The 144,179-nt window shown below is 37.5% G+C and overlaps 3 protein-coding genes across 11 annotated transcripts; 1 reads left to right on the forward strand and 2 right to left on the reverse strand.

The window, feature by feature from the left end:
* The first annotated feature begins 24,887 nt into the window (after window positions 1-24,887).
* On the forward strand, window positions 24,888-76,594 carry DDX60 (DExD/H-box helicase 60). 9 transcript variants are annotated; one of them, XM_054824605.1, is made up of 42 exons: window positions 24,888-25,169; window positions 25,370-25,456; window positions 26,813-26,965; window positions 28,501-31,279; window positions 31,741-31,797; window positions 32,713-33,114; window positions 33,250-33,319; window positions 33,755-33,932; window positions 34,075-34,416; window positions 34,906-35,013; window positions 36,518-36,679; window positions 37,527-37,685; window positions 38,188-38,329; window positions 39,411-39,572; window positions 40,965-41,067; window positions 41,784-41,899; window positions 42,972-43,135; window positions 44,172-44,424; window positions 45,118-45,281; window positions 47,353-47,505; window positions 48,565-48,714; window positions 49,060-49,179; window positions 51,902-51,997; window positions 52,703-52,818; window positions 53,681-53,826; window positions 54,015-54,124; window positions 54,232-54,336; window positions 54,420-54,548; window positions 55,356-55,483; window positions 57,089-57,247; window positions 58,472-58,616; window positions 60,623-60,775; window positions 63,138-63,242; window positions 64,498-64,698; window positions 65,761-65,865; window positions 67,200-67,338; window positions 67,981-68,102; window positions 70,125-70,272; window positions 72,649-72,791; window positions 73,758-73,909; window positions 75,786-75,848; window positions 75,943-76,594. In XM_054824605.1, the coding sequence occupies exons 6-42, from the start codon at window positions 32,730-32,732 to the stop codon at window positions 76,043-76,045; spliced, it is 5,499 nt and encodes a 1,832-aa protein (XP_054680580.1). In that variant the 5' UTR covers window positions 24,888-25,169; window positions 25,370-25,456; window positions 26,813-26,965; window positions 28,501-31,279; window positions 31,741-31,797; window positions 32,713-32,729; the 3' UTR covers window positions 76,046-76,594. The 9 variants fall into 9 exon arrangements, 6 of the variants coding, with proteins under 6 accessions (XP_054680580.1, XP_054680583.1, XP_054680582.1 ...); XM_054824607.1 differs by having other exon boundaries at window positions 24,889-25,169; window positions 32,737-33,114; XM_054824608.1 differs by lacking the exon at window positions 31,741-31,797 and having other exon boundaries at window positions 32,737-33,114.
* Window positions 76,595-76,762: 168 nt separating this feature from the next.
* LOC129206027 (uncharacterized) lies at window positions 76,763-89,248 on the reverse strand. Its single transcript, XM_054824620.1, has 8 exons — window positions 88,497-89,248; window positions 86,981-87,067; window positions 86,550-86,783; window positions 84,764-84,786; window positions 83,758-83,903; window positions 83,057-83,157; window positions 82,860-82,961; window positions 76,763-81,779 (listed from the first exon to the last, which is right to left on the reverse strand). The coding sequence occupies exons 1-8, from the start codon at window positions 89,031-89,033 to the stop codon at window positions 80,046-80,048; spliced, it is 2,964 nt and encodes a 987-aa protein (XP_054680595.1). The 5' UTR covers window positions 89,034-89,248; the 3' UTR covers window positions 76,763-80,045.
* Window positions 89,249-90,460: 1,212 nt separating this feature from the next.
* ANXA10 (annexin A10) lies at window positions 90,461-109,327 on the reverse strand. Its single transcript, XM_054824625.1, has 11 exons — window positions 109,249-109,327; window positions 106,730-106,824; window positions 102,299-102,412; window positions 100,398-100,488; window positions 99,662-99,741; window positions 96,805-96,858; window positions 96,592-96,685; window positions 95,047-95,142; window positions 94,333-94,391; window positions 92,122-92,244; window positions 90,461-91,302 (listed from the first exon to the last, which is right to left on the reverse strand). The coding sequence occupies exons 1-11, from the start codon at window positions 109,286-109,288 to the stop codon at window positions 91,234-91,236; spliced, it is 915 nt and encodes a 304-aa protein (XP_054680600.1). The 5' UTR covers window positions 109,289-109,327; the 3' UTR covers window positions 90,461-91,233.
* Window positions 109,328-144,179: the final 34,852 nt, after the last annotated feature.

The following is a 144,179-nucleotide window of genomic DNA, read 5'->3' on the forward strand; positions in this document are numbered from 1 at the left end:
AAATAAATTTGTTACATAGCTAGAGCTAATCTGTGTTTTTTATAGAGTGTATTGGAAGTACCTACCTGATGTATATATATGAAAGTGAAATAGTCAAGCATTGTCAATGGCACTCAAAAAACATTTTTCCAAGTTTTTGAAAGAGTTTCTCTGAGGAGTTTCCTAGGAAGAAACTGTAGAAGTGCAACGGAAAATCTCATACATCTTGTTTTGCTAGCAGTGGTACCGGTTCTTGGTCAGGAAGAAATACAACAGTTATTAAAATTAAATTGTTAAAAGAACAGTAATAATAACTCACACCCTTCTTTTACAGAATACTTCATGAACAAAACGAGGGCCTGCAAGTAACAACAGTTCAATAAATTAAAAAATATCACAACTTTCCAGAATTATCACAGCTGTGATTAAGAACAGAAAGCATAAAATTGGAAAGGCAGGCTAATAAGCAACTCACGAAGAACTAATACTGTTTCTTAAACTGGGGAAGAGATGAAGGCTTCTCAGTCCAAGATCTATGGTATCTAAGTTCTTCCTGAGGCAACCTACCTCAGACTGAAAAACCTGTTATTCAGCTTCCCTTATCTCAAGAACGCTTGCAATACTATTCTCTCTCAAGATGCCGTATTTTTTAATCTGTCACTAGCCAGACAGGTAAACACTGAACTCACGGAAAAATTGCCACAGTGAGCGTCTTCAACGTCCCTTAAAATCTCAGAGGAATTTTGTTAGGAATTTGAGCCACTGTGTGTAGTGATTAATACACTTTTGCATCTGGGGCTGTGAAGCACTGTTAATGCCCTCACAGGATTTAGCACGAAGGTGAAGAAATGTAGAGCAATGCTATTCCATCCTTGCCAATAAACACTGTGCCTGGAGTAAAGATGTCCATGCCTAAGTTACCTGAGAGGGTGCAGTGGCCTGGGCTGGGCTGGGCGGTGCTGTCAGTCAGCTACCTGAGCCTGTGAGACTGGCAGCCCCTTTGCTTTTTGCCAGGCCCCGGCGTTCATCAAACTCCCTCGAGGTTCACGACGCTGGCTTCTGAGCCTGCCTTTCACCTTTTTAAAGTCTTTCCACTCACAGACCCACGTACGCGCTCAGCTCAGTGGCCGAACTCGAGTCGCTGAGGGAACAGGTCGGGAAGCGGGTCGGCCCTGAGGAAGAAAGACGGCAGGGGGGTCGGCGCTGAGGGAAAAAGGCGGGAAACCGGTTAGCCCTGAGGGAGAAAGGCGGGAAGGGGCAAGAAGCGAGGCGGGCTATTGCCGCCGACTGAGAGACAGCGCAGCCGCAGGTCAAGGGGTCCCGAGCAGGCGCGGCAAGAACGGCTGCCTCAGGCAGGGGAGCCCGGAAACTCCTCCAGGTGAGGGGGAAGGTGCCGCGGGGGAGAGGGTGCGCAGCGATCGCTGGAGCCCGCCGCCCCGTCTGGTTGCGGCGACTGGGAGGGTGTCATGGCGCGGCGGAGGCCCACAGGACAACCTTGGCTGTCAGGACGTGTTGCTGTGGAGTGTGCCATCAAACTTCTTGGCCAGAGGCCAGCATGTACGTTAGGCCCTGCACTGTTGACACATTTCTCATTGAAATCCCGCCTCAGAAAAGAGAACATGCATAGACAATCTGATTTACAGGTACTGGTATTTTTGTAATAAAAAAATCTTAAAAATCCATATAGGCTAGGCTCACATCTGTGCAGAAGGCCTAGAGAAGGCCTTTTCACTGCCTGATTCCATTAAAATCTTTAAGGTATATAATAGTATTAAAGGACAAAAAATGAGGTGTCAACAAACTGGATTTGACAGTCTTCTATGGTTTAAGTAGAAAGGCTGTTAGACCTTTTATCATTTGGGAATGTATGCAAATAAGAATTTAAGGAAGCCTATAATACAGCAGATGTTGTTAAAGCATAAAAACCCAAGAAGTCCATTTCATGTTGAATTAAGAAACATGGGAAAGGAGTGAAAGTTAGAGAAGACAGGACTAATGCAATCTCACAAGGGTAGAGAAAGCAAAGATAAAATTTGGCAGTGTAGGACATGGCAATATAATTGAGATTGAGATTGGATAGTCTAGCATGTGAAGATTCCAGATTGTTTGATAAATTTAAGAAATATAAGCACCCTTTTTAATCTATCAGCTCAGTGTAGTCCTACATAATTATCTAAGGAAAGAAGTGAAATAAATTATAACTAAAACACTCTAGTGGAAAATCTGTGTCACAGAAGTAACATTCTAACTTAAACAGACTGATACCTCATATACTATTCGAAAGACAAAAAGCAAACCGTAAGTGTTAGGTTGTTAATTTAAGGGTCCCAACTGTGCAAAGCAGAATTAACACTAGTATGGTTCTTAAGATTTTTCTTTTAGGTAGTCCACATTCGAGACCTGAGCTGTAATTTTGTCTAGTTTCATTTAATTTAACTGTTTCAACTGTAACTCCTCTAAGTTGATTTTGCCCTGTATTCTGTAAATGTTAGTCATATTCATGTGGCTTTGCCATTTCTTTTATTTTGTAAATTAATTACACTTGTTATAACTCCCTGTACCATATCTGAAAAGTTCCGTCTGTCTACGCCCTGTGTAGTATGGAACTCCGCTTAACTTTACGTATGTGCTTGAGTTCCGTTCACATTAGCCATTACTTGTATACCTCTGTGAAAAATGTATTTCAAACAAATCTGATTTTTTTTTTTTTAAATGAAAACTGTTTGCACTTATGCATAGCACAAAACTTATAGCTGGGCAGTGAGAAAAATGCCTTCTAGCATCACATGGCATCTTTTTATGTTGTATGTACTAAGCCTTTGTCAATGCAGCTCAGTTAGACTTTCCTCTTCATAAAGAAAATGATCTCCATTAGATTAATTTTAGCTGCAAGCCTATAGTGCATATTTTACATGTTTATATTCACAGCCAGTCATGTACTCAGATTCCTTCTTGGCATGTGAAATGTGTTTGATCTGAGAGGCACAGACAGCGCTGAAGTTCAATACCAGATTAAAGCCTCTTTCTTTACAAGGGGATTAACTTTGAAAAAGGAATGTGCCTCTTTCAACAAACTGTGAAATGCTGATCTCTAGGAAAATAAATATTTACTTCTCTTTTTCCTTTTATCATAATACAGCTTTACCTTTTTAATAGCTATTGCCAAATGTATTCCTGCAGTCTGTAGGAAGGCTCAGCCTGCCATCTAAAAACATGTCTGGTGCAAGATAAGGGTAGACAGCTGTGTATTGCTGCCAGAAGTCATAGTGCTAAACAAAGACAAATGTGCAAGAATGTGACATCCATACTTCTGGAAAGAGGAATGAATGCTGAAGGAGGAACACTGAACAGCTGATTACTTCCGCTATTAACCTCAGTAGGACTAAATAAAAAAAAAAGTTAAAACACAGCTGGCTATTTAGAATGAACTGCTGAGAGATTTGTCAGTCACTAGCTTCTATTAGGAAGACACTTAGCTTGGGAGTATTTTTAGAAAGAGTTTCCATGGAGTTGGAGAGACTTCAGGCCTTTTGCTTTTTTCTGATTGGCCAACAGACAGGTGCTGAAAAAGGTGGTGGCAGAAATATTCCAGACATGGTGAATATCATATGGACAAGTAACGGAAACTTACTTTTTGTTTTATGATAGGCTGTATCATGTAAAAATATAAGAATTTTTCCTTTCTCTCTTTCTGATGTGGAATGAAAAGAGGTCAGAGAAAGCACTGAATAATGTCAGTTTAAAATACAACCACCTGTGTTTACAATTTGGGAGTGGTATATTCTACCATAGCACGTGTTTAATGGCTTAAAACTAAACCCATGTATTTTTTTCTTCCAGGGTGAAGTGTTCTACGTACTTCTGATTTAAAAATACATGTTTCATGTTTAAAGAATCTGTGTCCTTCAAACAGAAACTTATTATTCCATTTTAAATTAATCATTTACTTTTAGAGATAAATCATGTAGCAAGCAAATTATTTTTAAAAATAGGTGCTTTTAGAAATAACATAAAGTAAGCCTCATAACTTGGGAGAAAGCCAGACCCTTTCAGTGGCAGTGAAAACTTGTGTTGCGGCACTGAGAATCCTTGTATTTCTTCATTGTGGAGTCACTTTGTAGAGGTTGTACTCCCAAATTGAATCCACTGGTTCTGTCAAAAGCAAGAGTTAGAATTTTGACAGAGTATTGATTTTGTACTTATGAGTACATCTCTCTCTAGGCATTACAGCTTCAGAGCCAATGACTAAACATTGTGGGGGTACAGTCCTGATACTTTGGCATGGATGGACTGGAAAAATGGACATCCAAGATTTTTAAGTAAAACAAGCTGTTAAACATGTTCTCCATTTAAACAGGATCAAGCTTTTTCCTTTTCCTAAACAGTGATCATTTCTGGGGGAAAAAAAAATAAAATTCCAGAGACAAATTGAGTGCATTTAGAAGGCAGTGATGAAGAGCTATGTAAGTATATTCCAGACATAACATGATAGGTTCTACTCACTGTCAAACATGAAAAATGTGTGATAAGATATGCACATCTCCCTTCCAGTCCTGTTTGATACCTTGGTTAAAGTCAAGATAAAGAGACAAAGTATGCAGTTACCTGCAGGTATGTTTTTATATGCTTTAAATTCTACAGCATCAGATGTGCACTTTGTATTGGGTAGTCCCTATCAAAGAAGGAACAGTTAATTCTAACTTCATGTATTTCATAGTTGTTGAGTGAGATATCATTTGAGTTTCAGTGATACTTCATACAGCGATTTTCTGGTTCTTATATGAAGCTGGTGGTATTAGTCTAGAAAAGGGAATCAGACTGATCAGTGCACTAATGAGCTCTCTTTAAAAGGTGAAATGTTACAGATTATCATGCAAAATATTCAACCAGTCAGAGGAAGAATGTGGACCTGGGAGAAAGCAGGCCTGAAGAGCAAAGGCAACCACCCTTTAATGATGATGCAAGTATGTATATGAGAGTTAAAAGCTGCCGGTGAGACAGCTGAGGGAGCCACCAAAACAATGATTCACCCAAGTGGATTACTAGAAACAACACCTTCAGACTTTGGAATATGATTTCTGGCTTTGCCATCAAAACTTGACTGGATCCAGAGAACCTGCAGATGAAAGACGGGAGGTTTTTGTTATGCTTTCACAAAAGGCTCTGAAATTCTAAGATGCCACATAAGCAATTTAATGCATGTATTATTTGCTTTGAAATTTGGGCAAGGGTAAAGCTGGGCTATAACCCACAGAACTTAGGTAATAAATCTTACTGAAAAACTTATTGCAATACCATTAACTGTATTGTTGCATAGTTAGACAGAAGTAGAGGCAGGTCTGGTGTGCAAAATTAGGATCCAACAGACCCAATCACTCTAGATTTTACTTTGTGTAACAAGAGGGAGGGAGGATGGTGCCCTAAACAAAACAAACCAAACAAGAAGCTGTTTAATTCACTTTGTTGGCACACTCAAATCCTAAAATAATTGAAACAGGCTGGAGAGTTAGATATGTTGATACAAACAGTTTTAGAGGAGGAATTAGATATCTTTTATATGGAGTTGGGGTAATAATTATGTGTAATATATTTTTGAAAATATACCTACTCATGTACAACTACAATATGTAAATACACAATGTTGAGGAATTAGTTAACACAAAACTTTTATTATTTGGAGGTAATTGTACTTACTGTATGAGAATATATTGCATCAGTGATCAATGGATATATAATTTCTATGTAAACAAGCCATTACAGCATTCTTCTCTCTATTTTTAATAGGATTATTCCGGAGTATGTGTTTTAAGTCCTAAATTGAAAGCAATCTTATGAGTGAGCCTCAGGAATCAAAATTTAAAGTTTCCTCTTGGGACATGCTGTCCCTGAGTATTTAGTCACAGAGTCAACTACCTCAAAAGCCCATAAAAGTTACCACCTCTCCTTTGCAGACATCCAGGTATGTTTGACCAAGAACTCTCATGTTGCACAGAAGGGATGGTGGAGACTATGCTTAGGGTTGTTGGTGTCCATTGACTTTGAACTCTGATGAAGTAAATTAGTAAATATGATTCACTAAAACTTATAACAATAGTTAGCTTTTATTTTTCAAAGTTCCATTGACTTAATTTATACAGTTATTTAACTAACAAAGCTTATAAGAACATTTTTTTTTTCTTAGAGATGTCCAGAACATGTAATATGTGGACATGGAACACCTCTGTCTACTAAGCATATATAAAGTGAAAGGTGACAGTCATGACATCTGCAGTTTGCTTTGAAAATGGAAATTATGATAACAATCTCACAGCTAAAAGCTGTGAAGAAAAATTACTATCTTTTGAGGATCAAGGCGAAAATAAAAGTGACTGCAGAGAATTTTCAAATACATTTTCTTGGAGAGAGGAAATAGAGCAGATATTGACAGTCAATGAGTTTAACAAAAAAGATTTCAGAAATCCATGTAAGAAGTTAATTCTCTTTTGTCTTTATCAAACTTTCTTATGGTTTGAGGAAGGTACTTTAATCAAAACTCTTTCTTTTTTAAGTTTATTACAGAGCTTTTTTTCTAAGTATGTCCCTATTATTAGAGCAGACATAATTGTACTTCACCAACTTTCTATATGGATAGATAACAGTTTATGACTTGGGAAATATTGTTTTTAACCAAATACCTTAATTTGTGGTCAGTTGTAAGTCAAGTAGGAACCGACACCTTTCATGTACAGACTTTGGTCCTTGCACAATGCTTTCAAGTTGCTAAATGTAACAGCTTTGAAAGCAGACTGCACATTTGTACAGGCTCTTGCCTCACTACCAAGGTCTCATAGAGGCTGCATATGATTTGCATGACATAGTACTTGCAAAAGAACAAGACAGAAGTTTATCCATCCCTTTCCTAAGTTCCTATGTGATTACGTTTTCTTTCTGCAGCCAGACTTCATTTTGTCATTATCTGATTTCTGAATGTTTATCTTTGCAGCCTTAATACTATTCTTTTATGTTGAAATAAAAGGATACTCGAATATGATTGCATAATCCTTGTGATGGTTTGCTAAGACTTTCTAAAATGTCACTTTTAGAATTGCACAGATGTATGTTGAATGGACTAGTGTTTCATCAGATGATGTACGTGTATAAGTTTACTTTGATTGTTAGGTTGTACCTAGTACACTGGCATCTGAGTGATTGTTATTTAATACATTCAGACACACATTCCCTCAAAAATACAGTTCAAAATGTTGGCAAGGCTTCATGATAAATCTCTTCAATCTGCTGTTCGTTTAGTGATGCATAGTTGATAATAATGGATCAGTACTGATCCTTTATTAAGCTTGCAGCCTTCACATTTCTGAGCATTTCTTATGGGGAACAGAGGCCTAAAAGCAGGGTCATTCACACTACTTATGTGTGTACAACAATTATTTTGTTTCTTGGCTAATACACAGAAAATGGGACAGGACAGAGGAATGGCAAAGGCATATGAGAGAATTAATGTTGTTATTATTATTCTTACTCAGTTTAATTAGCAAATGAGTGGTGAATATTCTTTTACAGAGATTGCGTATTCTAAATATCATTATAATTTTGGATAGTAGCTGATACAGAGTGAAAATAAATAAATTTGTTTCAAAAAGATTGAATAATACAATAGAAAAAAGGTTTCATTTAGTCTGAACATGTGAGGTAGTCAGTTGAATATCACTGCTGTTTTGTGTGTTTGTTTATTAACCAACTCATATGTATGATAAAGTACATATGCGTCCTTTACTGAGAACAAAGATTAAAGAGTTCTCAAAGCCTTAATGTCACTTTGTCCTTGGACATATTTTCTTCACTGTATGTGGGTATGTGTCATTACCACTGGGTTACTACTGGTGGTATATGCCCTGACTATGATTTTGTTTTGAAAATATTTTATGTGAGAGAAAATGCAAAATGTAAATCAAATTCATAAAACAATGAACATGGAATTTATGGAAGACATTTAGCATTTGTGAACTAAAATTTCACAAATACTTTATATGTAATTTGATTTATCAGTAGAATTCAAAAGCAGAAAAACTCACTGAAGAAAACCAGAAAAGGATGAAAGAGGAAGAGGAAACAAAAAAGCAGAAACAATGGAAAAGCCTTTGCATTGACAACCAAATTAAACAGAATTTTAGGTCCAGGAAAAAGATTTCCTGGAAACATGTCAAAGTAATTCTGTGAAATTTACTGCAGAAATGTCTGGTTTGAATGTCTGTTTTCAACTATGGAAAGAACAATCCCTAGATAAAGGTAAGTGTACATATTTTTGTGGTTTCTTTGGAGGGGATGGCAGGAATTAACTGTATGAAGACTGCAGAACATCCTGATAAACTTTTGTAATGGCATAGTGTTTTCATACTAACAGCAAAGTTTTGTGTGCACCTTAGATCACGTCAAGGTAATTTGTGGGAGAGGCATATTCTCTACCTGAGGAGTTTTCTAGGCATTACAGTAATTCATTGGTTTGGCATCATCTGAGTTTTGTAAGAAGTAGTTTTTCATAATAGGTATATTGCAGATTGGGCCAGCTGAGTAACAGAAGAGGAAAGAATGCTTTAAACATGCTAAGGCACACAATAGACCCATATTGTGCTTTTTGAGGGTGTTTTTTATTATGTCAAGCTTGCATATCTTAGTTCATTTCTGTTTCCACTAAATTCATAGCAGTGATGATGAACATATGTTCTTCATATGATGAACAATAAAGTGTAAAAAAAGGTCCATGAGTGAAGTATGCACCCACTGGGTGTAACAGTCTCTCTTTTGCCTAATACTCTACCTCCACAGTGTCAACTAGGGGTTCTGGTACTGCATCAGGTGATGCATTGCTATTTTGTGGTTGCCTAGACCCATAATCCAGTCAGTTTGGGACTGTTGATGCCACTCAATTTGAGCTATTTTGATGAGCCCATTGATACATTCTCCAGGAATGAAAGGAAATTATAAACAGCTTGCAGTAGCCTTCAGTTTGACCCTTTTCAGGCTAATCATTTCCATTCTTGCACATACCAGCTTCTTATTGCAGATTTTTGTTTTGTTTTCAAGCCGGATCACCTAACAGATAGAGGTTAGCATATCACCAGTTAATGTAGAATAACGGGGAGAGTAACACCTAGCAATGAAGTGGTGACAAGAATTAGGGGTGGGCTGACATCAATAACTATTTAACCCAGATCAGCAGGTGCCTCTAAGGTTTATAGGACTGGAGGTCTGGAATGATATGGGAGACCAGGGGAAAATGCATGCTGCACATTTGCAGGCAGAATATGCATGCGTTTTCATTTCCAAGTACATCTATCGCATATGCTGATTTCTGTACGCATTGGGACATCTGTGAGAATCACTGGCTTCTGATTTTTGAAAGTTTCTTCCATTAGGGGAAGGATTCTTAAAAGCAGAAGTATTGCATATGACAATCATTATGGCTGGGTGTTTTTTGTTGTTTTTTTTTTCCCCAAGGCAGAAGTGTGAAAGATCTAAGAATAGCTGTTGAAGCAACGAGAAGAATCTATTCTCTACTGGATAAATAGCATGATTTACTGGAGACAACAGGTTATTAGAGGATTGCCAAATGCGTTAGATATTTTGGTTTTGGGAATTTGGCAAACAGTCTGGATTTTCCAAAGGTTATGTCTATAAAACAATTAACATTTTCTAATTTTTCTTTTTTTCCTATATATATTTGCTTCTGCATACTTAGTACTGTTTTTCTCAAAATATTAAGTTAAAGCAACAACAATATTAGCAGTGAAACCCCCCATAAAGACTTACATTGCAAAATCAAGAACTGTGAAGTTCAGAGATGTACTATTTATAATTGCCTGTATTACCTGTTGTAAGCAAATAATGGAGTGAAAGTTAAGATTGTCTCTCCTGAATTTGAAAAGTGCAAAACCTCCCTAGAAGGCCTCTGTAATAATATTTTAAACGTAATTCTACATTCTTTACATGGAAAAAGGCAAGAACAAATTTTATTACAGGGGACTGACTCTATAACATGTTACCACCACGGCTTTAACCCCTAGACCTATGACATCGCTGCCATTTACAGCTGTTCTTAGCACAGCATTGACTGCTTATCGGATAGTGGTGCTTGATACCTTAAGAAGCACTTTCTCTGTGAAGTGTGTAAGCTTTTATAATCAATTTCTTTCTCAGTGTCCTCCAGCAGTTTGTTCAGATTTAAATGACTCTTCAGCAATCCCATTCACTTCCAACTTATGAGGTCAATAATACTCTCTAAATTATGCTTTTTCTTTTCTGAAGAGCACATACCACCTTATCAGACCAACTGTGATTTTCTTTACTCTTTTGCCTGATTAAAACTGCCCCAATGAATGAGGGGTAAAATTCTTATTCTGCTAGTTGAAGTGATAAGCAGGTACGATTTAAGGCAACCTCATCCACTGTGCCTTTGTAACTTTTAAAACTTGTAATTGACAAACATTGTTAATAAAGATACGTACATGGGATTATTATATGCCACCCAGAACTGCATCTTAATTGAGATTTGATACCATGGTAATCAGCCATTTGGGGTCATAATAGGTTTGAGATGATTAATTATCTAATCATTAGGGGTTCCCATTCAGGATGGAAGTTTGTCTTGTCTCTTTTGCCCTGTAGGATGCAAATTTGAATGTAAATATCTTTCAGATGTCCTAATGGCTTTTTGAGTTGCTTTGAAGGCCAGACTGAAGTTCCAAAAATTGCACTCTTTTTTAACTCATTTGCATTTTGTAAGTCTACCTCCCTACAGAGTACAGGCCACTTTATCCATATTTGGGAAAAGTATGATGCTTGTGAACTGAAGTCCTTAACAGAATGCCAGATAATTTCTGATATATTAGTATGTGCTTTATGTTGCTGCCACATCTTGTTCTTTTATCCACTCAGTCTGCGCAGTTGTTTTTTTAAACTTTGCTTAACTCTTCCTGTGCTGATGTCTGCATCATTTGTATGGCATTTCTCCAAATAAGTTGTTAGTTTTGTCAAGCTGGGATGTATTTTGCATTTGGCACTTGTTTTTACCCACTTCATCAAGATTTCATTTCTTTTAAGAATTAAAGTCTGCCCAGAATATTTTTTGGGTCCTTTGAAGCAACTGAAAAATACACTAAATGTCTACAGAATACAGAGCACAGTCAAACAGAGGTCTCCATGTTTTCTGTTGATATGGGAGTAAATTATTTCAACTACAGCACTTGGGCCATTACCTGTTATGAGAAGAGAGGAAGATAGAGATCGCAGGGTCCAAAATTTGTATCCAGATACATGGCGGGTAGTACCATACACTCTGAATTTTACTTAATATGCTTATGTTTATGAGTGTGCACAGGAAGACACTGGTATTATAAGAAATAAATGAAATTCAAAGATAATCTTGAGACACTGATACAAAATTACTCTGACATATATCTTTGAGCCAGTAGTTTGAACCAGCTCACCAAAGAAAAGGGTAAAGGTGACATCTACTTTCTCATTTCAGTATTGCTCACTTCAAACAATATGAGTGAAGTCTCAAGTATCATGGGATTGGATTAAAAATAATCAGATGAAACCTTTTTTTTAATGAATTTTTTAATTTTCTACTATTCAGAACTTTGGGGTATATCTAGATTGTGTTTTCAAGCATTTTCCACCTAAAGTGACAACGTAAAAAAAAAAAAAAAGGATTTCCAATCTCCAAAAAACCTTCATGTTTTCTGGAACAAGAAAGCAAAACTATTCTAAAGCTTAGATATTGTGAGACATGATAAACTGTTGAGGATTGATAGAAGGAACTAGGAGCTTTATTCACAGTATCATGCTTTAGTAATACTAAATAGCAGGATGACATCAATTAAGGAAAGATGAATTTCCTTTAACAAGGAAATTCTTTCCTTAAAGAAAAGATTGAAGAAAAGAAGAAAAAAACAGAAGAAAATACTGACCCTATATCAGTGAAATGTTCTAATTGTGTTTGTGCAATTCTGGATTTATCACAAAAAGTTTTCTCAACTCGCCATCCATTTGTTCCCTTTTCAGAGAGAGATTCTTGATATTGTAGATAACAATAAGTCTGCAGGGATTGTTGCCTTTACTTCATCAGGGAAAACCTATGCATCATGGTACTGCATGGAAAAAGTCCTGGGGGAAAGTAATGAAGGGGTAGTTGTATACGTTGCTCCCACAAAGGTATGACTTTACTACATTGTGTAGCTTAATACAAAATAATAATTTACTGCAGTGTTATAGTATCATCAACATGTGTGAAGTAGTGCAGTTACGTCAGACTTTTTGAAGCTAACCAGACATGCAGGGTGATGATCTAGCTAGCTAGAGTTAAATCCTTAGTTTTCAGTATATAATAAATAAAGACAAGACCAAACTCACATGGAAATGAGCAAAAAAGTTGCCAGGTGTTTAATACAGTCTCTGTAATGTGGCTAATCTGATCTTGTGCAATCTTTCTAGCATTCAGTATAGTCTTTCCATTTTTCTGATATACTTAGCATGCTGAGTTGCTTTCTATTATACCACATCCTTAATCTCTATAAATTGTATTTTCAATTGACTTTAGTATACACTAGTATACTGCTGTAGTTACTGTAGTATAACAGGGGTAGTTCAGTGATCACAGAATCACAGAATGGTTGAGATTGGAAGGGACCTCTCGAGGTCATGTCCTGCTCAAGCAGGGCCAGCTAGAGTATCTCCAAGGATGGAGACTTCACAGCCTCCCTGGGCAACCTCTGCCAGTGCTCAGCCACCCTCACAGCACAATCCTCTGACACTATCAGCCACTCCTAGTTGTCTGGAAGATGATGAACCAAGATCTTTGTTTACTCTTTTTAATCTCTTACATTTGTTTACTTATTACTGAAGGGCAGCATTTTCTCAAAAATCACTCTTGTTAACCAAGAATGGGCAACTATTTGTAACGGATTTAATAAAACACTGCCAGATGGTTTAGCAATGACTCGCGTTTTCAGATGAGATTTTTACCGTGATGGTCTCAACTGCAGGTATGCTATGTTATTTCAGTTATTTTTAAAAATGACTTTTCAAACTTGTGGCTATATCAGTATTAAAAAGTTCTACTTCTAAATTGTGAACTTCCAAAGAAATAAGAACATACGAAAGCTAACACTGTTGCACAGGGGCTGACATTGTAGAACAAATACGCTCTTATTAGCATCACAGTTGTCTCACCAAGGAATGCATATGTACACTGATTTAGCACTTAGTGTAACTATTTTATTGAAGTGCCAGCTGGAAGATGTAGAATTCCAGTCCAGAAATTAGAGATACAAGTTACTGTCTGATAGGGAGTTCAGGATCTGGAGCTTTTCTTCAAGCAATTTCCTTCCTCTTGCACTAACATCCATGCACTTAGGAACCCAAACATGCACGTGGACAAATAACTACATGTACATGCATATACATGCAGGCGCACAGAAAAACACAAAGTAAAATCATTCTGTGTATTGCAAAAACGAATAAACACATATAATTGGCTACAATATCATGATAGGTTTGCTTACTTTCTAATTGTCTTATTTGTAGTTTCCACTTACTTTTTCCATAAGGAACTTTCTTTCAGAATTTGCCTATCATGACAAATCCTGGGGGGGGAAATGTATAAAGTGATACAAATCTGTATTGGGATTGTATTCAAAAAGATGAGGGATTGAATCTGCAGGCTCTATCTAAAATGCAGTTCAGCAACTTCTTGGACACTGCTGTGCTGCTAACTATGCATCTTACAAGAAGCCAGTGGATCTACCTAATCTCTGGCTGGTCAGGCACAAACTGCATAAATGAGGAAACCTCTTAGGCCCACAACAGACGATTTACATGCTGTTCATCATCTGCCACCCAATGGCTGTTAGACAAATTGAAATAAAAAATGTGCGCCTAGTGACATAAAATCATAACCTTTTACCAATGCAATCCGCACTAGTTGTTGTTGCTGTTTTGAAGAGTTTGCCAAGTTTGTATAGCTGTATTACATCTGCTAGAAAAGTAATACAATGCATTGCAATTTTTTTTTTAGGTGGTTACAGAAAGCAAGGAGATTCTGACAATATGCTGAGAGGAAAGAAGACAAAATCTACAGTTTGATGACAGATTCCAAAAAATAGAAGGAGGAAACGGAAAACTACCAAGACAGTAAATAGCACATACAGTGTTAGGCTGCATAAGTAGGGGAAACTAAAATACCTTTAATTCAAATATGAGTCTCTTCCAAAATACAGTTACATTTTTTAAACATGGGCATCTAAGTTTAGGCACTTAATTCTGTATTTAGAATTGAATGGCATGTTTGTCTGCATTCTTAGTACCTCCCGTTACCATTGATATAAATGGGAAAGTAAGCATCTTTGCAAATATGGAGATTTCTGAAGAGTACCATCAGAGGTCCTGAGACAAGCCAATCTAATGGTTTCCTGGGGCAAAAAAAACCACCCTAGTTTTGCTTCTCCCCTTCTCCACTCTTGTCTCTCTTCTGTGCCAGCTGTGTGAGCTACCCCATCTCACACTGCCTGTGGTATTTTTCTGCCTCCACAGCAAGTGAATTTATGAAGACAATGCAGGAGAGAACTAACCCAAGAAAGAAGTGAATAGGCTGTATAGTTAAGAGTGAGCAATAGGTGGAAAAGGAGTGAAAAGGAGTGAAAGAGAAGAGCTGAATGAGAGGTATTACGAAAACGAAATATTCCCAGCAGTTGCAATGAGCTGTCATCAGCTGACGTCACACTAACTTGCATTTTACTACAAAATACATTCTGTATGATGGGGAAGATAGATTGAGGCTTTTCCTCCCTCTGCTGCTCAATTTGGCCTCAGCAGCTGCAAGTGTGCTATACTGTGGGGGTGGATCACTGACACGATCCAGGCTGAAAATAATCCTATTCTTCTGGTTGCTTATATTTAACTTTGTATTGCTCAGTGATCCAGGTCAGAGCAAAGCCCAAGAAGTGCATTCTAGGCATCACCGAGAAGGTGATAATCTATAGCTTTCAGCATGCCTATATTCATATACTGGCTTTTAATATTCAGATTTAAAACCCTAAATGTGTTTACACTGCAGTATGAAGAGATATACAATGATTTAGTAAAGTATGTATATCACTTTGAGAATGGTGATTTTGTCATCCATCACTGCCATTCATGTGCTGCCTTTAACTGTGAAGCCTGTAAGTTAAATGGCAAAAGTAAATGGAATTAAAATGTAAAAAGATTAGAAAATGTGTTTTTAAGCTATTTCATGACCAAAACAGGTTCCCTGTTTAGGTTGTCAGATGCAGGACTGTTATATAAACAAATAATTAAGATTCTCAATGATGAACATTCCCATATCATTTGAAACAGAGTTCAAAATCACAGTATTTTGATGGACACAAGTATTAAATAGAAATTTTCTCTCTTTCCTCTTTTAAAATGCATGCTGAATTGCAGGCATGAAATGCAAAGGTATAAATATCAGAGTGCAAAACATTTCTTAAGGCATAAGAGTGAAAAAAATTGCAGAAGTAAAAATTATATTCCTTTTTTTTTGTTGCTTTTCTTTGGAATAGTAGATTGAAAATATGGCTTACCTTCAGACCTTGCTTTATCACCACAAGAAAGTCTTTTATTATATGACACAATGGTAAAAGTCAGGAAAAATTGGTCATGGGCCCATGTAAGTACACATTGCTATTATTTCTATGGTTAGCTGGAACAGATGTTTTGTAAGTGGACTTTAATGTTCACATTTTCCACATATTTGCAAAGAACTGAATCCTGAGGAATTTACCTGCTTTAAAAATAATCCAGTAATCAAAAAGATAGATGCAAGGAAATATGAAAATTAATTGAAAGAGGAACTGAAAAATTGGATTTCACATAATAACAAAGAAGAGGTAATTGCAGTTGTTAATTCCTGTGAGAGTCTTCGGGTAAAACTAGAAAATCAGTTTTAATACAGAATTATTAAGTCTAAGTATCTAGCTTTTAGAATATAGGGATATTGCATATAATCAAAGAAAAGGTCTTGGAATCTAAGAAATGTTATGGTAAACACAATTCTTAGGGTAGGTCTCGAATCTAAAATCTCTGAAATTAAAAGGAAAACTTCCATTTCCTCACAATTGCAGAACATTTGTGAGTGGCAAGACACTGAATATAACATATAAGTAGTAGTTGCTATGGTTACATAAACTTGCAGGTGGTACTGGAATGTATGATGCATCTCATTTAACTTATCAGGTAAAGCTCTGAATTGTAAACTAATGGGAAAGTTTATACTGCAGCTAGGAATAAATGCAGGGCTACCGAAATATATATATATTTCCACTGAATCAGTCTCATTTTAAGAATGCTTCCTCATCTTTTTGTGCAGTACTGGAGCTACAGTTAATATCTGTGGTCATCACTCCTTGGCAGCCTCCTGTTTCAGTACATCCCTCACAAAGTTCCTCACTTGCCGACTACTATTATGCATGTGAGGTCCCACGATGATCCCACAGGATTCAGTGGAAGATTCTACTTTCAGCTCTTCCACTAACACCCTCTAAATACGTTGCAGCTGTGACACATTTGCCACAAACCTTGGAACTGGAAATCGCACAGAGATACTTAGGTATCCAGAGACTTGCTCTTCCGATTGCATAGATGACTGTGCAGACAATACATCTGAAGAATCTGGCTTTGGCTTATTCTCCAAAACCTGATTTTACATTCAGAAGGTGGAACAAGGGGCTGAAGATGTAAACAGCTACCTGGAGGAAAAGCAGAAGAGTAAACAAATGCCAAAACCTGAAAAGCACATAAAAGCATTAACAAACAAAATGGGAAAAAATAGGAATGACATTACAGAAACAGGAGACCATGTAAGTATTATTTGCACTTGACTCTTCTGAAACATATCAATATTCCCAAGTCCAGGTCTTAGGTGATGAAAGATACGAATAACTTTTCTAAAATATAAATAATCCATGGTTCCCCCTCCATTCTCCAGGAGCACAAAGTGATAGTTTGAATGATACGGAGATTCCTACAGATATCTTCCTCCTTACTCTTCTCTTTTCCAAGCTGACTTTTCTCTGCCAAGCATTATAATATGGCTACTTGAGTGGGGCTAAATATCTAGATCTGCTCATGCATCCAGGATCAGTCTGAGATTTTTGATCTGTGATTAGAACCACCAAGAATAAATTTTATCACTTTACATGGAAAACTTCTTTGTCCTAACCAAGAATTAATCTCATTTTCCCCAAGTCCCTGACTGCTTCTCTAAAGCCAAAGACTCCTATTTTGCCATTATTTATTTTCCCCCTATTCACACGCAGGACAACATTGCCACAAATACATTATAATTTGCATACATATTACACCTAAAGATGAGCCAATCACAAGAGAATGCAATGTTTTCACCTGTCTGCAGTACTCAGCAGGTTTTGACTTCACGGTCTAACTTAAGTAAAAAGTAGAAGGTGGAAAAGCCATACTAGATGGGATTTATTTTCATTGATCTGCTCCTAACATCAGTAGGACTTCTGCCATGAGCTTTGGTGAGAATCAGTTCTGAACAACAGAAACAATATTGTCTGTAGTTTGCCCTATTACATAGAGTGAGTCAGGAGAATTGTCTGGGTAGAAGTATATTAAATAAAAAAGAAATTACATAATTATATAAATTCTAATTAAATTTTCAGTCTGTAGCTTTCTTAGTTAAAGGATTAAGCTAATAACCATATTGATTTTGCACAGTGTCATGAAAAGGACACTCAGCAAAGCTGAAAAAAACATAATATTTTTTTCAGTCAACTAACCTGCTCTTTCTCCTGTTATCTCATCCTGAACACCGCAACGCATGCAGCAAACACTTGAGAATTACAAGAATTCTTCCTGACTGCACATATGGAAACTGCCAAGTTGCCAATACAGAGGTGAGAAAAAAAAAATTGCTGATACTTTCTTTTTGTATTACATGAAGACTTTGCAAAAATTATTATTTTACATGTGTTTTCTGTTGTTCTTACTCCCACGATATGTTGGCAGGTTCTGGTACTGCTATTAGGTACAAACTAATGTCCATCACATGCAGTTACAATTTTTCTCTCATCTTTACAAGAAAAAAAAAAAGTGTCCATAATAGTAATCCAGTTCTGTAGTTTTTTCTTTTTTTCGGACAATGCCTGTCCTTTGCTATATGCTTCTCCTCTCTACAGTAAGACAGAAGAAAAATTAATTAATTTCAAGTAAAAGTGAGGAGTTTATGACATTCCTTAGCTCTATTTGTACTTTCTTTGTCTCCCTGGGAAACTTGTCTGTTCTCCATCCTTACTGATACATTGTGAAGTACCACTGTATCTTATCAGTAAGGTTGTCAGCCATGGTCCTTAAGGCTATTAAAAAATAATGTTGATATTTTGGCACTGATCATGCAAATGTCATATGGAAGAAGAGCATTTATTTTAATTATTATTTATTTTAGACTCTGCAGAAATTGATTTATTGAACATAGTCAGTAAAACAAATCACTTAAGATGCATGCGTGGAGGGAAATTGGATATCATCACACTGCTGTAGACCACAAAGGAGGACAGTTGGTAGAGATTGTGTTCAGAAAAAGGTTTATACAGGTCTTTTCTTTTCAAGGATTTTATGCGTATGAATACATCTGTGATAAGCTATCTTGCATCCCCTTTTTCCTGGCTGCTAATTGGAAAGGGTTTATTGGGTGCAATAAAGAGGTTATTATTGATGGGGGAGATATTCCAGTAGCCTTTACTAACATGGAACAAACACACCCCAGTTTTAAAAAAAATCTTTAACTAATGCTAGAAAAGGGACACTGCCAACTCTCTCACTCGAAGCTAGAAACTGATTGCTCTGTTGCCCTCAAACCAAGTATGTACAAATGTTTATTCTGCCAAGGCACCTGATAAAGCTGATTGTGCTATTAGAAAGGGCAGTACAAAGAACAGATGAATATTAGAATATGTTGCTTAATGGTCTTTTTTTCTCTCTCCAGTGTTACACTAGTATTTCAGTCAACGAACCTGCTCTTTCTCCTGTTATCTCAAAACCAGCTCACCCCTGAATACCCTTTGACCTTACAGCTCACCTGACTATGCTGTAAAATGCCTATTCCCCTTAGATAAACTTAGGGATGTGCACAGACCCATACAAAAATAACTTTAAATACATTAAATGTGTAAATGAAAAAGACAGAACTATGCCAATATAAATCCTTACTGACATGTATGCATATGTATGCATAATTTGACAAATTGACATAATTTCAGAATGCTAAATATTTTTACATATTTTCATCCCCGCTCCATTTCATAATCCTTTTTCCATCTGACAGGGATTTGCATGTAAAATTAATTTTCATGCTCAATTATCCTGTGACTTCTTTGCTGAATTACTATTCTGAAACTGTTATTTGAGGAAGAGTAGAAAAACCTTTTTGCTACTATTCTCGATATATTTGTAGTACTGACTGTTAGGTTGTTTAGGTTTTGACTTTTCACTGATTGCATTTTCAGCTTTACTTTTCTCATGCAACAAGGAAGACCATGCACTGAACAGGCTAAATCTCAAAAAGTACCTGAAGAATCCTTTGCGCAAATGCTCCATATCTGAAACACAAAACCTACAACATAAAAGTCACACCAGGCTGTAATTAAGAGACATGTAGATTTTTAATGATCACTCTAAGAAGTTCATAATTTAAAAGAACCACCACCTTGATTGTGGAAGATCTGACTCTACAAGTCCCTTGTTTTAGGGACGAAGCACTTGTGGGTCTTACCTGTGCCTGGAGGAATTAAGGAAAAGAGGTACCTGATTTTGAAAATTTTGTACTTCAAAAATTTTGGTTTTCAAAATAAACTTATGATTAAAAACATAATTTTGCACCATTTTGGGGCAGAGGTTCTTTTACATTGTTACAGCTACTAGGACATTGGCTTTAGGAATCAATGCGCATGTAAATGTGTTGTCTTTTTACAGAACTCTGTTACTTGGATACTCTTGAACTATAGACAGATATGGAAATAAATAAGCAGCATGACACTCATACTAAATATGAAGTTCATATGTATGTATATGTACATACTAGACAAAATTAGAAATCAACATATTTTCTTATGTATAATCGCCTGGTTACCTGCAAGAAATCCCAGTCCAGCATGTACACATGTTCAGAAGATATAAAGGGAGGCTTGTGGTGGTTCCCTGGCTACCTTGGGTAAAAGCACTCATGTCTGCGGCCTGTGTTGTAAATAAAGCTCAGACTGCAATTCTTCATTCTCATCCGCTCAGACGGTAGGAGCGAGTTTTATGGTGTTAACTGTCTAGGACTACTTCTTCCCACCACTACAGCATAAATAGGTATTTCAATAGCCAAATGAGAGCTGTCTGGACACAAGGCATGCTTCAGGTCTGTGTTTAAGGCAAGGCTAGGTAAAACATCTCATAGAGGACTGTGCTGCTTAAACCTCAGGAGGTCTAATCCACTGCCTATGCTCTCTGTCTCCTTTCTCCCCCTACATGTCCTTCAGCTTGCTCTGACCTCTTCCAGCTACTGCTGCCTAAGTAGTCTTTCAGTGGTGGTTCAGTTGGCATTAAGTATAAGAAGCAGGGAAGCATCCCGGTGGAGACAGGTGAGTGGGGAAAAGTATTTTTCTGTTTCATAATTGATGGAGGATTTTTTTTTCCCCATTCTTAAGGGAATTTCCCACATTCTTAAGGGGAAGTTGAATGAAGATAGTTACCAAAGCTCATAAATAGGAAGGAAAAAAAAAAAAAAAGAATACTTACAATGCAATGTTAAAACTTGCTGAAAAATCTCATCTTTTTGGTAACAGTATGCAGTGGATGTAGAATGCTTGAGTGTGTTCATTGTCATTTGTAGCAGTTTGTGAAATTATTTACCTATCGTTTCATCACTAATGGATCATAATGCAGCATAATTTAGACTTGACTTAAATATGTAGGATGAACAGAATCAGGGATAATTGCAGACTACAGTGATTTGGAGAGGGATGGTGGCTTTAATTGTGCCACAAATTGGGAAGGAAATGGGTTGGCAGTTGGCTTCATTAGTTTTGCCATATAGCACTTTTTTCCTGTATGTCACAGAGGCAGAGTGAAATGTAAAATTGCATGGAGAGAAAAAAATCAGGTGTGGATAAATGGATCTGTAAATCATAAAACCCAAGATCATTTTAAGCCTTTACAGTGGGTGTGATCACCTGATAAAAAGTGCATCAACAGACAGGAGGAGGAACAAAGAGCTGTGTCCTGCCTTGAACACTGGAAGAGTAAGTGTCCCTTTAGAAAACCATTTATACTTTACAATAACAACATGTAAACTCCTGTTACTTCAGCAACAGCATGTAAACTCCATTTACACTTCATAACTCCAATCCTCGTTCTTTACAAATTTTTAGCTAGTGAAAGTGCCAAAACTTCAGTATTTGAAACACTTCAAAATGAAAAAACTCAGCATACTTTTTTTATGCTTCCTTCCTTTAACAGCTGAGTATATTCCTGATGCCTACTCTGTATAGCATAAAATACAGTCTGAATATGGGCACTGACTGCTTTGCCTCTGCTTTTCTCTTGACTGACTGTTTTAAAAGGTTTAATTTAATTATAGTACAAGACATCTCACACTAAAATAATCACATGTAGGAAAGTTGCATAATACAAGGTTCTCGCATCTCTGTCATCTTTTCTTTTTACCGACTCGCATCCCAAATGACCAGAGCTGAGGTAGCTGAGAGTCAGAAAAGATGTGGAATGCACCAATGTAAAAATGTCTTCATGCAAGATAGCTCAATATCAATACATCTAATACAGCAAGTTTGATGAAGGAATAGTTTGATTCACTTAAACACTTTATTTTCTTCTTCCACCTCAGTCTCTTTTCTCTTTTTCTCTAGACTATAATTGTGGGGTGCTGTCAAACAGTGCCAAAATTTTCTCCACTTCATTGATCTTTCAGATCCAATCTACTCACGTGGAAGTACTAACATCCACAAGTTACACTATGGTATCATTGATTCAGTGTACCGTTATGTACCCAAGTCCCTTCTGACAACACACTTCACTTTAAGGCATAGTCCTGAATATTACTGAAATGACATTTTGCTAGGATAGAAAATGAAATATAATTATATTCTTGAACCCTTCTTTTGAGAAGTCTGGATGGGCTGAACAACATGGACTAGATATGCTGGAAAACATGATTTTCTGTAATATTCCACTGCCCAAAATAAGAAAACTTGTAAAATCCAGTGTACTTCAGCTGAAAGGCCAGTTTCTGCTGAGTATCACATTGGTATTGAGGCTCACCCTGGTTTTTGCCAAAGCTGATGACTAGGCAGACACAAAAGCAAAGGTATATGATATAGTTTTATTCCTTATTTTGAGAATGGATTCTGTATCTTTTAACTAAACATATTATAAATAAATGTGTTAAATCTATATATTATTTTTGGCAAGCTGAAAAATACACATTCGGTTTTTAGTAAACAGATAAAAGATAGCATTCCTGATACATTAAATGATAAAAAAATGGTTATAGTTTTCTTTCTGTATTCTGTGTAATATGCCTGTTTGCTTTCTATTAGTTACTTAAAGTGCTCACAGAGAGCTCTACTCAAGAGAAATATCTTCTGTTAGTTGTTCAGAAGGATGGTGGGGAGAAGGCTGTAATGCTAAGAAAGAAAATAGGGTAGTCTCTACTGTATAAGAAAAAAGTATATAACTGTCTTTATAGCTTACACCTTCATCCATGGTTCACATCTCACTTATGTTTGCAGAATAATGTTCCCCGCTCCAAATAGAGGGGAAAAAGTCACTCCTTCCCAGTCTTTCACTTTATTTTTCTTTTCCCCAGACACCTCAATGTCATCACTGTACAACTAAAAGCTAATTACTAGGAGATGATCTGTTTAGACATTTTAGAGAGAGGTTATTGAAGGTATTTTTCTCTCCAAGGTTTTGTCACTGCTGAAGCATTCATATGTGTCCTTCAAACAACCAAAAGCCTTAGAGATATTAAAACTCTACCTTTTGTTTTCTGTGTATTTTTTTATGAAAGAGGTAAATCTTCATCATATTTCTTTTTTTATAACCAAATCGATTATTTCTATATTCATCCTTTTGTGGCCTCAACATACTATCTGGGCACAAATATCTATCCATGCAGAGTTCTTTGCAGGGTCAGTTCCTTTTCCAATTTGTTATGCCATTTAGCTCTTAACACTGTGTATGTAGCTATACTGGTTACCGCTTTTACTGTCCAAAAACTTTCCAAGTGTGCTGTTCAAGCCCAAAATTTTCCATGTACTTCACTTGCATCAGAAATGCTGAACGGTGAAGAGAGATTAAATATTTACAAATTAGCACTTTCTTTCCCTCCCCTGCTCCCCCCCACCCATGACATCTTTATCAAATAAGCTTAAGGTTAATGCTGTATTTCCTTTGCAGGTCAGGAATTCCACATGATCAGCTAGACAGTAGGTTCTAATACCATCATCCTAACACCACCGTTGGGTTTTAACAGTGCATTAAAGAGGATGATAAAGGAAAGCAAACAGAGGTGGACTACATGAGAGTTGGAAATCTGACAAGAAATATCCAACTTTATTTTATCACTGACAGTGTGTCCTGGTTTTGGCTAGGACAGAGTTAATTTTCCCAAGGAGCCAGGACAGGTGAGCCAAGCTGGCCGGGGGCTATTGCATACCATGTGACATCATGCTCCGCATAAAAGGGGGCTAGTCGGGGAGGGGTGGGTCTGTGTGGCTGTTGGATGGGCTGGTAAGTTGTCTTGTGTTATCACTCATTGTGTATATTCTGTTATCAGTATTGTTGTTGTTTCCCTGTCCCTTGCTGTCCCAGTGAACTGTCCTTATCCCAGCCCACGGGGTTTTGCTTTTGTCTTTTCTGTTCTTCTCCCCATCCCACCGGGGGAGGGAGAAGTGAGTGAGCGGCTGCCTGGTGCTCAGCTGCCGGCTGGGGCTAAACCATGACAGAGTGCTGGTATGTCAGCAACTGTGTTCACAACTGTTGATTCAGAATGTATTCTCAGATGTAAACCATATAAGTTCATGATCCCTTGAAGGTATTTGTGTCCTTTGCATATCACATCTCTGAAAGAGTAAGTATTTCTACAACAGCTGGAAGCCCTTGCCAAACTTTCACAAAATATGAACCACAACCTAAGAATTTTTCTCATGTACTAAAAGATTTTTCCTTTAAAAAAAACCTGTAAAGACAACAGTTATTTACACAGGAAAGTAGTATTAGGAACATATTCATTGTGTTGTATTTCTGCTTTCTTGAACACAATGTCTGAAAAAAGGCAGCTCCCAGCACTTGATCACCAGTGACAGAGGGACCATATTGAGGATACGGTAAGTTTCTGAAATGAGGAGTAATCTTGTGTAATCAATAAGAAACATGCAGCACAGAGGACATATTCACATTTTCTAAAATACTCTTTTACTGTATTTGCAAGCTCAGGAAGGTACCAAATCACATCTTCAAGTGTAAGCTCCAGAAACACTGCAAAACAAGAAATAAATTGTCTGGAAAATCCTGAAGCTAGTGAGTGGATTTGCTTTGAAATTCTGTGCTTCAAAACTGCAAAATACATGGGTCTTAGCTTTATGTCAGCTTCGATTCGTGGAAGTTAATATAAAGATACTGAAACTTGCTTGAAAAGTGATTCAGCCTAAGCTCAGGTATTGTTGGGCACCTGAGTGTACTAACTTGTGTTAATTGCCCTGACCAGCCTCACCTGGAGCCTTCCCCATGCTCCTGGGTTGACCTTGGCTTATCTCTTTGCCTGATGATGACGAGGCTGTTGGTGGGACCCTTTGCTGTTACTGCACTGGTTGATTGTTGTGGCTGTATCATAATGAACTTCAATTATAGTATTTGATTTGATTATAGCTTTTCATGTTTTCTTCTAGCTGCTCAGAAACATGAATGTAAATGTTTTTTTCTTTAGGAAATTCATAATGATCTCACCAAAGATTTGGCTGCTGCATTAAATGAGTACAATAGCAAAACAGAGGAGAACTTTGGCCAGTTCCTATTGATTGCTTCTAGAGTGGCTGATATGAAACAAGAATACTGACTTCCCCTTTCAGAAACTGGTAGGTAAATATTCTATTTTTATAAGTAGACATACAGTGTAACTGTAACAAACTGCAGCATGAATTGCAGGAAGATTTGGAGGACCAAATGTATGAAAACATAACCTCATGTAATATCAGGCTTGCAGTGTCCCTGTTCTCTTACCATGCTTGTTCATTCTCTAATCAAAACTTGTTTGTTTATTATGTCCCCCACCCAGTGCACCAGTAAGAGTTTTGCTGCTGTTCCTGTGTTTGCTTCCCTTTGACAGTTTTCTGCTGTGATAATCATGAGATTGACAGAAAAAGTAAGGCATGTTCATTGTGGTTAGTCTGTGCACTTGATGCATATGTAGTGTAGGAATAATCAGAGATTTCAGTAGGCAGTTACAAATAATCTGTACTGAATTGGTACAATTATGTTTTACCTATGGATAGAATTTAGCCCAACTCCTGGTGAAATTTCATTAGGGCTTAAAATAAAATGCACATATCTAACACTAAAACTAATTTAATTTTTTCTGCCTTGTATATTGTTTCATAAATTCTGCAGCTGGCCCATGCTGGCTGAGGAAGGAGGTTGGGAAGCAAAGTATAGAATTACAAGGGTAAATATTTATCCATGCACATGAGGTGTCCCAGACAAACTGGGGCACACTGAATGTGGTTTTACACAGCGTTTTTATACCCTTCAAGTGTTGGAGTACAACACAATTTGATTAATCACTAATTAACACGTACACTACCTACTACTAATCATAGTAAAACTTTGCAAAGTGACTATATTTCTGCAGTGTCATCTTCCATCAGCGTTCTTGCTGCTTGTCCATTGATCCAGATGTCTCTGGAGTCAGTCTTGCTGTAGGACTTATCTGTGACACCAGATGCTGGGAGCGTTTCAGAGCTGTGTTGGAGGGGCTAGGATGCTAGCATTACCTTGGTTGTCCAGGGGAATCTTTTATCCTTCACAAACAGCTCTAAAATTCAAAGTCCATATTTCCAGGGCTGGGCTGTCCTTCTGGTGCTTGCAATGAGGTGGAGTCCTTTAGTTTGCTTTACTTAAAACATGAGTAATACCAAAGCCTCCAGTAAAATTCCACTACCTCATTACATTGCAGTGTATAATGTAAACTAGTATATGTTAACAAAACTAATATGCTTTCATACTGTAAAGGCTGATTGATATAATAGGGAAGGAAATTTTCAGAACAGCCTTTTAAAATAGAGGTTTCTAAAGAAACAGAAAAATAGCTAAAAAATAGTGCTGTTTTCCCCTAAAATTATTCTTACTAATTGCTAAAAGATTTGAATCTTTAAGAAACACCTATTCATCCTGAGGCAAACAGCATGCTTGTGAAATCTCAGATCAGATTAATTTTAGGCCAAAATTCCAAGTGGGTGAGAACAGAGACCCTGTATATACAAAGTGAAGAAAGATTTACCAGGGTGTAAAAGGATCTCAATCATGAAAAAATTAGATGAAGAACATGGCTGAATTTTTCTTTAATAAAAAGTTGTCAAGCTTTTACATGTTTTTTTCTGTAACTTCAAATTTATAGAGGTAGTGCTTAAATACCATTAATATGAAGAAGCTTTTTGTATGGGTTGGAGAAGTTGTGTGTGTAAATACGGTTACACTTACATTTTACGTCATTTCTGTTTAGACTTCTCAAGTAATGAATGCACTGACTCAGAACTGGCATCTTAATGGGTTGTAATAATGGAAGAACAGCTATTTCACCTTTTGCATGCTTGTATGGAAAAGATGATAATTGCTTATGCAGCAATTATAAGCTTATGCAGAAAGTGTCAATGCTGTAAGTATGTAATTTAAAGGCTTATAAGGACACATTTCATCTCCTGAATGGATATATTTTAGAAAATGCACATCAAATTCTATAGTGTTTTATTATTGATTTTGAGGATATTAATGTGCTTGACAAACACGTAGGGCATCTAATTTCAAAACAGCCACATGAGAAAGGCATTCTTATTTTACAAAGAAGACTTTTCTATTTAATGTAAATTTTTTTTCTCTCCCCTTTTACAGGCATATGCGATTTAGTGATGATCAACAGATTTTATACCTGGAAAAGTTTGTTTCATGCCCTTAAATTTGATAGTATATATGAGATTTACTTTTTTAGGAAAATATATGGTCTAACCAGTAGCAGGGCTGAACATGTGTCCCCATCAGGTACACAAACACACACATGTATACAACACATACATATAAACACAGCTGGCCACAGAGATCAACAGAGTTGGAGAAACACTCAACATTCACTGTCTGATCAGGAAGAAGGACCTTTAGTGGGAAATACATACAGTGAAGATCCTACAAGTAGCTAGGACTGTGGACTTGGGCTATCCAGTGGCTTGCTGTGGATCATGGCTCTCCCCAGTTGCCTCCTGCACAGGCACTCACATGCACAAGGAAACAGGTCTCAGCTGAGCCCAAGACGTAATGGTCTTGCCAGTGTTTGGCCTGGACCCCTGGTAGCCAGCTCGCCGGCAGGTCTGGCTTGATAATCAGCAGGGATTGCACACTGACTTACATACCCTCACTCACTCCTGCTTCGGGTTCCACAGACGCATGGACCTCTGTGGCCCATGGTCTGATGCCAGTTGCTGGCACTTACACCTCTATGCACACGTGTGCACACAGAACAGGTAGTCCCTCACCCAGGAAGGTGGTTAGAAATGGAGTTTAATGAGCAAACAGGACAGCCTGTGCTGATTAGGTGCAGGTGCATGACTGGACAAGCATTCTGCCCAGCAACCTGTTTACATGCAATCAGCCCCTTGTCTCCTTATCCCTCTGTTTTATCCCACCTTGATATCTCCCTCCTCCAGAGCAAACCCACTGTTGGGATTCTATTCTAGTACCTTGCTTACCATTGTGCTAGAAAGCAGAGTAATTTGTCCATGCAGAACAGGCTGCAAACCCACTTCAGAAATCTCACGTGAATGGGTAAACCATTACAAGCAGATGCAGATCCCTAGAGTCTGGGAGAGACTTGTTCCTTATTCCTATAAACTGAATAGAAATGTATCAAAATCTAACTGATCTTAAGAAATGGAGCTGAAATGTTTGGATATTGGAGAGCCCTCTATGATGATTAGTTTCAGGAAAAACTGGCGAGATGAACATGATTGGAGTTTCACCATTTAGAACATCCAATGAGAAAATGCACAATAAAAATACTAGTAAAAATAATTGGGTTACTCTGAGTAGTTCCTAATTTAAAACTTTAGCTTGTTCGTAACAACTCTATCTTAAAACTAAGCAAAGACTTTTTCTTCTACATAACAGCATGTGCACTTTTAATCTTTTCCTTTCCTTTTCCAGTGTTTCTTGAAGTGACCTCTGAGAAACATGGTGAAAGTTCTATGGCTGGTGTGAGACCAGACAGAGGGTTCCTTATGGAATGGCCATTACACTTACTGCTGTTTGAAAAATAATCAAAGCATTACCAGATTTCTTATTACTACTTTCTGTACTTTGTGTTGGTACAGTAAGATTAATGAAAGAAATTAAAATATTCATATATTTAGTTTGGTCTTTGGGTCAAAAATTTCTCCCGTTCAGACATGTACTAGTCTTTCCACCATCTGTACTGAATTTAGAGGACTAGATTCCAAAACCAGTTGAGGCGCAACTTATGCAAAATTTTAATTTATGCATTTATTTTAAAGGAGAGAGCTTAGCTTAGCTTAAGATAGGTGGCTCCTGACAGTTTCAGGTAAGTGCTGGGGACTTTTTATTGTATCATTTGAGGTGAATTAAACACACATTTGTGCTTAAGTATAAAGTGATTTAATGGGCAATGCAGTGGACAGAGTCCTGCTGCTGTAAGTGGTTCTAAAGGGAGTCTGCAAAGATGTGGCATGAGCTGATTCTTTATACACGCTTATGCCAGCACCAGTGATATCATTACAAATCAATACTGTAGCATTTATTATTTTATCAACAAGGAAATCTGTTCTCCCTTAGAGTCATTCCATCTCTGGCATTCCTGTTTCTATTGTTTAACCTGGTTCTGGAGTTAGGCATTCCTACTGCCAGGACCAGGTTATTCCTTGGTCTCCAATTACTATTGCTGAGCAGTTACAGTTTGAATTTCCCCTTCATAAAATGTCTCAAGTTAAAATTCCTGCAGCTGTTTTTCTATATTAGATGGTTACTGCCAACTGCTCGATGATTTTAGGCACTCTGATTCATGCTTGAACGAATGGCTGTCTCAGATCCTCATCTCAAGCACCTATCTCTACACCTTCCCTCTTTGCCTCATGCGTTATTTAGAGGGATCTAAGAGAGTGTGGTGGGTTGATGCTGGCCAACTGCTAGATGCTTACCTAGGTCTTCTGTCACTCCCATTCCTCCACAGGAAGGCAGAGAAAATAGCTTATGGGTCAACACAAAGACAGGGATACTACTTACCAGTTACCATCGCAGGCAAAACAGACTTGACGTGGGGAAAAGTAATTTATTGCCAATTAAAATAGATTTTGGTAGTGAGAAACAAAAAATAATTTAAAAAACTTTAAACAACACCTTCTTCCCACTCTCCCCTTTCCAGGTCATCTGCACTCCTTTGTTCTTGACTGCTCTGTCCCTCCCCATTCCCTGAGCAGTACAGAGGGTATGAGGGTTGGGGGGTTAGAACATAACAGTTTCTCTTAATGCTTTACCCCTTCTCCAGTGTGAGCCCTCTCTATGGGCTGCAGTCCTTCAGGATAAACCTGCTCCAATGTGGGCTTTCCACAGGCTGCAGTTCTTTCAGGGCATATCTACCTGCTTCAGCATAGGGTCCTCCATGGGGGGGACCTGACCTTGGTATTTGCACTAGTGTTTCTCATTCTCATGGGTTTTTTTTCTCCCATACTCCCACCTGAGTGATGTTTTTGCTCTATCTTAAATATGTTTTTGTGGAGGTGGCACCAGCTTCCTCAGGAAAGTAAAGTGTCTGATCTGCTTTTTAGTCAAGTGAACAGCAGACCTAAAATACACTCCTCTGAACCAAAATGCATCATCCAAAGGGATGGAGAATTAATTGAATCTAAAGGTCCATCTTCAGGACCTAAATAAAAGTTATACTAAAATCTGTTGAAGCATTGGGCTAAAGATCATCTCCCATTTAATTTGAGGAAAGGAAATAAAGAGTTTCAATTATTTCCCATCTTGTTACCTACCCAAGAAAAAGTGTGCTGAGAGGAGGATCAGGGGCTTATCGTGGCTAGCTAAACAAAGCAAATCTGATAAGCTGGAGCACTGTGGGTGTGTTACTGTACTGTAAAAGATACTGTTCTCCTGAGTTTCTGGAATCTTTGTACAGGTCTCAAAGGAAATGCAGGATGTGGAAAAGACCTCTGATCTGCTTAATGGCAAGTGTTATGTGTCAGCTGTCCAGGGAGGCTGTTGATAAACCTACCTGGATCCCTGAGGAGACTACTTACATATGTAACCCCAGTGGTTTTCTGTGCTGTATCCTGAACAAGTATCTGATCTAAAGAGGAGCTGGGCTTTTCACTTCTCACCAAGACAATTTGATACATGAACTCTGTTTTCCTAAATGTTGTTTTGACAGTACTTGGGTACCCAGGTTCCTTGTGAAGCAAGGCTTCGCTAATTTTAAGTGATAGGGGTCCAGTACTGTTCCTGCTAAAGAATTTGCTGGAAATGCTAAAAAGTGATGCAAAGTATATCTCTTAGCTTATTTTTGTAAGGAATTTGCTATTTTAAGAAAGCAAGAAGAATAGATTGTGGTGAATAAAGGGACAGAAATAGGAATTAATATTTTTCTGCACTATATATGCAATCTGCATTAACAATATTCTTAAGCAATGCAGGCTTAATGGCTCTTGGACCATTAGCGGAAGCCACCATGACTGAAAAGCATAATTTCATGGAAGGAAGAAAATACTGGTGATCCTTTGCAGTGCCGTGTTCAGGGACACAGTTCTCCCGGCACCTTGGAAATGAAGCCTGAACTTGGCACCCAGGCAGCGCTGGGAATGGAAAGTGAAAGCTGTGGGACAGGCAGCGGCAGGGCCCAAACCTGGGACCGCCCACTGGTGGCACCTTAAAGGCAGGGTGGCAGCGGAGCCGGAGTGGGCAGCGGCGGCAGGTACTGTCTGGGTCGGGGCTTTGTTAGAAATTATGGTTAGAGTTGCCTTTAGGGTGGGAGTTGGGACTGAAACTGGGATTAGGTTTGGGTTTAGGTCTGGGGGAGGGGGTGGTGGTTGGGTTTAGGCATGGTGCTAGAGCTGGGGTTGGGGTTTGCGTCAGGGTTGCAGTTGGCTTAGGGATGGGTGGCTGGACAGCATGCAGCAGGGCAACATCTGGGACCTTGCAGGCAGTAAAGGGTGGAGGGGCAGCAGGGGTGCTGGCAGGGTGTCAAAGCCACCTGGCTGCCTCTGCCTACACTGTAGCCCCAGGCACCTCAGAGGTTAGTGTGTGCACTGCAGAAAAGCGCTGATGTAGCAAAGAATTAAAGCCTTGTTTTTGAAAGGAAATATAGCAGTCCCATGCATGAGTATGTACAGATAGTTTTGCTTTCTTTAGGAATGGCTAACTTTAAATTTTCAGATATTGAAAGTGACGCTTGCTTAGGAGATTGCTGAAGTAGTGATGACCATTTTCTAGGTAAGTGACAATTTTAGCATGCAAAAACACACAATTCATCCCAGAATGGTGTTCTCAAGCCTTAGATGCAGCTTTTTCAATTCAGATAGGAAAATGGAAAAGAGTCTCAGGTTTATTTTGCCTTGACAAAAACGTACATATGCAGGTACACAAAAGGTGATTTTCTGTAGCTGTGTGTACATAAATAGCTTACATTTCAGGAAAATAGGTTTTAAAGTTCAACTTTAAAGTTATGTTAAGCACACCACTGTAATGTAGCACACTGTGACTGTTTTACAAGTAGATAATAAAAATGTATTTTTGTTTTTTTTCTGCAAATTCATTTGCTAGGAGTTTAAACTAACACAAGGAGAAAATTGCAGCTTAGTTTTGAGTTTGTGAAATCTGAAAAATGGAGGTTGCACTTTAGTTTCTTTTGTTAGTTTTTTAAGAAAGGTTTTAAGAAAGGTTATAAGACTAACTGAATTAAAAAGTGGGATTGATACCAAACCATGATTACCCTTATCATGCAATGAAGGTGGTGTGGTGTGCCTACTTGTTGACTAAACTAGCATGAACTGTGTGGGTACAAGTCACTTGAACCAGGAAACATGGATCATTCCTTGGAGTGTGCCATGTAGCTATAGCTAATATAGCAAAGTATGGCTAACCCCTGCCCCAAGGGTCCCTTCATGCAAAGCACAAAACGGATATGTAATGCTCCTCTTTAGTAAACTTTAAGAAAGACAAAAGCTGTTTTATCTGTATAGTTCATAAAAATATTTATTTATTTAAAAATTACGATATGGGATGTTCACAAAATGCTTTCTGATTTTTCTTAAAGTTTTATTCCAGTATGATTATGAAGAAAATAATTTAATGATTGAAGCCTCAGAGCATACCATATTTCCTGAAAATTTTCTCTTGATTACTTAGGGTTTTCTTTTTTTCTGATGCCAGAATCAAGATTTGTGATGGATTCTGCAGAAGATCATTTCAAGAAAGTCCTTCATAATGATGCAAATGAGAATGCTAGTAATGATGATAAGGATAGTGAGTGTAGCGACAGTGAGAAAGTAGGCTTGATTCCAACAAAGGAAGATAAAGAGAGTGAGAGTACAAGTGACAGTGATAAGGAGGATGAGACCAGTGACAGAGCTGAAGCAGCTGTAACACAGTTGCTTAAAGAGGAAGAAGATAGAGAAAAAGAAGCCGAAGACCCAGATTACAGTAACACTTACGGTTTCTCAACCACTGAAGAAGTGACAGAGCAGGCATCACAAACTGAAAGCAAGGATTTCAGAGTTCTCCAGCGTGAACGTGATTCCCAAAGCCCTGGTGAGGAGCTGTTAATTAGTTTATGATTGTGTCTGTGAGTTTTATTGCAGTGTCTTACCTTTTGGCTCTGTTGTAATTAATTGATGAGTTATGGTTATATGGTTCTATCAATAACCATGAATGTGGTTATTTTAGAAATAAGGAAACATGTTGAAGTTCTGGAGAAGTTGAGGCTACACATTTGGGCATCTCTATCAAGAGCTCAGTAAGTACAATGGGGTTCATGGAAAGAAATGTAATAAATGGTAATAGAAATAGTTTCTTTGATCTAAGTAGACATCACAGTGTAGTACCCTTTAGAGAAAGATGCTGTGTGCTCATCACCTGTCTGCATAAGCAGACACGGACAAGAGGTGCCACGTAAGTCACAGAAGCCTCAGATGCTGCAAAAGTATCCGCAGTTGTAAAAGAGACAATTGCTATTACATTGAATAACTGAAAGGATTGCAAGCTATTTAGGACTAACCTTAGATCCAAGAAAGATGGTTTGCTATTGATTTAATTTATACATTTAATGTTTAGTTGATTTAATTAACAAAAACATTTATTTTAAAATCTATTAGTAAGCAAATTTCTTCTGTTCCATGTCCCCAGCTTTTCTGGAGTAATGTAACATACATGTTACTTCTTTTTCTTTCAGGTATGTTAGTCTGTTAAAAGACTTTGTTGAGTCTGAATTCTTTGTGATAGATGGGGATTCCTTACTACTTACATTTTTAGATGAGAAAACACAATATCTAAACTTCTTCTACCAAATTGAATGCTTCCTGCAGGATTTCACTGAAAAAGGAGCAAAATACATCATTGTTTTCTTCAAGGTACTGAACGAGTAACACTTGTGTGCTGTTTAAACCACTGCACTCCTTCAAAATCAACTGCTTGATTCTAATCAGGATTAGGAAACTGTTAATTGTGTCAACAAATGTAACTGAATAATTTCATTGCTTTTATTTCCCACAGGATGCAGAACAGATGTACCTTCCATATCCTCATTGTCTTTTCTTACGTACTGCATTAATAGAACACCTGAGGCATAACACAGGCACCACCATTCATACAGAATTTTCCAATTGTTTATCATCCAAGTGGGAGACTTTTCTGAGGAAAAGCTATCCTTACTTCATTGTTGTATCTGACATAGGACTGACCTCTCTCCAAACAGACTGTCTATCTATTTTAATTGCTCATTCATTGTCAAAGAAAATCAACGTTGTGCTTGCTTCAGGACAGGAATATGATATTCTTAGAGTTTATGGATATCATGTTCAGAGTGTGTATAAACACAGATTATTTTTTCAAAAGGTATGTTACACAGCTTTGTTGTTGGTTTGCAATAATGATGTTAGTTCTACTTAGCAGATTTAATTAAAATATCTCAATATAAATATTATATTGTATGTGTAAGATATATGGCTCATATGTGGCTCATTTTAGGTATCTTTGATCTACTAGTCTTGAAATCCTTAACAGGCAAACATTGTGACTGGTGGCAAATTCCTGCCCTGTTCTCTAGTCTCATTTCCCATCCATGTTCACTTAAGATGTGGTAGGCTCATATACAGCCTTTCCTGTATCTTCAGTATCATGTGTCTTAGCTGACTTGTAATATGCCAAACAAAACTAGCATTTAGGTCAGGGATGTGGGTTTTTAAAGGAGTTTTATATAGAATAGATGTTTCTTGGAGGCTGTTCTTGTTATATATCTGAATGGTTTCTGTCAGTGGCTAGTAGTCCCTGATGCATTGTATCTATCTATTTACTTTTGACTTCTTTGACTTCTGCACTTCTTAGTATGAACAAGATCTGCGATATGCCTGTGAAAACCTAGTCAGGTACAAAGAACCATTCATGTGTCTATATGAACATCTCAAGCTGAGCCTGAAAAGCATACAAAAAGAGGTAATTGGACTTCTTTGATCCTCTTTCTTTTTTTCTCCTCAGGTTGACTGTCTTCCTCCATTCCTTTACCTGAAATTCTTTCCTAGCCAGAATTGAGTCTTTCTTCCTTATCCTGAAGTGACACCTTGAGTCTGAGAAGGTCTCCTCTGTGCCCAGTCTTCTTTACAGCAGCTTGAAGCTGTTTCTTTCTTTAAAGGTCACTAAAATAGGATGGTTCAGCCAGAAGCTGATCGGTGGGATGTCGCTTAAGGGAAGTTTCCATCCTGGCAACTGCCTTTATCTTGTAGTAGATGGGAACCAGCCTATTCAGCAGAAAACACCATCTGTGGCATGAACCCACCCTTAGCCACCTGGGGGGCTGTGGCTACTACCCTGCAGGAGCACTGTGGCTATTGCCTCAGCCCTGTGGCAGCAGCTGGCTCCTGAGGGCAGGGTGTGGGATGGTACGTTCAGCAGTGGCGGGCAACAGTTGGTGCTGTTGCCAGCAGCAACCTTGTCTGTAGAGACATCTCAAAATCTAAATCTCTCTGTTGCAGCTGCCAAGGCTTGCACACTCTGTTAACTGTAAAAGTATTTGCAATCTGGGATTTTTTTTCCTAAGAGCTTGATTACAGTTGCAAGGTCTGTGGTTTCATGATTAAAGCGATGGATTCATTAACCTCATTTTACAATATTTTAACCTTAAAATTTTGGTATTTCTATGCATTTGTTATACCTTCAGTGCCTAATATACCCCTGCCATTTTCCTGAGTGTTAAGTTACACTGCAGTGTTGTGACTGTACTTCTGCTCCTGCAGAGAACAGCAGCAAGGCTTCCCTGGACTCCAGTGGGAATGATACTGGTCCAGCAAGCTGATTTTTTTCAGTCCAGAAAAAAATGAAGTTGCTTAGCATTTTAAAGTCAGTAGAAAAACAGCTGCCTGGCTACTGCTAATATTTTGGTTGATTATGATTATCTTTCCTGAGGCAAGTTCAATAATCAGATACCCTAGGAGCAGAAAAACATCAGGGCGCAGCAAGGGCAGGTGCCTTCTCCCTGGGGGCCGGGGCCATGGGAGCTGCCCTGGAGGTGGTAGGGCAGGGCCTGATAGCCAGGGCCTGTCCCACTGCCCCAGCCAGGAGCAAGGCAGCTGGAGGGGCAGCTGAACCCTGGGCACTGGGCACCTCCCCGGGAATGGGCTGAGGCCAGACTGGGTTGTCAGCCTGCTGTGCTATGGGGAGCTGGAGACTGGCACTGCTGCAGCATCACTGAGGCAGGGACTGACGGTGCTGATGAGCTGAAATGGGGCCCTGGGGTTGGACAGGGACAGTCTGGGCTGTTGGTGCCCTCAGGGACGTGACAAAAAAGCTATTTTTACTAATGATTGTGTCCCCTTTTTCTTCTATAGTTTTCATATCTTTTTTCCCTTCTCTGATGGAACTCTGTAAAGGATAAGACTTGTGCTTTTTTTTGTAATTTTAATTTTAGCGGTCATTTGTGCTATTCATAATGTTATGACTACAGGTTCACCAGACTGTCTGTCTGTTGAAACAACTGTGGCCTGAAGGATCTGACATCCGGCGTGTGGTCTGTGTCCTTGCTTGTGCCGTGGGATTAAAAATATATAGCAACATGCTGGACAGTGCAAATACTTCCATGGGAGCAAAGACAGAGCAATCAGCAAGAGTAAGAATTTTTTTAATATTTTTTCAGCACAGTGACCATCAACATTTTGCTAACAGGAGAGATGGTTGTCCTAGATCCCAAGCTGAAGAGAGGCCCAGCTGCACTCTGTAAGTGGTCTGGTTCAGGTAATTACTGTGGCCACAGCTTTTCCAAAGGAGCATGGTCTGTCTGTGGGCAGTTCCATGCCCCCTGCTGCTGAGGCTATTCCTGGGGGAAGTTTTACTTTAGGAACAATTAATTCCATAAGAATTTTTACCTTAGAAGACAGTCGCATTCATTATTTTTTTTTCCTAACATTCAGTCACATACTAGCTTTTCCTCAAGTTAGCAAGGCATTTCAGAAAAAAGGTTTCTTTCTAGATACAGTTGTGACATCATTTTTGTGACCATACTACAAGCTTTATTTTCATCAAGTTAACACAGATGCAATATATCAGTAATATTTTGACACACCTATTCAGTGGACTACAGGATAGCTATGAGTAGTTAGCATAGCTGGATTTCTGTACAGACTTTTGCTGTGCAGTTGAGAAAAGAGCATAGACTTATATCTAGATATTAACTTTACCTCCTAAAATAGTAACACTTCTAGCCAGACACACTGACAATTGGTTTTAAGTTTTGTCTTGATTTTCATAATCATATTCTTTTCAGATTATTTTACATTATAACTGATCTACATCCACCAGTACTACAAGAACATTCATTTTGAAGTGAGTGATCCACAAGTAATTACAATGTACAAATTGTTTAAATAACAAAGTGCAAACCACTGAATTAAGTAGAGGTGAACACAATTATTTTACTGAAGGGTGTGGTTAACTTTTTATCTGTCATCTCTCAACAGGGAAGAAGTAAACCCCTGTCTCCAGAAGCAGCAGCAGACCTCTGCAGAATGCAATGTCTTACAGTGGCTTTTCTTCTTCATATGCCTCTTGCACAGAGAGCTCAGATTAGGATCATGAACTTCTTCTGGACTCAGCAAGTTTTACCATTAATAAAAATGGTATGTATAGCACTGTCTTACTTCCCCTGGCATCAGGTGCAATTATCATTTCAGTTTTCATTTTCCTTTATATGCTACTCTAGTCATCTGATGAGATCAAAGAATGTAATATACCTGCTGGAAACAAACCTTACCTGGTTCAGGAATCTTGTGAGCCACTAATCAGTGGAGCTAGGAGAATGTTTGGGGCAATATTTCTATACTTGACCTCTTCTTAGACATCTCCAGTTAGCCAGTGTTTGTTATGGTACTGGGCTAGATGGACATTTTGGTTTCATCCAGTATGGGAAGTCTGATGGCAGGACTTTTTATTGTTTAAAGTTGGTTATTACAGTGAAGGAGAACAGTGAAGACAGTTTCCTCATCACAGAGAAGTTAAGTAACAGTGTGTTGTTTTTCATGTCAATAAAATGTGTGGTAGTTAACCTTGCTTTGGAGATGCTTTGATCCCTCCGCGTGAAAAGGTGCTCCATAAGAATTAATTGTTTGCTTTATTTAACAGCAACAGTTGTGTACGCATTTTGCTCTGACACAGCTAAGTGATACAAATGATTGGAAACTGGATTTAACTTACCTGCCAGACTTAAATGATGATTCACTGCTCATAAATCTTGCACATTACTATGAGGTCGAATACACTAAAGGTATTTATCTTCATTTAACAGTTTTCTTTCTTACATTTCCAATCTTAAGCTACAAAATGAGAATGAAACTGCTTGTACAAGCAGAAATGAGCACAATTATCTAATTACCCATATAATAATGGATACATTTTGTGGAATAATAGGGTAACTTTTTTCTATAGCCAAGTCTAGAAAATCAGATATGAAAGTGTCTTTCACCAGTACTCATTCAGAATACTTTACCATGTCATATCTCTGATATGCCACCTGTACTTACGCAAAGGAAGAGTGATATAGCATAGGCAGTAAGAGCTCCGGGTCACTGTTACTGGGGATTCTCAACTGTTTGGTTTTTAGCCAGTTTTGTCTTCATTTCATTTTGTCTTAGTGCAACACAGTCAGAATGGAAACTAGATTCTACCCCTGCTGTCACTGTGACATTGGATAATTTTAATTCCAGATGAGATTGATTTAGACAAAATCATATATTGTCTTATAAATACATGAATTTGGGAGCTGGAGCTTTAAGAACACCATCAGATGTGTTAAGACTTGCAAGAAAGTATGGAAAAAGATTTGTAGGAAATGTTCTTTCAGAATAATTCTGTTTACCTGAAATCCTCTGCCATGAGTCTGATAGTAAACCAGAACCTTTTCTTTATGAATCCAGTCACAAGACGTCCTGTATGTAGCTTTGTAAAGCAAGTGTAGAGGACTTTTTAAAGGAAATATAAATTAGGAATATGAAACATTTATTTTTATAATAATACCTATTATTGGGCACTAAAAAGAAAATTAGCAATTCTACCCTGCAGGAGGCAAAGGTGAGAGAATAGCTCTTTAGCTGTGGAGCTTGCAGACTTCCACAGTCTAAATCTGGTGGTTTTTCCAAAATAAATCTTCTCAGTACATTTAGTTATTAATACCCTGGGGTATTAAAAACCGTGAGTGTACAACATTCTATTCTAAAGGCCTTGGATAGGACTGAAGTCTTTGTGCCTGATGCTACCTAGTTGAATACGTAGATTCTGTTTGAGGAAGCTTTTAATTTTAGACTACCTTTCTTTTTCTTTTTTTCTTTCTTTCTTTTTTCCCTGTGCAGGATTAGAGTTTGAAAAGGAATTGGGGAAAGAAATAGAGAATGAATACCAATGTTTATGGAACACTGTAACAAAATTGGCTGTGAAATACAGTTTTGGAGATGCTTTTCCGATACGAAAGACCTCCCAACTATTTCTTGAACAAGAATCGACATTATTTAGAGGTACTAACAACTCAACAAATTAGAGAGTTAGAAGCATGATCTTCATTATTATCTCTAAAAGTTCTAGTAGTAGTGATCTGATTTTATCCCAATCACAAATGTAATCCATGCTTCATGGATCCTTTCCTCCTTCCTTTCAACCCACTACCAAAACTTGCAGCTGATGCCAAAATAAGTCTGACCAGGCCTTATGGGTGAAATTCTGACTCTACTGTAGACAGCACAAGTATTGTTATTGACTTAGTAGGAATTGGGTTTAGTTCCATGATTGCTAGCCCAAATCTATTGTATGTGTTGTAAAAAGCATTATGATTAGTGTAATATAAATAATAGTAAAAAGCATAATAATTACTCATAATTAAAATAACAATTATGCTGCAGGAAGACTGTCTCTCAAGAGCATCTTTGTACATGTTGATGTGGGGTTATGAAGGTATTGGGCATGGGAGCAGCAAATTAAGTGAAATATAGAATTGTTGCCCTACTGGTAGAGAGTCCAGCCATCACTGTAGCTTGCATTGCAGTCCTTGAAGGTTGTAGAAATGTGTTTTGCCGGTAAGTGCCTTAAATTACACTATCATCCGGTTTAGTAGCCCATAACTGGAGAAGTGCATAGTTGGGTTAAAAAATGTTTTCTTGCCTCACTTACTAAGCCTGTTCTGAACATCTGAAAAGAGTAGGTAGAGATTTTTGCCTGATACCTGACTTTTCTTGAGAAGCAGTTTTGTTACAACCTTCAAATGTTTGTTTTAAACCTATCAAATTATATAAATATTTAGAAGAGAAATTTGGTAAAGGCTGGAATATAATTCTACTGAGTGTTCTTCAGCTGGTTTCAAAGATGTCAAGTCAGCAAAGTGGGCTCTACTGGGCAAAAAAGACAGTTTCTTTGTTATCTGTGGCATATTAAGGCATCTTCTGGCACAGCATTTGTTGCCTATTTCTGTATCTCCTTTGGAGACCTTGAAGACTGAAGTTGTGGCTAGACTTCAAACGTGGGAAGGATGCGCAATGTTACAAGTCATCGTTAGTCATCTAATGTAAGTGCAGTTGAAAGTGCATGTTTAAGAGACTGTGGTCTTTATAGAATCAGTGCAGGAAGGTACATGCCTATGAAATGGGATGGGTTGTAGCATTCAAAAAGTTAACGTAGGTGTCTAAAATGGATTATGAGAATATCTACTTGGAAGCAATAATGATGTCTGCTTCATTCTTCTTCCTATGCTTGAGAAGAAACAGGAAAAGGGGAACTAGTGAACTGCTGCTTACTTCTAGCAAATTTTACTTTATAGAATTTCATTTATAATGTAACTTGACAGAATCTTCAAGTATGATATGCAATTAGATATATTCCTAATTAAACAATATTAATTATTTTTTTACACTTTAAAGACTATAAAGAAGAAATTCCTAACATTGGACTAATCTTAGTGAAATCTGATCTTGTTGAAGAATATGCTGGCGATGTTTTGAAAGACTTACCTGTTTTAGAAAGGTACATATATGAGTTTTATTTCATTATAATAACATTATATGGGCTTATCTTCTATTCCCCTGCACTTTACATCTATATTATGCTCAATTTGTACAAATGTAGAAGTGCTTTTGCTATGACTTGGTGAAATTGCACAATTTATGTGTACTGGTGTAAATATTAACAGAAAGTTCAGAACAAGAACGGATAAGAGTCAATATATCTGTATTTTTTCATACAGTTATTTGTTTACATTATAGTCTTTGATTCTTCTACATTTTTGGAACTGTTTTTCTAAATGTACAATTTTTTCTGAAAGGCCTTATACTAAATTGCAAAGCTCCAATTGATTTCAGGAAAAGAAAAACATTAAATAAAAATATTGAAAATAAAGTAAGAAGGGATTATCCTTTACATTTGCTCTGCTACTTGTGGAAGTGGGTTCTGTGCTGCACAATGAGTATTTTTTAGCCAGTGTGTGAGTTATGTAGTTACATTGCATTCTGTGATTAATCTGTGTGAAACTAACTGAAAAAATGGGGTTTTACTTTGTTTGCTAGTAATTCTTTGTGAAAAACTATCTTGACAAACTGTATTTGTAACAGAACTAAAATCTATGCTGCTTTTCTGCCACAGTAAAATTGTGTTTTGATAAATACCCAGGTTTTTGAATGTTTCATTAGAGATGCTGGAAACCACTTTTAATTTCTGCTCCGTTTAACATTTGTATGTTTCAGCAATGATCCTGTGGTTACTTCATTTACGAAATACAAGGAATTTGATGAGCTTTGTCACTGGCACTCTGGCAGACCTTTGACTGAGGAACACGAGCGAGTACAGTGCTATGCTGATGGTAAGAAAAATAAGGCCTTTACAATACTGGCTAGAACAGTATTGTAAAGGTTATTGTGGTTTTGGAGAAGGAGATCTCATTTCAGAAAATATTTGCAACTGTATAAATACTTGCCAAACTAGAGCTACTGCAATAGCTAAATTATACTTAAAATGATGTGCCTGTGCTTTATGTTTATGCATTGTGTATTATCTTAAATAGCTCTAAGGAGTATAACAGAATTCAGTCACTTAGAAATGTTGTTTCCTGAGTGGGTATTTGCACCACTTGACATATGAAATCATCTTTCTGACAGGATGATATTTTTCATACTTCCGTGCACTGTGATTTCAGTGGGAAGTTTGGAGAGCATAACTTGTGGAATAGTAGCTAGAGCACCTTCCATAATGTTGGAGTTGAAGGTTTATGTTCACTCCAGCTGAAGAGAGGGCCTTCTCTCTCCCGTGCCTTGCATGAATACTCTGAATGCTGGCATGTGTCATCTCAGTCTTTCTTGTGAAAACCAGAAAGATCTTCTGGGATGGATCTTCACGCTCAGAAACTGACTCATTTTGATTTTAGGGCAGAGAGAAATACCTAGGCTTGAGTGTGGAAGTATCCATGTGCTCAGTTCAGTACCTTCCATTGGCTATCATAAGTGTTCTTCCAGTAGCTATATTTATTTATGTTCTGATAGCAGAGTCTTGTTTTCATGGGGAAGAGGTCTCTTTCTGATCATCTGAATTGGCTTTGGGAGGCACCTTCCTATTTTCATGGACTGTGTGAGAAGTCTAAGCATTTTGCTCAAACAGTTATAATTTCTTTCCAGGCATCCTGGCTTGTTAAGTATTACAATATTTTTAAAGTGTGCCTAAAGTATTCTGAATTTGAGTCTATTGCCTGTCTCTCAGATAATTCAAAGTACTGTTGGATTTCAGTGGGTTTCAGTAGCCAGCCTCTTTCAAAATGTGATTTTTGACCTTTAGGTCAATGAGGTATTTTTAGGAAATTTATCCATTACGCAGCTATCTGTTCTTGAAAATAGATTAGGCTGGGATTCTGTTGGAGCATTTTTTCATATATTTGTTTGCAGCAAAATCCAAAGATCCAAAAGAAAGAAGAAAAATACAAAAGTTACAGACTTTTCGTCACTTTTATGGAAGCACTTTGGAAGACAGCACTTCAAAACTTATTGTACATCAAGAGGATGTGGCACGGAATGCTAATGCTGCTGTCAAAAAGACACAAAAAAAGCATGTGAGTATATTTAAGTTGGTCTTTCCAAATCTTTTTTTCTATTATCCAGGAAAGGATTTCCACTGTAAGTCCCACAGCTGAAGTTTTGTATTCTGAATGCACTAGGAGTTCTCAGGTGAAGAAATTTAAATTGCCTTTGCACTTCAAATTTATTTAGCTAATTGGAAAAAGTATTTTTGTTCCTAGTTAGGAATACTGATGAGTGATTATATTTTAACAGGCACAAGTAAATAAAAAAAAAAAAATTAATAAGTATGAGCTCTGTAAAGGCTGATAGGTTTTTGGCTCATGCCCAGTATTATAATGTGGAGTGAAGGAAACTGGAGTTCATGAATTTAATTTTACTTTAAGAAACTATTGAGAAATACTGGAAAACACATTATTCAGTTATTTATTTCCCTGCACTATTTGGAAACGTTCTCTGTGAAAGATCCTGTAGGTATTGCAATTAATCCCAACTATGTGAACATTTTCAGACATCACAGTGTATGTAGCCTGTACTTGCATACTCATTGACAATACTGAGCAATAGTAATTTGAGTAATATTTCATAATAGACTGTATTATGGATTAATGATTATGGCCTGTTGAATTACCTGTAAAAGTCTGTATGTAAAATAACTTTCTTAACTTCAAGTAAGGTTGAACTCTGAATCTTATTTAACTTATTGAAAAGCATCTAAATATGATCAGAATTACTGTTACCCATGTATAAAATAAAAGCCTGAAATTTAACTTTCAGACATCTGCTATTTTATTTTTCCACATTTGTGCTTTTTTATACTACTTGTGATGCTTTATACTGACTTAAAATGAAGGTTAGGCAAGCTCTTTCAAGCAACATATTTGGATTCAGAAATTATCTCTCTTTCATAGTGAAGTACTATTTCAAACAATTCCCAAAACACAGTGCACCACACAGATGAGTTGAAAACTATAATGTACCTGCTGTGATTGAGTTTATGGATTAACCTTTTTTTAGGTGATGCTTGCACACAGTGATGGTTTGTTTAAATATCTTCATTTTATTGGGTAGAAAAGTAAAGCGGAAACAATTGCAGAGGAAAACAACAGGCGACTAAAAATTAAAGAAGAACAGAAAGAACAGGAGCAATGGAAAGCCTTATGTATACCAACTGAAAAGGAAATAAAAGCAAATCTGACTGTTGGAATAAATAAATTGGAGAAGTTTCTCAAGACCCTTAAAAGTAAATCTGTGAAGTTCAGCGTAGAAATGACAGCACTGTCTGCCTGTTTAGAAGTGTGGAAGGAACACTGTAGAGAGCAAGGTATGGTAGCCAAACTCATGATCAGTATTTAACTTCCACTCCCTTTAACCAAGAGTGAGTGACTTTGGACATTCTCAGCTGGGGTAAAGACATGTAAATACAGCCCTGTTTCAGGAGCATGAAAGGTGTTTTTAAATATTATCAGGCTCTGGTCCCCTTCTGCAATTTCAAGACTCTTTGAGTCAGCTGGAAAGTATCCAATCAAATTAGATCGTAACTGAATGATGAAATCTGTGCTAGCATGGTTCGTGGCCTCCTGCTTCACCAGAATTAACTTGCTCAGTCCATACCCTCAGTCAGGAGGGTCCAAAGACACACTGCTCTAAAGGTGTTGAGCTTAGCTGTAAACATTGGAGCAAAATATGTTGCTAGTAAGATTGAGTAACAACTTTGTGGGCCAGGAAGGTGAAATGAGGGAGCTCAGTTACTGTGTAGATGTCAGAAATATGACTCCCTTTTATAGCTGAGCATGCAGAAGCAGATAGAATTATTTGGGTGCTTGGTCTTCAGTGGCACTCCTTGCAGAGGTCACAGGAATGTGGGTTGTCTTCATTTAGTTGTCTTTAAATAAAATTAATTTTTAAGTTGTCATAGGTGTGGTTAGACAGATAAGGTCTGTTCTAAAAATACCTAATAGCAGAAGACTCCAATGATACAGTTAGCTCTCAAATAACTGTAGGCTTTTTTTTACAGGTAACAAATCTAAAGATTTAAGCAAAGCTGTTCATGTCATGAGGAGAATTCATATCCTACTTGACAAATATCAAGATCTCTTGGAGAAACCACATCGACAAAAGCTAACCAGATATCTAAGACTTCTTGGATTTGAGAATTTGGCATGCTCTCTATCTGGCCAGGTAACTTTATAGACTGTAATGATTCTACTGCAACTGGATCTGTAGCTGAATATCAACTGTGTTTTCTTAAGCATTGTCTAGTGTGTAGAAGATCTATATTGAGCGTATTGTATTTTGTAGTGTGCCGTAAGATTTGGAACTGTCTATTCTTGCTTCAGATATTAATCTTCTTTAGTTCCATGGATACATTTCTTTACTTGATGTGAGGGCTAGCTGGCACAATAGGCCACTCCCCCTTTAGTAAGTAGAATTTTATGTGGCTGCAAAGATACCCTTTGAAACATGCATCAAGATTAATTTGCTCTAGTTATGTCTGCCTGAGGCCTTAGACATCTCAGAGGTACCTGCTGTTTAATTCATCGCATCAGCTGAACTCTGCATGTTAAAAATAACTGTTAAAAGCTAAGTGATGAGCACCTGCTCTCTAACAGGCCCAAAGGTGCTACCTCAGATAAGGAAATCTTTGAGACTGCAAAGGTGGATGAAAATTATTCTATTTGTTGCTATGGTATGACTGATCACCTCTGAAGGAAACAGTTTCAGATATTGAATTGCTTGTCCTTGCTAGCACAGCTGAGACCACCAGTAGCTACACTGAATTTGGCTCTGAAGTAATTTCTCTAAGGATTGACCTTGTGCTTTTCTGCATGTTAGGAACCTGCCCACTGTCTGATTTAATGTTAAGAGCAGTTTGATACCTTTGCGTGTAGATGGGATATTATTAGGGAGATGGGATACTAAAGTGGCTCTCAGGCAGAAGAGGGAGGATATAACTCACAGCCTGCAGAATATGGAGTCAATAGCAAAAGGAAGGAAGATTACAGTGAAGTGTAAAACCAGTATCAATCACTTCAGTGTCTCATTTTTCAGGCACGGTAGAGTTAAGAATTTTTGGAAGCTTATTTCTGGAAAGTGATTATCATCCTTCCTTGAGGATTAGGACTAAGAGGTGAGGGAGGAGAAGTGATTGTTTGGTAAGAAATTTCCTTCCCTGGAAGAGTGGGAATTGTTTGTCTCTTTTTCTATGTGAATTCAACTGGTGTAGGATGATTGTTTGCTCTTGGTTACATAGTCATTGTAAAGGTGTTTGGTGCCCCAAATAAAATATATTAAGTTTCAGGAAGTAGAACTGTAGGATCCAAGGATCTCAAAAGGTCTGTTTGTGGTGATAGAAGGGATGTATTGACAAGTTTAATGTCTCACTCAGAAGGGCTCTAGATCAGTCAGTGCATTTTGCATCTACTTTTGTTTTTGCAGCTGTTTGTTTCTGATTTTTACTTTTGCAAAGTTGAGGGAATTTTAGGAATAACTGAAATTTTCTGGAATAACTGAAAATATTTCTTTCAAGAAATTGACGAAGTTGCAAAATCTTCATACTTGGAGACAGTAAAAACTTGGCTGAACACAGCCCTGAGTGACCTAATTTAATTGCACCTGCCTCTGGCAGTGAGTTGGATTAATTGACATCCAGACATCCTAGACAATCAAAATTATTATGTGATTTCCTGGTGTATGTTGTCACATGTAATGCTATTCTATACAGCTTTCAGGATCAGATGTTGTAACCAGATGGGTCCATGAACATTAGATTTGGTATGTCTTAGGGTATACAAGCATTATTTAAAAATACAATGCTTTACAAAATTTGGGATCACACTCAGTCTTTATATTGAATTTCCTTTTGCAACTGTGATTCATTACATAAGGGGTCAGGGCAGGCTGAAGAAGAGACATAAATATAGGATGAGGAGGCTCTGGCAGGCAATAGCTTGAAGAGGCTGAGCTTTGCCTGCTAGCCAGTTTTGTTAGCTCTTCTGACAACAAAAACAATACCAACACCACCACAGGCTATGGAAGACACTACTTTTAGAACATAGTCTCCTTTGAAGAGATACAAGCATAACCCTGACATAAGGCTATATGGTGTAGATTTCTGCAAGAAATTATTTAGAAATCACCTACACTTGGATGTTTTCCAAAGCTTGCGGATTTCCACAGAGCAAAAGATGGGGCATTTTCTTAATCTCTTGCTAGCTTTCAAACCAACTTGGATTTCTGTTTGACCTTATAGACAGGAGAAAATAATGATCAGAATATAAGCAATTATGCTATTGAAGTGGGTCCAGCTCGCTTTCAGCTACAATACATGGATTATTACTTGCTCAGAGAAGAGAGAAATGATCCAGATCCCCGAGTGCAACATTTCATACCAGACACATGGCAGGTAATGAGACACAAACTTTTTGCATAAACTGAATGGAAATGATCTTTTGTCATGTAAAAATGCATATTATACTAGTTGCCAAGAACAGTGTTTAATAAATTTAATTTTTTAACAAGTTTAACAAATTCAGTAGATCACTCTGGACTGTATTCCATATTCTTTCTACACTGAGAGCTATTCTACAGAGAGCTTGGCCCAAGGAATTCAGCATAAGAAATGCGGAATCCATGGGATTTCACTGCTTATTATCATATTTGCTGGTGGTAATGCCCCATTTGGATAATCTCTGTCTGTTCATCCTCTGCTCATTTGTCCCTAAAGAATTATCCATAGTTTGAGTTGAGAAATAACTCCTCTGTCGAAAGCAGAGTAAGTCTAACTCAGAAATTTTATTTTTATTGGATGGAGGAGGCCAGCTGAATTTGCTGCTTTGCATGTTCATATCTGCAAAACAGTCACTTGCTTGAAAAGCAACTTTGGACTTGGCATATGTGCTGATAGAGAAAGATAGTGTTAGTACTATTTCTGTTTCCTCTTCTGTACCACTTCCTCCATCCTTTCACAGACCTAGGTAAGGTGATAGAGCATGCAGGAAGACAATAATAGGGAAGAAAACAGATTAATAAACACTATATGCTAGGAGCAGAAGAGAGATTTTGACAGTATTGATGTAGCTGTTATAATGCAGGAAGAAAATACTGCCTTGTATAAAACAATGAAGTTTTTGGAACTAAATTATACACTGCTGAGTTAACAGGTTTTAATTTTTAATTTGAAAATGTCCGGATTTGGACTCAGAATGTTCTGGTATCAGTATCTGAGACCAAATAATTGAAATGGACAAGTTATAATTGGTAGTTCCATTTCTTTTTCACTAACAGCTTAAGAGAGAAGAATACAGTCATAAAATAACTAGGTTAGCTCTAACTTTCTGTAGTCTAAAATCTTTATATAAAGTCTATATGCAAAAATAAGAGATGTTTTCACGGAAAGAGCTGGTTTACTCAATAAGAACTTCATAGGAAGACATTTTGACCTAAGTAACTGATTTTCTCTTAGCGAGAACTTCTCGATGCTGTAGATAATAATGAGTCTGCAGTGATTGTCGCTCCCACTTCATCAGGAAAAACATATGCATCATACTACTGCATGGAAAAAGTTCTGAAAATGAGCAATGATGGAGTAGTTGTATACGTTGCTCCTACAAAGGTAAGGAAGCATCCTACTACATATTCTGTATGTATGACTATGCTATTTCTCAGTATGATTCTGAAACTATTTAGGGTAACTTGTTACAGACATTTAGTTGATATATCTTTTTATTAGAAAAGGAATCTCTACATTCTGTTTTACATTTGCATTTATTAGAAACAGCATGTTTACAAAAAATCTTCAAAATATTACAAGTTAATGTTGTTGACAGTCTAGACTTAATAGTACATTATATAGTACGTTAATATCAATGCCAAAATTGAATGCTTTCATATGTCTTGGAATATTGTATGCCTTTAGAAATACACTGTCTAGTTTTGTTAATGACCTGCTTCATTTAAGGCCCTTGTAAACCAAGTGGTGGGAACTGTATACAGTCGATTCACCAAGAAACTTCCAGATGGATTGGTAGTGTGTGGAGTCTTCACGCGAGATTATTGCAATGATGTCATGAATTCTCAGGTATAATATTATGGGTGTTTTAACACATAATAATTACTTCTGTATTTCATCTGGCTTCTGAAAATGTTAATTCTGATTATAACAACTGTGCCATTACGAAATACAAAGTTCAGGAAAAATCTAAGCATACCTGTACTGCTTACCAGAAACTCTCAGTCTATGGCATACAACCTTACCTATTCATCCTTAGGGGATGTGCAGTTGATTACTTGCTCTTGTTAATAGAAAAAACATTAAAATCCTTTGGTTGCCAGCATCCAGCAGATGCCTTATGGTAGTCCAGGTAGAATACATCAGTAGCTCATCCCTTGTCCACTGATGTAGTCACTCCATCATAGAAGGCCACTAGGGTGGCCTCTGTTGTAGTGGGGAGCCCAGAACTGGACACAGGACTCCAGGTGTGGCCTCATCAGTGCTGAGTAGAGGGGAAGGATCCCCTGCCTTGATTTGCTGGTAACACTGCTCCTAATGCAGCCCAGGATACCATTAGCCACGTTTGCCACAAGTGCACATTGCTGCTTGTTCAACTTGGTGTCCACCAAGACCCTGAGGTCCTTTTCTGCAGAGCTGCTCCCAAGCTGGGTGGCCCCCAGCATACACTGGTGCATGGGATTGTTCCTCCCCAGGTGCAGGACTTTGCACATCTCCCTGTTGAACTTCATGAGGTTCCTGTCAGCCCATTTCTCCAGCCTGTCTAGGTTCCTCTGGATGGCAGCATGACCCTCTGGCATATCAGCCACTCCTCCCAGTTTGGTGTCATTGGCAAACCTGCTGAGGGTACACTTTCCCCATCATCCAGATCATTAATGAAGATGTTAAACAGGATCAGACCCACCATTGACCCCAGGTTACTGACCTCCAGCTAGACTTTGTACCACTAATCACCAACCTCTGGGCTCAGCCTTCCAACCAGTTTTCAGTCCACCTCACTATTTGCTCATCTGGCCCATACTTCAATAGTTTGTCTGTGAGTATCTTATGGGAGACATTGTCAAAAGCTTTACTGAAGACAATATCCACAGCTCTCCTCTCATCTATAAAACCAGTCATTTCATCACAGAAGTTGTTCAAGGTTGGTCAAGCATGACTTCCCCTCAGTGAATTCATGCTGAATACTCCAGGTGATTTTCTTGTTCTTGTGCTTGGAAATGATTTCCAGGATTAGTTGCTCCATCACCTTCCCAGGGATCAAGGTGAGGCTGACTAGCCTGTAGTTTCCTGGGTCTTCTCTCTTGCCCTTCCTGAAGATAGATAGCAGTGACAAATCATTCATAGAATCATAGAATCATAGAATGGTTAGGGTTGGAAGGGACCTCAAAGATCATCTAGTTCCAACCCCCCTGCTGCGGGCAGGGACACCCTCCACTAGACCACATTGCCCAAAGCCTCATCCAGCCTGGTCTTAAACACTTCCAGGAATGGGGCCTCCACAACCTCTCTGGGCAACCTGTGCCAGTGCCTCACTACCCTCACAGTAAAGAATTTCTTCCTAACATCTGATCTAAATCGACCCTCCTTCAGCTTGAACCCATTACCCCTTGTCCTGTCACTACACTCCCTGATAAACAGTCCCCCACCATCTTTCCTGTAGGCTCCCTTCAGAAACTGGTAAGCCGCAATTAGATCTCCCCGGAGCTGTCTTTTTTCCACGCTGAACAATCCCAACTCTCTCAGCCTGTCCTCATAGGAGAGGTGCTCCATCCCTCCAGTCAGCTTCATGGCCCTCCTCTGGACTCGCTCCAACAGCTCCATGTCTCTCCTGTACTGGGGCCCTCAGAGCTGGACACAGTACTCCAGGTGGGGTCTCACAAGAGCGGAGTAGAGGGGCAGGATCACCTCCCTCGACCTGCTGGTCACGCCTCTTTTGATGCAGCCCAGGACACGGTTGGCTTTCTGGGCTGCAAGCGCACGCTGCCGGCTCATGCTGAGCTTCTCATCAATCAGTACCCCCAAGTCCTTCTCCTCGGGGCTGCTTTCAATCCATTCCTCGCCCAGCCTATAGCTGTGCTTGGGATTGCCCCCACTCACGTGCAGGACCTTGCACTTGGCCTTGTTGAACTTCATGTGGTTCGCACAGGCCCACCTCTCCAGCCTGTCAAGGTCCCTCTGGATGGCATCCCTTCCCTCCAGCGTGTCGACCACACCACACAGCTTGGTGTTGTCTGCAAACTTGCTGAGGGTGCGCTCGATCCCACTGTCCATGTCGCCGACAAAGATGTTGAACAGTGTCGGTCCCAGTACCGACCCCTGAGGAACACCACTTGTCACCGTTCTCCACTTGGACATTGAGCCGTTGACCACAACTCTTTGAGTGTGACCATCCGGCCAATTCCTTATCCACCGCGTGGTCCATCCATTGAATCCATGTCTCTCCAATTTAGAGACAAGGATGTCATGCAGGACAGCGTCAAATGCCTTGCACAAGTCCAGGTAGATGACGTCAGTTGCCCTTCCCTTATCCACAAATGCTGTAACCCCATCATAGAAGGCTACCAAGTTTGTCAGGCATGATTTGCCCTTAGTGAAGCCGTGTTGGCTGTCACCAGTCACTTCCTTATTTTCCATGTGCCTGAGCATAGTCTCCAGGATTCATTCGATTCATTCTTGCTTACCTTGAAATCAAATACATATAAATTTTTAAATGCTTTTTAACTATAGAATCTACTTATAGTTGATTCATCAGTTTACTTGAAAATAATGCTTTACAAACCTTTCTTCTTAGATACTAGTGACTGTGCCTCAATGTTTAGAAATCTTGATGCTGTCTCCTCGTTGCCAGAAATGGACCAAACGGATACAATATGTAATATTTGATGAGGTAAGCATCTTTTAATAGTAACCAATTGAACAGATATACAAAAAATCTTGAGGAAAGATGCTGGTGACTCCAATTTTTCATTGCCTGCATTACTGCTGGTAAAAAAATGACTTTCAGAAATATTATTTCAGACTTGCTTTTTCCTGTTCACTGGTGGTGTTTATGTACTCCAGAGAAAGAACTTAAAACTCTGTTAGTTCTCAAGAGGACATACAGTTCAGTCAAAGCTACCAGGAACTTCCTTTATTCTCTCAAGCCAATCAACTGAAAAACTAAAAACCACCACTGAATCTCAGTGGCACAAATAGAGCATTTCAGACTGGGATCGTACACATTTCACATCATATGGTATTTGTCAATCTTTTCAGGGAAGAAGTCAATGATTAATCTTGCTAAATTTAAAATTCCTACTGTATTCTTTGTTGTATGTAGAATTAATTGCTAATGATGCCAGTGAGTATCTAGGATACAAACAGTGAATGTAGTATTGAAGTTTAAACTAATTTTCTATCCAGTCAAGTCTGGGGAGGGGTTTACTGGACATTTGATTTGGATCTCATGGTCATTCGCTACAACGTAAGAATTACTCAGTACCAATCTTGCCAAACTTTTGCTATTTTGCAAAACACAAAACAACTCCTGTTATGGATTCACTTTGATAAGGAAAACTTCTTTTCTTTTAATTTTTTTTCCCCAAAAACATAGGTCCATTGTCTTGGTGGTGAAATTGGAGCAGAGGTTTGGGAGCATCTTCTGGTAACAATTCGGTGTCCGTTTTTGGCGCTCTCTGCTACTGTCAGTAACCCAGAACACCTAACAGAGTACGTGTAGAATTTTTGTGCTCACAAAAGCAGATATGAGCTGTTTTAGAGAGATCAATTACTATCGGGAGGCAACTGATTTGGAGTTCTATTGTTTTATGTATTATGCCATCCTTACTCCACCACAAAACAGTATTGCAACTCTTAACTCTGTAATGAGAACAGGTACTACTATTCCTTCAGACCCTATAATTGAACTGTGCAGAGGAATTGAGGAGGAAGAGGAGAGACCTTATCGCTCTCTACAACTACCTCAAAGGAGGTTGTAGTGAAGTGGGTGCTGGTCTCTTCTCCCAAGTAACTAGCAAAAGGACAAGAGGAAATGGTCTCAAGTTGCATCAGGGGAGATTTAGATTGGAGATTAGGAAAAATTTCTTCACCAAAAGAGTGGTCAGGGATTGGAACAGGCTGCCCAGAGAGGTGGTGGAGTCACCATCCCTGGAGGCGTTCAAAAAATGTGTAGACGTGGCACTTTGGGACATGGTTTAGTAGACATGGTGGTGTTGGGTTCACGGTTGGACTTGATGATCTTAGAGGTCTTTTCCAACCTTAAAGATTCTATGATTCTAATTTACATCTATTTGAATTGCCAAAGCCTGATAAGCACACTTGTCCATCACGAATCAGAGAAGACCCCTGCACTATATTTTTTTTATATATATATATGTGTAATGGTGCTATTTCAGTTTTTTATTTGCACCCTGGGATAAGCTGGAGAAAATTGCACTGAAGATTGTGAGAGGGGGACTGGAAATTCTGCGGGAGAAATTGAGCAGATTGTAGGAATTCGTCTATTATAGCTGTAGCAATTTCCTTAAAATTTTTTTACAACTCTTATTTTTATTTTATTCTTGCACTGTAGGTGGTTACAATCTGTGAAAAGGTATTGGCAACATGCTGAGAATAGAATACAAGGAAGCTCTACAAACTCTGAAAAGAACTTTACAAGAAAATGTAAAGTGAAATCTAAAGTACCAGAACAAAAGAAATCATACCGTGTTAGACTAGGTATGTATCAGAATATTTTGTAAGTAAGAAATAATTTTTAGTGTTATTTCTGAAAAAACTTTAATCACAGTGTGTGAATTTAGGTGTATTTTGTTTTGGTTTTTCTTTTAAAGAAAAACAAATCTTGCAGGATTAAGTACTCTTAAAACAACCAAGTGCATCCTGACAGCATTTTTGTCTCTTCACAGTCTCGTATGAAGAAAGATACAATGATTTGGAAAAGTATGTGTGTTCTCTAAAGGGCAATGATTTTATGATTGAGCATTGTCATCCATGTGCTGCACTAACAGTCAATCATGTAAGCATAATACCAGTGTCAACGTTGTTTAGCAACTGTTACATTTAGGCAAAATGGATTCCATCAAAATGATTCCTTTATTTTTCTTTTGTTTAAACTCTTTGCAGATTGAGAACTGTGGCATTCCTTCAGATCTTTCTCTGTCTCCACGAGAGAGCATCCAGCTTTATGACACAATGGTGAAAGTCTGGCAAGAGTGGCCAAGAGCACAGGTGTGTATACACAGCTGTGGGCAAAATATTTCAAAAAAACAGATAAAAGTACTGCAATGTTTTACATTGATGTTGTTTTCCAGGAGCTAGATCCTGAGGAGTTCGTCTCTTTCAAGAATATAGTAGTAATAAAAAAGGGAGATGTGAGGCATTATGAACAGGAACTGAAGAAAGAACTAAGCAAATGGATTGTGCTTGGTCAAAGACAGAAGGTAACAGTTGTTGCAGGGTGCTTTCTTAAGATTTGGTACAGCTTTAAAATAATAATAATTATATGTAATAATATACTTATGGGAGTTTCTTCTCCCATAATTATTATTTACTAGATGTAACTGCTGCTGTACTTGAAAGATAAGCACTAATATTTGTGGCATTTCCATGAACATTTTCAAGGTGTTGTTTTCACCACCTTCTCTGGGAATCAGACTTCTGATACTACTGTGAGATTTCGATTTCTGATTCTTTTAGGTACCTCCTAGCGAGAGGTAGGTGAGAATATTGTGCCATTGCTCTGCTTTTTTAGTCTACCTCTTTTTTGCTGCTCATGTGAAACCTTCTGTGTAACCACAGACAGTATATCTGTTTCCATGTAAAAGAAATTAAAGCAATGAGCAGAAAATCAAGTCCTTGACTGGAGGCCACCTATTCCTATATCATAAAAAGGAATATGAGGAGGTGGTGAATTGACAACAAGGAAAAAAATAAAGAATATCTGGTGAAAAGTTTCTTGAAATATGATGCTTAAATCTGAAAAATATCATAATTGGTATGTTAGTGATACTTTATTATTTTCACAGTGATGGTAGCAATGAATGCTACAACAATTTGCATTTTGAGCTCTTAGAAAGTCAGTTGATAACTTGCAGACCTTTTAGTCTGTAAACTATATGTTGCTATTGCAGTTCTGAATGATTTAAAAAAATTGAGCTGATAGAAGTAGACGCAGGAAAATGGAGTCCTCATATTTGTTAGCCTCTGGCCAGCCATTAAAATCTCCACAATAATACTGCTTTGGTCAGGTGAATGAACTACTGGAACACCTTAAGCCAAAACCTGTGGATTGCTCAGAACATGAAAAGTGGAAGCGTTTTGCAAGCTTTGTTGACAAATTACATGAGATGGATAAGTTGCCTGCTATATTTTTTATGTAAGTATTTATATTCCATGTATTATGTGTATTGCCTATATTCAGAAAAATGGACTTTAGAGATAATCATTGATATGGCTTGGCAAGTGCCATTTATGTGGTATTTGTTGCCTTTACTGTAAAACATACAATGTAAAGGCCTACAAGCTCTATCAGCCCATGCATCTTTATGGCACTAAAGGTTTAACCAAAATAAAACTGGGAGCATTTAATTACTGTGTGGAAAGGGTAGAATCCATGCATGATGTCTGAGAAAATTAGAAGAAACTGAATCACATTAAAATGAGTCAGATTCTCAGTTGCTGTGCCTTAACATCAATACATCTTTTAAGGCACAGGTGTAGTGTAACAGCAGTTGGTAGACCTCTCCAGTGTCTTTGTAGTTACATACGGGACAAGAGTTGGAACAAAACAAAAACAACAACAAAAACCAACCAAACAAATCTGTAAATGTCCCAGTCCTGAGAAATTGAGATGGAGATGAATAGCCCTCACAAGTAGCAGACAGTGACTTGGAGTCATAGATTGATATTTATGCTTCATTGGTGCTGGTAAGCTTTTTTTCCCTAAGCCATTATTGATGAAAGAGGTTGCAAAGCAGTCATCCTGTATGGTGCTATGTTAGCATGGAATTAATGGAGACTCCTGACAGAGCAGGTATCAGAGCTGGAGAAGACAAATCGCTATTGTAGCCATTGGTGGTAAGGAGAAAACAGTACTTAGAGTTTCCTTTTCTTTTAAAGCCACCAAGGTGAAGAACAGGCTGGCACCACTTTAGTACTCCTTATGGCTGAATAAACTCAATGAGAGAGAGAAATGAGATCGTGCAGTCTTGAGCTTCAAAGGGGCGAGGCGAGGGGGGGAAGAGTATATGGCAAATGACTGTTATTGAGGTCTGTCATCCCTGAAGATGTGAAAAGCTTAAGTTAAGAGGCAGTTACCTCCCAGCTTTAAAATCTAGATTTGGTCTTTCTAGATAAAAGGATAAAGTCCTTCAATTTTTGCTCCTGTTCTTGGTGACATTCAAATTTGAATGACTTATGAATATTTTAATGGACTAAGATGCAGCCTTCCCATGTGTTGCCAACACCTTGTATGCTGTTAACAGGATCTGTTTGCTGCAACAAGAATAAAAAAAAAATCACTTTTTGAGAGTGAAGCTGGAGAAGTCTTCATGCCAGTTAAACTCCAAACAGTCCAATACTGAAAAAGCTATGAGGAAGAACAGCTGTGTAGATGACCAAGACAGGCACTGATTCTCAACTGGGTAGTTGAGAAAAATTAAAATGACTTAAGCTACAATTTGCTTTATCTGTATGCCCAAATATCCAGCTTAGGGAAGGGTAGAGTTGAGCATACTTTCTATAGATAGTTTCTGGACAGAACCATTTTACATTTTACCACTCAGTTTTGGAATAATAGCAGTTTGAAAGTGATTGTGGACTATGATTTCGAGATGGAATAGGCATATGCTTTTAATGATTAGATTTTGACTATTGTCAGATGATAAGGCTCACTGAATATTATTGTAACAGCACTGCATATAAATAAAAACTCTATTATAGTTCACCTAACTGATGTATATTATATATTATTTACTTTAAGTTTTAACGTGGATTCAGTGGAATGTGCAGCCAGGAATGTATTCCTCAATTTGCTGAAAAAACAAAGGAGTGAAGAAAACCCTAACACCAAGAGGGAAAAAGAACATTTAATGGATGAACTAAGAAAAGTGAATAAAATGCTAATAAAATTCAACCCTCAGTAAGTATTATAACTATATATTATTTAAAAGCTTCCATATTATGACAGAGTGTAATTTTGTGATAAATTGTTTCTGGGGGATGTACCTTACAGCAGCACATTCATCTGGTTTGCATAGTAGGAGCAGCTGTATGGCAGGTATCAATCAGAAGTACCTAGTGCATAGTCAGGCCTCAGGAAGATACCAGTGTTGCTGACATTGTGTAAGGTGCTGGCACAACATAGGAATCGGAGAGAGATGAGTATGTGAACTGGTTACTTTGAAATAATTCACTGCTGAGATATCAAGATATCAGAACGGTTCTTTCTCCAGACAGTAACTTTTGTCATCCATCTCTTAAAAATAGTGTAGCATCTGACCCTGGTGATGGGTCAGCCACTGTAGGATAATATTTTCATAGTTTAGTCTCACCATGACTTGTTACAGTGGTGGATCTCTGAAGTACAGGTTCACCTGACTGGTAAGGTGTTCTTTGAATATTTGTCAGCCTTTTGCTTGGATTGTACTATATTCGATTCCCCTTTAACCTTGAATTTTCTTGATTTTTTGTGATCATAGAGTATGGATTTTTATAAGGCATTTGGCAAGGGAATATGGCTATAGTTATCAGGACTGTCAGCAACATAAAGCATCATGTTTCTTCCGTCCTAATCATGACAATTTACAGTGCGTTCTTTGGACGTAATAGCATGAAAGAATGAATTTAGCTGACTTTAATAGTAGTGAGAACTTGAAAATCCAGTACCAATTTAGACACATATTTAGGCATTGAAATAGCTTGAAAATCTGCCTCTAAATAGTTTTCCCTCTCCACTCTTCTTCAAATCCTGTTCTAAATCCTTGCAGTTCATGTCATTATTGGCAGAAAATCCATCACACTTCTCTTTCATGTTTAATTCTTCTACTGTGCAATCTTGTTAGCTTACTAATTTGCTAAATGAGGTACTTACAGTTGCTGTCTTAATCTTCCTTCACTTTTGTATATCACCATAATTCCTCCTCTCTACTTCACCCAGAATTAATTGCTGTTTTGCATACAAGCCATGATAAAAGGAAGCTGTTAGTATTATCAGTAAATTTACAATAATAGATCTACCTACATGTTTGAGTCTATGGTTTAAAAGGGAATGAGTCTATATCTTTCAGTACCCAAATAATATTTTGAAATTGAGAAATGTATGTTAATTACAGAAATAATTTTTTTAATCGTATATTATATACAGGGATACCAAAAAGTTGAGCTCCAGTAAAATGGAAAACATGGTGGTACTTTTGACTACAAAACAACAGTTACAAAAAAGACTTAAAAGGCTAACTGCTATCCCTTCTCTGTGTACTTATGCTGATCCTAAAGCAGTGGATGAAGGTGTAAGTAATTCACTGATAATTATAACATGGTTTTGGTTTTGTATGTCTAAAATGCATGAATTTGTGCATAAGTAGATAAAATGCATATAATGTGTGATGCAGTTGTACTTCATAACAGTACACATTGACTTCACAAAACATTCTGAATATTTCCATTTAAATTTAATTCCAGGTATCAATCTTAGATAACTTTATTTTTAAGATGTATGGACAACTTTCTGCCAAATAAAAAAATGTTGACTTGTCCTTGTGACAGGAGTCCTGGGATGTACAATTAATTCATTTCCATGAACTATCAACAATGCAGTTCTATAACTTATTGATTCAGATCTCAGACTCCTATTTTTCTGAGTCATCAGCATAGGCTATATGGTACCTTTGTGTGCTTATCAAAACATTTTTAAGCCCTTCATACCTTGTAAAAATACTAAATAATAAATTATTTTAGAGTCCAAAAGTTCTAGTCCCCACAAAGCAAAATTTCCCATGATTTTCAATGTGTTTATGCCTGCTGAGGAAAGAAAATTTGAGAAAAGCACTGAAAACCTGCAATGTCCATCAGAAATATTAATCTATATATTTCTATACAAATAATTAAGAAATACCTTATGGGAGAGATTTATGATGTGGTTTCCAGCAGTAGCAGCCCTTGATTTGGGAGATCCCCTCTGGTCTAAACTTCCTGAAACGTAACTGTGGTTCATATAGTTATCTTCATGGCTGGTGTTTTTTGGTGGGTTTTTTTAATTTAAAAAAGTAATTGTGATATATAGCTCTTAATTCAGAGAAAAAGTGCTCAAAATTTTGATCAAATGTCTTGATAATACTTTCTGCTTATTGTGGCATGTCTTGAAAGAGGTCTGTGTCTTGGGACCGAACTTGAAAATTTTCATGATTCCTTATCCTGGGAACTTGGGATCCCAATGGCATTTTTGGACTGCTGTTAGCCAGCATGGAAGGAACATTGCCTCCCACAGTTGCCTATGGGTAAAGGCAGTGGAGAATTAGCTTGGATATGGCACTTAACTGTAGAGTTAAGTTCAGAAAATACTGGAAAAGCTTAATTCAGGGCTATTTCTGAGTTCAGGAAAGAGAAGCTTCTAACTGTCTAGTGAGATGAGATGGTGGTACCGAGCAGAGATGACAAACAAGAACAAAAGAGTATCAGCCTCATGTAGCTACTATCGTGGTTTAGCCCCAGCCAGCAGCTGAGCACCAGGCAGCCGCTCGCTCACCCCCCTCCGCCCCTCCCCGGGGGTATGGGGAGGAGAATGGGAAGACAAAGCCAAAAGCCTTGTGAGTTGGGATAAGGACAGTTTACTGGGACAGCAAAAGGAGAGGGAAATAACAACAACAGTACTTAACAGAATATACAAAACTGGTGACACAATACAGTTTCTCACCCAACGACCTTACAACTCAGACTGCACGCTCAGACCCATGACGAAGCTGGACCATCCCGGAGCCACGCCACCCTTCTCCAACTATCCCCCCTTTTATAGTGAGCATGATGTCACATGGTATGGAATACTCCCTTTGGCTAGTTTGGGTCACCTCTCCTGGCTGTGTGCCATTCCAGCTTCTGATGAAAATTAACTCTATCCTAGCGGAACCCAGGACAGCTACTTAGGAATTTGTTCTGTAACAGTGGTGTGCAGCACATGGTCATGAGGCCATGCTTTGAGTAGGGGTCATGAACATACAAGCTTGCCATGTCTGTTTGCATCTAGCTGTATGGTATGACAATTGGAACTGTTGTAATGGCATTTGTTGCAAAGGTGGGAAAAAAAAAAGATAGTATATAGAAGTGTACTGAAGAGCCTGGATTTGTTGTCATAATGAAGATACTGATGGTACACATCCAATTACACACTTTGGACTTCAGGTTTACTGAAGATCATAAACAGCGATATTTCTCCGTAGTGCTTGGAATTTTATCAGATAAGGCTTTTTTCATTAACAACACATGGTTGTGGTTAATACTTAACATTTCTTTTTATTTGTAGACTTTGAGGAAGATTTTTCATCGGCTTAGGTTTGAGAGAAGAGGTGATCTGCAGCAAATGATGGCACTGAGGGGCATTGGGTATCATCATGGATCTATGACGGCCAAGGAAAGACAAGTAGTGGAGATGCTTTTCAGGCTGGGATATATCAAGGTTGGTAAATGAGGATCAGTTCTTTTTTAAAAAAAATTTAGTTTCTCTATGTATTTAATTAAAAAAATATAGTGTACCTTTCACCAGTAGTAAAATATATTGCATTGACTTTCTTATGCTCATTTAAAAAATGTTGACATGAAGATTTCCAAACAAATAAACTAAGTGCACTGATAGGTGTAGAACTTGATTTCTAACTAAATGTTTTGATCCTTCAGATTAACATATCATAGAATCATTCAGGTTGGAAAAGACCTTTAAGATCATTGAGTCCAGCTGTTAACCTAGCACTGCCACGTCCACCCCTAAACCATGTTCCTAAGCACCACATCTACACACTTTTTAAATACCTCCAGGGATGGTGACTCAACCACTTCCCTAGGCAGCCTCTTCCAGTGCTTGACAACCCTTTTCGTGAAGAAATTTTTCCTAATATCCAATCTAAACCTCCCCTGGCACAATTTTAGGCCATGTTCGCTCATCTTATCCCTTGTTACTTGGGAGAAGAGACCAATATCCACATTGCTACAACCTCCTTTCAAGTAGTTGTAGACAGCAATATTGTGTCTACTCAGCCTCCTTTTCTCCTGACTAAACAGCCCTAGTTCCCTCAGCTGCTCCTCATTAGACTTCTCTAGACCCTTCATCAGCTTCATCACTCTTCACTGGAAACGCTCCAGCACCTCAATGCCCTTCTTGTAGTGAGGGGCCCAAAACTGAACACAATATTCAAGGTGTGGCCTCACCAGTGCCAAGTTACAGGGGGACAATCACTTTCCTAGTCCTGCTGGCCATGCTATTTCTGATACAAGCTGTTGGCCACCTTGGCCACCTGGGCACACTGCCGGCTCATACTCAGTTGCCTATTGACCAGCACCCCCAGGTCCTTTTCCACCCAGCAGCATTCCAGCCACTGTTCACCGACCCTGTGGCATTGCGTGGGGTTGTTGTGACCCAAGTGCAGGACCCAGCACTGAGCCTTGTTGAATCTCATACAGCTGGCCTTGGCCTATCACTCCAGCCAGTCCAGATCCCTCTGTAGAGCCTTCCTACCCTCAAGCAGATCAACGCTCCCACCCAACTTGGTGTTGTCTGCAAACTTACTGAGGGTGCACTCAATCCCCTTGTCCAGATCATTGATAAAGATATTAAATAGAACTGGCCCCAGTACTGAGACCTGGAGAACACCACTTGTGACTGGCCATCAACTGAATTTAACTCCATTCGCTACAACTCTTTGGGCCTGGCCATCCAGCCTGTTTTTTACCCAGTGAAGAGTATGCCCATCCAAGCTGTGAGCAACCAGTTTTCTCCAGAAAAATGCTGTGGGAAATGGTGTCAAAGCCTTTACTAAAGTCCAGGTAGACAACATCCACAGCCTTTCCCTTGTCCACTAAGTGGGTCACCTTGTCATAGAAAGAGATCAGGTTAGTCAAGCAGAACCTGCCTTTCATAAACCCATGCTGACTGGCCTGATCGCCTTGTCCTGTATGTACCACATGATGGCACTTAAGATGATCTGCTCCATAGCCTGCCCCAGCACCGAGGTCAGACTGACAGGCCTATAGTTTCCCAGATCCTCCTTCTGGCCCTTCTTGTGGATGGGTGTCACATTGGCTAACCTCCAGTCAACTGGGACCTCGCTGATTGGCCAGGACTGCTGATAACCAATGGAAAGCGTCTTGGTGAGCATTTCTGCCAGCTCCCTCAGTCCCCTTGGGTGGATCTCATCTGGCCCCATAGACTTGTGTGTGTCTAAGTGGTGTACCAGGTCGCTAACCATTTCCCCTTGGATTATGGGGTCTTCATTCTGTTCCCTGTCCCTGTCTTCCAGCTGAGGGGGCTGGGTACCCCAAGAACTACTGGTCTTACTAATAAAGACTGAGGCAAAGGCAGCATTAAGTACCTCTGCCTTTTCCTCATCCTTTGTTGCTATGTTTCCCCCCCACATCCAGTAAAGGATGGAGATTCTCCTTAGCCCTACTTTGGTTGCTAATATATTTATAGAAACATTTTTTATTTTTTTTACCATAGTAGCCAACTGAATGTGTAATCCTCTATAGGATTATGATATTTTGTACTGTATTCACAGAATATTTCAATTTGTGTTCCATAAAAGATGTGGTATAATCTTTCAGGATACAAAAGTTTAATATGCATATTATGTCATAACTATATGAACTACACTAACGAGTGAAATTCATGTATGGTCATAGCTCTGTTAAATTAATCAGACTGACGTTTAGCTATATGAACAATGATGGGAAAATTCCTGTTGATTTGAGTTGGATATTACAGGTGTGGTTTTTTAAATTGGATATTGCCATTGCTAATAGATATACTCATATTTGATATTTTATAGGTAGTCACAGCTACTTCAACACTTGCTCTAGGAATCAACATGCCATGTAAATCTGTTGTCTTTGCTGAAGATTCTGTCTTTTTAGATGCCCTAAATTACAGACAGGTATGGAAATAGAACAGCTACTTTTATTACAAGAATATACTTATAGCTGTCATTACATGCAAATTCAGAAAAATGTCTTTTGTTTTACATATACTTCTGGGTATGTTCTGAGTTTTAGCTGTTCGTTTTGGTGACAATAATAGTTTTAGTTAAGGTGATTTTACTAATGTTTCAGAACTAATGTTTCAGAACTACCACAAATAATGTATGCAGGCAAAAGCCCTATTTCAGCAATGAAAGTATTACAATTGCTCAGTGAATTAAAGGCGTAGATTCAACTTTCAGTTATGGGAGCTGGAAAGCCAAAAGCTGTTTTGTTCTAGCCAGGGTTTTACAAATGTGTGAAAAATATGCTATAAGACCGTACAGTGGGGATGTAATGACGAAAAGTTGCTGACTGGGTTAATAGGGACATTTGGGTTCCATCTTGGAAGTGGCACTCCACACACTGCAACACAGCAGCATGTAGATGAGGTTGCAAATGCAATAAAGCAGAATGTCTCTAGTCATGGCATAACTTCCTGGGTGGCAAAAGACTCTTCATTAGCCTGTTTGCTACTTTTCAAACTTAAAGTACTGCCAGTTTGCCTCTGGTTCAGGAGGCCATATAGGCCAGAGACAGCTGATGGCATCACCTGGCAGGCAGCTCTCGGAGTCAGAGTGTGAATGGATCTGAGCAGTAGCTGGATCTATGTGCACATAAATGATATGACTCCAGCTTTGTCACATCATCTAGTACAAGGGTCAAGTCCCTACAGTGGACCTGACCAAGAACAGGTAATCCAAGCAAGGGAATACACCCTTAGGCAGCTTCTCTTTACTCCTTATTCCTATTCTCTGCTTTTTATTCATACCAAAACTACCTTTGCCCCAAATCTCTACCCAGAAATAATTAAAAGCTAAATGTACCTTGAAAACAAAGCTGTTGTATAGATATAAATTAAGTTAAAACTTACCTTGAAGAAATATAAATGTTAAAAAGACATGTGAGAGAATGTAAGTATCCTGGCCAGTGTTTAAGTCTTCTATCAAATTTGGAAGTTCATATTTAAAAAAGTAAATAAACCCAGCACATTTGTAAACCAGCTATATTTGAAATGCAGCATACTTTGCACACATTATTTTAATAATTCTGCAAAAATGCTTTATTAATACTGTATAGATGGTACCAGTATATACAAGTTACATATATTTTATTTAAAAATTAATAATTTTATTATTTTAATAATATAATTATTAAATGTTTTATTCTTAGATGTCAGGACGTGCTGGGAGACGGGGACAAGATATGATTGGAAATGTGTTCTTCTATGATATCCCACTGCCCAAAGTTGAAAGACTTATGAAATCCAATGTACCTCAGTTGAAAGGCCAGTTTCCTCTGACTGTTTCCTTAATATTGAGACTCATGCTGTTGACTGCGAAGGCTGATGACAAAGCAGATGCCAGAGCAAAGGTTTAACATTTTTTTCTTAATAGTGATTTAATTAAATTATAATGTCTCCTTAACATGAGCAGAAAGTTATGCACTTCAGAAGTAAGCAATCTGCCTCCAAATGAAATTGCATACTCTGCTTCTAGTACCTGTGCCATCTTCTCCACAGTATTGTATTGTCCATTTTCATGCATTTATTCTTTGTGATAAATATTATCATCGGAAAGAATACTACTATCAGGAAGGTATTTTTACTGACTCTTGTTCTTTGCAATATTTGCATTAACTTGGAGAATCAGAAAGTCTCCAATATTTAAAATTTCAGCTTTGAGGAAAAGATGTGAACATACATTTCCATAAGGAAGAGGGGAGCTATGAAATGCTATCTCAATTGAAACAATGAGAAAATTCTGTGTATTACATATGTTAGTATATGTAAATCCACATACTAACTCTCTAGAAACCAAGAATTCTTATTCTTGCTATTTAACGCAGTGATTAAAGTAAACAACCCGTGACCATGATTACAAATTGGTCAGAGATCTTCCCTTGTAATTATTAAGGAACTCTTACCCTCAGATGATGTGTTTTTTACATCCACTTCAACATATAGACATGTATTTTCAAGGACTCACTGAATGAATCCAGATGTAAGTCATCTTAAGATAACAAAATAAATTGGTAAACTTCTATGTTAAATATTAAAATATTAAAATGGTATTAAAGTGTAAGGAATAATTTCAAAACTTCATGGGTTTAGTTTTATGATATTTAAATCCTTGTCTTTTAGATCTCTATACGAATTTTACGTAATTAACTTTACAAACCTCAGCATAAATTTAGAAAATACACACACATCTGACAGAAAGAGGATAGAGTTATTTACAAGCATTTCCTGCAGTTAGGTATTCAATTTAAACAAAAATACAACATAACCCCCACCCAGCATTTTTACCCTTAAAACCAATTGATGAAACAAAGCATAAAAGCTGGGTATTGAATTTCTTTGCTTGTTACAATATCAACATTCCCTTGGATTTCTAATTTCTTCTTTTTTTTTTTTTTTTCTGTTTGTTTGACCAGGCATTATCGGTGTTGAAGCACTCACTGATGTCATTCAGAAAAGGAAGATATGCTGAAATATTAAAAATTTATTTCATGTTTTCCTTGCAATTTCTTATCAAAGAGGTAGGCTTTAACTTGTTCTCATAGAGGGTAGTTCTTAAATCTACAGATTCTCATTTGTTTGTGTTGGTATGCTTTTATTTAAAGAACTATATAATTTCTATTCCATAGCAACAAGCTATTTCTTTCTGTTAGAAAGAAACTGAAGGAAACACATAAAATTAGAGTGCTTTAAGTTTGAGGTTAAGTCTGAGCTACTTATGTTATGGAATAAATTAAAAAGGGAAAATCTTATGCTGTATGGTCTATATGATTACAAATTGATTAGCAAAGTAAGAGCTGTGCATTTCTATTGCATATGAAGATGAATGCATGTGAAATGATGGGGTTTTAAAGCATACTAAGGATGACATGATTTCAAAAATGCTGGGTGAAATTATACCTCTAACAAAAATTTAGGAAGTAGGGCTTGGAGAAGACTGAAAATTAGCGATGTATCTCTCCATAGTAATAGTGTCATTTTGGATACTGTTTTGGAAAATTTTTATGCATTACTCCATTTTAGCTGACAGCCCAGAACTACAGGCAGTAAGAGGCACCAATAATATGATTACATTGACAAATCATCTCTGCCTAGGTTTCCTCATCCTGCTCCCAGTAGGAGGTATCCCTTGTATGTGAGACCAGAGTCTGATACTCCCATTGAAGAGAAGTATCTAGTCAGTGTACAAAAGAGATTAGTAATGTTTCCAAAATGTTAGTCAGCATAAGAACTGGACAAAACCTGGCCCACATACCTAGTATCCAGTCTCCAGTAATTTTCCCAGGAAACTGTATATAAAAAAAAAAGGCAACCATATAATCATGATTCTCTGGATACTCCTTACTTTCTTACAGAGCATGATGCAGAGCAATCTCTGACAGGAGAGGTGTCCTGGAATTTATAGCCTTTGGTGGAGTTTTATTCCATGAGTTTGTCCTGTTTTTTACAACTATATAAGCTTCTAGCAACCAAACATCTTGCAGCAACATATTTGACAGATCACTGCTTGCCTTGCTTTTATCCCATCAAATATTTGGGTTAATAAGTTGCATGAAACCTTACTTTGACTGTATACGCTTTTCATTTCCAACATGATCTAAATCAGTGCTAAAACTATGAAGTCAAGATCTGTGCTTTGGGCAGGGAGATGATATCCCATGGAAATACTCAAATAGTTGGTGACTTGTTTTTTAGTAAGAACAAATTTTTGCCTTTCAGTGGAAGTTGAACAGTCTCAATAGGTACCTATGCATTAGGTTGAATGGCTATTCTTCTGAATGCTACCATATTATCTTTTTGTCATATTCAAGTTCATCTTTCACAACCAAGCTTTTTTTGCCTTTAATTTAAATAGGGCTACTTGGATCAAGAAGGTAACCCCATTGGATTTGCTGGACTTGTGACTCACTTGTACTATTATGAACCTTCAAATTTTGTTTTAGTGAGCTTGCTTGTGAAAGGTTTATTCCACAAATTGTGCCAGCCAATTAAAGGTAAATAGTACTCCATGCATCTTAATTGCAGTCTATTACAGGCTCTGTAACCCCAATGGCTCTGAAATTTTCTGAGTGCCTTCTTGCTGCTGCCACCTTTTGCTTGCCTAGACTTCACCCTCATATCCTGGGTCTCCGGCCTCTACACAGTCTGCATATGCTTATATTTCTGTCTGAGAAAGCCAAGACAGACACATAGCAATTCTAGTATCATGAACCTAAATTTACTGTTTGTCAAACATTCTGATGAGGTAAAAAAGAATGCCATGCATAAAACAATTAATAATTCTGACTCCAGGGCAAGATTTGAATGCCATATAGCAAATAAGATGGATGACCACTCTGAATATCAACAAATTAAAAAAATGAAGTACTACTGTCTCATTACATGAGTAAAATCCATTCTGTGCACTGAGATATGCTGCAGAATGTGAACATATAAGAATACAGTGTTAGTACTGTACATAAACCAGAAGTTTTTGTATGTAATGAGTTGATCTTTATCCAACATAGTTTTGCATAACCTCTGTGATGACAATGGCAGCTGGGAAGGAAACTCCTGAATAGCAGTTGTTTATTTTAAGCAAAACTTTTTTTTTTACACTGTCGTATTTAACCCAAGTACTTTCTGTTTTGACATAGGCTCAACTGTTTTTTCAGAAGATGTCCTGGAAAAGCTAGTGCTCATTCTAGCAAACCTATTTGGGAGAAAATATCTTCCAGCCTGCTCAATGAAATATAAACGCAATTTTTGCCAGTCAAAGGTAGAGAAAGCATTGATCTTTACTGTAACTTATGTTGTGTACCACTTCAATTAACTTGTTTCCTTTTCTCAGTTAGACTAGTGTCATTATGACAGTCTGGTGGGCCAGGAGGAAGCTGCCCACCCAGCTGGTCTTTTACTCCTCTATCTCAATAGGATGGAGATGCTTGTGGGTCAAGACAGAAACAGGAGATTGCTTACCAGTTATCCTCAGCCTCAACTTTGGAAAAATAAATTAATTTGCCCATTAAAATAGATTTTTGGTAGCGAGAAACAAAATAAAAATTTCAGCAACACCTTTTGCCCTCGCCTTCCCCAGGCCCAACTTTACTCCTTCATTCCTGACTTCTTTACCTGCCCACTCCGGCCCCAAGCAGTGCAGGGCTGATGAGAAATGAGTTGTTGTGGTTGATTCTTAACAGCTTGCTCTGCTGCTCCTTTCTCTTCACCCATCACACCTGCATCAGTGTGAGTCCTCTCTGTGGGCTGCAGTCCTTCAGGATAAACCTGCTCCATTGTGGGCTCTCCATGGGCTGTAGTTCTTTCAGGAAACATCCAGCTGCTCTGATGCAGGGTCCTGCACAGGCTCCAGTGTGGGTATCTGCTCCAGCATCGCAGTCCCCACTGAGAGGGCTGCAGGGAAATCCCTGCTCCACTGTGAGCTCTTCTACAGGAGAGTCTCTACTTCATCACCTGGAGCACCTCTTCCTCCTCCTCCTGTGATCTTGGTGTTAGTGCTGCTGCTTCTCACTCTGCCTGTGTGACGTTTTTGCCTTTTCTTAAATAAGTTTTCACAGAGGTGCTGCACCTGTGCCTGATGGGCTCAGCTCTGTCCTGTGGTGGGGCCATTGGAGCTGCCATGGGGCAGCCCTTGGCTTCTTCTCACAGCCCCCAGCCCTGAACTGCCCACCCTCTCCCAACCACCCCTGCCAACACCTTGCCACCTACACGCAATACAAGTAGCTAGAATAAAGTACTTACTGGTTTAAAATACAGAAGCCTTGATTTAACAACAGAAGCAGCAGTTGACCGTCAGGTTAAATGAAAAGTACCAGATTATTCAAGTATGTTTTAGTGCTGACAGATGATTATACAGTTACCGTCATGATGTCGCAAAATTTAGAAGTATAAATGACACAGCGTTTCTTTATACAATACAAGTCAAGTATCTCTTCCCCAAATGGCAATTTACTTTCTTCTCCTTACTCTGCTAGAATTTTGTCTCCATCTAAGGAGCTGTAGGTTTTTGTGACGCATACCAGTGACCCAGAAGGACAGCAGCATGCTTTGTGGTACATGACACTGTAGGCTTAAGGTTTTTTCCAAAAATGGGACAATATTGGTAGGATGAGCATTAACATTAGTTACACACAAAGTTAATGCACCATGAGTATGGGCAGAAAGCGAAACATTTGTAATGTACTCTCGTTGGCTCTTCTATGCGAAGCCTTAACACTTTGGAGGACATGGGTATGGCTGGAAAAACAAAGGAAATTTCATCCAGATGAAGATGCTTATGTGGCCAGTTTCCAGCAAGCATTCCAAGAGGAAAAATGTTAGTTATTTCTGAAAAGTGGCTAGTCATGTAGGAAGGATTAGGGGACTGCTGTGGCTAATGGCAGCAAAGCATCAGTCTGTCATGTTGGTAGGGAACCTGTTGAACACCAAGATAAGCAAAACAAGATCTGGGAAAGGCAGCCCTTCAAAAGCCCCTTTTTAGCTAGCTGAAACATCTTTAATAGAGCTGTTTGCCAAGTACTCTGTGAGTAAAAAATGTAGGAATTTCATACTTACTGTTTATCTTCCCTGTCTTTTTCTGCATGAAATTCACGTTCATTTTTAAGATCTGTTAATTCTAGATGGTCAGGCAATCTAACGAGTTTGGTCAAGTTTGGAGCTGTACTCTTTCCTTCTTTCTACTAATACGCTATGTGTGTACTAATCCTTTGTGTATGCACCAATGTAGAACTGACACTTTTGGACAAATTACCTGAATTAAGAAATAAACTGCATGTTATTTCAGGTCTTTCTAGAAGATCTGCCAGAAGACTTTGCAGATGCTGTAAATGAGTACAACACCAAAGTAAAGGAAAATTTTGCTCATTTTCTTCTGTCAACTGCCAAGCTGGCAGATATGGAACAAGAATATAGACTTCCACTGTCAAAGACAGGTAGGGAGTGAAAAATTAATGTAGATTCAGAATTTGTGAAATTTTATTAGGAAAGTTAGGTTAATTCTTATTTTGTAAAGAAAAAATGGTGACTTCAGACATGCTAACAGAGAGATGCAATTTCTATTTCAATTTTGTTTTATGACCACTATAGATTATATTGTATATGGTAAAGTTTTGTACAGGAAAAGGATCACTTTAGGTGCTATTCTTCTATTATTTTGTAAAGGAAATAAAAATCAAGTGGACTTTTTTATAAAAGGAAAAATATATTAAGTGTAATTATTGAATAAAAGCCTTTTTATTTAATCAGCAATGCATTTGCAGATCCTCACGTGCCTGTGCTACTTGAATTGCTTTCAGAGCCTTACAAAGGTTAGATTTTCAACACCGGAACAGCCTTAAAATTGAAGTAGCAGTTAAAGAACAACATTGTACCATTCGTTAAATCAGCTAAGTTACTTTTGCCAATAAGTGATGTCTAATAACCAAAGCAATACAAAAAGGCATGACTATAAAATTACCAAGCAATATGGATTGCCATTGGGTGGAAAATATTTAACTACTGCATAATCTTACGTTACTTCCTGGAAGAGAGATATAAAAACAATGTAACGTACCACTATTCCATTGCCCAGCTCCTCTAAAAATGACACACCTTCAAAAATACTATTTTTGCAGTAAGGAACCACTTTAATTGTAGCAGATAACTGTATTTATTCATCCTTTTTTCCTACACTGGTATTGTCATTTGCTTTCATCTCTGCTGTGTACGAAAAAAAAAAAGCAAGCCCAAATCACCTTATAAGCTACCATATCTTATCATCTACTTTGAGTTTCAGGTATGGGGAGTATGGGGATACTTGAATCGAGTCTTGTATAAAGTGGATGTCAACTTAATACACAGGTGAGGCACTGGGGGAGTGCCTCACAGATAAAGTGAATGCAAAACAAGATGGAATACTACGTATGGCTTGAGATGGTAAATAGCAGTTTTCCATTTCCAGTACAGAGCACTGGGAAGTGCTGCACAGTGGTATAACATTAGCAACACTGTAGTGAAATTCTATTTTTTCATATTCAATTTAAGATTGCTTATTTTAACAATGGATGGACCCCACACCTTGATATGTTACCTGAAAAACATAGGAAATGAAGAGCTGTAAATCCCAGAGTGATTGAATTCCAAATTAGAGGAGGAATACATGGGCTGCCTTGCCTTTTCAGGATGTATATTCCTTTATATATATTAGTGTTACTGATGCTACTTCTACCCAGGATGTAAGCTGTGGAAATTGAATTTCCTATTCTATTTGAATGGTAAAGTTTCTTGTTTAAACAGAAGGTGTAATATGGTTGCATTCTCCCCATTTTGCTGAAGCCGTTTCACTTTGAAAGAAACATTTTCCATTAGATTTACAGAAAAAGAAATGCAAGATCAAACCATGTCCAGTTCAAGAGGTGGTAGGGACTTTTGTACTTATCTACATACCATAACTTGGGGCAAGACAGCAAAAAAATAGTATGTCAGACTGCTGAGATTTTATTATGAATGCCATAAACTGTAACTACACCATACTTACCGTAACACAAAGTAGAAAAGGTTGCAGTGTAAGGATTGAAAGCATCACTTACAATTTGGAAAGAAAGAATAAGATTCTATTTAGAAAAGCAAAATCAAAAGTACAAATACATTTAGTAGTAACTAGACAGGTCTTCTACAGACAGCCATTGAAGTTACAGGCAGACTATAAGCCAACTGAAATGCCATGGTGTTGTAAAAACAGAAATTCATCCTGGGCTACGTAAAGCATAGTGCTTTCATGTGACAGCCTTCACATACTTAAGCCCTACTAGGGCCTCAGTTAAAATATTCATTCTTTAGAACTCCACACTTCAAGAAAAATGCTGGCTGGGAGTCCAGAGGCTAGCAATAAAAATAATACATGTCTAGCTATTAAGACCTGTGAATACAGGTTGAAAACCCCTAGTTTTCTTCAAAGCAGGACAGAATAAAGATGGAGGTAAAATTAAGTCTTATAATAGTAACATTGCCTTTTGTTTTGGCACAAATTCATGCTGTTAGCAATTTTGGCTACAGATAAGTCAAGGAGAAAGGCTTATGTTGTGTGTGTGGGATTGAGATGTAATTATTCTCACCGCTAGAAAGCTCTTTCTTCTACACTATAATAAATTGCCTAACGATTCTTATAAACAAAAGAAACAAACATCTATCATGGAGGATTTAAGTTTAGAAACTTAACTTCATTTCCTATCATTGTCTGCTGAACTGAAAATTTCTTGCTTTTAAAATTGATTGCTGAAAGGGAGCTGGTGTCTGCATAGCTTACATTGTATCTGAAACTTCTTGCCTAGATTTTACATCTAAGAATTGGCATGGCTCTGAACTAGCATCTTATTTCACGGACACCACCAAAAGCATATCTGCCATCTCACCTTTTGCATGTTTATCTGGAGTGGTTGACAACAATCTGTTTCATGGGGAGATCATTAATAAAGTAAGTTATTTGTTCATGGGGGGCAGAATTTTATTACAGTTCAGTAAAAATATTTATTACAATCATCTTGCCTCTCTCTCATATGATGGCACTAGGTCTCAAAAAACCCCCAGTAATCAGCACTAAGTAGCACCATGTTATCACAATGCAATAAACCAAGAATAGATGGATATAGGAAAAAAAATCTGTGAATAGTTTGCTTTCTTGCAAGGCCTCTGTTCCTTTTGCCTCTGAGACAAGTAAATTACTCCAAAATTTCATATTCAAACCATATCCCCAGTTTATTTTCTCCACATCAGGAGTTTGTTTGTTTGGGTTTTTTTGTGTGTGTGTGGTTTTTTTTTTTTAAATCAAGCACATAGTAGTCTCAAGGATCCTAGCAAAAGGATGCATGATTGTATTGATCATTTGCTTCTCAGCTAGGATTTCAATGATCATGTTAGATAGCGTATGAATTAGCTTAATTGTAATACACATCAACATGTTTACTGTCAGCTTGCATTTTCCTGTAGTCGTCTACACGGGCTTTGTAGCGTTAGGGAATTATCACACAACTCATAATCCTGTAATAGAAAAAATCCTGCAATCGGGGATTTGAAATTCACTTTCACCCTTGAAATATTCTATGCTTAAGGTTGATTAATACATTCAAAGCGTCAGTGAGAGAGTCTGAATACATGATCTATGCACATGGAAAATTACTCATCTAAAACTCCAAGAGAAATCCCAGTGGCCTAGTCAAACTTTAAATTACTCAGAGCATCCCAGAGCTGCACTGGCAGTGGAAGTCACTTTACTAACAAATCTCTCCTATGTCTCCAGCCTACATGTACTTGTGCAGATTTTTGGAGTAGTCCAGGATTAGAAGTGCGGAACATTCCAGCTGTGGGTATAAAGGTGTAGGTTTGACAAAACAGGCATATAAACAAAACCACAACAGTTATTCAGCAGATTTTTTTTTTTCAGGCTGTCTTGCGTTCCCTTGGAATTAACGTCACGAACTGTCCCCTGCTTTATTTGAACAAGTATGATAATCAAGGAAGGAGGCAGCCACTCAATGCATATGCACTGGACTTCTATAAGCACGGTTCTTTGATTGCATTGACAACTGATAACTGGTATGTACTACTATTTTAAATAAAGTTAAACTGCAGCATTGTTTACAGTATAGTACATAAGAACATCTTTTTGTTTTTAAAGCCTCCTCCCGCCAGAACTTAGGGATGGAATAGCTGTTAAATATGATTAGATTAATTGAATATTTTAATGAGAATAAAACATGCACTACATTAAGTCCAATGGCTGTAAAGTATTAGCTGGGTATTCAAAACAGTACTGTAAATAGGAAATCATGACTTCAGTGACACAGGTTATCTTGACCAAACAGTGGTGTGATCTCAAACTACCTCCCATTGCTTGCTGCATCCAACACATAACCTCTTTTCTGGTGCAGGACAACTGTCACCATAGAAACCTGACTTTCACAGTAGCAAAGCAAAATTTGCCAGTAATTCAGTATTTGTATCAGTATTGCTCCAATACTTCCCCTTTTCCTAAACTTTTATAAGCATTTAGCAACTTGTCCTGATAATTCAGTCATACTATCCTCTCTCTTTAAAGGAAAAAAAAACCTCAAAAAACCAACTCACCAAAACCTCCATGCCCAAGCTGGTCAGCCACTGCCATATCTCATTATATTTTCATGTTTAAGTCTGTGGTACATGCAATTTTCCTCTCTTCTTTCCTCCTGGATCACTTGTGCTGGAGCTTTTTCAAAACTGGAGTTTTAATCTTACCTTTTGCACTCTCTTGCCTGCTTCTTTTAACACTGATCATGAACTCCTCCTTTAATCTGTTCCTGTCTTTATTATTTGACCAAACTTTTGAAATCTCTCTGCTACTATGTCACCATCTTCTAGACTACTGCACTGGGCTTCCTCATCTCAGGGCCTTTCCTGAACTTTTTCACTGTGGGAAAAAAACAAAAAACCAACCCTAAAAAACCCCCCAAAATACTTCTGAAGAGCCTGTCAGGTTCTTACACTTGATACAGCTCCAAACAAATAATCTTTGAGACACTTTCACCTTCCTAATTAATCAACTTAGAAACTGCATCTGTCTTCTATTTCTTCTTCTCAGAAGCTAAATTTGAGATTTTCTTTCTTTTGCTCTTACCATCTTCAATGCTCTTCAGTCTTCTAGAGATGCACCTGCTAAATGTGATGTCTTGTCATTTTCATCATTATCACTTTCACCTTTGAATCTCACTGGCCTTCTGTAACCTCCTGTAACCTTCTTTGTTAAATCCAGCTCTTTATAAATTTTCTAGCTTGCAGTTCTTAATGAAGCCACTCATATATCTGTTTTATTCCCAACCTCAGCTCAAAAAAAAAAAGCTCAACCACAAGCTCCCTCTCCCAGCTACTCTATCAAGTCTCTTTATTTTGCCTTCGTGCTCGTAGCCAGTAGCTTTTATTTATGAGTAAGAAAATAGTACCTCACTCTGCTCCCTCGAGGTGCTGTTGGAAGCATAGAATATTACCTACTTTTTTGTAAGCTCTTCAAAGAACATTCTAATAAGAACAATTAGACCAGGCATTTCACACGTTGTTATAGTTACGATAGCAGAGCATCATCTATCTCCTGCTCAATTTAGCCAGCAGATTTGCCTCAAGTATAGCCTTCCAGTTAGTTGTGACATGTTATTCAGTTGAAACCATGTTCCCAAGATAGTATTAATAAATTAAACTCTCTTTCCAAATATTACTTATGAGTCTTTTATATGTTTAGTGTAATTATAGAAGCGTGTGCCTCTATAGCATCATTGTTTTAAGCCTGTACTTATTCTACGGTAATCCTAATGAACCAGTATGTGAGTGTTGGAGGCCATGGGATATACTCTCCGCATGCTTACCCAACCTACATGGCAGGCTTTATTAAAGGTGAAACAGTATGTTATAGTGCATATCCATTGGAATTTTTTTCTTTCTTTAGGTTAAATGAAGGAGATGCTTACTACGCACTCAAGGATTTTTCACTCCTCATTAAGTCTATTGGGTATGGTAAACTTGTGCTTTTTAATATACAATATCTATTTCATCTTGAAAGCAACTTAAAATGAAACAATGCTTTTTTTTTTTTTTTTAAACAGAACATCACTGAGTGAACTATGTGATGATCCAAATGATAATGTTCTGCTGGCATTTCAGCAACTGGGTGAAATCTATGAAGAGAAACTGAAGTGTGCTATCTGAAGGGGAAAAAAAAAAAAGCAGCAGTACGTAATACTTTTACTACGTGGATCAGCTACCTTTTCAGTTAGGAAGTGACAAGATCTGAGTTATCAAATGTGTTTCATAATAAAGCTTTAGTAATATCCAATATTATTAATACAAAGTTTACTTAAAAAAATTAATCTTTACACATTGACATTTTAGTAGCTCCAATGTCAACTAAGTAATTGTTTCTAATAGATGACAAACCTAGGTAATTGCACTTATCTTTCAATTGCACATTTTTTTCCAGGCAGTGATATATATGTTAAGACAGCTCTCAAATATACTGAATAAATGTCAGTTCTGACAGCTGGTGAGATCAGCCTCAGTAGGACAGCACTGAAACTTTCAGCCCATTTGTGAAGGATGTTCCACAATTACTTTGGCAATTATAATAATAAATTGTTCTAATTATTTTCCAAATTTTTTTATTGTTATGAAGTAGTACCTTCATGAAGCATTATGAAAGCTTTTAAGTTGGTCTGCAATTTTAGTCTACAAAATTTTAAGTATAAATTTTATATCAGTATATATCAGGATTTTATATGAGTATGGTGAATTTTGATTAATAAAATGTTTCAACCATATGTAGAATTGCTTCATTTTCACCTCTTGTATCCTTAAGAGTCAGAAAGATCCAGGACACCTCTAGCATGCTTGTCAAACAGTCCCTTGCAATACAAATTATTGAGTTTAGTAAAATAATTATCCCTATTTTCTTGGTTTTTTTCTAGAAAGAGCAAAGCTTCCAGCAGTATTTTCACACTATTCCTGAAAATTCTTCAGTTTAACACTAAATATTAGTCTACTCAGTCTGAAAAAATATATATATACACACATAGTAATATTTAGATAACCTAGGAAAGTGTCCTCATTGCGATATACAGTTTTATAATGATGACCAAGATAGTGACAGAAGTTACTCTCTATTGATAATAAGCAAAAGGTGCATCAAGGACAATTCAGAATCCCATTTCTTCCAATTAGCTCTGCTGTTCATCTAGCGATCACTGATGAAGTCTTTAATGTGAAATCTCTTTAGGCAGCACTACACACGCAACATGTTGGTAGGAGATACTGGGGGGGGGGGAGAACCTGTTTGGAGTCAGGAAGTGCTCCTGTGCTCCCATCAACTGACTTAAACTCTTTTTTTTCCTTCCAGTTTTTTAATGTGTGAATCAAAATTATGACAGAAATGGAGCACAGTGGTAGAAAAGACTGCTTTAACTCTGCTTGGACAATAAAATTTACTCAAATTATTCTTTACTGTCTGGCAAGTCATGCCATATGTAGATAAATCTTGCACAACTGTTACTCAACTAGGGTAGAAGTGACCTTATTTAGACCATTCTGTATTTCTGCTTCCCAATATAAATGGAGTAATCTTTTTAGCTAAGACACAACTAATTGACTGAGGAATTGAAGTCAGAAATTGGTCCTATTGTGTTCTCAATTATTTGATGAGTAAGCATGAAATCCTGAGTGAAAAACAAACTTATTGGGTCTATCACAGGGTACTAATTTTATATGCTGAAGTCTGTAACGTCTCTTAAAGCATCAGTAACAGTAATCAACATTTCACTTTTAATAATGTACATAAAAAGCACCTCCCTCCTGGTATGGCTTTTAGTAAGGAGTCAATAGTGAAAGATGGCAAAGCGATTAAGTCAAAATGACCACAGAATCAACCTGTGAAAATATTTAAAAAATTCTATAATTCTGATTTCATATCTGGATGGACTGTAATATTACTGTGACATACTGTAAATAAAATATCCTGCTGACTGCTCATCTCCCCCTGTAAAACCTGAATGCTGAGCTATAATGCCCTTGACAACTCGCCATGCTTGGAAAGCAGTCCTAGAACTCCATTGAACCCACACCCCAACAATTTCTGCTTTTAAAAACAGTGTATCATTGTCTATTTGCTTTATGATTTTATAACGGTGTCTTTTCACTAAAAGATGAAGTATCTGCTTTTAAGTCTAACTTTACCAAAACTCTCATGAAACACTGTAAAAGAACAGAAGATATGTCAAAAATAAGCAATTTTAAGAAATTCAATAGGGTTTCTTAATAACCCTAACCCACTAGGATTTTTTTTTTGGTTACTGTAGCAGAAAACAAACATTTTTCTACAACCTTCTGGCAACAAATTTTATAGATGCCTTATCTGTCTCTCTAAAATTGCTCCATTTCCCTCGTTTTCATTATAGTGAGATCAACCTCCAGCCATGATGCTCTCTGCCATTATTGTCACACTCAGCCTTTGTCTCCCAGTAATTTCACTTAATACCTTTTTAACACTTCTCTCCTACACACGCAGTAGAACATGACAAGAATGTCTAGAGATAAAAGCAGAACAATTCTTAGGAGAAAACTGAAATACAGTAATACTTAGATTAACATAAAGAACTATAAAACTAACAATAAAGAGATTTTTCACCACCTTCCCTACTATAATGCAGATGCAAAGGGAAGATTAGTAAGTTTTATAAATTCTAGAAACTATTTTCCTGCAGATTTAATAGAGAAATGCCCTGCCACAGAAAAACTGAGGCCAAGAATTTAACACAAATCAAAATTAGGTCAACGTTTCCTAAACCAAGAATAGTATTCTGTCACAGTAAATATATTAGAAAGCCTTGCAGAGATTTAAATTTAAGTGATACTTGTCCTATGAAGTTACAAAAATAATTTGGATATTAGGAAAAAAAAAAGACAACTGTCTAGTTGCCAGTGAAAAATTCTGAAGGGATATTAAACATTCTACATTCTGATCCAATACTTGATAGTTGATTTACCTAATGCAGGATTAATTTATTTGAAATCTAGCACCAGCTCTTGCTGGAGAGTGAACACTAAATGAAATAGAGCTTTAATCTGAAATAGTACTACTGTTTACGTATTCTAATAGCTAAAGCACAATTCTCTCTTGGATGTAACAAAAGGCTTAATAAATTAGAAAAGATGGTCTTTTTTAATCCTCACTTTGTGTCATATTTCACAAACTCAAAATCGAATGAGTTCTGGATCATGAATACTTACAGTGAGAAGTGCTGTTTTCCTTTTTTTCCTGTCGCTACACAAATTTTAAAAGGAGGTTTTGCGTTTTAAAAGCTAGATGAAAGCATTAGGAGAATCAAACCAACAAGTTAATATCTGCCCACTGATTCCTAAGCTGCTGCCAAAAGGAACTGAAAATTGTGATGGTTACTTTTCAGAAAGGCAGCATTTCAGAAGCATAGCTGGCTCCCTTCTGCAATGTGTAACAAGAACATCGATGTGGTGTTTCAATTTCAAATGCTGAAGAGAAATTATTGAAATTACACTAGAAGTTACACCTTCAATGTACATTAAATACATCATAGAAGAAGAAAACAGCCAAAGGGAGATACACAAAACAATTTTCAGTAATGCCCTTCAACACCCTTTGTCTTCCCCATAGCTCTGCGCCCTCCCTGCCCATGAGGTGAAGGCTGTTGGCTGAACTCTCCTTACCGATCTAACCCTGGTGCAAGTGCTGCTGTGCCAAAACAGCAATACACTGCTTCTGCTGCCCACGCTTCACTGAACCCACCTTCTGGGACACTGCAGCCCCTGCCACCCACACACACCCCAGTGGCACTTCTCAGAAGGTCTGCCCTCTTAAAGATACAGCCTATGTGGTCATACTTAAGTCTTTATAACAAGACACAACATTTTCAGTTCTTTCTTCAGTTTAGGTTTGTACTATAAAAATCACTTTGGTACATTGTACTTGCTGATAAGCAGTTATGTTTCTAACACTGAGATACTTCAATTGGCAAGAATCGGAGAATTTAACAGCTGTTAAAAGCACAGGTATTCCCACTTTTTAATATGTTAAGTAGCATTTATTTAACTCCAGCTTAATTTAAGTATAGTTATCTGCCATTTCACTCTCTCTTCATGTCTCCAATTTTCTTCTAGTAGATATATTGTCTTTGAGAACAGAAAACTATTCTGATACGCTGCTGGTATCAGTAGAGATGGATATTTGACTCAGCTCTTCAGTGTCAGAATCACTGTCACTTGGCATTCCTCCAGCCTCATTTACTGTAAGCACAGACCCTCCTAATGATGGATCATTGCACGTGCCAGGAACAGAACAAGCTGCGTTCTGAAACGAAACGGATTTGGGTTCATCTTCCCTCCCAGGACAGGAAGAGTTATTTTCACTTTCTTCATCTTTTACCTCTGTTTGTTGGTTTGCTACTGTAATAATAGGTTGAGTGGAAGATGCATTCTCGTATTTAACAGGAAGGACAACTGAACTGAATAAAGGCTGACTACAGGAAGAATTACTATCAGCAAGCACTTCTGCACTTTCTGTTTTCTTAGATGAGTTCACGGCAAAGAATGAACCTTCACACTTTGGATGACTATGTCTAGAAGCAGGCTCTGCACACTCTGAAGATGCAGACTTCTCCTGATGAAACACCTCTAAATCTAGAGATTTCATTGTCTCTTTTTCCATTTTTTCAGTACTATTTCCAGACAAAAACATGGGAGAAGTCAGTGAATCAGAGGTATTTCTGACAATACTTCCAAATGAAAATACTGGTGAAGGCAACTGAAAACAGTTATTTTTGAAGGAAAATACACAATTAGTGGGGAGCAGGGGGGACTGGGAGACATCATTCACCCCAGCTGCAGTGTTGGTTTCTGAAGTGCTGCAAGCTACAGCTGTGATGGATTCTGAGGCATTAGCTTTTTCTTCCCATGAGACAGGTGGTTTCTGTGTGTCATATTCTGTAGTTTCCTTTGCAGAAAGTGTTTTTTCTGTCATGTGAGTTGATGTATTTTTGTCTGATGGCTTCTCAGATTGGCTAAAAGGTGAAGGTAATGGTAAAACCTTAAATGAATTGCTGACTCCCAATCCTGCAAAACAATCTCCTTCTGAACTGCCAAAGGGAAGTGAAAAATTTGGCTGCTTACTTTCTGCCGAGTCTAAATTAGGACTGGTTGAAGCATCAGAAACTGTGGGGTTTGTTACAGGACCATGTTTTCTAAGTTTGCTTTCATCCTGGTTATCAGTTTTATCCACATGATCACATTTTCCCAGATAAAACTGAGGTAAAACGTATTTCCTGTCTTTCTTTTTAAAGGAAGACGTACCTGCATCTTTAATAAGTCTGGGTAATGAGCTGTTACATGCACTGAAAGCAAAAGGTGAAGCAGAAAGTTTCTCTGCAGAAACATCTAGAAATTCTGAACTTGAAACAGAAACAGCTACTGATGCTGCTGGTTTTAAGCCAGTTGAAGTGCTAGAATTTGTGTCCATGTCGTTGGAAACAATAACCGCCGATGCCTGTATTGGCAATTTTTCTTTAATTACTGAGTCTTTAGAGTTTTCTGATAAAGCTGGAGTGGTTACTTCCTGGGAACTTCTCTCATGAAATAATTTTAAGTTACCATTTGTTTCAGAAAAGTTCGTATTTGTGGATGGGATGCTGTGATTACTGGTTCCAGAAAAGCTTCTCTCAAAGCCATCTGCTCTTCGCAGGGTTCCCATTTTTACTTTATCTGTGTCATTTCCTTTGGTAAGTGAAGATGCAAAAGGAGTTTCTGAGGACCTATCCTTCAACGCCTCAGCAACTACAAATTTATACTTTTTATTTGCAGATAAAGCATGTGTCTTGAACTCATTGGTGAGCTTCTGATGTTCCATATAGTATTTGTAACGTAACTCCTACAAGTACAGCAAAAACCCCATTAAGTAAAACAGCATTTGTGGATTCAGAGGTTATAAAACTCACATATAATCCTAAGACTGAAGAAAAGTTTTCGTGTATTCTATAGCAGTTCTGATGTATTGTTCTGCTGCCTTCTAGCAGCAGCAGAACAAGTCACGGAAACAGTTCTTTAAAAACAATTGAACAAGATACACATGGAACCCCGATAAAAAAGTAGATTTTGAAATAGGAGACTATAGAAACGTCTATTTAAAGTCACTGCCAAAACCAGAAATAGCTACGAATACTAGCTTAGACATTAAGTGACAAATTCTCAAATTGTCATAAAAATAACCATCTGAAACCAATTTAGGTGGTGATTTAGGTGGGGTGGTTTTTTTACTAGATATAATAACTATATAAATTGTATTCTCAATGGGAACAGAAAACAGCTGTTCTCCAAAATAATACAGCAAAAGAAAAATAATTCTGTATTTAAAAGATCTAAGCAATTTCTTCATTTAATCATCTGCCATTGGTATTCTCAGAACATATTATGTGATTCACTGCCAGCCACACTTCACTAAGTGTAACTAGAATCATTCTGTACAGAACAATACTCACTCAGCCACCCACACTGAACTGCTATTAAGTGAAAAAATCTAGTTGTATAACTAGATCATTGGACATGAAACAAAAGAGAGATTGGATTCAGTTTCATGTCAAATTATCAGAAATTTAGGTAGTCTTAAAAGAGTGAATTCTTCAGAAAACAGAACACAGGCAGATGACTTCCTCTTCAAACAGGCAACACAGAAGCTTATTTGGATTAGAAAGCTACAGATGTGACTCAAAAAGCCATACCAAAATATAAAAATAAGTATCCAAAGTCAGAAGTAACATTCAGTTCCAGCTTTCTGAAGAAAAAATAAAGAGTAAAATCCTGACAGCTTTAATAACCTAGTCAGATTTACATTCTAGAATTAGAAGGGTACCTTTATTAAGAAAACTGAAAAAATGTTATAAAAGCTTCTTTAGAAAGTTGTGTCATAACAAACAGTAACTTAGCCATACTTACAACAGATGTTCAATCATACCTCATGACTCATGTTTTGAAATGCTGACATTTCCGATATTGACATTAAGCGAGTACAGATCCTGCTACCGTCTGCTAGTGCCTCCTCCTGTCCTGCTACAGGCTGAAAAATGTTTTGCAGCAGACATTATAGTTCATTTTGATAAGACAAAATAAACAAAATAGTACAGTGTTGTAGCCCCATAGTCAGTAACTTACAAGAAACGTGTTGGGTATATTCTTCTGGTCCTGCCATTGCTTTGTGTTATCTTTAAATAGAGTATTTTTTGCTGAGTTCTTGTTTCCTCCTGAAGGTAGATCTATTAGAAAGAATACAAGAATACTGATGGAGTGCACATTAAGTATGGAAAATACTGGAAGGTTCCTGTGCATCTAAACATAGATTCCAATTAAGAACAAAAGTATATTGCCTTAAGTGAGACCCTAGTACTTGTCGAAACTTCTGTGACACAAAGCAAGAGGCTTGCATAAGAAGTTTTCTAAATGCTCGGAGATGCCTGCTCTGATACAAACCCTAACATTTTCTCCTATGGAGTATAAGCATTTAATCAGAGCATAGTTAATGTTCATATTACACAACAACAAATGCCCATCTAGTTCAGCAACACACTTCCAACAGTGGTGATACCAGTTGTATAGGAAAATTATAACACCACTTCCCCTCAGCTTCCAAAAATACAGCCTAGGGACTTTCTCAAGAAAGCACATTCATAAAAAGCATTTACAGGCCCCTGATGAATTTATCCATTAAATTGCTCAGTTGCCTTCTGAACATTTGCATACTTTTGCCATGCAGACTGTTTAGTAATTGTGGAACTAATTGCTAAGTAGTTACTAAAGTTGCGGTTTCCTAGAATGACTTTCTGAATCTTGTCCTACATTAAGTCCTTCTTCTCTACCTTTAACGATGCCTACGTTAACAGGCATTAACTTCAAAGCCAAGATTTCATTAACCACAGGTTTGATATCCATCTTCTTTTGAGTATACTCTGGTGGTTTTTCATAGCTGGATGCTATATTCATCAGGTCAAGCTGAGTTTTCATTCTAGAAAAGGAAAAAACCCAAACCAAACTTTAACACTTTTCTTAAGGTTCACATGCCCACAACTAAATCACACCTGCCTAATAAACAAAAAATGTAAAAAGAAATCCCTAAGAGGGAGAAGAAATCAGAAAAGATAAGTCTTCAGTAAAATGTTAAGTTTCCTAGATTTTTTTTTTTCTTAAAACTTCCTACTGGATGATTCACTTGAATTAGGTTTCATATGTAATGAAAACTGCAAGAAGTGGTGACTGTAGTTCAGCAAAAAGATTAACCCCTCCACTTTTCTTAGTGTACTATAACTGAATCTAAATTATACTCTTTCTTCAGAGGGCATTGCTAATGTTAGTCTGAGCCACAACATACTTTACAGAACTCCATTTCCAATATTCTTTCTTAACCTCTGCTTAAAAAGTGATAAGAAATGTAATTAAGAACCTTTAGAAAGAAATACACAGGGTATGTGCACTGCAAACACAAAAATAAAGACACTGCAGAATCTCCGTACAGAAATCTTTAAGTCTAAGAGCATGTAAGAGCTCCAGGCATGCTTCAGTGTTCCTAAGTTTAAATAAGATATCTAGACATTTCCAATCACCATGTATTAATGAATTCCTATACTCAGTTTTTGACAGGGAGCCAATTGAAAAGACTAATTGTCTCAAATCCCAGATAGAAAATGTATCAAGAATTTTAGTGATGTACTAGAATGGAATATGGAGCATCCAAAAATCTGAAAGCATCATAATGTCTTAATTACTAAATAGTATTTTCATTTTAAGTTGCTACATCTGACCATATCCAATGTTTTTAATCTTAAACTTATACTAGAAAACTAACAAAGCATAAAAAAATAAATATACCTTGTATTCAAGCCACAGGCCACCTATAAATAAAACAAGAATTTGTAAGATATGAATGAGTTTTCCTCCAACTCTCAAAAGATTATTGCTTTATTAAAATACTTCAGTGACTCAACTCCCTGTTTTCATTTCACAGAACTATAGGAAATAAACCTGTTAACATTCAAAAAGTAAAAGAAAAAAAAAGCAGTCAATGTAAAAAACAGAAGTATGTCTGGGACAATGATTGTAATATTTTCCGCTAAAGACAAAAAGAACTCCTTCAGAGAAAACTGAAGGCATTTGAATCATGAGTCATGACCCATATGGTTATCTAATTCATTTTAGATGTTCAGGTATTTGTAAACATTCAAATGAAAGACTATTTCGTACTTCTTGGTGAAGGAAGCCTCTGCTACCTACTCTCAAGATACTATTACAGTGAGATTAAAAAAAAGGGTGTATTTTAGTTTTACATCAGCCAGATAATGGCAGTATGAAGCACACTGCACTGTAGTCAAGTGGCACTTCCCAAAGAATGGGTAGTGAAAAGAAAAAAGTGACTGGATTATAGACTAGCCGCTTCCCTATAAAAACCTGGTGATCTCATTATACTGAGTCTTAACAACAAAACCTCACCTCACTGAAGAGAGTTGTGTACTGTTATGGGGGGCAGGTGTGAAGGTGCTAAGTATAAAGCATACTAATGACTTGAGTCAGAATATTTCTCCCAAAAGTGGGAATTTCTTTTACATTAGATAAAAGTAAGATTTTCCTTAATGAGTCGTTACCAGAAACTTAGTTATTTTCTTAGCTTCTCATTTATCTGAAGGCAGCATACAGACCCATTGCAGAAAACAGCAATGTGCTGTGGTTTCTTAGGAAAGCATAAGCTTTACATTAAAGAAGTTAAAGAAAACACAAAATTCAGTTGCTATTTAAGTACTTCACCCCATATCTACCATCTGCCTAAATTCCATACAACTGCAGCCACAGTGTTTGACATAAACGAGATGAAAAGGTCTATACTAGCTTAGGTAACAATGAAGATTAAGCTTGTGTCTTGGGCTCCTTTAGCATTTATCTCTGAATCAGAAACTGTTTTTCTCTGCAGTTCCCTTAAATGCTATGAGAAAGACTTTCAGAGCCTTGTATACAGAAGCGTATACACGACACAGTACCATCTAAGTCAGAAGTACCTAAGCTTTAAATCGGCTGATGGATCTCCATTGCACACCTCAGTGCAAAGTTTACAGCAAGTTTTAGAATCAGTATAATCACCTTAGCTCAGGTATCCCAACATGGCACCCCACTATTCAGCACAGACAAGTTATCAGTTCTGGCTCCAATCTTTCCCCAAAAAGCATTTTTAATGTCTTACAAGATTAAAAATGCAATGGAAGTGCTTAATACACAAAGCATTTGAAAATATATATGAAAAAAGTGTGAGAATTTTGAAGGTAGTACTAGTAAATATCTCCCTACCCAGCACCAAGGCAACTTACTTTCACAGCTGGTAGCATAATATAGCAATTGTTACAGCAACAGCTATACAGTCAATATTCATTTCACCAATTTTCAGAAGAAAGTGTCTTCTGAATCCACTAAATATCACTGATAAGCTGCAGAGAAAGTTTTTCACACTTTTCTAAAATGAAGTGTTAAATAATTTTAGTCTGTATTTTTCGCTTGTTGAATTTGATTTTCCTGATCCAGTCATCATCATAATCTAAAATATAGCAGGCTCTATATGACAGTTGAGGTTCATTATACAACTGATATTAAATAATAACAGAAAAGCCATCACCTCCAGGAAACGCTGAGGATCACACTCGTGGACCAGCTTTTCACAATCCTTCAAAAAATTCTCAATGGTCTTCTTGTGAGTTTCCTTCATTTTTTTCCAAATCTGAAATTCTTTCTCTTTTTTACTTCTTTGATTTTCAACATCTTCTAGCAATTGCCGTTTCTTCATTTCCAGAGTTTTGAAAATTTCTCCAAATTCCAGTGCAATTATCTCTGCATCATTGTTCAGCACCATCTAAAAGCAAGAGAACATAAAACCAGATGAAAATGCAGTAGCAATGTCTACTTCCCTAACTATACTCAGAGCATGCCTATGCCACAAGAAGCACCAGTATGCTCCATGCTCTCCACGATAACAGAAACAAAACCACACACGCACACGTGTATGTATGTATATACGTATAAAAATAATATCCAGCATCTGTAACTCACATCCATATCATTCGGTTGACTTGAGATTTCATTCATCAGCTTCTCATTTATTATTCTCATTTTTTTCAGACTGCTGAAGAAGGTTAACTGCAAGACAATTGAAACACTTATTATGACTTTATCCACCCTGTAAAATACATGCATTTCAGTGGTTATCTAGAATCACATCATGGGATGTTCTATATAACACATTAAACAGAGGTTGTGGTTCAAAACATCACTTCATAACATTTAATGCTTTCCCGGATTGTTACCTAAACTTTCTTTTGCTATTTCTCTCTCAATGCAATGTTTTCAAGCTCACCTACAATGTATATTTCTAGAATGGCTACAAAATCACTTTATAGTTAAAATATTGTTTCCCTCAGCCTTCTTCTTTTAACCTCTCCCCTCACATATAAGTCTATCACAATGTAAGTTTTAATGCTGTTATTCCAGTTTGACAAGCACCTGTGTGATACTTTTTTATGCCTCACACTGATAAAAATAGAAAGCTGTCCATAACTGAATTATTTCTATTTGGTTTTAAACTAAGATTATCACTTTTTCCCCTCCCTCACCTCACAACGGTATCACTAAGTTCTATGTAGAAAGTCTAAGAAAGTCTCTGTACTGCAAAGACTGTTTTCCTCTGAATTCCTGAGTGACACGCAACTGGTGATGGGAGAAGCAGGAGGGAAATCAGTGCAAAAGCCACTTTTGGCTTAAAGAATAGTCAGTGCTATACAGAAACTTTTATACCTATACTCTTCATCACTGCCCTGCAGTTGTTTCAATTACTGCACAGCAGAACTGCTGTATGACATGCCACTCTGCACCCAATTTGCATAGGGGGCGAAAAGCTTATTCTACCCAAACGGTAGCTATTTTAGCAAAAGTCCCAACTACTACCACTACAACCAGCCAACCAACCAGGCACTTGCTTTCTTCATGCAAACAGGAATGCATTTTGGTTTCATATTTATTAAATTATTACTTACCTAAACCATCTATTTCTAAATATGTAATTATCTATGACCCAAATTACCTATGCCAGCTCAGAGAGCCTATAAACAAAATATCTGTGGGTGTGGGGTTTTGTTTTTTGTTAGTAGGACTAGCATCTTCCTGAACTTGGAAAAACAGGATCCAGACATACAATAAACTCTTAGCATCGGTGTGTTTTTTCAGCAAAGACTGCAAGTCTCTATATTAAAAAAAACCCCACAACCAAAATCAAACCAAAAGCCCCCAACTCTTCAGGTGCTTTGGCAAGTTGGGTTCAGATCTGTTGATACTGTAATACGCGGTAGATGAAGTCTGACGGCAGCAGGGGAAGGCAGACCCCAGTGGTCCACAAACAAATCCCGACTCCTGTTTGGAAGCAGCACACTCCCTCACTGCCTCTCGCCTGCCCACCGCACTGCGTTTTCCCCGAGTTTCTGAGTAAAAGAAAGCAGGGCCCGGGCGGATGCGCTGTGGGACTGCCTGACCTCCCAGCCGGAGCCCTGGCGCGGAGAGGAAGCGCCGCGCTTACTTTTTCCTCCTGGTACACAGTGTCTATGAGGTTGACGGAGTGGAAGATGCCTTGGTGCTCCTCAGACACGCACTGCCCGCATCCCGCCTGGCGGCACATCCGACAGTAGAGCTGCACCAGCCGGCTCGGATGCTTCTGGCAGGATCCCCCAAGCGCCAGCGGGGAGAGCAGGCCAGGCCCCTGCCCCTGCTCCGCCTCCCCCGCCTTGGCCGTGCCAGAGCGGTAGAGCTTGACCACCTCCGCCAGGGTGGTGTTGACGGGCAGCGCAGCGGCGCCGCCGCGGGGCAGCGGGCACAGCTTCCTGCACAGCGGGCACGACACCCGGGCGCCGGCTGCGCCGCCGCCGGCGCCCGGCCCCGGTCCCCCCCGAGAGAGGCGGGCCTGCCCCTGGCCCCGCTGCTGCTGCAGGCGGGCGGCCTCGGCCGAGGCCAGACACTCCAGCACGCAGTCCCGGCAGAAGTTGTGCGAGCAGAGGGGCAGCGTCACCGGCTCCTCGAACAGGGACAGGCACACGGCGCACGTCAGGCTGGCCTCCATCTGCGACAAGCAGACGGGCGGCCGAGGCCGCCGCTCCTGCTGCCCCGGGCCCGGCTCGCAGGCGGGCCGGCTGGGCGCCCCCGGCTGGTCCCGCTGCCCCGCTGCCTCCAGCTCGGCGGCCGCGAGCCCCACCGCCGAGGGGCTGCAGGCCACGGCAGAGAAACCGAAGTACCCCACGAGCTGCAAACTCCGACCGCCGCTTCCAACCGCCAACTTCCTAGGAAGTGGGACCCGGCAGCGGGGAGGGGGGGCAAGGAGAGACGCGGCGGCGATTGGAGAAGGCCCGAGATTGACATCGCCGCTTTCCAGTCAGAGCAGACAGGAGGGCGTGAGGCGGTGCCATAGGGCGGGGCGCGGAACTGTCCGTGTGTGGCGGGGCGCCGACGGCGTGGGGCGGGGCAGAGGGCACTGGGACCCGCCCCCCACCCCACCCGGCTGCGGCCCAGGACGCCTGCCGGGCCCTAGCGCCGCCGCCATTTTGTGACAGGAATTCCCGCCCTGGGTGTTGCGAGAAGGCCGCGGGAAGCGAGGTGTTTGCGGCTGACGGAGGTGTCCTTACTTCTGTCTGCAAGTATAGAGTTAAAGCCAAGTAATTCCACAGTGCTGAGGTACGGCTGTTGTTAGCTACCTCTAACTACAGTTGCAAAATCATAACTTAAGCTTAGGATTTTGTTAATGCTGACAAATTGAGATAGCGCTCATCTCATTCTCATTTTTGTTCTTAGTTTGTTTCTGCTCCCAGAGCTGTGTCTTCCAAAGTTCTGCCTTAATAATTACATCATTCACCTGAAATATTTTGAAATGCGTCAAACTCAAGAGGGACTCAGTTGAAATTTTAGCTTTATTGTAAATCAATAGATAGGTAACATAAAATCAGTATTTGCAAAAGCAAGATACACTGAAAATAACATTATTTTCACAAACTGAGGGGACAGGTGCAAATAGCATAAAAGCAACCATGTATTTGTATGTTTTTATAGAAGTGCCTTATTCAGTCACACTGAGCTATACTTGTAGAAAGAACCTACTGAAAAAAATCTAAAATGTTTGTGTCAAGTTGGAAACCTTGTAGCTGCAGGGGAAAAAACAAAGGGTGGTTATTTTAGTGAATATTACCACATTTACCCTTACTTACATCTGTTTACATAAGAGACTGACAGGAGGTACAAATACACAGGCTGAAAAGTCCCATCGATAGGCTGCACCAAATAGACTCAGGATATTTAAAAGCAGCGTCACATTGTCCTGTGGGATGAGGACTTGAGGCTGGGCTCTGCTGCCTTGCCAAGTTGTTGTCACCAGATGTTGTCAGACTGTGTTTGCCGGTGTTCTGGGGAGTGCTGCATCCTTCAGCCTCATTTGGAGGTGCAGTGTTACCTACTGCTAGTCAACTCCTGAATTATACAGCCTGGGGCACCCTGCAAATACCTCAGTGCTCTGAAGGTTGATATTCAATCGATGATTAAAATGAGAGAAGTGCAAGTAGAAAAATGAAATTTCAGAGTTTAATCCTCTGGAACTTCTCCACTCAAAGCTATGTAATGCTTCATCTTCTGGGGGTTTCCAGTGCATGGCACTAAATCAAGAATGGTTTGGGATACTTGAGTCTAATTTTTTTCTTTCATTTCAGATGGAAAAAGGGAAATGCCATTAAGTATGTTGGCTAAATGAAAGAAAACACAAAAGCATTCTTTGGTGAGTGACTGATAATAGAGTGGGGCAGATGCTTAGTTTGATAGTAACTAAACCAACAATGTTCAAGAGCATAAAATATGAGGTATAAGAAGTGGGAAAGAAAATTGTTTAAAGGAAGAAATCATGCTTCTCAAAGTAAAGCAAGCAAAACATTTTTCTCTCCAATGTGGAAGTGACTAGCTTCTTCCTGAGCCTATTGTTTAATGTTTGGGATGTTGCAAGACTAAATGATAAACATATGCTTACGGGGAGTTATTTTACTACTTGCTTCATTAATTTACGTGAATCATAGAAACAGAAATATTAATTAGAACTAAGAATAAAACCATGTTCCTGCCAATTTTTTTCCTATCTCAAGAAAGATTTAATACTAGCAAATGTATAGCACTGATTTTTCTGTTCTTTTATGTAGAATAGGGATTTCTTACAGTTAGTGTATTGTGTATAGCTTCAATTTCTATATAAAATAGATCTATACAGCCTTCAAAGTTCGTTGTCTTCTTCCTTAATAATCTTCAGCATCACCAGCACAGATAGCAAGTAAAGCACTCTCATAATGCCCTGAAGCAAAATGCTACAAGAAAAAAACAACACATTTCTGTGACTATACTTCATCTTAGTTTTTCTTCTCTTGGTGTGTGACAAAGACTAGAGTGGTTGTAAGATTTTGTAAAAATATTACATTGTTTTGTAAGGATTTGAGGCCAAGATTTTTAAATTTCACATACCTCAGGCTTTAGTTGCTTGGGCACCCAGAAGCAATCTGCCTTTGAAAGGCTGGATCAAACCTGTTTAGTGCTTCTCAAGTTCAATACCGAAAAATCACGAGCAACTTCTTACAGTTACTGCACATCTTACAGGTGGATTATAGCAACAGAAAAAGTGCAAAGTGTCTTAGCAAGAGCCATTTTTGTACAATTCAACATTGTCAGAGTTTTGTTTTAAGACACAGAGCAAAAGTACAAGAGCAATAGTTTTTCTGATGGTTGATACCTAAGCACAAAGATAAGATCAGACTTTGATCTCCGTTTCACATGGAAGTGGGATCTGCCTTGCAAGCAGTGTGAAAAAGATGGTATCAATTAGTGTAGAAACTATTCATCCATCCTATTCCTCAACATACACTGTCCTGCCTTGTGTATACCCTCCTCTTGCTCCTGGGAAGGGGCAAAAATCACACAGGGTGAGAGTGAGTTGAGAATTCATTGCTTGCTCACTGAAGTCAGCTCGAGGCACCAGAAAGGCTATGGATTTTATACATTACTATCTTTTTAATTTTATTTTTAAACCAAGTGATTGAATGGAGATTAGCTCTCTGTATTTTTCTGGTAGGGCTTGGCGCAATCTGTGTGGTGACAGTGCTGGGTATATGCAAGAGTGTGTAAAAACTTACTTTAATGTCATGAAAGAGTGATTTCCCATATCTCTCTTTATATCGCTGTCGTATATTCATCAAGTCAATCTCACTCCTGGCAATGAGAATCCTTATAACTGTTTTATTGTGAAACCCTAAGTCCTAAAAAGAAAAGAAGATGTGAAGAAACTTGACAGTTGAACAATATGTTTGCCTATCTGTATATGTTCATATTAATGTCTAATAGATAAGCCAATTAATTAGGCTACCCGTAAAGATATCCTAGATTTTAAAGGAATCTAAGCGCTCAAAGGTTTTATCCTACAGAGTTTTCACATGCTCAAATAGTAGAATTCATGTTACTGAATAACAGAGATTCCCTGCATATCAATGTTTTAACCGTGTACTGAAACTGCTAGAAAGAAAAACCTGATGACCTTTTTGTCAGTAGTCTTAGGTATTCAGGTTTGTAGGTAGCTGTTATGACTGTCGTTGTGGAGTCCATCCAAAATATACTGAAGCCAATAATCTATTTCACTACAACTGCTGCCGAATGTGAATTCAGTGAGACCTTTTTAACCATTGATTTAGAATTTACATAGTTGTAGTCAGCTGCCTTTCATTTTTTAACTGTTTCGAAATAAATTTTGTGTTTGTATTGTATTGTAATTGTGTGGAGAATGGGGACATCTAGTGGCGGTAAAAGTAATCAAAACATTTAGGGCTGGGACGACTGATGACCAATTCAGGTTGTTTAAAGCTAACTTGTAATTTTATCGACCAGCCATTGATATTGAAATCTTGTTCTCCAAAGAAAAAAAAACCCCACCAAGTAATGAGAGATGTTAAAAAGTTGCATATAGAGAAGTTGATACATGCTTGATGGCTAGATCAAAATCTTTCTTCTAAACCATTATGGACTGTGATTTCAACCATTAGAATCCTGGGTGAGTTTTATTATATTGTATTATAAATGGATTTATTAAAAAAAAAAATTGGTACAATCTGGACATAACTTGGCTGTAAAACCAGACACTATTTTAAATTCTTGCATTGCTTCTGAGAATTATCTGTGTTCATTAAAATACTTTGAGAAAACAGACTAAAATATGAATTAAAACAAAATCCAAATGATTATTCTTAAAAACTTTTTCCTGTATCACATACATAATCTGAATATAATATAAACAAAAACTATCTATGTGATGTTTCCTTAAAGTTAAAAATGAGATTTAACTTGAAAAGCTATCTTGATACATGATCTTTGAGAACTATCACTTTTCCTGACAGCTGGTATTTCCTGGTACTTTTGGCAAACCTTTTTCACATTATGTGCCAGAATCCTCTTTTGACCACTCAGACAAAATACTGCCTCTTCCCCTCAGCCTCCGGGATTTTCCTTGGTTCTTTGCTGCCCCTGTTGCTGGTTTAGCTGAAACAGGACAGAAGTAGTGGCAGCATCTGGAAGAGGATACTGGGGCCCTGTTGAAATGTTGCTGAAAAGTTTTGTTTGGTGGTTCTGGCTTGAATTCTTTGCTTGCCATTCCTACTCTAAGGTGATATGTCACATTTTACCCATGGCTGGCTTTTATGACCATCTTCTAAAGAATACACTTAAAAGATTACACCTTATTTTTTATGTAACATAATGCCTTATTATTTTCACTAATGAATGAAAACCAAAAGAAAATATCTTCAGTGACGTCTAGTAGGAAGAATTTGTAGGTGTTTCTTTGCATTTACCCACATTTCTTCTTAGCACTTACTTGTTTTAGTATGTTAGCACTTATACACAAAGATAAGAGAACCTGCATAAATACATTGAGCCCCACAAGATAATATGACCATTTGTTTTTATGTAATGTTAACTTATGATTTAATTTTTAGTGATACTTATTAAATCTCTAGAGACAAAAAAATTGCATAGTAAGACAAGTGCAAATTGCTATCTGCACAGCAGGGGGAGATACAATCCCTAGAAAAGAAAGGTTTTCAATTAAAAAAAATCGACAGTTACCAGGCAGATATTTTTTTAAGGAATCTAAATATTTGACATTTTACTGTTAAATTCTAACTGTTGGTTAGGCACTACTGCTTTGAAATTTATGTAGGTACCAACAGTTTTAAAACACACAATCATGCCTTAAAGATTGAACAGACTGATTTGTAAGTACTTGTTTAAGAATAATCAAGCAAACAAAAAATAGGGAAGCTACTTTTTATGATATGTGAAGAAGAAAGACTACTTACATGAATTGCATTATAAAGCCTGTAAGCAAAGTAGGAAGGCTTGTCACGAACACAGAGAACTAGGAGAGAAGAGTTGCAACAGGTAAACAGAAGATTATTATAAAATAATTTCCACTGGCTTTGGACTCCTCAAAATATAAAGCTGGGTAGTGCTGACTGTGACAGTTTAAAATTAAGCTACCAATTTTCACAAACATTACTATATTTATAATTTAAAAAGTCTGGTACTTATTTTGGGTGGGTACTCATTTCTGTTGCATTGAAGGGCTTATTAAATACCAGTGAATACACTCACATGACATCTTCGTAGAAATATTATTATCCTTATTCTATAAATGAAAAACAAAGGCACATAAAGCTTGGAACTTGTTTATATACTACTGAAGTCATGAAAACTCTGCCAGTTATTTAATGTGTAGGATCAGTTGATAATGCAGTTATTGATCATGCAAAATTTGTTATCAAACAAAGAACAGATACTAGTTCTGCTCAGTCAGAATCTAGTGCTGCATATATACATTTTTAGATTTACACAAACATGGAAAACTAGTTCAAATATTCTTTTCTAATTATCTCTGACAATTTAATTACACAATATAGGAGAGTAAAGTGGATACAAATATCAGAAAAATAATATTCCTGATGTATCAGAAGTACCATACTAGATATTTATTAAGAGATTACTACTAGTATAAAATAATATTTTTACGTTACCTATTGCAACCAGTAATTCTTGAAAGTATCCATCATAACATTCGTTAATGGCATCTACTATGTCTTGCCCAGAGATATTTTGGAACTCCTGGAAAACTTAGGGAAAAAAATAATCTTGCTTTATTCTAGTTCATTAATAATTAACAACTTGCCTTCCCCCCCCGGCTTTCCCCCAGTACTATAACTATTGAGTTTATTTTTTTCCCCTATTTATTCTCACTGTTTCATTATGTTTATACCTCTCAGGTAACGCAACCTAAATGAGTAGCCTGAAACCTGGCTTCCAGGACATTTTATTTCTGGGATCTCCAGTATAACAGTATAAAATGAATGCATGCCAAAGCCTCTGTTTCACTGGAAGCTTTAATAAATTTTCTGTCTAGCAACCTCTGCTAATGAAACTTGTAAGAACATCATGTCATTAAGACAACTTCCTTGCTCAGCTTGGCTAAAACTGGCCAGAGATTCACAGATTGTGACGAGAACCCATGACATGCGTAACATGGCCGTATCTAGACACGGACACTCTCTGGATGATGCAGGTATCGAGACTTACACACACAAATATACAGGGCATTCTCACTCCTTTAGGGAATGAGGAAAATTTTCAGCTCACTGCTTACTACAAAACTTAAGGAGGACTACATTATAGGCAGAGCCCTCAAATCTCTGTTACAGAGTGTAGAGCATAAGCAGGTGTGTTACATTTTGTTAATCCTATCATCACCAGCCTTACAGAAGTCATGATAGAAGAATTAATTTGTTGATCTGTGACAGCAAAGTAGTTCTAAGCTGCTGTTAGAAGTTGTCATTATGAAATACAGCTGGCTGCACAGTGATAAACTTGTCACCAAACAGACTGTTTTTCCAGTGCAGAGCAAAAGATATCTCAAACTTGTCACCAAACAGATACAAGAAGTTTCTTTTCTACAGTGGAAGATCTGGATGATCTCATGTAAATTTCTTGCAATCTGTAATTATGGCTATCTATTTTAAATAAAACTGTCCCATTATGTTTCTGTGTGTATGTCGGTTACAAGAGAGCGGATGTGGACCCTGAAGTGCTCCCATCAAAAACTTCTTTGAAACTTCCTGGAAAAAGCTTCAACGCAGCAATGTGTTTTCTCATACAAACATTTGTTGGAGATACTCCAACTGCCTCTCCCAGCTACCCAAAAAGTTAGGAAAAATGAAGAAAATAGTTAAGAAAAATCTGCCTGACCCTGTTGTGTTATGTGTGAACTCAGTGCAGCCATAGCCTGTGCCTTTCTTTGGTCGTGTAGTCTTCTCTCTGCTATTAGGGGTCCTGATGTCTGTCTGTTCTATCTACAGCTGTCTGTAGTCATCAGGCAAAGTTCAGTTTTGCATTACTTCCAAAATCCCATTAACATCAGTGCGAGTCTGACAGCTCTAACAGTTCACACTTAGGTTTCAGGCTAATACCCTGCTGCACAATGAGCTTCTTGGTATGTAAACCACGATTTTATTAGCAAGTCAGATTTTTCCTTTCCCCTCTATGTTCAAACAGCTGTACCGCTGGATTACCCATCCACAACTGCTGGTAACTCTTGTTGCAGAGAATCATTTGCAGCATGTTTTTGTGTTCGCCTGTTTTCTGCTGACATGCTTCCCATAGAATCTAATACACAAGAAAAAGGAAAAGTGCAAAAGATTTTAAGTAAATCCTAAATCACTTTTCAACATTTGTATTTGTTCTTTTTTGTTATGTTTGAGAAGCTCACATCTGACTATAGTTACCATTGCATCCTGAACAGCTGTAGAAGGATCTGCATATCCTTCCATCCTTGTTCCCTGGTGGAAGAAAAGATACATTTTCTTCAAAAGTTAAATCCTCAAAGACTATAGGAATATAAAGTGTCTATATGAAGCTGTGTTTCATTTCTTGGGATAACATATACGGGATTTTAGATTGGATCAGTGTATTCGGTGGTTGAATTTGCAACTGCAGAAGATGTCATCTTGTCACATTATATCTTGTTTTCCTCTAAGTAGAGGAACTCTGGAATGACAGTCTTGTGAGAGGAAAAAATGGGGGAAGTGGATAAACCTCTCCCATTTTTAGTCCCATTTTAAATAAGCTTTTACCTTACCACCACCATTCCACCACCATTTCCAGTATTATGAATGTTATATTACTTACTATGGTATGTAATTATGAGAGGAAAACAAGGATAAGAGTGACATTTGCCATCCACTGATTATTTCTTATAAATATGCATATTACCAGAAGAATCTTTTCTCAGTTTTTTCCCCTCCCTGCACAAACTGTAGGAGCAAGCACATCAAATAACAGACATTTTTCTTGCTCATAATCATTGCCTAAAATTAAGATCCAAGACTAGGAAATTGTTTGACAACTTTGATACATAAACCACGGAAGAATACTTCTAATTTTCCCATACATTTAATAGCTTTTCAGTTACACAAATCAAGCTGATATGCTTTAGTAAACATGCTATGATCTGAATTATATAGTTAGAGAAGAGCACACAACTTTTGGAATTGCTTTTTTAACCATAATTGTCTTGTAAGGATACAAATCAGCCTTGGTTGCAGAACTCTTAACAATCTCAAGCTGCATGTAATCACTGCCTTAATGATATATGTTTGAAGCAATTTAGTTTAAAATTTACAGTCATTTTACCCTATATGTGAAAGGAAGGATTAAAATTATGTATTGGTTGTCAACTTGTAGAATGACTGATTTGTAGCTCTTTCCTGTTAAAAATGTTAATTTATATTTTAATTAAACTGTAAGAATTTCACACAGTGGAATTCCTAGTAACAAGATAAATTACTTGAAGTAAATTATGCTGGAATGACTGCATAATGTTACATACATGAGAAAACACAGGAAAAAACCCCAGACAAGCGAACAATAAAATACATTAAATAAGACTCTACATAAGTCAAATGTCCATGTTCCCCAGTAACATTTAACAGTGACTATCTCGGCATAGTTTTGCTGGAGTATCCCACAATATGTATAATTATTTTTTAAATTATAGAATATGATGATATTTCAGTTAATACCCCCAAAATAGAATAAAAATCTGCTTGTCTCATACTAGAAAATTAGTTAGCCTGAATTTATAACTCTGTGAATTTATTTAGGAAGGACTATAACCTATACCTTATTATCTGCCTCAGTGTGGACATGAAAATCATAAATACCACACTATAGCAATTGAATACTTTTCTCTCCATATGTGAAGTACATTGACTTCTATCTGTAGTCAGATGTGTGTACCATCAATCCCAAGACTGAATAGGAATCCAAGCAAAGAGTGTCTGAAAAAAGCACTAAAGGATGCACTGGAAATGTTGCTATAATCTTCTGTAAATTGCATAGTACTAGAACCAGAAAGGATATATTTTAATGAAATATCACTGAATTTTAATATAAGATCATATCCAAACATGGATGTTTCAACTAACAATCTTCAGAAGTATACAGTATAACCGAGTAAAACTGGAATTTCCTGCAAGTCTTCTTTATCTTGAGAAAAATAGCAGTTAGATCTTGTTAGCTAAGAAGTTGCCGATTTGAGGCTTCTTTATCAGTATCTGTGGTTTAAGAAAATAAGGACTAATAATGTAGTCTTAGATAATTTTTTTAAAATTTGTTCTTTTGACAAGTAAAATGTGTCCTATGGTTTTAATAAAGATGAGAACTGAGGTTGCTTAACCTGAGGCTCTTCATTTTTAAGCAAGGAAGAATTTTCATTATTAGGGAGAAAAAGCATCCATTAGAAGAAAAATATTTCCTGTTTATAGCTCTGCTCTTTATCTCTGTACCTGAGTGAAGCCTGCTGCTATTTCAAATCTTAGTAAGAAACACTTTTTCCCCAGACACAAATATATAAAAATACAGATATAACTTATGTATGCTATTACCTCCTGCCAGTGCTTTCATCATCATTTGTTACTCTGGTTTACAAAAGATTTTTAAGATAATGGGCACAGTGACTACAATGAGAATAGGAACTCATGATCTGACAAGTATGACCAACTTTGCTGCATAAAACTACAAATTAGTAGTGTGATAGGGACACCAACTGCAAAAGTTGGTGTGTGATAGTGACAATTTGTTTGCCTGCACGCATACTGTGATTTAGCATATGTGGTAGCACTAAGAACATAATGTTTAAAACAGAGAACTATTTAATAATTTATTTCATAGTCAGATGTGGATATATCTCCATTTTTACATAATGCCTAGACTGGATAATGAACCGTATATTCTAACAATGGAGAAAACATAGCTTTAGAAATGAAAATCTCATTTGTACATGCAAGTAGACTCCTTTTGAGACGAGACAAATTGAGCAGAGGGTCAGCAGTTGAATATCCAGGGACTTACTCAATAAAATAGTCTGTTGACCTTTGCCTCCATCTGAAAGCCAAAGTCAAAGCAGATGAAGGAATTTGAGTTGTGTTCCTCTTCTGCTTTCCCCCCGTCTTGTTCAAAAGTGTAGCCCTATTGGACTAGCTTTAACCACAGTCACCTTAAAACTTAAGACTTCTCAAATAGCATCAAAAGTTATTATGAATGTTTTAGAAATGTAAGTCATACTACTTGTTTTTACAGTACCTGAGCAAGGTTCATGAGCGTATCTCTGAAGTGACCTGAAGTCTCAGAATCGATATCTTGTTGAAGATCATTATTATATTCTAGGTTAAATCAAAAATGTATAATCTAAATCACAAATGAACATGCTCTGAATAGTACTAATGAAGATTAGCCAACAAAAGATAAATAAATAGGGTGTAAATACTTGACCATTTTCTATGGTGATTATTCCACAGTAACCTGTGCAGGTTCTACATGTACCTAGCCATGGGGCTGGCAGGTCTGTTAAGGCCCTGCTGGGGGACTCTGCCCTGCTGAGGGGGCCTCAGCCATTGCCCTGGATTGCCTGTCAACCCACCCACAGGTGCAGCCCCAGCACTGCTGCTGTTGTGTGGTGCTGGGATACTTGGAAATGCCCATCAAGGCACGTGAGTGGAGTGTCCAGCCTGAGTAAGCACTTTTTGAAGGAAAATAGCTTACCTACTTTTGAATAAAGTGTGCAAAAGTTTCTGAAAATCCCCAAATGTGGTTGCCAGGTATTTCAAATATCATAGGCAGCAATATGTCTCAAAAATACTATGACGTATTTTCAACTTTAAACATTTTGCTTCAGCCTTTTGTATATAGTTTCGGGAGAGGAGGAAGAGAACCGGTTAGTGTTGAGAAGTCTTTTTTGTAGTTCAGTTCCTTCATGTGTGCTAATACATCCAGAGCACATGTAGTACATCTGCTACTTTGCACTTGTGAAAAACATTACCCATTAAGTAGGCTTCTTTCATCTGGAAGATCTCCATATTTGATCTTGAGGCTAATATGTCAATTAGACAGTTTTCTTCTGTGTCCACTCCCTGTGTGGAAAGAGGTAAATATGAAAAGATGTTGTTAGTAGAAACCACAGCTTTTAGAGGAAAGCTATGCTGCGCTCATCAGAAATAACAAAAGAATAGCAGTCTCTGCAGGAGCCATGCGAAGTGTATTTTTGCATACCTGTTTAAATAGAAAATGACTTTAAATTAATAGTAGAACCCTGTATTTCAAATATATTCCTACTTAATCTGAATCTCAGCATGTACATTAACAAGTGGGGAATGAAGAAAGAGTAGTGTTGACAGAAACATAATGGGAAGAATTTTAGAGCTTTAGTAAGAATTTAGGATTTGCTGAAAGAAATCAGATGCAAAAATTGAGCATGCATCCTCAGCAAGTGCTCAGGCAATCTGAAGTAGATATGAGCACAAATATTATGTTCTGCTTCTATCTTCTCCTATTTATTTATTTATTTATTTAGGAATGTTACGGTCTGTAATGTCTACCGTAGTACTTGGTATTTAAGGGAAGAATCATGGCATGCAGTGCTGCAAATCACTGTATTTTCCCACAAGATTTGAATTAATTTTATAAACTTGAATTGATATAAGATAGACTGCATATGCTGCTTTTGATATGCACATGTATAGTGTTGGTGAGTATTCTGCACTTGGGATAATGGGAGAACATGACATTGAGCCTGAGCTTGGAGACACATATGGCCTGTTTTTTACTTTGGCCATATAAATCCAGATGAAGATAGAATACTATAAGAAAGTTTAACTTTGAGCTACATTTAGAAAAAAATACAATTTTGGAAATCTTGTCAATAATTTTAATAAAAGTCATGCTTCCAGTGCTATCAATGATATTTCACAATCCTTCTAATGTCAACTGTAATTAAAAATATATCAGTAGTTCTAAAAAATGTATTGTGTCTAAAGGACAAGAAAAAACAGTGTTAATTTTTTTTTTATTCTCAAAATATGTAAGATAGATCACCTTGCTCAGAGTCATATAATCCGTGTCTTATTTGTGACAGTGGACAGTAGGAAATAGTCATGGAAAAAAAAGAGGAAAACAGTGTTGAGCTCTGATATGCCTTCCCATCTTCCAGGAATTGGCATTTTAGGAATTTCCTGAGAAGGAATTTTCCAAGGATTATTATTTTCAATTGCCTACAGTGGACCTGCTTTCTAAGAATTATTGAAGTCCTTTATGAACTGATTTGTGCTTTTGGCCTTGACAATGCCCCATGGGAATGAATTTCACCATTTAATTACATGATCTTTGAAAATATATTTTTGTTTGTTTCAAAACTTCAGTTGTTTAAGGAGCACAGGCTCAGATCCTGGGAAGAAAAGGAAATATTTTCTTCAAAATGTGAATTCAGTGGAGTGATCATTGCTTTGTAACAGAATAATTTGTGTTTATGTAAAGACATGCTATGCTGAAGAAGTATTGGTCTTTTCAGAGGTGGAGGCTTAGTGCATGGCACTGGCTGTTCCAGTGAATTTTGTTTGTAACATACATAAATGCTTGCAGGTTCAAGGTCTTACATTTCCCTGTATAAATATTTCTTCATTTACCAAGTTTACCATGGGTGTTAAATGGGTTGTATTTCTTACACGACAAGGATATTATTTATGCTGGTTTTAGCATACCAATGAATAAGCTTCATACAGCACTGTGTTTCTGATGACCTGGTGTACCACATAGTAGTACACTATTCCAGTGTACTAACTTCCAGCAGTTTATCAACCATTTAAATGTCAAAAAAATCAATTTAACATATGTTCAGTACTGTAATTAGTGACTGCGTCTATAAGCAATTCTGAATTTGACAAGTACCTTCAAGGCATGCCAGAGCTCATGGGCATCATAGGAGGCAGGTGGATACATCAAGCCAACCATGACTTCTTTGAAGTGATGAGAGAGATTCTCTTTTAGGTCTGTTATCAGATCCTTGAAAAGAAAAAGAAAATGCATAAACAGGATTATTTCAATAGTCACACTTTATGAAGACAGCTTAAAAACGTATCAGTGTTTTCTCTGTAAATGAATAAAGATGAACTGTTGAAGATGAATTCTGGCTAAAATTAAGTAAGAAAAATATTCTTTTAAATAGTACCTGCTTCTTCTAATAGTATGAGTGAGATGACAGTAGACAAACAAGCCAGTTTGTTAGAATACAGAAGAAAATTCAGGGATTTAAGTGCAACTACTACTTAAAGGCTTGGAAACCTGAATACCCTGGCAGAGCATCTGCAGCTTCCCTTGGCATATTGCCTGTGGAAATCTGTGGGCACTAAGCACCTTTGGAAGTCAAATCCCGTAGAACACAGGCAATTTCTTGTGCTTTTTTCAGTGTTATTCACTGTGTGAATAATTTTAAAAATCATCCATATTGTTCCTAGTACATAAAAATATATGCTTTGGATTACTGGAAGGTAATGTGCTTCAATTTATGTATATATTGCACTCAGACTCAATTCACTACTTTTTACAGATGCTGGATTAATAAAAAGGAACCCCCCTCTTCTCCTCCATGTGTCAGTACTCATTTGCCAGGTAGCTGAGTAATGGATTAAAGTTTCCTCCCCACTCTCCTCTTTTCCAATAGCATCCTCCAAAACACTGCAAATGCCAAAAGCTTGTTAGTTATACTATTGGTGTTTCTGACTAAGAGGATACTTGTGCACTCTTTTTTTTTATGTTTTGTGTACAGCACTAGGCAGCTGTCAGATATGTTCTGACCTAAGCCTGAATTTAAAGAAGTACCAGAAATTGTTCCCATGATATAAACTATTATGTTTTCAGAGCTGCATCTTTGTCAGGCCTGTACTTTGGTTTTCATACATATCTGAATATAATTAAATCAGTCGCTAGAGTAACAATGGAGGAGGACATACACACATTAAAAATTAAATTTATGATGAAGAAACATACACAGTCTTCAGTAAATGCACATTAGGTGCATTTGACAACCACTAAATCACACATGAAATAGAAATTAATTCATTAAGACATTTCATTTCTGACAACATGCCTGTGGGAAAATGGATTAATAATGCAAATGGATACTAATTAAAAATTACTCTGCAATCAGAGCTAAAGGAAGTGAAGTATTGAAAAATAAGACAACTCTAAGTTATCGTTATTAACATTTCCCAATTGTCTCTTCTATAAGAAATCCTTGAAGGCTAATTGTAAGAAGGAATCTTAAAGCTTGTCTATATGTCTGAATCATGCAGCCAGTTCAGAGTTTTATTGTCTTTTTTTATATATTTCTCCTTCTAATGTGTCACACTTTACATTTGTCAAATGAATGAGCATAGTGACTACCATAGTGAACAGTCTGAACTGAAATTAAGAGGGTGGAGGATTGGACCGATAGGTTTACCGTAGATTAAGCTGAGAAGGCTAAAATTGTTATTGCCTAGCTGTCTGTCTTCTCTGTCCTGCAGAGTTTCCTACTCATAAGCTGGGGCTGCCGAATGGCAATTTACCCCATAAAATATATCCATTAACACAGATTACAGCCACTGAAATGCTGTCACTGATGTGTGCTAAAGTATCTTCTGAAGTGTAAACTGCAGCAATTCAGAGCAAGAGGCATCTCATCCTATTTGGCAGTTCCTGCCCAAGACAGCAAACTTTTGAGGGATCAATCAAATAAACTGCATGGAGCACTAACCAGATTAGCCATTTCAGTATATCTACTGTCACAGGTGAGGCAAAAAAATCAGCATTCCTGTTTCATCTCTGAACTAGATTAGAACTAATTTGTACTGACCCCTGTTTCCACATGACAAAACGTAGAACTAGGTGGGGTTTTTCTGAAAGTTGTCAAGAGTATCTTGATATATCTTGTGCTATAAATTATACCCGGTGCTTAATGGATTCATTTAAATTAAAATTGTGGGTATGTATGCAAGGTGTCCCATGAGTTTCAGAATTTTTTGTAGCCCATTGCTGGAATATAAAAAGAGTTTGCTTGCCTTTCCCTTCTATTATTATGCATGGTTTTAGAAATTCTTAAAAATGACATCTGAGGCTTTCTTTGGCTTTTTTAGTTCTTCTGCATCTTGAGGTCTGTGGCCACTGGCTTTATAGCACTTCAGGTTGACTGAATATGACTGACAGAGCTATAAATTTAAAGGTGGTATGTTTTCATAGGGATTTATTATTGGTTTATATTTTTATTTTGGATTTGAAAATAAAATCTGCCGGTGATGCCTTTGTTGATGCAACCCAGCATCCTGTTAGCTTCTTTGTCTCTATGGCACACTGTTTATGCATATTGAGCTTGTTGTCCTAGGTCCCTAGGTCCCTTTCCACAGAGCTAGTCTCCAGCCAGGTGGATCGCAGAGCTTTTAAATGTTTTCCCTTGTTAAAATGATAAGTCCAGTTGAAACACTCTAGAGAAAAGGTTAAAAAACCCCAGCCAGCTGCTATGGATGGAGTAGGGAAGGAGCACTGTCCCATGATTAAGCAGCTAAATGAAGACTTGAAAAGAATGGGCTTGGGTGCTTTACTATCACAGGCACCCTTGGGTAGCTTGGCATGCTTTAGTTTTCTATAAGTAAAACTAAAACTCAGTGAGGAATGTTGCATGGATAAACACTGAACTCGTGTAGTTTGCATATGTAATGGTAATGGTAGCCTAATAAATACCTCATAATAGAAAAACACTTTTAATCATTCAGATTCACTGATTTCAATCATTGTCACAGTCTTTGGAGGGTAGGGATACCTTCTATTCAGTTATTGTTCTTTTATGGTCTATTTAACACCATATATACTCATCCATTCAAGGCTGCATCTAAAATATCACAAAAATTGTGTGTTTGATTTTTTATAACAGTCCAAGTAAAGCCAGTGATCTCCTACAGGTGAGTAACAATACAAAATCAACCCACTACACAGATTAAATCCAGCTCTTCTCTTTCTCACAATTCTAGGAGAGTAAGGGGGTGTTTCAACATATTTAGAGATCAATGGTTGTGAGGTATTTTGGTATACAGGTAGCACAAAGGCTGTTTCTGGAAAACTGCTCAGCTACCCAAAGAAGAAAATACACTGTTCTTCTGGTTAACAGACTGGTCGTGTAACAGACTACCACATCAGCAGTTAATGTGGAGTTTTCAAACAAAACATTTCTAGTTAACTCTAATTAAGGCTGATGGCTGTGTGGTAGGATTTCTGCAGACTCACTGTCCTCATTCAGGCTGATCGATTCAATGGCAAGCATACGCTGACCTTCAAGGCATTTTCCAGTGACCTGTTAGTTTTTCAGGCTTCAGGAAAAGAAGAAAACTGGATTTTGTTTAAAATGTTTGGCTGGCTTCTATTAGGGGAAGGGCACGTCTGGTCAATTTAATCACAGCATTTCTTTTTAGCTTTCCAATAGTATCTAGTTTCATACAGCACTTTTCATCACAGGGATTTTACAAAAGGTGTTGCTATTATTTTTGCCCTTATATAGCGGGGGTAACTGAGGAAAATGCAGGCATTGCAACTTCCCCAAAGTCATTTGGTTGGTAATAGTAGATCTGGAAATAGAACGAGGATATGTATCTCTGTGTATGTTTAAGAACTTATAACAAAAATTACCTTGTTATATACAGTAAATATGGATAAAATGCATTTGAAAAAAAAAAAAAGCCCTAACTTTTTATGTCTTAAAATTTTTGAAACAACTTTCAAAGATTCATAAATTTAACATTAAACAGCTCAGATGAGTATTGTGCATAGCGGATGGATGGGATTACATGGTGTCAAGTCTGAGAATGTCAGTGCCTGAGATGAGAATATCAATCAGTGTGTAAGATACAACTACCTGTAATTGTTTGTGTGGTGTTTTTCTTTGGTGTTTCAACCCAAATATATACAATACTATTTTATTATGTATTCCAAAATCTTGAAAAAAGTAATGCAGAAACCCCCAAAAGCACATAGAGGAAGAAATCAATTTGTCCAGAAATTCTGGTTTGGTCAATAGAGGAGAAAAATGAACAACAGAAGAAGAAATTTTCTGTGTCCCTTTTTTTTTTAAACTTTGTGTGTGGCAGACGTACTTCTACTGCTATATAAATGACAATTTGAAATGGTCAGAGGTATCGATAGTTACAAGAGAGAAGTTGTGTGCCAATCTGTTGGTGCCAGCCAGCTGTCTGCCAGGCTTTTGGTTCCAGTGACTGACCTGAGAGAAGGTCTGACCAACTGCACTGGAGACAGGAGAGACAGAAGAAACGAAAATACCAAATGGCTCTATCGTACCCTGCCATACATGTCTCTGTATGCCCCAGCAATCATAAGCCGCTGTGAATTGCAACGCTGCGTTAGGATATCAATCAGCACATCTTTTTCACAACCTGTAATTGAAACACGACATAGACTCTAAATTAACAAAGTGTTGTTATTTACTTACATTTGTGATTGTTCATGTTCTGTTCAAGAACATTAACCTAATTTCTTGAAAAAAATAGATCAACAGATTAATAACCCACTGGTATTTACCAACATGAGTTATATTTACTGTGCTTATAACCCTTCATTTGCTGGTGCAATACCAGGAAAAAGTGAAGTAGTCTGTTATTATCAGATGCATCACCATGTCTCTCAAGCTCAATGGATTTGAAAGCATCAATAAAACAGATTGAGGCTTTCATCTATTCAGAACTAGGCAGAACAGTAGCAGAATTTGTGGCTAAGCCGAGGAAGTCATACTTGTATATGCCCTGTTGATATTGATTAAATTGTCATTTCAGGATTAGGGATATCTTTTATGGGAAGACAAATTATGGTCAGACCATTTGTTGAAAAACTGGAGAGATACACATTTTTTCAGAGGAACTATATAAAATAAGTTATGAAGTTTAAAAAAATATAATATTTTAACCAAGTTCCAAGGGCATTTTGTTGAAGGTTACCTATGATCTTTTGCTTGATGGCTAGAGCATACTACTAAACTTCTATAATGAATCAGTATTTATCCCTTATGAAAAAGAAGATAGTGATTAACATATTCTGAAAATTATTTTATCTTTTTTTTTCCCCCATCCCAAAAGTTAGCTCTTGGTAATTTCAGATGGCTGAGCATTTTAATGACGTTCCAGCATAAATGTATCTCCAAGTGTAAATCATTTGACTTCATCACACTTGCAGCAGAGATGAATTAGGCTGGAAAGCATGGGGATCAGCTAGCGTCTGAATGGAGTACATTGTCTTTGTTCTACCAGTCATTATTATATAGGCATATATATATATACTTTGCAGATACACATGCTGCACCTATTACAGCTTTGTTAGGCAGATTTTATCATATAATCTATGACTGACAGGTTCCATTTTGACACAAGTGTAATTGGACATGAATACTTTTTTTTTTTAAAGTTCACAGAGGAAGTCTGTATTTGCTCATTATACACCAGTTTTAGTCCTCTTTCTTCTGGATCACGTAGCCACACTTAAAGTAGCTTTTTAGCAAGACACTGATTTAACATCAGTCTGATCCATTTCCATCAAACTCACAAAATGGAAGTATTACTGCAACTGTGCATGAGGATTTCTTTTTACTTTTCAGGAAATCATCACTAGGAATCTGTACAGCTTATATGGTCTCTATAGTAAAAAATAAGAAGGATTCAGGAAATATTTAAAAACCTAAATAACTTTATTCGTTTGTGTAATACCAGTGGTATCAGTGGGACAACATATGTGACTGAACCTCCTCGCAAGAATGAACATCGTGCAATGTTTGGGGTCAGGGTGTCAGTGCCTCTAAAGGCTATAGAGACTTAAACTCCTTTGAAGCTGAACTTTCTATTTTGCCAGTTATCCTTGAAATTAGAACTTTATTCCATGTACTTTGATAGGTATATTAAAAGTAAGGTTAATGTGCTTGTATTTACAGTATTGAATTAAAAGAATCATCTCTGCATTGTCATGTTAGCAACATTGCATTAAAAGTACTGCTTGAAGTTTAGCAAAATGTTTAGAACTTTTCATCTGTAGCCAACTTAATCAAAAAGATACTTCAGATTCCCCTTGATCAATAATACTCATTGTGGTTCATTTGACATTAAGTCTGAGTCCTCACATTTCCATTAAAGAAACTGAAAACAGAATGCAAGATTTGGTGCTGTACGACCTTGTGAAAAGCCTACAGTGTCTAAAAATTCTGATAGAGAAAACAATTTTAATGTGAGAAAAATGTTTCAGATAGTAAAAAAAATAATAAATCAATATTCTGGCCCTCAGCAATACCAACAATGTTCAACAGGAAAACAAAAATCTGAACAGGGCAAAATGCTTTGGTGAACAAAATTTTTTTTGTACATAGACTGAAAGCAAAAATTGCTCTTGAGTGAAAGATAATAAGTTCTTTAAACTTTCTACTCCATTTATTTTTATTTATTGATGACTGATTAATAGACTTAACAGTCCCTGGTAATAGTTAATTGTTGAAGTTACAATTAAAAACCTTTCCTCTGTTGGCCTTCACTGTAGTGACATAACACAGGATTCTGTTTCTTTTTCTTATTTTCTCAAGAAAAGCATTCATTGCTATAAGTGTTGGTATAGATTTTAGATTAATCTTAATCACTTCTTAGTTCCTGTAAATGCAAATACATGATTTATTTGGACTTCACCAGTGTGTTGTACTGTGATACCTTGAAGAATCATCATGTACGTGGTGACACTTTTAATTTTATGAGTTTTTATTTTGCCTAATGCTTGTTATTTTATGAGAGCTTTTGGGAAAAAAAAAAGTTAGAATTGGTCAAGATACTCACTAATTCCCTGTAGGGCTCCTCCTAACAACTGGGCATCCATAATAGGGTTAAAATTTGGAGCAGGAAAAATCGTTCCTTGAATCTGCTAAAGGAGAAAGCAGCCTTTAATAAAGGTATTTTACATCTGTAACACTGCATATATAATTCTGCTGAAAACCAACAATCATTAAATTGTCTTTGCTTCATGGGAAACAGGATGCAAAGTTTTTAACTTATGAAACAGAACTTAAACTTGCAGTAAGCCCTGGCAAGACAGACCATATTTGAGGAAGTTGCCCCTAGCATGAGTTAGGCCTGAAAAAAATTATGTTAATACTAATTTTTTTTTTTTGCATTAAAAAGTAACCACATTTTTGTGTCTATCTCCCAACCTTTTTCTGAAAATATTGTTTTATCTTTCAAAGTTAATCCATGATATCCCTGACAGTCTTCAATATCTATTTCTCATGGTATTTCTAATTTGAAAGGACTAGTGAGAATGAGATACATAGGTTGATTACAAACCTAGTGATTTTTTAAAGAAATTATGTTACTGCTAAGTGAGATAGCTTTCTGATAGGCCATGTAGAAGGCAACACCATTTTTATAGTTGCTCTGTAACTGATTAAATTACTGTCAGTTCATTCTCAGTGATACTTTATTTCATGTATTTTTTCTTACTCTTTTTAAGAAATCTTTGAATAATAAATAGAACTGATGTACCCATTTTAATAGAATTACAGACCCATGCGTATACACAAAAAAATAACTGAGGTTGAAAGCTACTTATCTCTGTCCTCTGGTTAACCTCTTTAGTTCTCTAAGGATTCTACCTGCTTTTCCAGATGTACCAAATATAAAGTTATCTTTTATGATAATCCCTGATCTCAGTCAATACATCTGATTAAAATGACATTGTTAACTTGAAATTTACATTTCAAGAAAAAATGGATATATTTTATAAATACGAATGGGTTATTTTTACAAATACCTCCTAGAATCAGGGGTTACACTGATTACACTAATTTGCTTGCTTTACATACACTTGAAAGCCTTTTATATGTTGTGCCTTCAGTAGTAATGATATACAGGTTTTGTGTATGGCCACTAATCATGCTTCCCTGGCTTGCGATTTTAGCAAAGGAATTAAAAAGCACCAAGCAAGAAGTGGATATTTTAGATGAGGAGGAAGACATCATTTATTGATATGTTCGATCATTACTTTCAACCTAGCAAGCAAAGGTAGGGGCAACAAATTGTCAGTGGCTAAGTAAGGAAAAGAATGTATTGTCAGAAATGTAAGATTTTTAAAGGAGTTACTTTAAAAAGTGCTAATAGAGCAACACGGCTTTACACAAAAAAAGAAACTACTTACCAGTAGACAAATATCCTTCTGCAGTTTTTTCATCATTTAAATACAAGGTCTTACTTTTACAACTGAACATAAAATACATAGTGCCTTTTTACTCATTAAAACAATCAGGAAAATAATGACAAAAAATTCTTTTGGAGAAACGGAGAGAAATACTGGCCATAGAGAAGACAATGAGACCATGCCAATTTTTGTAGGTTGATATATGTTGTTGTATCTAAAATGAATTACAGGCTCATCTTTAAGATATACTCCATCCTGTCTTCCTTTGTCAGTGTGGGAATTGTCTGTGTATGCTGGGCCTCACCTATCACTTAACGTATCTCTAGGGTAGGGCTCTGCAGATATTAGCCTCAGAAATTGAGAGTGTATATCCTCATGATATCCTAGTTACTGACAGTACACATACTTCTTCAAATGTTGTTCACCAGAAGTTTCCTAGGCACATGCCGTTTGCAGCAGCGTGGAGTTAGAGTGCTGGTTGGCCAGATGGTATAAGAGGCACCGTTTTTCCACCCCCTTGCTAGCATGTCAAATAATGCTGGCCTTAGTTCAATCATCATTCTCTGCAGCTCAGGAGACAGAAATGCTTGAGCTCTGTGGCTGGTCAGCTGGACAAACCACCCCAAAGCTTACTAATAAACAAAATCACTACAGAAAGAAGTGCTAGAAGACACTGTTAGAATGCAGAATCAAAAATACATATTGATATATGCTATGAGTTAGGAAAAAAAGAAATTTAGCTTTCTGGCTCTGTAATTCATGCTTTCCAAAATTTCTAAGACATAAAAAGGCTCATCAATCTTGAGAGGAAAAACAAAGCAGATACAAACCCAAAACATCATCAAATATTATGTTAGGGTTGCCAAAACAGAAAACATTTTGATGGGAATAATAATAAAGAATAGTAGAATGCAAATGGATGCAAGTAACAGATACAAGATTCAAAGACTTTGAGCCTGCACTTTAAACCAAAGGTAGAAAGCATAAGCATATCTGGCATTCAGTTTAAGTGTTCTCTGAACCTGTCACAGCACTCACTGGTCAGAAGGGTGATGATGGGGAGGAGAGAAAATGTAGGACATGTGTGCATTTATTCAAATCTAATTTAAAATACTGGTGCTGGCTCTTCATCTCTGCATCAGTTTTGAACAGGTTCAATTCCTGTAAAGATTAGTTATCTTGAAGTGTTTCCTTTCACACATTCAGGTGTGTGGTGGCACAAAATGAGCCACTAAGTCACTGATTTTTTCAGCATTTATGATACTTGCACTAAAATCAGAAATAAGTGACTGACTTAGTGAATGCTTTAAGGGGGGATTCCTGCATAGTCCTTGGGATGAAAAATAAGTAAAAGTGGTTTTCGAAGTAGATAACACCTCTCAGCCAGAATGGAGGCAAGCATTAATAATTTCTGAATATATCTCTTTATTCATGAAACAGTCAAAAAAAGGGCTTTGCCTGAATGCATATTTGCAAAAATATAATGGAGGGATTGATCATAGAAAAAACAGTTTTGAATATACAGATTTGCAGGCTTGTAAATTTTTGACCAAAAACCTCAACACAGCCCTTGTAACATATCTCTCAGGTAAAACAATGGATTTTTTGAATGCGTTCAATTCTCCCTTGGTTCAGCAGAGTTGCTGAACACTTCTTTTATAAAGTATTCACCATCTCATTATTTGAGACTCGCCATCAGTAGATTAAACCTGATCTACTAAATGCCTGTCTCCTAACCAGGATGTAATTAAAAACACAGTGCTTTTAAGTAGAACCAAATTAAATATGAAGGTTCAGGTAAAAACCGTTAGAAGATACAGTAAAATACAACTTTTTTTTTTTTTTAATACAAGTCCTTTGTGGGAAAAAACTCTCCTCTTTTTGTTTGTGTTTAAGCAAATTAAAATTTAATTAAAATTTTCTTATAGTGTACTCATTGTAATTGGCTTTGTCTTCCATCCCACAGAAGACATTTGCCCCAGAGTGTTAATTTTGATGAGGGTCTTCAGTGTACCTCATATTTGGATTTTCAGAGGGGTTTCTCAGCACATTCAGCATTCTGCAAATATGTAACAGTTCTCTGAACTGAGATCTAGGATTTACAGCGTACATGCTATCAGGATCTTTGGAAGGAATTTCTGGGTAACTAATGATGTCTTACTGCTGGCATAGCTCACAGAATTATTGTTGCAATGTTGTGTATGCTGAAGAAAGTAGTTTGCTACTTTGTGGTGTTTACACAGTCTAAACTTTAGGAAGATTTATCCCATCACAACCTATGTCAGTCTTATCCTGTAACCACTTTCATAGTTTCAGTCTTTTGACAAGCCTGCAGAAGCATTCCTGGTTCACTTCATACACTTAATTTCAAAATCTTTGGGAGTTTGTTACTTATTAAACTTACTCCACCTGTTTTCATTGAATTTTTGAAATATGGGCACAAGCAGGTCTGGGTGAAACCTTTAGAGCTGAACTTTGGTAATTTGGGGTCTGAATTCAGTGTGATTACACAGTGATAGTCTACCACTTGCTGTGTGTTGTAGCTTTTTTTTTTTTTGGTCCAGTAGTGAATAATTTCAGATTGCTGCATGATTTTTACTGTGAAAGGCAAAGCCAAGGAAATTTATTGGTAGACAGTTCAGTGGAGACAGGGATTGATTCTTGGATGCTGCAGTGCTGTCTGTGCTTCTCTGAAGTAAATGGCATGCGGACAACCCATACGCTTGCCACAGAGGATGGGGCCTTAGTGCTGTGGTGGCAGGTGGCACTGCTTTCCTGTGGTGACAAGATGCTACACAGGAGGCAAGAAGGAAAAAACTTGCTTCAAAAGCAATGCAGAAATCCAAGAAGTTGCTTTTCTGAGCAAGCAACTGCTCTAATACCCTTTGGTGTAGTTTCATGAGGGAGAGCGAAAGCATGAAAGAGATTGTGTAGTTTTAAGTTGTTGAGCAAGACTGAATGCTTACAATAATCTCCTGTACTGAGAGATAAACCTGGAGATTGTGGCAGGCATTTTGTTTTGCAAAGATTTGTTACAATCTTGTCAGAAGCATCTGTGGTTACAACATTCTTTTGCTTGACATTTCTCAAGAAAATGAGGAAATATGTCAAAACAACACTCACCTTGGGAAAGCTGGGGCTCTGCTTCTAGAACCTAGGGCCCAGGGTCCAAGATCCTGTTTCCCCCCAAAATTAAACAGGGTTTGTATGCCTAAATGTGCCTAGGAAATGCATACTAGCAGCAGTGTTCATCACTGCACAAACTGAGGGAGCAAAGCAGTAGAGGCATTTGGTAACTGAATGAAATTACAACAGATTGAATTTTGATCAGGGAGTAGACAACTACATGGGAATAGGTTGTTCTTTTCCATTATCTTTGGTTAGAGAATTTCTACTGCCCTGTTTTGAAGCAGGGCATTTTTAGGGTTGATTGAACACCTGAGTGTAGTTACACATACTGCTATTTCACTTCATTCATTTCCACTGTAGTCAGCTGTGACTGACCAATAAACCCCTATAATGGAAGAAGTCTCAGAGGAGCTGGGCCAGGGCAGTGTGCCCATGAAGCTCAGAGAATAATGCAGGATGTGACTGACCACAGCTGTGGTGAAGAAGGCTGATTTTCTCTCAACACAAAGGGGAACAAGGGTGGCCTTTGTTTTAGATAAACAGCTGTAAACATTTGAGTGGATGAACTGGTGGTGTAAATTGTTATACTTGAGTTAATTAAAAGGGTGTGAATGTCTCCCTGAGTTAGCCAGACCAGCATGAGTAGAGTGAATATGTGTCTCAGCCCAACACAGAGTGTAAACACTAAAGAACTGGCAAAATAATTTGGAAGAGAGCAATGGGTTTGAGCTGACTTCACCCCATGTATTCCTTCCTAGTGACTGGGGATGTCCAGCATTGTAGCAGTGAGTATATCATAGAGACCAGTAATGGGGATGTCATCAGTATTACATTTGTATTGTGTTTTCAGTACGTTTTGTGCTACTTTGCTAGATTCAAAATCCTGTATTAAATCACTTATCTTCAAATAAGTACATTTGATGTTATATATTACAATCTCTATGGGTGGAATATCTAAAAGAACCTGGTGAGAGAATATTGGACTCTGATATCAGGATGGCTAGTTTTGAGTCTATGGCCATTTCTGTTTTGTTTATACAACACCTTTTTCTCCTTTAAGCTCTGAAAAGCATAGGGAAATTCATAGTATGATCTCATGACTTTTCATCCACATGTCTTAAGATGGTCACTAGAGGGATGTTAAGTCATTCCCCTGTTGAGATTCTTCTTACTTAATGTTTATTTAAAAAAATATATTTAGTTCTTCCAAATATCCACCAGAAGATCCTGAACATCAGGTGAAATTTATGTGAAAGAAGAAAAGCTACCTACATAGAGAAGAAATAAACCCTTAAAACAGCCTCCAGTGAATGAAATGTCCAACAGGGTTCTGAGTAATTCAAGCAACAGCTCCCCGTCGATCAGGATGAATTATTAGGAAGGCCATAGCACTGGTACCATCATCAGATTCCAACAGCTTTGAGGCAGCAATCACAGTACAATAACTCCTTCTGAAGATTGCTTGAAAATATTTAACAGGACCAGAGAGCACATCATAAATCAAAGTGAATAAAAACCTGCAGAATCACTACAGCTTCCTCTGCAAAATAGAAAACATGAGGTGGCAACTGCTGTGAGACAGAGCATCAAGAATTACTGTGATCATCACCCTAAAAAAAAAAAAAAAGGGGGGGGGGAACCCAATCTATGCTTTTATCAGAAGCCACCCTAGATAGAAACAACATAAAAAAGATTACTGATGTGCCTGACAAGAGCAGTAGTAAACTGACAAAAATCAGTACAGAGCATGTTGTGCACCTTGAGCACTAGACTGCTATAGAATAAAGGCAAAAGAATTCAGGAGTATAGGATCAGCAGAAGAGTGGCTTAAGTGGGGGAGAAGGCTAGGATTGCACTGGCGTCATCTTTCACTTTCTTAAAAAATAGTTTGACAATTAAAGTCATTATTGTTTAATTGTAGTTCAGCACTTCTAGGTTATAATTTATAATGTCAAAAATTAAATTTCAGCCTTTCATCTACAGACTGAATAAGTTTCTTTGATTTGTGAAAAGCAGTTAAACTTTTCTGATCAGAACTCTAAATGTTAATTCAACTTTAGTCTGCTGAAATTGGCTTTATCAGTGAAACTTTTTAAAAGAGAAAAATCTACTAAAATACCTAAATTCTCCTGTATTTTCTTAATCATTAAGCTATTTTAAGACCCACACCAGCTTATATTAAAAAGTTAGAGACTATTTCCATTGTCAAGAAGGAAGGCAGACCAGGCCCTTACTGCTTTCTCTGACCCTGGGTTTAATATATTTGAGCTTCCCTCTGTAGGAAAGTCCCATTTTAATTTTTTTTTATCTGTAACCAGCTACTGTATACTTAATACTAAAATTCAAGGCAATATTCTCTCTCCAGACTAAAACCAAGTATGTTCTGTGCGTGCCTTCTTCAAATAAAAGTGATTCAGAGGTTTGTTGGAGTACAAAAGAACTAATTGACATAGGTGCTGAAATACAAAACTCATAAAGTCAGGAAGATGGTGAGACATAGGTGGGTGGGGAATAAAAGATCTAAGATTCATGCTTACATCAACTTTGTGATCCTGAATTTCACACTTAAAATGAACATTATGTCGCTGTTTGCTGTGAGAAATTACATTTCATGGCAAAGCTAAATCCACAGCAGTGAAAGTTGCATTGTGGTTGTCTTGGTGATGTCAGAGGAAGAGTTAAGGGTATGTTCACTGCATATCATTTCTCTACATACTGTGCTCTCCAATTCACCCACCCAAGTAAAACAAAACTGTGATTCAGAAGTGACAGAAGTCTTTTTGAAAGTTGAGAAGAGAAGGGACATTTTTGGATCACTTAACATTCTTAGTACTAGGACTTTGTCCAAATCTCATGGTTAGTGTCAATGGAGGTATTTTTATTGATTTCAGGGAGCTTTGGGTCGTGTTCTTAATGAGCAAAACTGTTTTACATCTTGCTCATAGACAGTGGAGCATCTCCACAGTGGTCAAAAGGCTGGAGCACTTGCTCTGTGAGGAGAAGCTGAAGGAATTGGACCTAGCCTGGAGAAGAGATAGCTTTGGGGGGACTCAACAGCTGCTCTGCAGTACCTATGGGAAGAGCATCAAGAACATGAGCCAGGCTCTTTACTGAGGTGCACGAAGAATGAAAGGCAACAGTCATATAACAAAGCAGGGAATGTTCTGGCTGGACGTGATGAAGAAATTTTTTACTGACAGGATAACCAAGCAGTAGCAGAAGTTTCTTGAAGGGGTCGTGGAATCTCCATCCTCAGAGGTTTTAGAAACTGAACTGGGCAAGTCTCTAACCACCTTGGTCTGAATTCAGTGTGAACCCTGTTTTGATAAGGAGGCTGGGCTAGATGGCCTACCAACCCTCCATTCAATCTAATCATTCTATAATTTTTTTTTCAAAGCCAAAAATTAACAAGAATTTCTCCAATAACATTTTTAAAATAAGTAAACATTATCAAACACCCGTTGGTCTCAGTGACATGGGATTGAGTGAAAAAAAATTTGCATTATGCTCTGGAGGTCAATCCTGTAGGGTGTACACCAGTTCCAGACATATACCTTGAAGAATTCTAAACTTTTTGCAGGATCAGGCATCCAAGAATGTGGGTTTTGTGGATATTAGGATGATGTATTGTTTTGAAATATATTGTTTTGTGATACAAATTTTTTCTGTGAGCACTGCAGCTAGTAACAACTGGTTTCTTCCAGATTCTTTTGACTCTGTGTTCCTACTTATTTCCTTCAGCCACAATAACAGCAGTTAATTTCCCCTCCTTGTTCCTTGAATCTCCATCTAACATTCACAATCCATTGGGTCCTTTCTGAGTTAACCACCAGCTAAGTAAAAGATGTTTTGTTCTGTGACTGAGTCCAAAGTATGTGTATACTGCTTGGTTAATGCTGGTCCAATAGAATAAATGACTGTTGAGTTTAAACTGCTGTATTTTTTTAACTGGAAAAAAGAATTTCGTTCCCTTGCCTCCACTAAGTAGTGTTTTCACAAAACTTCAGAAGGGATTGCCATTCCTCTGCCAAATATAAGAGAAATTCATTATCAAGTTCAAAGTTACTGGTAGGGACAGATGGATGGACAAATGCAAAGAAATACAACCAAATTTTCTGAAGAAACAAATGAGGGAATGCCTGGTATGGTCACTGAAAGAACATGAAGAATTCCACAATTTAAAAGACTGTTTTAATTTTGATATCTGGATTCTAGCATCCCTCATCACATAAGCACCATTTTGCTGAGGCACTCTGCAGGCATAGTATTCAGCATGGCAGGGCTTTCTGCATTAGAAAGAAAATGCCTTCAAAGAGCAGCTGAAGAAAGTTATTTCTGAGAGCAATTGGGCCTTTTTTTATGGGTTAGTTTAGACCAGATGCTATATGTGGGCACGGAGAAATAGTTTTCATACTGTCTTTCCTCTGCAGCATTCTAACAAAAAAGGATATCTATTATTCAGAAGGAAGAAAATCAACAATATTTTGGCTTTTCCCCCCAAAGTATCTAAGCACCTAAAAGTAAGACAAATCTCCAGGGGTGATTCAGTGATTTTTGACTTTAAGGATATTAATCGTCTTTCTGATGTCAAGATACTCTCATCTACAAAAACACAGATCTGTTTCCACAGAGGTGGTCCAGGTGGTCATTTTATACATATCTCTATGTGTTTTCACACGTGCATTTAACTCTTTTGAAAGGAACTGATTCCAAAACAACTGTGCAGGCAGAACAGGTTTGTATGGTGTTAGTGGAATGAATCAAAACAACAACAGAGATTGGAAAGGGACTGTAAAATTTGTAATAAGGCTGAAAAATGATACTTGCACTCCACCTTCCTTCTGTGTGAGAGCAGGGAAGTTACAGCTTTTCCTGACCAAAGCCATAAGCAGTGCAACAAAAGTATCAGTAAAAGCTGAGGCTGCTTTTATCAAATTATGATGTGTAAAGTTCAGGCAGTTCAGTCTTGTGATGGAAAAGCAATCTAAATTATGAACAACCTTCTAATAATATTTGTTCAGTAAGTCATTCTGCTGATAACAAAGTCAGACTCCTTAGTCTGAACGTTTCCCATAGGGAATATCTACTAAAATAAAATGCTTGCTTTGTTAGCTAACTACATGCTATGAGCTAGCTATGCTTTTGCAAAGATACTCTTTGTGTGCAACTTTATTAAATAAAAATTTCATGAGTATTTTGATTTACTGTGTTTATTGTATGTGTTACACTTCATTTGAATAATATATGACACAGTAATGGAAGGGGTACTTTTAAACATAGAAAATTCTTTCCCCAAAGCCTCCCATCTTTCCCTGTCTATGTATTTTAGAGAGGTCACAGATGTAATTTTATCTAATTTCTGGTAGTTTTACCCCTGTGGTATGGTGGGGAGCCATTTTCTGTATATAATCTCTAATAATGATGTTGCCCTGCATTGCTGCATCTAGCAGAACTGCTGCTGTTAACGTTTTGTACATCTTATTCTTGATCTTTGGGGACTCCATCCTATCCAGCTGTTCATATATAACATATGTAATTACTAATATGTGTAACATAAAATATAAAGGAGATAAAGAACCGAGTACATTTTTAAAGTAATACTTCCAATTCTTTTTTCATGTTTCTTATGCTTCTGAATTAATAGTATATTAATGTTTTGGGATTCCTTGAAAAATATTTAAGTCTAAAGGGTGCTTTTAAGACTTGTTTTCAATCTAAGGTTGTGTTTATGAAGAGTAGACAAGAAATCAGTGACAGCCTCACCACTCAGTCCTTTGTAAGCTCTGCTTTCTTGCTTGTGATTTGCTAGAAAGAGTGTTTTTTCTGCTGTTTTGTTTCTGAGTCTCATCTGAGAAAACTGCCACTGCTTCATGACTAACTTTATGTTGAGGAGCCAGCAGACTTCCAGGGGAGAACATTTGCGTGGGCTCTGTGCTGCATCTCCCCATTCTGTCTGGAGGCCTCAGCAGGGATGTCTGTTCCACTGGTTAGGATCCAGAGAGCTAGTTCATACAAACCCCTAATTTCTCTCCCTTCCCATCCCACAACACATGAAAATGGGAATAAAGAATAAAAATTTATGCAATCTGAGAATCTATCACAGCACTTTTCAGAGAAAGCCTATAATTAAGTTTTGATGTCTTTCCTGAGACCAATATGTACCCCATTGTCTACAGTTGCTTCTCTGCTCTCTTACTTCTGTGGTTATGAAAAAAAAGGGCTAATCAGTGTGTCCTTATATGTTTAGAAGCAGAGGGAATAGAAAGATTGTATTCATTTTGGAGTATTTTGGTGCAATTCAGAGGATCGATATTAGGAACTTATGTTCCCTCTCTGCTCAAGCAGTCCTAAAGGCTGAGTAATGCAGAAAAAGTTCATTAAATTAAACCTAAAATAGCTGGTGTAACCATCTCACACAGTTAAGAATTAATGTGGAATCTATTAGATTTTTTGTGATAATACTATCAAACTATTGCAATATTATTACGAATAGCATAATTACTGATTTTAATGACTTTAAAGCAAAAGAATTTCTTCTATAAGTTATTCTATAATGTACTACCATTAGTATCAGGCAACATACTATATGCATGCAGTGTCAATTATTGAAATACAATTGGTCTCAGTAAGTCAGTGGAACAAAGGAAACTGAACTTTCTGACTTCTCCAACTGAAATGATCTACTAGCTTTGCCAGATGGAGTTATTCTTCCTATCTTCCTTTAATTATCAGGAATAGATTAATAACATAGTAATTAAAAGAAAATAAAAAAACAATGAAGAAAATCTCTTTTCAGTTCTTAACTGGTCTAGTAAAGAACACGAGATCCTAAAGTGCAGAAAACCAAACACATTAGTAAACCCCATTCAATAGCTATTTCTTTAGAAAAACAAATATATGCAATATAATTTTATAGGAAGAAATACTTTACTGATGAGATTGGAATAATTAGTGCAATTATACTTTCCAATATAATAAGTAAGAAAAAAATGTTCGTCCTTTAGAAAATTCTATATTGATCTGTAAATTTATTGGGAATGCACAGGCAAAAAACATTTGAGAGGAATGAATCATTATTCCTATTAATAATAATTAAAAGAATATGAAAATCCTTAGTGAACATAATTATCAGTATGCCAGGTGCAGAAAGCAATTTCATATTTTGCTGTCATGAAATAATAACTGTAGTAGTTTTCAGAATGGAGATTTAAAATTGCAGCATGAACTTTTATTTTCTTGAAGAGTGCTAATGAAACCATTTAATGTATTGCTGTAATTTATTTATGAGGAACAATAATTGATAGCTTTTCTTGTGTTATGGCCCTTGTAGAGGTAATATTTCTTTGCTTTAAAACATTTTTCACATTGTGAACAAAACCAAATGTTTATAAATGATAAAGCTATTCAGTTACTTTATGCAGTTACTGTCTTCTGAAAATATAAACCCACCGAAGTAGTGCCATGAGTTGGTATCTTCTGAACAAGTCACATGTTTAATACAATTAGGTGATAGTATGCAATTTTGTCTTGTGTAACAGCTAAGTGCAAGTATAGAAAACCCACAGAGTTTCACAAAGAGATAAAAGACAAATTATTTTGTCTTGAAAGGTCCAAAATTGAGATAAGAACCAATAATTCTTTGTATTTTAGTCTTCATTTCAGAAACTTCATATATACTGTAAGTAACCCCAGAATTAGACCCAAATCACAAATAAATTAACTTCACCTGAGATTAATTTCTACCAGTGGAGGGAAATGGTTCCCACCATGTCTGACGACAACGCAAGAGCAATGAAAAGTTTGATTTTTGGAGAACAGATCATTATACTCACATAATCTCCACAATACATTTTGATACAAGTCTTCAAGTTCTGTTGAGATGAAAATAGCAGCTTTCCTAGAATAAAACTAACAGTTCAGTAAACTCAATTGTTATAGTTAACTCTTATTCTGTTTTGAAGAATTGAGAGAAACCATCCAATCAAACTGATACCAAGTACATTAGGCTCCAAGGTAACAATGAAGCAAGAACACCGCTTGGTACTGTATGTCCTTGGGTTTTATAGATTCACTGTATACTTAGTCATTAATCATATGTGAACAAGTATGATTATAACGTAAGTAAATAGTCATTAGCACGACACCGTCTGTTCTGCTGTGTTGATTTTAAGAATCAGAATTCAGCTAGTCACAGAATGAAATGCTCACCTACAGAAAGTGCTTGTGTTAATGATTTACTTACTTGGGTTTGGTCGAGTTCCTTTTCTCCTTAAGCTGGAATTGCTTAGGTCATCACTTGTTCTAATAACTATTTGTACCTGGCATCCATAGGAAGATGCTTTATAGCCCTTACATGTTACCTGGAGTAATGAGGGCAGATCCTTGGGCCTCAGTGGAACCACGTAGATGAGTGTCTCCCTTGATGTTTTCATGAGAGTTACAATCTGAAAAATCCTGTAGAGAGCTGAACAAAAATCCTGTAACATTGCTCTATTAGAAGACTTATACAGAATCTGAACTATCCAACTGACAGAAAACCCACATTTTTCCTAGCTAATAATATGTATTTCTGTTAATGATAGTGATAAACTATTGAGAAGATACAAAGTTCTCTTAAAAAAAAAAAAAAAAAGAGGTGCAGAATCAGTCTGTATATCCTCTAGTACAACTTGAATGGAAGGCATAGGCTACCATTATCCTGATTGGGTTCCAGTATAAAGAAATAATTTTTCTGCAATAGTTGGACAGAAATAGTAGCTCAAAATCTGAATTAAATTACTTCAATTTTTCTTGGTTTTCTTAATGTAACCATCACATGCTTTCTAGGACTTATTAAAAGCTGGATTTTCTGACAATTTAGGAAGACTTTGGAAAGAATGAAAAAAATCCACTTTATTTTGTAGCCTTAATATCTTAGCAACTCTACTAATCATTAAAATCTATCTCTGTATAAACTCAGCAGTATTGATTTGAGTACAAGCTTTTACATGTCAGTCTGTGTTATGCATAAGGACTACATGTGTGTCCTTAGAAATATTTGGAAGAGCTTCACAGAGAAGCACATGCATGTGAAACATGGGCTTCAGACTGGCATGTCTTTGCTTTCTCTTTTTTCATTAGGGCTGTGGTAGATATTTTTCTTTATTATATTCATACCAAGTACTTTAATCTCTGTATCTCAAGTATCTTTGAAGATGGCTGAGGAATATAGTCCCACTGTACAGCTAAGCAACATGATCTGTAAATAGTCTGGTCTGGCCAGTTGGAAGATGGCACACATGAGGTGCTGAAGGTGGTAGGATCCAGGCTCCTGACAATACATGTTTTAAATCAGTGGTAAGAATATGAACCCATTTTAAGCCTTTCTTTTTCAGACTCTAATTTTCATGCATTTCCTTGCTGTGATTAAAATGTAATACAGTTAATCTTCAGTACAACACAAAACGGATTAAGTTTACAGAATTACAGCAATGTTTTAGTCTGCTTGTGTCAGAACCTTCAGTGGTCAGGAACCATAGGGTCTAAATAAGTAGACAAAAATTGTTCTGTGAAATACTAATAACTGACATATAATGTGAAGAAAGCATTTAACTGATTACTGAACTAGATTCTGGTTTCAATGAATCGTTCTGAGAAAAGCTGTGAGTCTAGAGAAAATGGGAAAGTGTTCAACAGAAGAGGAGGTTTCAACTTCCTTTTTCCTGTGAATGTCCTTTGGCTGTCCTTTTCTGCCATCTCCCCTCAAAGACAAGAGGCAGGGCTTACGACAAGGAAATGTGAAATATATTTGTCTATGTAATGCTCAGCAAAATGGGTCCAATGTTTATGTACCAGACTGAACATGTTGAACTTGATCGCACCTTCACATTTTCTTCAAGACTCAGTAGGTCAGAGGTGTGAATCATTTCTAGGAGAGGAGCTTATCCTGACTTTTGGAGGAAAACCAAAAAAGTTGTGTTGCAAGTGTTTTTGGCAATCTCACATTATAAAAAAAAAAAAAGGGGGCTACTTGAAAAGACTGCAGAAGAGAGCAGAAATAATTACTTATACAGAAAGATGGGAGACACTCTGTTTAGACTAAAGAAAAGTGAAGGAGACCTTAACAGTTCAAGAAAATAAAAGCTGTTGCAAGGGGAAGTGAAAAAATTATTTGTCTTCCTGTCCACAGTGGACTGGACTCTATTTAATCTTTGCAATTCTGAGTTATATGGTGAGATTTTTGTTACTGTTCTGGGCAGTTCATTGCCTCTTTTTCTTGCTAAAAAGTTTCCTGTTTCTGTTTCTTCTTTATTTTCTCCTCTCTCACTTTGTTACATGTTCTTCATTTTTGAAGAGACTTAATTCTTTTCTGTAGAAGTGAGGAGTCAGTTCCTCTTCTTCAGGTCCTCTCAGACAAGGGAATTTCTCATCTGTGCTAGAGATTCTTCTTCAAACTTCACCACTCCTGCTCATTCATGTGCTTAGACTTAGACATTGCAATATTTCCATGTTGTTCTAATGGAAACCTTGAGTGAAAATATTGAGACATAATTAATTTCTAATTAGAGATCCATATACTTCTAAAAAAGAATGGTTTAATTAACATGAGAAGTAAAAAGTATTTAATATGACATGATTCTATTTATTTTCCCTGAAAACTAGGTTCTAGCATATCAGTTACATATAAACTAAAACCAAAATTCACATTATTGATGTAATAAGCTTCAGGTATTGCTCTGGAGTCTTTTCAGATAATTGAAATGTGGATGCTAGCAAACACATTTGTACCTCTTTTTTTTGTCCAATATTGCAGTGGCAAGCAGTAATGTGTTAAAAGCACAGGACTTTTTACTCTATGCTGCTGTGCATGCAGTTTATGTGGTGGAAAGAAATCTGAAAATAACCAGAGCTGGTGGAATTGCTAGCCTTCACCAGATTAGAGAATATGTGAGCACACGACAGAGGTCAAGAAGTAGTGGTAGAAACATAATCTCTAGCTCTACTGTAATAGTAACAGTCTTGGGCGTTTGAAAAATGTGGCAATGGGAATTACACTCACTGTAGGAGTTTACAATCGTGTAGAATCTTGCTCACCATGATTAATTGAAATATATGGTGGTAAATACCTTAACACAATGAATCACCGTAGGATCTGTGAGTCAAATTTAACTTTCGCAACTCCCAAGTCCATATTTATATTACAAAAGAAATTTGAGCACTTATCTACCTGTCAATTCCTCTTAGGGTTGCCAGGGCCAAGTTCTGCCCTCTTTCTGAGAAGAGCTCTGAGCATGATATGTGTACGCAGGAGGCAATACCAAATACTATGAGGACTGTGGAGCTGGTAATCTGTGTGTTGGAAAGGCAACCGCCAGCTGCCATTTGGGATATAGCTAGTGACAGAAGGCTGACCGCATGAAGCGATGGAGGCTTTTAAAGAAGAGAAGAGGGTTTGAATGAGACAGTGGGTAATGAAAAGTGTAGTGGGCGTAGCTTTCTAGAAGCAGCAGAAGCATTATTACTTAGTGAATGTAAACTTCTGTTTTCATCATTGTGTCAATATAATTTAGAATTGCAGTTTCTGGTGGTTCATCAGCAGAAGGTGGTGAAAAATGTCTTGGGCCTACAGAGTGCTTCTTAGTCCTGAGTTCCACTGATTTGGATACCTGGCAATTATGCTAGGTTTGCACTGATGCTTTTGCATTTCTGGAAGTGCCCTAGCTCAACGTCCTATACATGTTCCTAAGCAGTATAATAATTGTAGTGAAGTAGTAGTTGCCCAGGGTTCTACTTTGGCAACAGCTAGTAGATTATTTGTTAAAATATTTGCATACTGGCCACCCAAAACTAAACACTGATACGCTTGTGGCAAAGCTTTCATCCTCCAAATTACCAACTTCACCACTATTGGAGGTGCCTTCGTTTTTAAGTATCAGTTTATAGATTATTTAAAGTTAGAGGTGTTGCAGAACCCTTTCCTTTAATTTCTCCGGGTGCTTACTGTTTCCCACAAAAAATTGCAGGCTTTTTCCACAATACAAATCATAAAGCCCCACAGCACACGTTTCATGTCATCCTTTTGTGCCACCACAAGCTGTGAGGTGCCTGCAAGTCTCCCAAGCTGAAGGGTAGAGCCGACCCCATCACAGCCACCATTCGCAGTTTGATGTCCCAGAGGGAGCTGCTGAAAGCAGAGGTCCAGTGGATCTTCTCCCTTTCCACTTCCCTTTTCCTTCTTCCCAACCTGCCATGCCAATACAGAGATAAGGCCAACAAGCATGTTCAGCTCTTCTTTGAACCTCAGGGACAATTTATTTGGAAGACGTTAGAGATTGCACCAGCAGTTTCTTAGGCAATATTTATTCCCTGGGGCAGATGTCCTCTCTAGCACCGCTGGTCATCCTGGTCCCCTGATTATCCATATTGGGTGGGTACCCATTTAAACTAGATGTAAGGGCTGAAGGAGCAAAACACGCTTGATTTTTGTTCCATTATGAAGCTGGGGTGTGATAAGGATTGTTGCCTGTACCTGGGAGCTGGGCATGGCCACGAGAGTTTGAGAGACATCAATGCCACACAGACTTAGCTGCCTAAAGTGGTGACCAGGTAGCTAAGTCCTTTTGTAGGTTGGGCTCTGGTTTATTGAGTAATTCACAAGTTAGACTTTGGAAAGTTCAGTGTTTTTTACTTGAAACAGACATTTTAATCTACAAAAGTTCTTGTGTGGTATTCCAGGACTAACCGTGTGAAGCTGAGAAGGGAACTGAAGGAAAGATAATGAACTGAAAAGACGCTCCGGATTTTTATGACATGTAAACCCAGAGAGGATCTAGGTGACTTCTGTTGGGACAAGCATAGTTTGCCTAAAAAACAACTATGAGTATATCAAAAGCACAGATCCCTGATTTAAGAGAAGGTACTAAAATCAATGAAGAAGAATAATCTAAAGAAATTTCACACAGGCACAAAATAATTTTTTTCTATGAGAAGCAGTTAATGACTTCGAGTGTGATGAAAGCATTGTCAGGTTCTGGCAGTCTGTGTGCAGTAGATTGCAGTTCTGGTGGATCTCATCCACCTCTAGCTCTACTGCCTCACACCCCCCCCCCCCATTTCATCCCTCAAATGTTTTCTTTCTATCTGCTCCTCTCAAATGTGCAAGCTTGATTTAATCTTCTGTTAGGCAAGGGAGAGTGAACATGTATATACACAATTGTCACTGTATTTGCAAGTTTAGACTTTTCTGGATGGAGATTTTGTTTTTAATGGGATGAATATAGAAAATTCTTTTATGATTTTTAACTTACATTATAGACTCTTTCTGCCACTGTAATTGCATTAATTTACAGCCTTTTTATAGCTCTTTCATGTTTAACTTGTTTAGGTGATGTTTAAAACTATGACAGATATGTGCCCCTGGGTACCTAGGGTTCTGATCACTTGGTTTGGGGAACTGCTTGGAGCATGCTCTTCTCAACAAGAAGTCTTGGCTTCTTCCCATGGAAGAATACATCATTTTTATATATCATTTAAATTTATTACTTAGATATGTTTTCCTAATTTGATGCTGTGCCTATAAAGTTATTCTTGTTTTATGGCACAGTGCTGGTGTTCATGGGTAACTTGTGTGTTTTAAGGGTGTGACAACTGTTTTTATGAATTTGTATTTAGGAATGCAAGCAGTTGATTTTAAGGAAGATTTCTCACTCTTTGGACCTCACTTCTACTGACAAATTTACACGTGTTTCTAAAATTCCTATAACCATTTTCCTGAACCTGGAGAAAGTATTAAAGCAAACATCTGTACAGATGTGGTATTTTTTTACACGTGTTAATGAAGGACATTTACATTCTCAAAGATTGGTAGCTAAATGAAAAATAATGGTATGTTAGGGAGCTACTGGAGAGAGTCCAGTGGAGGGCTATGAGGATGATTAGGGGACTGGAGCATCCCTTGTATAAGGAAAGGCTGAGAGAGATGGGTCTGTTAGTCTGGAGAAGACTGAGAGGGAATCTCATCAATGCTTATAAATATCTAAAGGGTGGATGCCTAGAGGATGGGGCCAGACTCTTCTCTATGGTGCCCAGTGACAGGACAAGGGGCAATGGGCACAAACTGGAACACGGGAAGTTCCATCTGAACACGAGGAAAAACTTCATTACTCTGAGGGTGACTGAGCATTGGCATGGGCTGCCCAGAGAGGCTGTGGAGTCTCCTTCTCTGGAGATATTCAAAACCCACCTGGACACAATCCTGTGCAACCTGCTCTAGGTGATCCTGCTCTAGCAGGGGGGTTGGACTAGATGATCTCTAGAGGTCCCTTCCAACCCCTACCATTCTGTGAATCTGTTTCCAGCCAAGAAAAACTTTTTATTAAAACCCTTTTAAAGCTGTATAAACGTATTTCAGCAGAACTTCTGACACTTTTGGAATGGTTGTATTTGAATCACCATGGATGCATTTTTTAAAGTTTCAGAATTTAAATATAAAATTGGAATGAATACAATAAAAAACCGAAACAAACCCAAAACAATGACAGTGGCTAACCTAATACTACAAGGAAAATCACGTTATTTCAAAATATTTTTCTCAAACTACTTCTCAAACTACTTCTCAAACTTCTATGGAAGGAATTTTTCACTATAATAAAACTTCCCAATTATTTGCTTAAAAAAAGGGAAAAGGAGGCAGCCAAGCATAATTAAGAGTGTTAACATTAATGGAATGTGTAAATGCCAGTAGGATGAGTATCTAACCTTGGTATTGTCTTCCTACCGACATTTAACTTTCTCTGTGTGCACCTTTCTGGGAAGCAGATTGTTTATGCCAAACAATGCAAAATACATATTTCTTGTATCTCAGTTATTACCATGGCAACTGGTAATTGGTATTAAGAATTATTTCACTTATAAACTGAAGCTAATTTTATCCTTGTTCACAGAATATGTTTTGTTTACAGAAGTTAGTTTAAAATGTTTAGTCATGGATAGCATGGTAAGCTGTGCAATACAGATGGAGGGAAATGTCATTGTAATTGTTTTTATGACTTTAAATACAATACATATTTGTCAAACAAATGCATAGCACTTATATTGTCTCAAATGTTGAATATACAAGAAAACCATTCTGCTTTGTGTAATTTATTATTCCTTTATTTGGAAGTTGCCTTTTTTTTTTTGCATTTGATAGTTTATGTCTAATCCTGTTTCCTTTGTTTATCTCTCAACTATTGTATTTCCCAAGATTACAGTAAAACTGAGTAAAAGATTAATGAATGAAAAGGGTAGACATTCAAATGAGCAAATTAAAGGCAAAATCTTTTCACTACCATAGTTATTTACAGGTTGTATCTCATGCTGAGATCTATTCTGCATATTTTACCACTGCTTAGTAAATTATCCTGGAATTTGGGAAGCTTTTATGAGCTTCAGGCTTTGTTGAATATGAAACTTAAAGGATCATTTGCTTGAGTAAAAACTGTGTGATTAACTTCCCTTCTCCTATCAGTGTCTTGCTTCAGAGCAGTATCTACTAACCATTCAGTCTGTAGCACCTTATACTCAATGATTATGTTTAACATTTTGATTTACTGTATGCTGTCCCCAGAAAATGAATATTTTCTTATTTTCCAAATGAAGGAAGTCATGATTAAGTGATTTGTGTGATGTCACCTAGGAAGCTGGTAGCAGAGCTCGGTAGCAGATATTAAGGCTTTCAGACCTTTTAGTAAAACTACTCTCCTATGGTTAGTGCAGATTCCCATTTAGAGGAAGACTCAGAAATGCTGAAAGCAATCTTGTAGGATGATGGGTTGACCGAAGTATATCCCATTAAGGCTATCTCAAGGGAGTGAGACTAACGATCAAACATAAATATCACATACTCTAGTTGCTGTAAACTAGACTAGCTTTGATTTGCCTCATGAGTTGGGGGGTGGTTATACATACCCACTTTGGGTATGTACTGCGTTGGGGATCTTTGTGCCACACTCTGTTGCACGATGTGCACAGCTTTCTTGCTTTTTTCTTGTCTAGCCATTATTCAAACGATTGTCTACTGTCCTTTTGAGTAGGAGGGGTAGGAGGGGTTGAGTGCATGGGTCTACACTTAAGTCATATGATGGCCTATCTCTGAATTACACTTCATGTATACTAATGTAAACAACAGAATACAGGTAAAGTTGTCAAAATAAGATTGCCATGGAAATTAAAATGACCTATATTGTGAAAAAGCAGATGAAAGAACTTGCATAAGAATTTAAAGAGAAGCTTAGTAAACAGAGCTTTACTTGGAGGCATAAGGAGCCTTCGCAAGGGTCAGTATAAAAAAATGCATCACTTCTTTCACCTTTAAAATGTATGAAAATGCTTTATTTTAACTTTGCCTTAGGAGTTCTTCTCTTAGCAATTTCCCTCTAGTCATTTCTCTTTGATAGCTCAAAAGGCTAATTAGCATTTATAAGAAAAATCCTGAGCTTTAGGATTCACCATAGGAAGGAAATATTTGTATCAACTAAGACAGATCTCTGCTGACCTAGAAGAACGGGCTATAGTCCAGCACTATATGAACTATTTCTTTATTTTGACTTTCTAAATGAATGTTAGGCTGTTCAAAGGGTAGTTGGGCAGAATTAGAATGTTTTGTGGAGAGAATTAATTTATGCCTGAGGCAAATGTAAACTTACAGAATATAGTGGATCTATGATATACTCAGCATGTTATGTGGTGAGGTAGTGGAAATATGGGTGAGTGGAAGTAAGTCCTCCTGGGAGTTGCTTTCTTACACTTCAGCAGAATTGTTCTGAATACTACTTAAAACATTCTCCTGGATGTTTTGCATAGTGTTAAAAAATGCCTTATTTTATTAATTTCAACAAAATGCACTTTTGCTAGAGAGCCATAACAGAGGAAAAAGGTATTACTTTGAAAAAATATACACAGAAAGGAAAAAAGAAGTGCCATAAACCACATAATTATCCCAGCAGTAAGGTTCCTAAAGCTGCTGCCTAAAATATTATTGCAAAATGAAAAGGAAACAGTCACTAAATTTCTTCACTACTAATTTGTGTACATGGCAGCAATTTTTCATAGCATTCTTGGTATAATGGTGTTCCAGTTTAAAATTAATATGTTTCTCTGAAAATATAGCTATATAAAGATGAACTCTCAGTTCTGATTAACACAGTATTTTATTACTAACTTTATTAGTTTCATGGCAGATAAATCCTACAGGCATGTAATTTATCTAATAACATTTTCAAAATAATCAGATAATTATACATATAGAATTTATTGCAAACAGTTCAATGATTTGATACATTTTATGAAGAACATTTAAGAATTACTTTATTTATACAATGAAATGCTCACTATGCTCCCATAGACAGCATATTACTTTTAAAATGAAACATATACAGATAAAATACAAAATACTGTGAATTTAGACAATTTGTTAAGCCCAACTGTGTTTGGAAGATGTAGCTGTAACTTTCTGCATTGATGCCAGGTTTAAATATTATCTATCTTGTCATGTGTTTTAAGTTATACCAAAACCAGCATATACAATGAATCAGTGGTTATAGACCACTGATTTACAGACGCCTGTAGAAAACATAATGAATGTATGATTTCTTGTCTGCTAAGCTGTCAAATTACAGCACTGTTTCCATTATGCAAGCACTTGATCTTGCAGAGGATGGAACATTTCTCTACTGCATGCTTGTACTGATAATGGATGTTGCTCATTTCCCATGCAAGCTCTCAGAAAGAAGCAAAGTGGCTGTAGGTGTGTACGTGGGGCAACTACAATTTATCTGGAGAGCATAGTTTATTTGTGAGCTTTTGTTTCTCATGAGGAACTTTTCTGTTGTAATGACATGCTTAAATCCGTTAGCACATCTCCCACCATAAAGACTGAGAAACACAATTAGCAAGTTGTTTACAGCAGAGCTGCAACTGCTGTGACTAAAGTGTTATTGATAGAGTGAATCAACTTCTGTGAGAATTGTTTTCCAAAGATAAGTTTAATAAAGGTTTGATATGATGCTATAACTTAGCCTTGATTAGGTACAATGTAAGGCTCAATATTATTGCTTCATTGTCAAATTACTTCACATAAAAGTGACATGATATTTTGCCTACATTATTCCAGACAGTTAAGCCTGTTCTTACCACTTTTAATCGTGAGCGGTTCCACTAGCCTTAGAGCCTAGAAGCCGCTTGATGCTAAGCACTGTTGAAATTTCATTTATTTGGATGCCTGAATCTGAAGGGAGGAATGATAATAACTTCCATACTTAAGGTAGAACAATTTTCTGTTTGGGAGTGAAGTCAAAAGGACATAAGTGAAATGTGATGAAAATTGGTGTGTGCAGCAGAAGAAAGAGTAAAATTAATGCTGCCTCTTTAATAACCTAGTGTCAGTTGTCTGGTTTTTAAAATCTTTGCCAATGCTGATAGTCACAACTCATGCATAAACAGGAGTTGATTTTATCTGGCTTGTGCATTTAATGTGTGTGTGTTCTCCTCGTTGCCCTAGTAACTGGAGTAAGGTTGGCACTAGCATATGCACTTTCATCTGAAAAAATAATATTATTTATGTCTACTATGCCTAAGGAGGAAGACTTAGACTTGTAGCCAATAACGTAAGCCTAACTTTCCAAAGTTCGCCATAAAAAGTAAGAATCATCTTAAGTGTTGAGAACATGACTCTTTTCTGTGATAATTTGAGGTTATAATTTCTATATTTTGGTCATCAGTTTCAGCATTGTGAGAAAACCTCAGAATGGACTTTGAGATGCCTGGTTTGTGTTCTTGGATATGCAGTCAGTGGGCTGAGGCCCCATGGGAAAGTTAATTTACCTGTCTGTGCCTCCATCTTCCCTCTATGAGTGGGTATAATGGTACCTTTTATAAAGTTACTTAGATGCTGTTCATGAAAAGCATTAAGTAAGAACTGATACGGACATATGACTTTATCTTGTATGCAATATATTACTCTGCGAATATAAGTAACTTACAAAGCAGGAGTCAGGAAAGACTACGTTAGGCTGAAAATAAACAGTATGAGCTCAATTTCCAATATCTCCATGGCAAGGAGTCCTGTTTCTTTTACTGTTGAGAGGCAAATGAAAACTCCATTTATGATCAATCCGATCTCTATATTGACAGATCAACATTAATTTTCTCACACATTCAAATGCAATGTAGCGTCCAGTCTACAGAATTTATGTACATCCACACAAAATTTTTATTGTCCTCTGCATGTAGAATCTTATTTTTAAGCCCGAGGATGTACACAACTATAGAGATTTTCCATTGTGTAGAAACTTGTGCAACTTGGATTACACTTCCTTCTCATTCTTTCTAAGCTCATTACATTTACCAAAATGGCTTATATGCTCCTGCAGTATTTAGGTATTCAGTTGAGCATCTCTCCACACAGAGGAGCCGTTACTGCATTGTGCTGGGAAACCCATTTGTTTAGATCTATTTAATCAATATTTTATAGTTATTCCTTTACACTTACTCTCTTTTAAGGATTATTTTTTTTAAATACACAAATCCTTTTGTTTATCAATAAGAGACCTACCCAGTAACACTGTCTTTGCTTTTTGTTGATGTTGTGCAAAATCTCTATTTAATATTCTCATCAGTAACCTCAGTACCATTCAGTCCAAGTTCTACAAAATCTGTCATCGAAACTGTACTCAGTGAATCTTTTTTCTCTGTTCTGCTTTTTTCTCTTTTCTATTGCTTACTGCTTCAAAATGTTGTACAGATGACTCATGTAAACATTGCAGCCATTTGCCTTGAATACTATAGTCTATGTTTTTGATTCAATATCCGTGCTCTGACAGTTTCCTCATCACTGACTGATTGACTGAAAATTTCACAGAAGAGGCTATAATTTGAATACAGCCTTGTGTTTACACTTATGATAGCTGTTTATCTTTGACCCTTAACAACCCAAAACTTTGATTATGGATGCCTCCATGTTTCTCTGGCCCTAACATATGTAAAAGTCATGCATTAACTTCCCTTGGCAAAGTACAAAAGCCAGGCAGGACACAAAGGAGTGTCTTCATATCCTTCAAGAATATTCCTGCCTTTCACCATTCAGTGGGATTAGTTGTTCCAGTCAATGATGAAACAAATTGTGAGAGGACTGTGAGCCTCTGCACCCTTGTGCCAGTGGCTAAATGTGTGGTTGGAGGTGATAGTAATGAGTGTGGACACAGGAGTGTTACTGGTTGAATGAATCTACTGCAGTACTGCCAAGCAGAACCATTCAGAAACATTCAGCTGGTAGAAGCATTGGTAGATTTTAAAAAGCCAAAACCAAGCTAATACTCATCTTGGGTTTGGCTGTTCTACTAACATATGAGGACTACATATGAGGACTAAGAATGAAATTTTGATCTATGTGAGGGCTTTAAATGAGTAACATTGCTATTGAGGTGCCTGCCTTAGCCTATGATGGTGACAGAAACATAACAGAACAGGTAAAATGGCTTTGAAAGTCATTTGGAAAGAAGACACTGAGCAGAAAAATATGATGGGAGCAATTAAAATTCACTTCATACTTACATGGTAACTGAAAAAGACCTACATGGTAGATACAGGGCAGCTCATTGGAAAAAATACATTAATTTTTGTCTTGCTGAACTAGCTCTTCAGTCCTCATTTTATATAACAATATTTCTGAATATTTTTAGATACTGCCTGGTGAATCCTGTAAATTGTTAATTCTGGTAAAGAATGATTTGAGAACATCACAAACTTTAATAATCCCGTGAGTAAACCATTAGAAAAATGATGTTGATCTTAATTAACAATTTACAGTTGATCTTTACCTACTAGCATAATGGATTTGATCTTCTTAAGGCTTTTAATACGCACCATGGCTCCTTATGGCTCTTCTTGATGTGTATAACAAGAAAAAATAACTGAAGATGTTAGGAAATCTATGAAACAAGTTGCTGATTGAAAATTAGGTTTGCTCAAGTCCTCCTGTCATAGAGGATCCATTAACTTTCCTCTAAGTCAGATTTAAAAATTGCTGACTCTTCTGCTGATTTTTTCAGGCTAACATCTGTTCTCTTGATTCTGGCTTCTCAGTAGGTATTTCTTCTCAGCACATTCACATTTCTAAATTGCTCAGCAGAGAGTCACTTCTGTTTCCTTGTAAGAAAGGCTGCAGACTGGAGGTAGAGATGGCAATCCTGTTTCATAGTACAGCTGAACCAGGTCATTCAGAAAAAAAGGCAGTATCTGATCAGTCTTTCCTCTTTCAATAATGATTCACAGGGTTTTCAAGAAATAATGTTGATGGTCATCTTTATTGTATCAGAACTTCAGAAGAAAAAAATAAGTTTAAACAAACTCCACTGAAGGTAATCAATCTATAGCCAGGGATGTAATCTGCACCCAGCTTGCCTGGCGCCATTGAGGCGACCTGTGTCCACCTGGCACAGCTCTTAACTTGCCTTGGTGGGAGGAATACCGGTGTTTGATAACACTTCTGCTTTTAAGTGCAGTAAGTGCTCTGAATGCTAACATAGCATTAACTGGTGTTGGTGTGAGCTTCTCTCACTCTCCTCCTCTCTCTTGTTAGGAGAGCGTTTTTTTTTCAAAATTTGAAGCAAGTGTTATTTGCTTTTGGCCAGGCATTTGCACTGCTGTGGCTCCCCTTTCGGGTTGGTGCATTTGGGCATCTTTAGGTGGTGCAGAAGAGCTCTGTGAGTGGCATATATAAAGCTCAAAAGTGTAAAGCAGTCTGAGTCAAGGTGATGCAGCTGTGTTTTTTCAGAGTTGGATCTTGAATTTGTTAGGCAGCTAACCACTAGGTTGGGAGGTGCTGGGGAGCTGACAGCAAGGACTGCAGGGACAGGGTTACAGAACAGACCCTAGTATACCCTCAGCCTGGTCTGGATGCGGGATGCTCCAACAGCAATCCAGTATGTCTAACGCTGTTTGAGAAGTAGTGTGTAGTCTATTATTCAGATCACCGAAAGTAAATTATATTATTAGATGAAGTTTAATCACAAAAGAATGGTTTTATTTTATCCTATTCATGTAAGGATGAAAGCATTTCTGTGGTGAAAATGAGTATGGAAGGAGAGCACACACAATCACATTTCAGAATATATTTTTCAAACATATTTGTTTGCTTTAATTTGTTTTTAGTTGTTCTTTATTTGCTTCAGTGTTTTCCTCTTCAGGAGGATGAAGCCTAAATGCACTGTTGTACCCCAAGGCTGACATTGCCTGTGAAATTCTCCTCATCCTCTCTGCTTCTGTTGCCAAAGCCCTTTCTGCTGATCCTCCACTCCCTATACCTGGCAGGGCATAAGAAATGCAGAAAAAAAGCAGCTTTGTGAATCCTGCTATGTCTTGGTCAGTCTGGAATACATGAGCTTCCTTTCCAGCCCTGTAAAGGATTTTTTTTTCTTCTCAGCAATGATTAGGCAATGGGAAATCACAGGATAATAGAAGTTTACTGTTAAGTTGTTAGTTCCTCCCCTTGTCCTGAAATCTTAATTACCTCTTCTGTTGTGTCTCAATTAGCACACATCTTTCAGCTTGCCTGGCTGCTTCTGTCACAGCTGTCCGAAGATACAATGGTAAAACTTCATAATCACCTTACCTGACTCACTCATTCTTCTATAAGCTTCTCCCAGCTTCCTTGTTGGCAGGGCAGTATGAGAAGCTGATAAGTCCTTGACTGCTTGGCAACAACTAAAACATCAGTGTGGGTTATTCTCATCCTAAATCCAAACCACAGCACTATACCTGCTCCTAGGAAGAGAATTAACTCTATCCCAGCCAAAACCAGGACAATGTGCTACAATTTACGGGAATTTGATATGTTGTCAAACCTTAGGAAAATATACTTTAATATGCCTAAAACTTTTTTATGAAACGGAGCCTTCCCGGTAAAGGAATTTCCTTTTAGGTTTTACCAGCTACAATAGTTAAGAAAGTAACATGTTTAACATAGCTATCCTATAGTTTTACTTCCTTTTAAAAAAAAAAAAAATTTTCAACTCATGCCAACCTAGTTCTGATGAATATGGATTAGCTTAAATTTCTTTACCTACAGGTAGGATACAACTTTACTGGCTTTGGAGCAGCACTGTGTGGAAAAATAAACACCTGAATAGCATGTACTTGCAGAGTAGCAGCTTCCAAACCAGTGTAGCTATGCAGGTATGTAGAAACACATGCTGTATTGTGTGCAGTTCAGGAGATTGCTAGAAACGCAGGGTTTGGACTTGCTGTTAATGCTGTTAATCTCTGTTAATAATGCTGTGAAAATCTGCTTAAATTTTTAAAATTATATATACTGTATGAAGTTAAACTGCTTTCATAATCATTTGCACTTGGTGATGATCTGGGCAGTGCTTTAGAAGAAAATTATCCAAAACGATCCATCAGCTTGTTTATTAATTACATGCATTTTGCTAGTTAATGTGCAGTACTGCATTGGAGTTTTTCTGGCAGTGCTTGTGCATTCAAAAAGAGTAAACGGAAGCTGCTGAATTCTTAAAGGATGAAGTACAACGTGTGACAAGTATTGTCTCAGTCCTCCCACAGCTATGTAATTATGAACACTGTGTATTGGAAAGGGAGGATAAAGCTTCTTCACTATTCTGTTAACATCCCACTTCTTTTTAGTATAGGAAAAGAGAAAAGTGTAGGCAATTGAACAAAATGTTTTATTATTTATCTTTAGGGGAAATGACACTAGAGGCTCGTAGTTAAACTCCATGACTGAGTCCTTGGCTACAGTGATAGGCTGTACTTCCAGCATTTCAGGTACTGAAAAGAAAGGAAGGGAAAGAAAGGAAGAAAATTACTCTTAGGGGGCTGGCAGATAATATTTTTTTTCTTTCCAAATTTGGGATATTTCCAACTGTTATTTCTTTAATTGTATAGGTATAGTTGGAAGGGAAGGAAGTGAAAAATCCAGCAGAGCAAACGATATTTTCCGTGGGGGTAAAGGTAGAGCTTCCATGAGATTTTTGGGGAAAAATTGCAGGATCAGATCAACAACCAGCACGCAAGTGGGACCAAACCCACTATGCCAAGTGGCCTCTTCTCTTTGCTGTGTTTTTCTTATGCTTCTGCACTGTCTTGGTTAGGCTGGGGAGAAAAATCGAAGGGGCCAAAATATTGTCTAATATTCATAAGCATTTCAAATGGTGTATGTAGATAAAGAAACAGCAATACCTTTCAGCATCCGCTGCATATCTGCTCACTTTCCATATAGAGATATGTCACTTGAAACCTTCCCTGATAAGCTAAGCCAGAGTTCTAGGTATTAATATCCTAAAATTTTGAAATGAGAGTAGTTTAACATATGGATCTAATTGAAAATTTTAAATCCTGTGCTCTTTTTTTCCCCTGTTCTTATTTATGGTTTCCAAGCAAATAATTCTGGAAATCTTATAAGAACAGTGTTATCATGACAGCAGAACCTTGATGTGAGTTAATTTGATGATATTCTAGTGAATTCTGTTTCCAAGATTTCAGAACTGAAATGCATGAAATGTAGTTCCCAAATCTCATTTTCACACCTAATTAGGTGTCCCAGTTTTCAAAGTTGCACTACTTCTAGTATATGCCTTCAAATCTTGGCAGTGGCATCTATGAAAAATGGAGATGAACCACTCTTCTTTTTAAACTTGTATACCAGCAATTAATTAATTGTTTAAAAAACCCCAAAACAAAACACCACCAACCAAAAAACTTAAAGCTGAAAATAACTGCAGTTTTGAGTCTGTAGCTAGAAGGTTTTGATGCTTAAAATGCAGAAGCAAATAGCAACTAGTAATTTTGAAAGCAAAAGCTTTTGTTTTCTACCACAAGTATGAAGTTTGAGCTGAACTCTTGTAAGATAGAAATATCTTACAAGTATGATGAGATGCCACTGAGCTGAGAATCTAACAAATAATCTTAAGTAGCTATGATGTTCAGTGGAGCTGCTATAGGTATAGAAGGTAGAATTCTGATTAGCCTCTCTTCTGAGCAGCAATGAAGAGGTGACACAATCTTCTGATGCCTCTAGCTAATCAGGAGTTTGAAGAAAGAAAAGTCAGTAAATACAGAACCAAGTGGGTATAGGGGGATACCTTAGCTATGCTCAAGCTGCATTTAAAACTGTATTGAGCAATGAGGTATAAATCCCAATGGACAAATAGATACAATGGCTGCTCTTGCAGTGTTTTAATTTGGAGGTTGTCAGTTTGAGGAATTTTCTGTATGTGGAATGAAAGAACTGTAGAGTAATGGGAGCTTTCAAACTGGGAGAAAGGTTTGCAAGAGAAGATAAGAGAATTGAGATCCTCTGTCACAAGTTTATTAAATCAACAGCTAGTCTTTTTATCTGGGCCTAAACAAAAGACAAAGCTCGAAGCCATTTTCTTCAAGTACTTACTTACAGAACTGTATATATCATGTCTTCTTCAGGGATCAATTCAGATACTCAGTTTCATAGAATTCTTTCAGTTTTGGTTTACATATATAGCATATACATTTACAATACCTGAATAAATAGCTTATATGAATTTCTCATTTCTATATTACACACTATCTGCCCCATACTTTAGACTGGACACTTCTTTCTTTGGTCTTGGGCACTCTTGGTTGTTCAGTGCTCCTGCTAAAAATTGTTAATATTTAAAATCTTCAATTTGTAGTTCTGATTATAGTTTAAATGTATACATAAGCCTTTGTGGGTTTTTGCTGCTTGTCTTGTTCCTCTGATATGTTGGTTAACATAAAATTCATCCAGGGTTCAATACAGAAATACTGTCAATCCCCAGCAGAGATCAGTCATGCAGCTGCACCTATTCTGTGTCCTCCTTGTTTGGTGTTACTAGGAATATGGAGAAGAGAACCTACCTCTGACAAGGTGATGCTGAGAGGCCCTGACTTTCTCTTGGCAAGGGGAACAGGAGTTAAGAGCACATTTTTCTCCTTGAAACATCCAGAGAACAAGCAGGAGAGTAGTTTGTTTTTTTTTTTTTTTTAAAATAGTATTTTAAGTGCTGTGATTGAGACTAAACAGCAAAGTAGTCATGTTATAACTTCATAAAATCCAGTTCTATGCAAACATTGAGGAAGAGGATGCCACATAGGTAGGAGTGAAAACTGCTCTAAATACCTCAGTCTATTTTACTCAAGTGCATTACTGAAGGCAACATTGTTTTAAAAGGTTTGTGCCAGAAACTGCATTGGAATGATAAATAATTTTTTTTATTTGTTTTGTTGCTTGCCTACTTCTAACTTGATTAATACTGAAATGCCTCATTTCTCACTGCAGTTTTGGAATATGTGGCAAGTGAGTTTAGGTCAGTTTTTATTTGCCACAACACTTTTGAAATAAGCAGAAATTAATGTCTTTGAATAATTACTGATTCAACTCCAAGCTGATTTTAAGATTACTATAAAACTTTCAGGGAAGGAGGGAGTATGTATGTAGTCAGCCAGGTAAATTTAGATAAATTCTACAGTAGAGATATGATGGGTTCTGCTGGCTTGTGACTCTTACTGTCTACCATTGAGTGAAATGTGACTCTCTAGCTTGAAACGGAATTTGTTGTTTCACTTTCAAACAAGATCTCTTGTTTCTTTCCCTATACGGTCTTAGATGGAAACCACGTTTACAGTTTGCAAGATCACCTTAATTCCCATGACAACTACTTTGGAAGTCAAATGTACAGGATTAGTAATTCTTTCAATGTCAAGCAAAAGAAGAACAGAGAAAAAATTGTTTATGAAATATGAGTAGCTTTAAAGATTTTAAATAAACAACTGCTTGTTTTTGACCATGACTGTAAAATCATGTCAGACCAATTGTGTATCTGACAGTTTCCTGACACTGAGAATGGCCAATAGTTGGTGCTTGGAAAAGAGTATAAAAGCAGGCCAAGAATATAGCAGGTTTTATCTTAGAAAATTCTTTATGGAATTTTTATGGAATTTTTCCATATATTTTGTCTGCTTTTTTTTTTTAAACTCAACCATTATGGCTCACTTAAAAAAAAAAAAGAATGAGAAAAATACATATATTTGTATTTTGGTAGTTTGTGCATTTAGTTCTCTGTAGCAACATGCAATATTTCTTTAGATGTATTGGGAGGTTTTGGTGAAGTTAAGTCTGTCAGGGGTCAGAGAAAGATACATTTGGGGCTGGGGATCAGAGGAAGCTCTGGGAGGCTGTCATGGAGAACCAGGAAGAGACTTGAAGGAGTTTTGAGGGCCTGTGGAAGAACACAAGGGAACAAGTGAAGCTCAGAAATGATGTGAGAACTGGCCAGTGGGACCTGGTGGACTGCTGGAGATTGCTGGTTGGTGAAGGGGGATTCTTGGTAAGGAAGGTGAGCTGGGAGTGCTCAGAGGATCTTCAAAGCTCAAGGAAAGGTTTCCTTCTCTTGCTCTCAGGCTGTCTTGTTCCTCTCCCAGTCCCCTGTGATAAAAGACCACTACACCTGCACGTGCAGCGACCTTCTCCATTGCCATAGGACGATGCTCATATCTCCCTGCAGCAGCCCTTGTGTCTCCTGGGTGGCTGCTCAGGAAGGGAGCAGCCTTCCATAAGTAAGGGTGCCCCGGGCAGGTGTTTTGATGCTGCCAGGATTGGGCTGGGGCTGGAATAGTGGCTCTTGCTGCTACGGGAGGCTGTTTCCCAAAACAGTAGCTAACTCTGGATACAACTTGCTGACACTTGTCCAGAGACTGCAGAAGGAGGGAGGCTGATTTGGCTGTACAGATGTGTGTGGTACTCTTAACAGCTGACCCCTGTTTCCTTTGGTATAGGTAAGCAGCTAGTCAGCTGTGTTTGGCTTGCTTTTGCTCAGGGTGGCATAAGTTTTCTCTGGAAATATAGATCTCTATTGCTTGATCTGATCCGTATTAGTGAGCAGTAATAGAAGAGTAACTATGACTACCTTAACAAGTCTTTATTTACTGCAGGCCAAAAAAAAAAAAAAAAGTTGTAAACTGCTGCAGATTTTGGTTGTGAGCATATTGTCCAAACTAAGGCAGTAATAAAACCAGGTTAAATAATTTTGCTATATATAGCTTTTTATATAGTTTTCTGTTGCTGTGTGTTAGTGCATAATAGTAGCTTAATAAGAGACTCAATAGACACTGATAGATTTTTAAACAAAGTATATGATGTCCCCAAGATTGAAATATCAGATTAAGAAATAAAAATGTTGGGTTTTATTAGCAGAATGGGTTTACTGGTAAGTATAAAAGAGTCCCCATCTGTTTGCTGCATTATTTAGCTGAGACAAAAGTGGGAATGAGGATAAAACCACCCTATCTGCCATGTTACATGGCAGGCACTGTCTGTGATGCTCATAAAAGGTAGCAATAACTGTTTTTTGCAATATAGATCAAGTGTGACCAGTACCCACACAGTTCCCATGCTGTTACGCTACATCGGAAACCTGTGAAAGCCAGGTATTGCTAACAAAAAGCATGTATTCATTGGGAGAAAATGACAAACCTTTTGGCATAACCTTTACTTATGTTGTAGTGGTAGCCAGTGGATCTACTTGTGTAAATGTAGCGATTTATTGGTACTGCGATAACATGTTGGAGCTCTAGCAAGGGCCATGCAAAAACAAGAAGGAGATTTGCTTGTACAGCATCTCCAAAATACATGGAAAATACTGAATGTGTGTGAAAATCAGTCCTCTTTGTCCTGTTAGTTACCCAGTATGGAGTAAAGTGACCAACTTAAGGCACCATTGAATCCTGCTTACCTAATTATTTAACATTAACTAACTTGCACATTTCACTGATTACTTAATGGTCTACAAAATGGTGACTGACATTTTCTATCGATATTACATGATATGTTTTGTACTCCTACAATATCAGTTTATTATCAATGTTTACAGCTTCTGGATTGCTGCAGTTCTACTCTGTTACTGTCTGTAAGACCTACATAGATATATAATAAAGTCCTTAACTAGAAAAGTGTTATTTGGCTTAAGCTTATGAATGTTGTGCACAGTTTTTTGCTTTCTCGTTGTTAGATACTTGCACTGCAGTTGAGCTGATTCTTGTCCCTTAAGCCTCATTAGCCCATACACTGCTGCCATGTACACTCATGTATAAATTCCTTAGGAGCTGAGGGGAAGATGGTGTTATTGGTGCAACCTCAACTGCTTTTGTAGAAGTGGAAGATTCACCTTTCCTGGAAAAGTCCTCTAAGGGCCAGGTATAGCCAGCTGACTATGTCACACAAGAAAACAAACTAACCTAAAGGAAGGTGGCAAGTAAAGCTCTTGTTTCTTTGTTAGAAGAGTTGATTATAACTGCTTACTAGCAATAGTAATTACTAATGTAATGACGCTAGGGGAATGAAGAGGGGAAAGGAAACAACAAATTTTACAAGGAAGCATGCATGTAATTTGATATATTTAAGAGCAGTATGCCTTTTTTTTTTTTTGTGCGTGTGTGGGAGGAGGGGGCCAAACAAAATCTGTCATAAAGGTAGCTCCCAAATACTTTTTCTCTTTGGAAAGTCTGGAAAGAAGTATTTCCAGCATCTGTAGAGTCCTGTGACAGAGTGTATTTGAAATGCATCGTCTACCCCAGGATAACTAAAAATATCGTGCAACTATAATTTGTTTTCAGTGTTTAGACATTACAGGCACCTTTTATGACCTGACCCTGTGCCAGAAGTGAGCATTTAGAGCATTAAGCATCTGACCCTAAAGTCCACTGGTTAGAGGTAAACTCCCTGCTCTTCTGGCCTTGTCCTGCCTAACCACAGAAGACCTTGTGATCAAGTCTTTGTGTCCCTTGAACAGATTCAGACCTATTATATACTTCTCAGAATTTTCTTTAATTTTCACTGAATTGTGTTTCCTGATATTGACCTTCATTTGCTCTGTTTGTTCAAAACCCAATTTAGTGTGTTTAAGCAATAACAATTGAGGCCCTGGGTAATTTCAGGGGATTAATGACTGATTGAGAGGGTTGATGGCCTGAGGCAAGACTCAGGGCCATTAACTTCATCCAAAGAAAATTTTTCAGGAAATGTTTTAGACTGAAGTTGTTGTTGCTTGGCACTCTGCAGCTGTGCCTGAATTGAGAGAGGGTCACTCTATGGGAAAAGCAATTACCTATAAAGTCTGAATTGGTTTATTAAAAGGTACTATTACAATTTTGTTTTATAGCAGCTCTAAAAGGCCTTAACTAAAATGGGGATAAGGCAGGAAAATGGAAAGGTTTGTTCCACAGTGTGCTGTACAAAACAAGGCAGTGGACAGTTCCTCTCAAGAAGCTTTTATTATCTTTTAAAAGAAATAATAACTTATTGTAAAGCTTCATAAAGCAGACAATTCCAGTTTCTCCTATAGTTTTGAATATTGCATTATTCAAAAGTATTTCAAAATGGAACTATACATCAGAATTGCCTTCTGGAAGTATTTGATACCCA

The sequence above is a fragment of the Grus americana genome, chromosome 4 (assembly GCF_028858705.1).
Source record: "Grus americana isolate bGruAme1 chromosome 4, bGruAme1.mat, whole genome shotgun sequence".
NCBI lineage: Eukaryota > Metazoa > Chordata > Aves > Gruiformes > Gruidae > Grus > Grus americana.

Excerpts from the sequence above, each read along its gene's own strand:
- LOC129206027 (XM_054824620.1), bottom strand. The coding sequence starts at position 89,033 with ATGGAGGCCAGCCTGACGTGCGCCGTGTGCCTGTCCCTGTTCGAGGAG. Across the intron at positions 86,784-86,980 it reads GTCAACCGAATGATATGGAT|ATGGTGCTGAACAATGATGC; the intron begins GTGAGTTACAGA and ends TCTTGCTTTTAG. Across the intron at positions 81,780-82,859 it reads TTCAAAACATGAGTCATGAG|GAGTTACGTTACAAATACTA; the intron begins GTATGATTGAAC and ends CTGTACTTGTAG.
- ANXA10 (XM_054824625.1), bottom strand. The coding sequence starts at position 109,288 with ATGGATGCCCAGTTGTTAGGAGGAGCCCTACAGGGAATTA. Across the intron at positions 94,392-95,046 it reads AGAATTACTGGTTGCAATAG|TTCTCTGTGTTCGTGACAAG; the intron begins GTAACGTAAAAA and ends CTTCTCTCCTAG. Across the intron at positions 91,303-92,121 it reads CACTCTTTCATGACATTAAA|CATTTTGCTTCAGGGCATTA; the intron begins GTAAGTTTTTAC and ends TTTTTCTTGTAG.
- DDX60 (XM_054824605.1), top strand. The coding sequence starts at position 32,730 with ATGCCAGAATCAAGATTTGTGATGGATTCTGCAGAAGATCATTTCAAG. Across the intron at positions 45,282-47,352 it reads CATGCTCTCTATCTGGCCAG|ACAGGAGAAAATAATGATCA; the intron begins GTAACTTTATAG and ends TTGACCTTATAG. Across the intron at positions 48,715-49,059 it reads TATACGTTGCTCCTACAAAG|GCCCTTGTAAACCAAGTGGT; the intron begins GTAAGGAAGCAT and ends GCTTCATTTAAG.